This window comes from Neoarius graeffei, chromosome 2 (assembly GCF_027579695.1).
Source record: "Neoarius graeffei isolate fNeoGra1 chromosome 2, fNeoGra1.pri, whole genome shotgun sequence".
NCBI lineage: Eukaryota > Metazoa > Chordata > Actinopteri > Siluriformes > Ariidae > Neoarius > Neoarius graeffei.
Window position 1 is genome coordinate 89320623 of NC_083570.1, and position 144179 is coordinate 89464801.

The following is a 144179-nucleotide window of genomic DNA, read 5'->3' on the forward strand; positions in this document are numbered from 1 at the left end:
GTGTATCTTGCGGGATGTCCCAAGGGGGTTGCAGATCTCAAAGTCATCAATATACAGGATAAGACTTAATCTATCCTCATCTGCAGAGAAAAACTCACTTTTCTGAAAATGAGACCCATCTTGAAAGGACTGATATTTTGCTGCACAGTCTGAGTTCCTTGAAGCAACTAGGCACTTTTCTTGACAATTTTTAAGTACCTGTGTCAAGGACTGCAGTATAGGAACATACTGGAACGTCTTATTTTCCTTCTTGTTCAGAATGTACTCTTTTGGTTCCACAACTGAAAAGTGTGACTTCATATATTCCCTCCTCCTATATGATGTAGTAAATGGACCATCTTTCCCTAAAGCTGAGCTAATAGGGTGTAACTCACATAGGTTGCTCACCAAATCGCTTAACAGAACTGAATCCAAGTCACATTTGTGTTTCTGGAAGGTGGACTCGACAACATGTCTCAAAACTGGTCCAGATGAGGAGCAGGAAATAAACTGCAACTCATCGACAATTTCATCAATGCACTTGTTTGGCACATTGTAACAACTCTCCATCTTAAGAAAGAGTAGTCCAAGTCTATCCTTGATAATTTCAGACAGATCCTCACATGGCTCTACAAAAACCTCAGTATTCTCTTCAGAAGAAATCACTAGATCATGCTGGACAATAGGACTATCTGAATGAGTCTTCAAGACCTCAGGCTTAAAATCTTCATGCGAGTGCTGACCATGTTTCCTGTGCTTATGAGTACAAAAGGTTGAATAAATGTTTGTACTGAAGCTACAATTTTTAAATACACATTGAACAACTTCAAACCTCTTCAAATGACTGTGTAAATGTTCAAAATACTGTTTCTCTGAAGAGAAGGACGCTAAACTGCAGCGCTGACAACTGAATGAAACGACCACCTTTGGTGCAACTGATTCCACATGATGACGGGAAAGATGGATCTTGAGAGCATTAAAGGTCTTAAATGAGCAAGGGCAATTTGTATATAGGCATGGTATGGATTGAGTATGGCCACTGTGTCCATGTTTGAGTCTGCAGTGCTTGAAAAGATCAACCCTTTTATTTGAGGTAAAGCTACAACTTTTGCACAGCCACCTCATGGTGGGACACCTAGGGCAAAAAACAAAACAAAAGCAATTTATAAAATTATATTTCCGATGCACACGCACACACACACACAATATGCAGTTGTGATTGTGAGCTGAACTTACCTTTAATTGGGTGCCTCATGAAGGTAAAAATGTCAAAATGAAAATGTGTCTTAGATGACAAATACAAAATTAGGCAATATGTAAAGTGTTTCATTTCATGATCATCAAGTCCACTTCATTACAATTTCTTACACAGTTCATTCAACTGACAATTGATCATAAATCACAATCATAAAGTATTACAGTAAAGTTTGTCATATGAAGTATTAATTTATGGATAATTGTGATATTTATTCAACCTTCATATTGCGTGTTTTTAATTCAGTCATCATGTAAAGCATATTAAATGTAAAACTTGGCATGGACTTACTAAATCACTATCTAGGGTGTTTGCAAAGACACATTTGTACATTGTTGGCCCTTAAGCCACGATGCCAGAGATTCTCATTTACATTTTTACATTTTAATAACCTTAAGTAATTATCCCGAGCCTATGACGTTCACAACCCAACCACGCGAGCCTAGCGCCATCTTATTTTGATCATAATTGTTTAACAATTCAAAAACCGGTTTGTAAAGCACCGTGTTAAGGGCACAAATAATTCTACATCTCCTTCTACCCTTACTACATATCAACTCATCGACCAGCATCTGCCATTGATACAAAACTAATTAATAGGTTTAATCATAGTCATCAAAAACAGATCTGTGCTCTGTCGCTTCAGCGTAGTTGACATGGAGTAGATATTGTAGCTAGACTAGTCCACTTGAACAAGTTGCATCATGCTAACATGATTAAGCTGACTTCTTGGTGCAAGAAATATACTTTCCCGTAAACCTCGGACTTAAATAAATTAACAGTGCATGTTTTGAGTTGATTTACAGTTGAAATGACTTCGACCACCAAATGTAAGCCTTGCGATATGGTTGCCATTTCAGAAAAGGCTATGTTAGTCCTCTAAAGCTAGCACCACGTGGATTGCTAGCAACTCCGCCACTAGCAGTAACAAACTGTGCTTCCGTTAATATTAAAATGACTTCAGTCACAAGCATGTCGTAATTAGTAATACTGCCCTACTTTCAATGCAACACGATAGCACGAAAAAACATACCATCATATCCAACATGCTGCGATATTTCAATAGCCCAAAACGTGTTCAATGACGCTGGTTTAGATAAAGTTGCAAAGATAACTGAATTCGTTTTTACATTCTTACCTTAACCGTGGTGAATGTCCACACTAGGGTTAGCGTCTCAGGAAGGGAAGGGACCGATGACCATCAACGTACGGGATAGTAGGATATGTAGCCTACGAGGAGTTTCGTCTCCGACCACCACCTCATCTCAAGTTCACCTGGCTGCCAGCCAGACATCCTGTTGAGGAATGTCCAAACTCTGACGTCACACCACGACGTTCTACAGGCAACATTTTACTTGAATTTAGTAAGTAGTAGCTGTAGTAGCTTAATTGTCATGATTGTCAAGTATTTTTTACTAGAGTTATTACAGTTACATTTACACATGAATATGAGGACACACAATTACACTGAAACTCCAAGCACTACGCTGAATTATACATGACATGTTTAAGTAACTCTCAGAATTGATATATTTCTGTTAAAATTACTTTAATTGTCCTAATTGTATTTACAAGGTCAAAAAATCATTTTTTTCAGTGTGGGCACACTAGGTCGCCTATAGCAATCGCCGGCGCTGGTAAAGAGAACACATCTGAGTGCTTGTTTCGTTTCCCTGCAGTCTTGACGCACTGAGATTGATTCTTGTTTTCAACGCGTTTATTATATTTTCCTCCAGGAAGCTCTTCGCAACATGGTTGCTTGAATGAGCTGCTAGACTGTCATTTTAATGAGAACACAGATAAACAAAACAACTTTGTTTTATTTAAAAAAAAAACGCGCCAGGCACCATTGGAATATCTCGCTGCGAAACGTGTTCGGTGCATAAAAGACCTTTACTTCAGCCCAGACTGCTCAACGACACCGACAGACTGCTCCAAGTGCAGCCATATTCAAAACAAGCAACAGATCTATGTCAGTTATCTACGTTATGCAAAAACACTCTTTAGCCAACAACACTTAGGCCAAACAACACTTAGGCCAACAACACATGGCCAAAACAGAGAATAGCCGCAGATGCTCACTTGCGCGCCCGAAGACACACTATAGACAGTCACAGGGCGAACCACTGTTGAGCGCTTATTGTTTCATGATTAACAACCACCACCCCACCCAGCTTTTTTTGACAAATCGTACATGCTTTGCTGTACAATTAAATTAGGCTAAGACATAATGCTGACTCGTTTTCAGAATAGTGGAAGTCATAATTCCCCCCCCCGTTTCTGCACCCCTGGATGGACGCAGCGCCCTTAGCATTTGCCTATATTGCCGATGCCACGGGCCGGCTCTGCCTATTACTCTCGTCCACGCGCATTTGTGCGCTGCGCGCCGCAAGGACTAACTACCGACATCTGCGCCTGATCAGAGCGCAGTCACGGCGCGCATACAGGGACTCCGGAAACTCTAAGACTTGGCAAAGTATACACGTTGTTTCCTGTGGTTCACGGTGCGTAGCCCTGGGCGCAGTCTGGTTTTTGACTTTGTTTTGTTTTATTTGGAGTCTGGCTTTCGCCTTGCCCATGGGCGCCGCCATGGGGGTAAAGGTTAGAACAGTTCTAGGGGCCCAGCACTGCCATGGGGCCCTTTAAGGGGCTGATAATATGCTTTTAATGATTTTAATAAGACTTTTGAAATAACAACAATGCAATATTCCATCTGGTAAAATGAGCTAATTGAACAAGGTTGTCTATTTCTTGAGTTCTTCAACATACTGTCATTTAACCCTCCCCCTTTTGCGAAATGGTACGGTCCAGTTCTGGTAGAAGTGCGATGCGTTAAATCTGTGTGCTGATCAGTGCAACGCTACTTGCTGCTGTGTCGCGGTGCAGCAGCCAGCCAGCCAGCAGTGGAGTGCGTACAGTCTATGATCGCTAAATATGAAGAGTGGCTGTCAAAAACGTAAAGAAAGGCAGCTGAAAGCTGAGAGGGACCGGAGAGGCAGGCAACTGGTCACTCAGTTTTTCCCAAAGAAAGGTAGCTATCGCTCACATGTGTTCAAAATATTAGCCAATGGTAAATGAACAGTATGAACATGGTTGGATTAGCCTATCAAGAGAACACTTTTACAGTTTGTACAGTGACATTTTTTCCATTTTAATAACTAAACTGACTTGTGTGATAAACAAGATGAAATATTACGCTATGCTGGTGCTAATAACTAGTGCTAATAACCAGTTACATAACTAATGGGGTGCCCTAAATATGCACAGATTCAGCCTCAGGGGGACCTCCGCCCTACCAAACCACTGAACCCCCCTTTGGAGAAGGAGGTAAGCAGCAATACAACCCATAAATGCTTTAGGATTGAAGTTTTTAATGAGCAAGTGCCATATACAGTTTGGTAAAACCCGATAAGGTCACTGAGCTCAAAAATTTTATTGAAACCGATTACGTAAAAATTTTTGAGGTAAGTAACTTAAATTTTTTAAGGTAAGCTTTCTTAAAAATTACACTATAGTTACACTTAATTGTAATTTTTAAGAAATCTTACCTTAAAAAATTTAAGTTACTTACCTCAAAAATTTTTACGTAATCGGTTTCAGTAAAATTTTTGAGCTCAGTGACCTTATCAGGTTTTACAGTGATGTGGCAAAATCTTGAATTTTCATTTGTGATTGTAAATGCACCAGAATTAGTCACTGACCAGTTTTCATCTAGTCTCTAGGTTAATACATAAAATGTAATAACAAAGTCACAAACTCAAGGTCCATGGGCTATCAAAAGTCAAATAACGACAATAGTGCAATTGTGACGAGGGTGGGCAAAGTTGGGGGGCCCAAAATTCTAATCTTTCATGGGGCCCAAAATTTCTGGCGGCGCCCCTGGCCTTGCCTCTAATGTTCTGTTTGTGCTTTGTATGGCCTGCCTGTTTATGACTCTGCTGTTTGCTTAACATTTGGATTTCTATGCCTACCTGTGCTGTAAATAAACACCTGCTGCACTTATGGTATATCTGTCTGCAGCCACCTTAACTGACAATACTAAATCCGATACAACACATTTCAAAAAAGTTGGGACAGGGTTGCAAAAAACTGAAAAAAGTCATCATGTTAAAAAAAAGGGGTTAATTGGCAACAGGTCAGTAATATTATTGGGTAAAAAAAAGAGCAAGAGATGCGGAGTCTCTCAGAAGTAAAGATGGAGAAGGATGCGGCGCTCTGTGAAAGACTGTGTGGGCAAGCAGTGCAACAATTTAAGAATAACATTCCTCAATATAAAATTGCAGATAATTTGGGGATCATATCATGTGTGGTAACGTCATTGAAGTATTTAGAAAGACCAGGGAAATCTCTGTACACAAGGAACAAAGCCGAAAACCAACACTATGCATGTGATCTTCTGGCTCTCAGCCGACACAGCATTAAAAACAGACACGGTTCTGTAGTGAAAATCATTGTATGAGCTCAGGAACACTTCAGAAAACCATCGTCTGAAAACAGTTAATCACTGCATCTACAAATGCAAGTTAAAACCAGATATAACCAATATCCAGAAACCCTGCTATCTTGGCCCGAATTCTTTTAGTCTCAGTCTTTTTGGACTGAGGTGAAGTAGAAAACTGTCCTGTGGTTTGACAAATTGAAATGTAAAATTCATCTTGGAAATCATGGAGACCATGTCTTCTGGACTAAGGGGGAGAAGGACCATCTGGCTTGTTATCAGTGCACAGTTCAAAAGTCTGTGATGGTATGAGGGTGCATTGGTGCACATGGCATGGGTAGCTTGCACATGTGGGAAGGCATCATTAATGCTGAATGATATACACAGGTTTTGGAGAAACATGCTGCCATCCAGATGACATCTTTTTCAGGGAAGATCTTGCTTTTCTCAGGAATTCAATGCCAAAACAGATTCTGCATGTATTGCAATTGCATGGCTCCATCCAAAAAAAAAAAAAAAAAGGAGTCCGGGTGTGGGGGGGCACGGTGGTGTAGTGGTTAGCACTGTCGCCTCACAGCAAGAAGGTCCGGGTTCGAGCCCCATGGCCGGCGAGGGCCTTTCTGTGTGGAGTTTGCATGTTCTCCCCTTGTCCGTGTGGGTTTCCTCCGGGTGCTCCGGTTTCCCCCACAGTCCAAAGACATGCAGGTTAGGTTAACTGGTGACTCTAAATTGACTGTAGGTGTGAATGTGAGTGTGAATGGTTGTCTGTGTCTATGTGTCAGCCCTGTGATGACCTGGCGACTTGTCCAGGGTGTACCCCGCCTCTCGCCCGTAGTCAGCTGGGATAGGCTCCAGCTTGCCTGCGACCCTGTAGAACAGGATAAAGCGGCTAGAGATAATGAGATGAGATGAGATGAGATGAGTCCGGGTGCTGAACTGGCCTGCCTTGCATTCCATACTTGTCTCCTATTGAAAACATTTGGCTCATTATCCAGTGCAAAATATGATAAAGGAGACCCTGAACTGCTGAACAACAGAAATTGTATATCAGGCAAGAATGGGACAACATTTCTCTTTCAAAATTACAGCAATTTGACTCCTTAGTTCCCAAACGTTTACAGAGTGTTTTTAAAGGTAGAGGTGATGCAACACAAAGATAAACATGGCCCTGTCGCAACTTTTTTTGAAACGTGCTGCTGGCATCAAATTCAAAATTAGCATATATATATATATATATATATATATATATATATATATATATATATATATATATATATATATATATATATATATATATATATAAGGTTTTAATATGTTGTCTTTGTACTATTTTCAATGAAAATTTACCATGATTTGCAAATCATCACATTTTTTTTTTATTTATGCAAGGAAATAAAAACTTACGTATTTAAAAGTACTTGCGTTTTTATTTAAAAGTAAGCAACTAAGCAAAATTATAGAAACCACTCAACCCAGTATATTCTGTACAAGGTAAGTGGGGTAAATCAGTAACCCATCATTGTCACATGTGAAAAGCTCAGGGAGGATAATCGCATTCTTAGAAAAAGCATATAATTTTGCATTTCAGGAACAAAAGTGCTGTTTGTTTCTTGCATACTATACTGTAAAAAATGTAGCAGTTGTCAAAGCGAGTGCTGCTTACCTCACCAGAAGTTCTCCTCCTGCGATCCTGTACCACTAGAGTATTCGCATTACTGCCCGGAACTATAGTAGAACCGATACTCGTTCTGGGTCCAACTAACATGTAGCGTTTATCTCCGGATCTGTACTGGATGCTGTGACACAGTGTTCCATCGTAATTTGTATCTTGTAAATATTTGGAGGAATAGTCTGCAGATTTGGAGCACTGCATTACAATCAGCACGATGATACTGATGATGAAAAGAAATGAAACTGAACCCAATGTAATGATCAAATAAAACGTAACGTTATTTTCTTCCTCTTCCTTTACAGTGTTTTTAACATCAGAAGCTGCAAAAGCCTCTTTGGGCTCCACAAGTTTAATGATCACAGTCGCTGATGCTGAAAGTGAAACGTTCCCATTGTCTTTGACCAGTATGACCAGTTTATGTTCAGCCTCATCTGTTTCTGTGAATGAGCGAAGGGTCCTTATCTGTCCTGTATAGCGGTCCAAACCAAAGAGACTGTGGTCACTCACTTCCTGCAGTGAAAATAATAACCAGCCATTGTATCCTATATCCGCGTCATAGGCTCTCACTTTAGTCACCAAATGTCCTGCGTTGGCATTGCGGGGAATCTCCTCCACACCTTCAGCAGAACCGTTAGCGCTGACTGGATATAAGATCACTGGAACGTTGTCGTTCTGATCCAGAATGAACACGTTCACTGTGACGTTGCTGCTTAGTGACGGAGTTCCAGAATCTGTAGCGAGCACGTGGAACTGGAACGTCTTTTTGGTTTCGAAGTCAAAGCTCTTTAGTGCGTGTATAGCACCTGTCTCTGCATTAATATTAAAAACTGACCACATGCCATTCGACCTCGCTTCACCTTTCATGATCTGATACGTAATTTCCGCATTTTCGTTCAGGTCTTTGTCAGTTGCGCTCACGGAGAATATTGAAGAGCCTAGAACATTGTTTTCTTTTAAATAAAGCTCAAGTGGATTTTGAAGAAATTGTGGGGGGTTATCATTTATATCTGATATCTGCACACTCAGAGATTTAAAAGAAGACAAAGCCGGTTGGCCCATGTCTTTAGCCGTTAATACAATATCATAGTGAGATATGAGCTCTCTGTCTAAGCGTTTATTTGTAATTAATGAATACACGTTTTCTTCAACAGATGACTTTAGCTCAAATGGCAAACCAACTGAGATGCTACAAAGGACTTTGCCATTAATTTCAGAGTCTTTGTCTGTAACACTAATCAGTGAAATAACAGTTCCTGGTTTTGAGTCCTCTGGAACGGTGTTTAGAATTGAGGTTACTTCTATTTCTGGTTTATTGTCGTTCACGTCTATTATTTTAATAATAACCCTGCAGTCGACAGAGAGCGGAGGCTGTCCTTTATCGGAGGCCTGTATGTTTAATCTATAAGTCTGAATGTCCTCAAAATCGATCTCCTTTTTAACTTGAATTTCTCCAGTAATGCGATCAACCTGAAAAATTTCTGGAATTTTACTTTTAGTATTTGTACCCCATGAATACTCTATTTCTCCATTACTGCTTTCATCTGGGTCAGTAGCATTCACTCTCATCACAATCTTTCCAACAGCAACGTCTTCATGTAAAGATAACGAATACAGCTCTTGGCTGCACAAAGGCTGATTGTCATTTATATCAAGGACAGTTATAGTTATATTAAGATTCCCAGATTTTGGTGGATTTCCACCGTCAATAGCCGTTAAAAGTAATTCATGTTTATGGTTACTTTCCCGATCCAAATATTTTTGCAAAACAAGCGCGGGAATTCTATCCTCATCGCCGTCTTTTATTTCCAAAGTAAAATGTTCATTTTGGCTTAATTTGTAAGTGCGAATAGAATTAGCACCAATATCTGGATCACGGGCTGGTTGCAAATCAAGTCGCGCACCTGGAGCTTTATTTTCTGCTACCTTTAAATGTAAGTGCTTATCTGCAAAACTGGGAGCGTGGTCGTTTATGTCAACTATTTCAATTCCAATATAATGAATTTCAAGAGGATTCTCAACAGCAATTTTTAGGTTGACGAAGCAGACCTCATTACCGTCACATATTTTCTCTCTGTCGATTTTCTTTTGAATGTACAAGATTCCATTGTCCTGGTTTACATTAAAAAGCTCGTCCTTAGATCCAGAAACGATACGCAGTCGTCTGTCCACCAAAGTACCAACATCAAGACCCAAATCTTTAGCAATGTTTCCCACAACTGTTTCTTCTTTCACCTCCTCCGGAACAGAGTACCTTATCTGACCGGAAACCTGCTCCACGAAGTACAATAGCAAAGAGAAACACAGAGCAATCCAGCAATACTCCCATTTTCGCCTTTGTCCGCCGTCGTCCATCGCGGACGGAAATATACAAATTAATCAAGAATACACTGTCGATAATTTTCATGAATCGCGGTCGATTAAACGTTATAATAAATAACACGCAGGAATGTAACAAAAAACAGGATCAAACAACAACCCAATAAAGAAATCGCTCTGCTCCATACACCCGACGCACACACTTCCAGGCCAAGCCTGGAAAACAGGGAGGGGGGAAAAAAAAGAAAAAGGACATAGGGCTTCATATTGTGTTGGTGTAATACTGACGCCATGTGGAGCACAGTCACGTCTGTATTTTTTTTAAATTATTTAATTTAATTGCGCATTGTATGTGGCAGAAAGGAAACGGTTTATGAATAGGTTTATGGGTTTAAAATCTATATAACTATTTCCTTCTTGCAAATTTTTCCATGGAAAATTCAATCCCATTCTCCATATTAAGAACCCAGTAGGAGTTTCTTTCGTAAGCAGATGTCTACCATCCGAATAAAAATTGATTATTAGGAAATGTAAGGAACAACACAAAACTACTATTATAGACCACTAAGAACACATTTTTTTACACTGTGGATGCAAATCAACTAAATACTGAAGAAATAAAGCATTATATAATTTAATGAAGTTTAAGACGGCGCTTAAAGGCCAACTCATAAGAGCATTATGTAGAGAAACAACAACAACAACAACAACAACAACAACAACAACAACAACAACAAACAGTAAAATAAATCCCAGTTGAAATTAATTAATGAAGCAACGATGAGTGTATCAAGTGACATGTTTGCCAGGAACATTCCGAAATAAATTCAGCACTATGGACAGCACCACAGTCATCCAAAGCCCGCTTTGTTGAATACGAAAATCTATCTATCTATCTATCTATCTATCTATCTATCTATCTATCTATCTATCTATCTATCTATCTATCTATATTTTAATTAAATTTGTTTTAAAAAGCCAAAATATAATGTCAGAAATTGTAAAACAACAAAAAAAGGAAACCTCCTTAACCTTAGAAGTTTAGAAGAAATAGGCAAAGTGAACAAGTATGAAACAGTTCATGTAATTCCTTCAGCTCTTACCTCGCCGGAAGTTCTGCTCCTCCGATCCTGTACCAGGAGAGTGTTTCCGTTACTGCCTGGAACTATAGTAGAACCGATACTCGTTCTGGGTCCAACTAACATGTAGCGTTTATCTCCGGATCTGTACTGGATGCTGTGACACAGTGTGCCGTCGTAATTTGTATCTTGTAAATATTTGGAGGAATAGTCTGTAGATTTGGAGCACTGCATTACAATCAGCACGATGATACTGACAATAAAAAGAAATGAAACCGAACCCAATATAATAATCAAATAAAATGTAACGTTAGTTTCTTCCTCTTCTTTTACTGCCTTTTTATCGTCAGTCGCAGAAAAAGGTTCTTTGGGCTCCACAAATTTAATGATCACAGTCGCTGATGCTGAAAGTGAAACGTTCCCATTGTCTTTGATCAGTATGACCAGTTTATGTTCAGCCTCATCTGTTTCTGTGAATGAGCGAAGGGTCCTTATCTGTCCTGTATAGCGGTCCAAACCAAAGAGACTGTAGTCACTCACTTCCTGCAGTGAAAATAATAACCAGCCGTTGTATCCTATATCCGCGTCATAGGCTCTCACTTTAGTCACCAAATGTCCTGCGTTGGCATTGCGGGGAATCTCCTCCACACCTTCAGCAGAACCGTTAGCGCTGACTGGATGTAAGATCACTGGAACATTATCGTTCTGATCCAGAATAAACACGTTCACTGTGACGTTGCTGCTTAGAGACGGAGTTCCCGAATCTGTAGCGAGCACGTGGAACTGGAACGTTTTCTGTGCCTCAAAGTCAAAACTTTTGAGCGCAAAAACTGCACCACTCTCCTCATTAATATTCATGAATGATGTCACACTTTGATCTGAGTTCACACGATCTATTGAGTATAAGACTCTTGCGTTTTCACCCTCATCGACATCAGTAGCGCTCACCGAGAATACAGGCATGCCCAGTTTATTGTTTTCAGCTATATAGAAGGCGTACGGGCTTTGGGTGAACGCAGGGCTGTTGTCATTAACATCCATCACTTGCACATGAATTATCTTTGTTGATGATTGAGGAGGAGTTCCCAAATCCTTAGCTGTTATAGCAATATCATAAAACGAATTTGACTCTTTATCTAAGTTCCCTTTAGTAACCAAGGAGTAAAAATTTAAATCTGATGACTGCTTCAGTTCAAATGGTATGTTCGCTGGTAAAGAGCACACGACCTGTCCATTAATACCTGAATCCAAATCTGTCACTCCCATCAAAGCAACTACGGTACCGGGACGCGCATCTTCGGAAATTTGGTCTGATAAGGAGGTTAAGTCTATTTCTGGTTGGTTATCATTCACATCCTCCACTTTCACAAGCACGTTGCATTGCGTAGACAGCGACACCGCGCCTTTATCGGCGGCCAGAATTTTTAGCTCGTAGACTTGTTTGTCTTCAAAATTAAGTCCACCTTTAATCCGTAATTCTCCTGTTTTGCTGTGTACATCAAAGAGGTCAGATGCGCCATTTCTAAACTTACTTCGTAATGAGTATTCAATTTCTCCATTTTGTCCTTCATCCAAATCAGTCGCATTAATCCGTAGCAAAAATGTACCGTCAGGAGCGTCTTCTTTCACTGTTACCGTATATTTTTGTTTACCACAATTAGGTGCGTTATCATTGACGTCTGACACAACAATATTAATAGTCAGAGTGCCTGTTTTGTGTGGCTTTCCCCCATCTACAGCGGTTAATATTAAAGTATGCCTCGCGCGATTTTCCCGGTCCAGGAGTTTTTGTAGAACAAGGACAGGGATTTTTCCTCCATCTCCAAAATCGTCAGTTTCTAAACGGTAAAACTGGTTCTGCGTTAGTTTATAAGATTGTAAGCTATTGGAGCCGATATCTGGGTCGTGCGCACCTTCCAGCTGATACCGTGTTCCAGTGACTGCACTTTCAAGTGTTTCCAAAGTGTAAACAGTATCTGTAAATGTAGGTGCATTATCATTCATATCTAAGATTTCAATTGCTATTTGATGCATTTCGAGAGGATTCTCGATCACCGCTTTAATATTGATGAGACACGGGTTACTCGTAGGGCACAGCTCCTCTCTGTCGATTCTCCGATTAACAAACAATGAGCCTTCTTTTTTGTTTACCTGAAAAAGCTCCTGCTTGGACCCAGTCACAATTCGCAGATTCCTCTCTGTCGGCGCTGACGAGTCCATGCCCAAATCTTTGGCTATGTTTCCTAAAATGGTCCCGATCTTTGATTCCTCTTGGAGAGAATAACGGATGTGGGTTGAGACGACGTTGAAAAGAAACAGCAGAGACACATAATGAAGAACAAAATGTCTGTATATCCAACTTGCCCTTAAATATTCGTTCCCCATATTGTGAAATATGTTGCTGAGCTGCTAAGGAAAAAAATGGCTTCCTAAATTACTACAAGTATTGGTGAAGTGGACGTCCGGCTTGGACGTTTTCCTCGCTTTGTTGTCTCCTCTCATTGTGGTGATATGGTGGCTTGAATGTCCAATATGAATAATGTATCTTTTTACAGCGCCACAATGCGTCTTAGTGTATAACTACAGTCTCGTTGAAGTCAAATTAAAATCGTGTAATTTAGTGTAAAACATTTGTTAGCAATTTGTACAAATTATTATTATTATTATTATTATTATTATTATTATTATTGTTGTTGTTGTTGTTGTTGTTGTTACTCAAACCCAAACAGCAGCAGCAGCAGCAACAACAACAACAACAACAACAACAATAATAATAATAATAATAATAATAATAATAATAATAATAATAAAGTTTTATGTTTTTGATGTTATTTTTATTTGTTCGTTTTTTGTTTGCATTTTAAGTTTGTTATAAGCTTTTCGAGATAAATGCAACCAATTAAAATATTAATAAAATAACTTAAGCTTTAAAATGTTCAGATTACCTATTTAAATATATTTATACAACATAAGCCTGTTTATTTACTTATTTATTGTTCGATGGAGTTTTTTTGCTGCACTTTATCTCACGTCATCCACCACGTGACAGGCAATTCAGTCCCTTAAAGCGTGTTTTTGTCTTGTGCACAGTGACACCTGGCGGTAGATTTTCTCAACCCACGTGACAACACGCATTACGTCATGTTGTTTCTACTTGGCAAAATGGCGGTGCTGTGAAACCATGCAGACAGCAACAGCGTACCAACACAAGGGGGCATCTCGACCAGTTCTCCTTCACGTGACGTACGACGCACCCACAACCGGGGCAACACACACACACACACACACAGTCACAAACCATTTTAATTTCGGAATTCAGTTCTCACTTTTGTCATTTGATATATAGTGCATATTATAATTAATCTCATGTAATGATACCATTTTCATAATTATGCCATTTGGTAAACCGCTAGGCATAAGGGTGTGTAATTTTGACTATGGTATTATTTTAAGTTAAAACTGAAGGATTTACATTTTGAACTGTAAGATTTGTGCATGGAATGTTGAAGAGCAATTTAAGAGGAATTTTTTTCCCGCATCAAATTGCAGACTGTTTCAACACACACACACACACACACACACACACACACACACACACACACACACACACACACACACACACAATCCTCCACCCCTCTCCCAGCCAGCAGCCTGTCCTGCTGTTACCATGGCAACGGCTCTTCTGCAAGCAAGGTCGTTGTCTGTAGTGCTGAACATGAACACGGGGGAGAGAGGAGAGGAAGAAAGGCTACAACCCCCTTTACTTTCTAGCTGCAATAACAAGAAAAATATATCTTAAAATAATCCGAGGAACATGAACATGGATTCAATTAGTTGATTTCATTAACATTTTTTCCTTTCCTTGGCCATATTTTCATTTATCTGATCACTAAGTGGTGATTTTGTTGCCTAGAATTTAGGCTGTCACTGCTGCATGCGAGGAGAATTGGGGGATGGGGTTCTTAATGGCATTAGGAAAACTGAAAACATCATGCCGTGCTTATTTGAGGAGAGAGGGATGGATGTAGAGATGAGAGGGAGAGAATAGAAAGGGTGTTGGCCGTGTGTGTGCTTTCTCCTGCAGCCCATGGCATTACTGCAGTCTCTCTCTCTCTCTCTCTCTCTCTCTCTCTGATAGGAGGATAGAATCAGGCCAAGATAAGAGAAAGCGAGGAAGAGCTGCTGGTATTTCTCCTCCTTATTTCATCCTTACAGACAGACTACAACATCCTTTTAAGAATTTTATTTGCACTTTTGCAATCACGGGTAATACAGTTTGTAGCACAGCTCTAAATGTTCATAAAATATGCCTACAAGTTAAATGTACAATTACGAATGTGCATAATAAAAATACAAATAATCAAAACAAACATTGGTGATTTCACTCACTTCAGTTTTTAGAGATTAGTCATTTTATTCACCCACCCAGCATATACACATACAAACACACAGCATTGTATCATGCAGGAGAAAGATGGTTGTCTTTTTATGTTGCCATATGTACTGATGTATCACTATCATTACTTTCAGTTACTTACTTTATTGAACACAATACTATGGAAATCCAGGCAGTCAAAATTAAATGTACTTGTTCTGATTTAAACTACATATGGGTTATACGGGCTTTTCTTTTATACCTGCACTGCTTGCAGTGTATTAGTGGTAATTATAAAAAAATAAAATAAAATAATAATAATAATAATAATAATAATAATAATAATAATAATAATAATACATCCATAATACAGCGTGTCATCACAGACCAAAGGTGCCTTCTGTGTTTATTATGATGGACATGCAGTCATAAAACTGAAGACAAAGTTTAGAAGGCTAGATAGAATCTGATGAAATTCCTCCAAGGCAGAACATGCTGGGGTTGAAATGAAGCAGTATGAATCTCTCTCTCTCTCTCTCTTTATATTTATATTTATATACACACACACACACACGTGTGTGTGTCTATGAGTGACATCTTATGCAAAGCACTGAAATGAGAGTTGCAAGAAAAGCAGATATTATCTCTCTCTTCCAGCATATATTAACATGCAGTACATAAATTGTTCTTAGATCATACTGAAACCTTCTCATGTCTTTCTGTCTTTAAATACACACATTTGTTAGTGTGTCTTTTAACAAACTGCCTTTATAACCCCTTGGTGCATCTGTCCTGTCTGGGTAACTCGTCAGAACCATGTTTTATATATATATATATATATATATATATATATATATATATATATATATATATATATGATCTCTAGCCACTTTATCCTGTTCTACAGGGCCACAGGCAAGCTGGAGCCTATCCCAGCTGACTACGAGCAAAAGGCGGGGTACACCCTGGACAAGTCGCCAGGTCATCACAGGGAGATATATATATATATATATATATATATATATATATATATATATATATATATATATATATATATATATATATAATTGCTATTCACAAGCAATTAGCCATTTCTGAGCATTTAGAACAACTGCACTGCCTGAAAATGATGCAGTGCATATTACAGGTTAACACACATCCATCTAAATAAAGCACCACGAGTGTAACACTTTACAAAAAAATTGACTTTAACTTCATAAATCTCAAAATAATGCTGAATCAGTTTCCAACAACTAAAACAGTTCAATACCATAAGAGAGCTGTACATTTTGAGTAAAATCATAAAACAAAAACATCAAAACCTTGCTGTAGTTGTTTGCTTTTTTTAGTACTATAATAGTGCAGTAAAGTCTATAGAATAGTATGAAGATATTTTCAACAATCATATTCAAAATGGTTCCAAGATTGAAAGTTGTATGTCTTTCTACTATATTATGTCTAAGATGTGCTTATTTACAGGAAACTTATTCTAAATTTATATGACTGAAATGAATGTAATACAAAATTGATATAATTTTATGTGTATATTGTAAGCCCACTTGAGCTGGGATACTTTATAAGGAAATGGCAAAAAAGCTAATACATGGATTATAATTCAATTGGAAATAAACTCACTAATAACACATTTCTGATGAATAGATTTTTTTTGTGATGCAATACAAATTATATAAATGGAACATTTGCGATAATATGTTCGTCACACTTGTCTCTTTAGCTCTTTTGCATTTTACATTGGTAAAAATCAGCAAAACCAACAATACAATTATTTTATAACACACAGAATAAACAGCACCAAGGGTTAATTTCCCATGTATACTGTGATGGTTTTAATTGACAATTGTGTTGTTGTTGTTTCTCAATTTTTTTTGTTCATATGCCCTTGCTACACTCAAAAAAATAACTTGCAAATAACTTGCTCAGTGAACATAATAAAATTATGGAAAGTATTTCCACCCAAGTAAAATGCGTTAACTTAGCCAGAAACAATTTTGTTGAGTGATCTAAATGTCAATCGTGACATGTTAGACTTAGGTTCATGTAACAAACACCCATGTTGGTTTTTTTGAGTGTAGATATGGAGCCATTGACCACAAAATAGTAAAGATTGGACATCCATTAGAGAAAATGTGAACAAGTCCAGTTAAAGGACATCACCACATGCACCATTTCAGTATGCTATCCCTTTATACACATTTATTTGTGCTTCTTTGTGTTATTCTTAATGTATGTGCATTTTAGGCTTCCCCCAAGCCCACTTGAAAGTTTTGATGTGTCAAACATTGAAAAGTCCAAAAATATTTTATTAAGTGAACAAACATCCATAGATATAGCCATGTCGATCCATGCATGTAGGTCAATGCAATAAACACACTGACTCTTCTGAAAAGGGTGGAAGTGGGAGTAGAAATATTCTCACCTTGGTAAGCACATCCATCAGTCATAACCAAATTTCAAGTCATTCACATTCAGGTGTGTTAGATTTCAAGAATTAATGTGGACAAAAAGCAAAGGGGAGGTACATCTGGTGCAATCATAAAGAATCCAATTAGAAACATGTTCTAAATCAGAAGACAGGTGGGCAGGAATTAGATGCTCCATTTTTGTAGATCAGGTTCTTTTCAGCATCACTTGAGCAACAGGAGGTGGAATGAAGCCTCACGAGGAACTGCTACTGGTGGTGGTGGAGGCCTATCAATGAGAAAATATTAAGACAGTCAGGGGCAGGTTTTATACTAGCAACAAACCTTTAATAGGTCAAAATCTGAACACAGCTCATGCAGCCAAGGCCTGTCAATCAAACAAAAGGCAAAGCAACTTAGTGAGAGCTTTTTTTCTTCAGGGTGATGAGTATCTATCTGAAAATACCATGCTTAGAGACTAAATGTGGTTGTGAAGATGATTACAACATAAGACTAAAAGGTGGGTGATTATTGTAGGTAATTTTCTATCATTCAGAAGTTTTACCACATCTGAAATGATATCACAGTATTTAAAATGAATGTGTGGCACCCATTGAACAGAAAATATAACAAACAAACCCATAAAACAAAAAAGTGTTTTTGTTTTTTAAAACATTAATGGTGTTTAGCATATTATAAATGCATATTGTTCACATCACAATCATATCATGCATAAGACCATGTGAACAGTGTGTCTAGAGAGCTGTCTCTTCTCTTTCATTGGCTCTGTATATAACAGAAGGTGAAGGTTTGCATGAGTAAAAGCAATTATTGGCATCAAGAAGTTAAGTATCTTCTTTCATTTTCAGGTTCTCTGTTGGTTAGTTGAGATGCATGTCAGTCTGGAGGTTCTACAACACGTATGTGTAGGTTGGTAATCAAAAAGAATGGTGAGGAGAAAGGCATACCTTCATCTCCACTTTAATCTGGAATACAATTTGAGTGTGAGTTGCTGCCAAACCACAAATCCAATGATCATTATCATTACTATTACTTTCATGTCAGGTTAGGAATGTCAAAATGGTTAAACTATGAATTCACCATGAGCACATTCTTTCTGTAGCACTGTCAATATCAAACTCTGAAGCAGCAGATGTAACTGGATTTAACCAAAACATGTTTTGTTTGAAAAGTTTGGCTTGGCCAATCTTGCATCCAATGAAGGAAACGTAAATAAAACAAAATTAAATTCTGTTGATTTAATCACTTTCACAACTCTTCCTATAAAAAGACAGTTAAAACATCACAAAAACACAAAAATAAAACAAACAGGTGTACTCATTTCAGAAAAGGTAAAAAGTCAAAGGGCGCATGGTTGAGGCGCTTCAGAAAGAAGATGGCAGGACTGCATACCTCCAGCATGAGAAGGGACATCTCTCATTTTGAGTACTTTAGAATAGAAACAAAAACAAGAGACAATTTTAATCAATGTGTTAAGGTATGACAAAAAGACAAGGCAAAATCTTGCAGAGATTAGAAATGGCCTTTTGATTAAAGGCTGTTATAATAAATAATACACTAATGGGTTCATTAGATTGAAACATTGTAAAATACTGTCAAATTGGCCAAAAGCAGATCCAATTGTTTGGAACAATCTAGAAATATTGAAAGTATTCTAGAAAACATTTCAGTGTTCAGATAATAAAATGTCAACATATGGGTTTAATTAAACACCAACAGGTGTTAGATTAACAATGGCAAGGCAAACATCCAAATCCAAATGAGGGAACATAGTAGCAATACTCCTTTTCTCCACTCTCCCTCTGTGTGTGTGTGTGTGTGTGTGTGTGTGTGTGTGTGTGTGTGTGTGTGTGTGTGTGTGTGTGTGTGAGAGAGAGCGAGAGAGAGAGAGAGAGAGAGAGAGAGAGAGAGATCCCATTCTGTGTACTTACTTTTCTGTCTGTAGAAAATACTTTCAAAGAACTGTTAACCATAACTCATCCAAGCAGAACCCTGTACTAAACATATTTGTATAGTCATAAGAAATAGGCCCAAATACAAAATGTGTAACATGCCCATTAGATTAGACCACAAAGGAAGTTCAAAGACTGACTAAAGAGTAAACTGGACCAGAACCAGACAAAGTGGTTAAGTTTCTGTTTTTTCCATGCTAACATGGTCAGTGTGACAAATGACATTTACAAACCATCACTGCAAATGTTGATATTCATTTCTTAACTTACCTGAAATGCCACAACAGAGGCCTACATATAGTAGTGAGATTATGGGCAAGCTAGATTAAAAGTGTTTTGTGTCTTTGAAAATACAACAGTAGAAGAGACAGGTGGACCACACATCTCAGATAAATGCATTATATTCATATATCTAACATCAGATCAATATAGACACTAGCTCTATGTAAACCAGCAGTCACAGATGTGTGACAATGTGACATACAAAATACTGACCATATGACATATCAGAATAACAGTGCTTCTTAATATCAAATATTTGCATCTTTGTCTCATCTCATCTCATTATCTCTAGCCGCTTTATCCTTCTACAGGGTCGCAGGCAAGCTGGAGCCTATCCCAGCTGACTACGGGCGAAAGGCGGGGTACACCCTGGACAAGTCGCCAGGTCATCACAGGGCTGACACATTAGACACAGACAACCATTCACACTCACACCTACGGTCAATTTAGAGTCACCAGTTAACCTAACCTGCATGTCTTTGGACTGTGGGGGAAACCGGAGCACCCAGAGGAAACCCACGCGGACAACATGCAAACTCCACACAGAAAGGCCCTCGCCGGCCCCGGGGCTCGAACCCAGGACCTTCTTGCTGTGAGGCGACAGCGCTAACCACTACACCACCGTGCCACCCTGCATCTTTGTCACCTTTCATTTTGCATTTTGTCTATACCTGAAATTGGAATTGCTCACCCATGTAATGAATGGGAGCTCTGAGACTCAGAAAACCAAAATATTAACAGGTAAGATTTTTAAAAAAAAATGACCCAGGCACACTTGGCATAACAATATTACATTCAGTCTTTTTTTGGAAAGTGAGCTTTACTCTGGAACACCCCCCCCCAAAAAAAAGTATTTCTTTGTAGATTGCAAAACTCTTGGCAATGACCAGCCATCTCTCTGTTTAGACAAGCGCACAAGTTTTGTAAACACAGGAGGTTTAAAATGTCTGGAAAGTTGACTGAACTGAAATAACCTCTAAGATTCATTTGCACTGATACAGGCTTAAGTCACATAAGGCACAAAATATGCAGTATGTTTATCACATAAATGCACAGTACACATGAAACAGGAACATTTGGAAAATATTCTAAAAATAGATAATATCTCGAAATATCTCATCTCATTATCTCTAGCCGCTTTATCCTTCTACAGGGTTGCAGGCAAGCTGGAGCCTATCCCAGCTGACTACGGGCGAAAGGCGGGGTACACCCTGGACAAGTCACCAGGTCATCACAGGGCTGACACATAGACACAGACAACCATTCACACTCACATTCACACCTACGGTCAATTTAGAGTCACCAGTTAACCTAACCTGCATGTCTTTGGACTGTGGGGGAAACCGGAGCACCCGGAGGAAACCCACGCGGACACGGGGAGAACATGCAAACTCCACACAGAAAGGCCCTCGCCGGCCCCGAACCCAGGACCTTCTTGCTGTGAGGCGACAGCGCTAACCACTACACCACCGTGCCGCCCTGCATCTTTGTCACCTTTCATTTTGCATTTTGTCTATACCTGAAATTGGAATTGCTCACCCATGTAATGAATGGGAGCTCTGAGACTCAGAAAACCAAAATATTAACAGGTAAGATTTTAAAAAAAATGACCCAGGCACACTTGGCATAACAATATTACATTCAGTGTTTTTTTGGAAAGTGAGCTTTACTCTGGAACACCCCCCCCCCCCCCCCCCCAAAAAAAAAAAGTATTTCTTTGTAGATTGCAAAACTCTTGGCAATGACCAGCCATCTCTCTGTTTAGACAAGCGCACAAGTTTTGTAAACACAGGAGGTTTAAAATTTCTGGAAAGTTGACTGAACTGAAATAACCTCTAAGATTCATTTGCACTGATACAGGCTTAAGTCACATAAGGCACAAAATATGCAGTATGTTTATCACATAAATGCACAGTACACATGAAACAGGAACATTTGGAAAATATTCTAAAAATAGATAATATCTCGAAATATATGGTAGAAAACAAGTAATATATTGCAAGTGATTAAATTTGCCACTGTAGGTGGCACAGTGGTGTAGTGGTTAGCACTGTCGCCTCCCAGCAAGAGGGTTCTGGGTTCGAGCCCAGTGGCCGGCGTGGGCCTTTCTGTGTGGAGTTTGCATGTTCTCCCTGTGTCTGCATGGGTTTCCTCCAGGTGTGCCGGTTTCCCCCGAAGACATACAGTCATGTTAATGTGGGGTGGCCTTGAGCTGAAGTGCCCTTGAGCAAGGTACCTAACCCCTGACTGCTCCCTGAGCACTGTAGTGTGGCTGCCCACTGCTCTGGGTGTGCGTGTGTTCACTGCTTCAGATGGGTTAAATGCAGAGGTTGAATTTCACTGTGCTTGAAGTGTGCATGTGACAAATAAAGGTTTCTTCTTCTCTTCTTCTTGAATTTAAAAAGAAACAAGCAATGTATTTTTGAGGTGTGAGACTGAAGAGCTTACAGCTGAAGAGTTCAAAGCAAGAAGATGCCAAAATAAGGCCTTATATTAAGTGTGCTAGCTGTACCACAGAATAAACAAATGAGAACTGAATAGCCAACCTGGTAGATCATTGTTAGTTGTAAGACTTCTGATTAAGAACAGGGAAAATGTTTGAATGTTGAGAAGATTTTGAAACAATATTAAAGAACCTGTGTCTCCTACATCTAAAGTGGATGCAGTTAAATCACTCATCTCAATCAGTCCTGTGCTCCTTGGTATGCTGGACACAATGTATCTCATCCCCTTTGGCACAGGTTGTCTAACCACCAGCTTTCCTTTCTTGGTCTCAGCTAGACATAAACTGTACCAATAGGCATCATTGGAGACCAGAGTGGAATCTGCGATTGTCGAGTTCCTCTCACTGATCACACTGTTCCTACAGGGAGGAGCAGCTTTACTGGGCTTTGGTTTCTGACATTTCAACATGATGGTCACCAATATGGTGATCAGTAACAGGAATGACACTGAGCCCAGTCCGATTACCGGTTTAAATCAGAAAAGATGTCATATCCTAAAGGCACCTCAGTCATGTCAGCATAGCTTTTAGGTGCAGTCTCCATCATGGACAGTTTGATGGAGACTAGAGCAGAGAGAGAGAGAGGGATCTCCATTATCCTTAGCGATCACCACCAGCTGCTGCTCAAATCCCAATCTCTGTAATAACATTCTCTTGGTCCAGATCTCTCCATTGCACTGGTCAGACTGAATAATGTAGCATCAGTGTTTTGGAGAAAATGATACATAATCCTGGAGTTGTGCATAGAGTCTGCCAGTATTTTCTCTTCCACAACTGAGCCATGCATACACCATGGAGGCATTATAACCAGTGTGTTGTCATTCTGATCCGCAATAATAGTGTGAACAGTCACTTTACTGCTGAGTGGAGAACAGCTTAGATATGGAGGTATTTCCTTTTCTATTGTCCTCCTCCTCCTCCTCCTAAACTTCATGCCACCATGGCACTGAGCCCACCAGTGCGACCGAACTCCACCATTTCTCATGGTCTTGGCTGAGTCCTGGGACATACTCCAGTCTCAAATTAATCTGCTGGAGGTCTTGATGAATGACATCATTCCAACAGGTGCATGGTTGGCTGTGAGGGGATCTCCCTCCCACCACTGGCAGATCAAACTCATAAATGACTCTTGTAGGATGGCCATCTGTGCAGCACAGGACGTGTCTGAGCCACTGAACATGATGCTGTGCAATGGTGCAGAGGATATTTGGTTGGCTAGTCCTCTGGGGGAGCTCTTCATTGGTGACACAATTGTACCAATACACCCCCTCAATGGTCCTGAGGGCATGGGTCTCAAAGCCAAGAATATGGGTGGCCAAGGTCTTGCTGAGAGGCCAGTTCTCAGTGGCACAGACAAAACCACAGTGTTATAGGCCCATGGCTTGGTGCATTGGGAGATGTCCGGTCATCTCCAGAGTGGTCTCCAAAGGCTTCTCATGATGCCTGCCACCAGTTCACATTGCTTAATGATCTCAGTAAGGAGGTTGCCACTGTTGGTGACTTTGGATCCCAGGTAAACAAATGACATCATGAACTCTATGTGATTGGTGCCAATGACGATGGGTGGTGGGTCAGGACTATCACCTATATGCATCAGCTTGGTCTTGGACCAGTTGACATGTAGCCTAAGCCTGGATGCCTCCTCATAGAAAGCATGAAGTGCTCCCTTCAATTCTGCCAACGAGCAGCAGAACAACATCGTGTCGTCAGCATAATCTAAGTCCATCAGGTGGTAGTCTCCAAACTGGACACCTGGGAAGCAGTCACAGACTGCAGTCATCAGGTGGTCTGTGATGCAGTTGAACAGGTCAGGGTGGCCACACAGCCCTGGCGAACTCTGGCAGCAGTTGGGAACCAGTCGAAATTCTTACTATTGATCCGAACACAGCTCTCAGCACCGTCATAGATCATCATGAAGAGTGTAATTAGCTTTGGTGGGAGGGCTAAGATGTGGAAGATATTACACATGGTAGGTCAGTTGATGGTGTCAGAGGCGGCCTTGAGCTCAATAAAGGTGATAAAAGGATGGCGATCCTTGCATAGCTCATGTAACTTCTCAATGAGGAGCCATAAAGCAGAGATGTGGTCAGTAGTTGATCAGCTGGGCATGAATCCCACCTGTTGAGGTCAGTGTCTGGATCTGATGGCAGGGAGGGCATGGTCAAGGAGGATTCAGGTGAAGAGTTTGGTCAGTATGGAAAGTAAAGTGATTCCTTGGTGCTCATTGTATACAAGATGATCGCCTTTCCTCTTCCAAAATGGGAGGATAACACCACGCCACCAGTCATCTGGCAGCTCCTCCATCATCCACATATCTTGTCTATTGTGAAATAAACTAAATGCTGATTTTCATGTATATATGCTTCAGTAGCAGTTAAAGAACTCAACAAAGCATGTGGTGGATTATTTTCCATAATATTTATGGTATAAAATCATTGTGATGATCTTGGTAACATCCAACAGCTCTAGAATTACAGTTTCATTATCAGACACTGGAGGCTTTCCTCTGTCAGTAATGGTGAACATGATGTCATATTCTGCAATGTTTTTACAATCCAATAATTACAACAGGAAAAGTTCAAATAGGTTAGCAGATGCCTCTTTATGTAAGAAATGGTAGTTTAACAGAAATATGAATATCTGTCGGTCCATTTTCTCCCAAATCTTTATCATTTAAACTAACCACTGCTACCTCTGCATGCTCTTTTAATAGGACCTGTAGTCAGGTGGTACTCACAATGCTATGAAATGGTTTGTTATTATATCAGTTTTCTTTGTTCATTATTATACTCATTTTCATTTGCACTGCATACATTTTGGCTCTGGCGACTCTTGTTTTAAAGGGGAACTGAAAGCAATTTTTTTTATTATCAAAATTCTATTTATCTCATTTTAATAAATATAGGAATGCATTTTTAATAGCTATTTTGCCACTGCTATAGCAAATTATGAGTGTTTGAAATATGCTATGTAATATATCAGTCCATATGTCAAAGCAATGGCTGTAAACGAGATTCGTTGAGACCTGTGCGAAACATCGTAGGACGGAAGTAAAATGTACAGCAGAAATCAAAGTGACCAACATCTGCCAACGTTCCCTGTGTCCGAAATCTCTCACTCATTCACTACTCCCTACTCCCTATATAAGGAATTACTATATAGAGAACTATATAGTGAACTCATTGGTAAAATGAAAAAAAACTCTTTTGGACACTAGTCCATCGCACTGGTATTTACGTCATTACTGTTGCACAATTAAAACATGCCAGATCAGTCGGCTGGTGGGTTTTCAAAATAATAAATACAGGCATGTGTTTTTGTGATAAATCCATATTATACTGAGCATATTTCCCACATTAATAAATACAAAGTACCTGCATCTTTCAGGTTTTTTTTTAATCAAGGCTGAATACTTTCTTCTTTGCCCTCGCGTCCTCTTTTGAATGCTGATATAATCAAGCCGGAAGCTTTGTTGGTTTTGATAGCAATCAAGAAAGTTTGAAAAAAGTAGGCAGTAATCATCATTTAAACTTGCTTTTGTGTAATATTTCATTTGGAAAACAGTTTTCAAAATGGCGGTACTGACACCTGGCTGACACTTCATGTTTTGAAGTCTCGTACAAGTCTCATGAAGATCGTGCGGATAAGTGACGCCTGCCGTGGACCAAACAAACTACATTCAACATGGCTAAAAACCGAATAGGCTGATAAGTATAATATCCATCCATCCATTATCTGTAGCTGCTTTTCCTGTACAGGATCATGGGAGAGCTGAAGCTTATCCCAGCTGACTATGGGCGAGAGGCGGGGTACACCCTGGACGAGTTGCCAGGTCATCGCAGGGCTAACACATAGAGACAAACAACCATTCACACTCACAGTCAATTTAGAGCCACCAATTTGCCTAACCTGCATGTCTTTAGACTGTAGGGGAAACCGGAGCACCCGGAGGAAACCCACACAGACACAGGGAAAACATGCAAACTCCACACAGAGAGACCCTGGTCGATCGCTGGGCTTGAACCCAGGACCTTCTTGCTGTGAGGCGACAGTGCTAACCACTACACCACCGTGCTACCCAATAAGTATAATGTTTAATTGCAATTCGTTGCCAATATGGAGTCACAATATAAGGTTACTAAAACCAAAAACACAATTGAATAAGACATTACCGTAATTAAGAAATAAAGCAAGTTTAAAAATGACTTCAGTTCCCCTTTAAAAAGAGATATGATGTCACTGAATATCAGGAAGAGGGGTGTGTGAGTGGAAAAAATTTAAGACTGTAGTGAGGCTTATGCACAGTAATCTGCACAAAATGATTGTTATAAGTCCAGAAAAACAATTTGAAGTACTCCTTAATAGTGAAAATGCCTTGCCTATCTCCAAAAGTCTCTGTAGAAATGTCTAAATCATTGAGACTAAACAGTGAAATGGCACCACCTGTGATTTTTTTAGACCATTCCTTGAATAATCTCAATTTATTCCCATAGAGGAATCAAGAAGACATATCCCTAGAATTATGAATGGTAGCTATGATGTTACTGGGGAGTCCAGCAGTGATCAGCCAACTCACAGTCGAAGCTCAGAGTGCCAGACATTACAGATTGGGGTGAGAAATTTCCCAGTGCCCTTGAGACATGAAGCCTCTACATAGTGGGAGGAGCCAAGGCTGCCTGCACAATGGTCAGATTATCTCTGCAAGGCAATGCTTCTCCAGCCAATTTGAGGCTATCAGGATGAGTGATAAGGAGAGATAATGAGTGAGTGAGATTCGGGCCAGAAGTGGGAATGTGTACAGGTGAACCCATGTCCAAAAGTGAACTAGTGCATCCACGCCACTGGTGCCTGACTGAGCTGGGAATATTACAGAGAGCCCTAAGCATTTTTCCTCATGGTTAAAAGGTCTATAGCCACTTTCCCAAAGTGCATCCACATCTAATCCACCACTTGCCTGTACAGTTTCCATACCCCATAATGAGGGCAACCCTTGACAATAGATTTGTGCCTCAATTTAAAATCACAGGCATGTGAATTGCCTTTAGGGACAAAAAGTGCACTCCACACAACACCACACTGTCAGGTTTGTGCCACTATGTGCAAATGATGGAACCGCATTCCTTCTTGGTGGTTGATATGTGGTGTTATTCTTCCAGTCAAGAATCTGATGCCCTCTCAAGAAGGGTAGAAAATGTTTTATGGTTAGGAGAACCATTAGGGGTTCCAAATACTTTATGTGATATTTTTATTCTGGCCTGCAGGTGTGAATCCCACGCCCTGTTCGCTGTCCTGCCTTTGTGATAGGCTTCCCAGCCACAGATAGATGCATCTGATGTGATCACTTTCATGGACAGTACGATGACCATAAGAACTCCTTGTGTAAGGAAGGCTGGTTGTTTCCATGGATACAGAACCCACACACAACTTGCTGTGAACAACATGTAACATTGGCTGTGGCATGTGTGGTCTAATCTGAGGGAGGTCACCTATCACTGGAACACTCATGTACAGGTGGGCAAACTAAGTTGCCACAAGAGCCGATGCCATTAAGCCCAGTAGCCTAAGGCACATTTTAAATGTGACATATTGCCCTATTCAGAAAATGGGATATGAAAATATACTCATAGATCAACAAGGTAAACCAGCTGACTTTTTGTACTAAGTGTAAGAGGTTGCATGCATCAGCATTCTGAACTTGTATTTTCTGCAGTGTTCAGAGCATGCAGGTCTAGAATCAGCCTGTGTCAACGGGAGCATGATCAATCATTAGCTGTGGGTGGCAAGGAGTCAACTAGAACTGACACATTACAAGTGATGAATTTCACCTGTGTTTGATTACTGGCAATTCACGTATGTCTGTCTTTTTTGTTCTCTCAGAGGAAGCCATACCAGAGAGAGATAGAGAGTGAGAACCAAGCAAGCCAGCACCATGTGTATGTCTGTGCATGTGTGCATGTGCCCAGTTTAAGTCACTGAAAAAGGGAAAGTAAGCAGTAAATAAATGCACCTTGTGTTGTGGCATGCCTCTTTCCCAGTCCTTCATTTCCCACAAGTCTCAGATGTGTTACACAGCTATAAACCCCCCTCCCTTTTTTTGGGACTAGAAAATATCTCAAGTACAAACAGGATAGGCTCTCTTCTGGAGGTACTATTCAAGAGCCTTTCCTCTCAAAGGACCTGAGTCATTCACCCTGAGCCTGAATTGGGGTGGAGTGACTTGGAGGCTGTATCCCATGTCTATCATTGTCAATACTTAATTTGATGTTGCACACAGTCTTAGGCTGTGTTGGGATCCCACTTGTGTTGTAGGACATTTCAGGATCCTAAAGACTGAGGGTTGACTGCCACCTGTGCAATGCTGTTGCATGGAGGCTACACCCAACTGTTGGACTTTCTTCTTGTGAAGGGCTAGAGAGGTTTAGCCTCCATGCCAATATGATGCCCAAGGCCCTTTCAGATACCTTGACAGTGGAACAGTGCAGGTGTAGGGACAAGTAATTTATGAAACAGGTCATGTCCTCCTCTAGTTCAGCCTGGTATACCATAAGCATGGAGGAGACATTGAGAGCTTTTGCTGCTATGATGAATGACTGTTAACATTTCTCTTTCATGTAAGACTAAAAGATACATGCTTTGGAGGGAATGGAGGGGCCACCTGCTGTTATCAACTTCAGGCCTGGGTGGAGATGAAATGCCACTACCAGTAAGTTTGGAGGCAGGCAAGAAAGTCTATTTTCCACCATGTCCACACAATCCAGTATAGAACCCCTCTGGATTGAGTTTCTGGGAGAAAAAGATTTGCACCTTTTTGCTCTCTGGGAAGATTGGCAGAAGTGACCTTGCTGCACATTTGGCTTCCCTTCATAGCAAGAACTGGTGGTCTCTGAAAGTGCACTAGGCCAGAGAATGCCCACCTTTGCACGCTGTCTGCAGATCCCTGCTAAGAGGCATGGTGACATTTTTATCACAGGTGATGGTCTCTGAAATACTTGGCAGGTAGCCTGAGTAGATGGGATGAAGGTGGACTCCTCAAGGTCTTCTTCATCTGAAAATAAGCCCTATGATTCACAGAGAGAGTCAGCCATGAGTCAATCATGGAGCATCTACACAAGTAGGTCAGCTTTGTCAATTTGATTTCCCCAGCTTCTGCTAGTTGTAGCTTTACATTCATCTTACACAACTCTGAAAAACCTAGTGTGACTCCCAGAATTTTTTTTTTGGCCAACACGCTAGTTTGGCATGGCAGTCTATGTTGTAGGCTCCTCAAGGAGATGGGTGCACAGTGTTTGCAAAAGTTTTTTGAGGCTAATCCATCCTGGGCATGTTGCAGCCTGAGACATGAAGTACATTTGGTGTGTCTATGCCTGAAATATTGTTGCTACATGGATGCCCTCAAAGGGGAGGCATTTCTGTTTCCCTACTGTGGGATGGATCTGTTGAGAATTTATTTTGAGAAACATATTATTTGTAAGAGTTAATTTAAGTTAATATTCATAAAGCCAGTTAATGTGGGGCGGCACGGTGGCGTAGAGGTTAGTGCTGTTGCCTCACAGCAAGAATGTCCGGGTTCGAGCCCCAGGGCTGGCGAGGGCCTTTCTGTGGGGAGTTTGCATGTTCTCCCTGTGTCTGCATGGGTTTCCTCCGGGTGCTCCGGTTTCCCCCACAGTCCAAAGACATGCAGGTTAGGTTAACTGGTGACTCTAAATTGACCATAGGTGTGAATGGTTGTCTGTGTCTATGTGTCAGCCCTGTGATGACCTGGTGACTTGTCCAGGGTGTACCCCGCCTTTCGCCCGTAGTCAGCTGGGATAGGCTCCAGCTTGTCTTCAACCCTGTAGAACAGGATAAAATGGCTAGAGATGATGAGATGACAGTTAATGTGTTAAATACTTCATTAAAAAGAGGACTGCATTTCATTTGAGTGTTTGATTTGGAATTGTATTTAGATGTCTGATTTTAAGTCCAGAGTCTCGTTTCGTCAATTTTGAAGTTGTAAGAGGAAACTGCAACTTTTTTTTTGGTGCCGAAACACGGGACTGCAGGAGATAATGGCTGACGAAGATAGAGACACGGAAGAGCGACTGGACGGTGGGGAACAACGTACTGAAAATTTGAAAAGAAAGCATCGAACAATACGGAGTTCCACCATGAGACTGCTAAATCAGATTGATGTTGAATTATTGAAGGAAGACCCAGACATTGGCTGTGTGCGAGAGATGCTGGCTGTGTTGTCAGCAAAGGAGGACAGCTTGTACGAGCTTGACCGTGTAGTGGAGGAACACACTTTGCTGGAAGACATAGAGGCGGAGATTAAACTCGCAGAGGAATACAGAGACCGCATCATCAGTATGAAGACGCGAGCTCACCGAGTGCTCAGAGTGCATGAGACTGTGAGTAATGACAATCCCTGGCCTGCTTGGCTAAGTGATGTTAGTGCAAACTCTGCCAGCTCTCAGCACAGTAACCCAACAGTGAGACTGCCAAAGCTGATGATCAAGAAATTCAATGGAGATGTAAGTTTATGGCAGGAATTTTGGAGCCAGTATGAGACTGCTATTCATAGCAATGATGCCCTTTGCAAAAGAGAAAAGTTTACCTACCTGAAAATTTACCTCACAGGAACAACTGCAAAGGCAGTATCAGGACTCACACTGACAGACAGTAACTATGATGCTGCAGTTGATATACTCCAAAACAGATTTGGAAGAAAAGATCTCATTTTAAATGCCCACATGTCAAAGCTGCTGAATCTCACTCCTGTGAAGAAATCATCTGATGTCAGGGCACTGAGGCAGTTATATGATGAATGTGAAGTTCAAATCAGAAGCCTAGAGTCACTGGGAGTGGTATCAGACACCTACAGAGGCATGTTATGCCCAGTACTACTCCAGATGATGCCAGAGGACATAAGTCTTGAGTAGAGCCATCAGAGGGGAGATGAGGATGAGTGGAGGGTGCCTCATGTGCTCAACTTCCTGCAGAAAGAGGTTCAGAGCCAAGAGAGAGCTTTGCAAATGATGAGATCATATAACCAGAGAGAGAGCCAGTCTGCTCACAAAACATGCAGCAAATCATATTCAGCCAGTGACATGAAACTAAAGAAACCAAGCACAACATCAGCAGCTGCACTACACACTGCAAACCAGAAGACACCAAACTGCCTGTTCTGTGATAGTGCTGAACACAAATCTGAAAACTGTCCAGACCACCAGGTGGCAGCAAGTAAATAAAAGCTGAAGAAGCTTGGCAGGTGCTGTGTGTGTTTGGGACCCAAACACATTGCAAGGTTCTGCAGGTCAAAGGGCATGTCATGTCCTACATGTGGAGGCAGGCATCATACAGCCATTTGTGAGAAAAATGAGGCACCCCACCTGCTGTCTCTGCAAACATGGACACTGTCATTTCCTCAGTAATTCCCCATGCAGAAACAAGCAAGCCCGACAATAAGAACACTGTGCTGCTACAAACTGTCAAGGCATGGGTTGTAGGGTCCACAAGCAGGAAGATAGTCCGCTGCTTGTTAAATGGAGGCAGCCAAGGGTGTTTTGTGCATGAGAATGTGGTGAGGGCGCTGCAGCTACCTGTAACTAGACAAGGGACACTTACCCTCCACACATTTGGCTCCTCTGCTCCGACAACAGTGAAGCGCAACATAGTGAAACACAGCTTGGAGAATGTCTGGGATAAACGGCAGAGCACTGAAATAGAGACAGTTGTGACCCCTAAAGTGTGTACAGCAGTGATGAAGGTCCCTGGTGAACATACTGTATACAGAAAGAGATGAAAAAGAGAGGTCTCCAACTCACAGGCTTCCATGGAGCTGATAAACCTGAACTTTCTGTGCTAATTGGCTCAGATTACTACTGGCAGATAGTATCAGGCCGAGTAGAGAGACTGACAGAGAGCTTGGTGGTGCTAGAGAGCATCTTCAGATGGGCAGTGCAGGGCTCAGTAGCAGTGTCTAGAATGACAGAGACAACATGTATGCACATTCAGCTCAGTGAGGATGCACAGATTGACAAACATCTGCATGCATTTTGGGAGCTTGAGTCACTGGGCAACACAAGTGAGAAGCCCGAGAGCCCAGAGGATGTGGAAGCATTGCAGTGGTCCGAGGAAACCACAGTCTTCAAGGATGGGCATTACCAAGTGGAGTTGCCATGGCAGCAAAACTATCCTCCACTCCAGGACAATTACCGCATCACAAAAAAGAGGCTGGAGAGTTTGAAAAGGAAACTAAGAAAGGATGTCACACTCTACAGCAGATACAATGATATAGTGAAGGACTATTTAAAACAAGGAATGGCTGAGGATGTGCCAAGGGAGCATACATCACCACCAAGCAGTGAGACATATTACTTACCTCATCATGCTGTATTGAGGGATGATAAGGTGACAAAAAACTGCGGGTCATGTTTGATGCTTCATCCCATGAAGAAGGAAGTTCCTCACTAAATAACTGTCTTTTAACAGGACCCAGTCTGAACCCAGATATGATGAGTGTTTTGATCAAATTCAGACTGCAAGAAATTGCATACATGGCAGACATCAGGAAAGCGTTTCTGCAGATAATCACTGTCAGAAAGAGATCAGAATGCTGTAAGACTTCTGTGATTCACAGGCCCACCAACAGAGGGGAAGGATGAGAAACTGTGAGTGCTGAGAATGACAAGAGTGGTGTTTGGAGCTGCGTCAAGCCCATTCTTATTCGCAGCCACCATAAGGAAGCATTTGAAACAATGAGTCAGAACACCCAGAAGTGGTAGAAACCATCAGCTCCTTGCTTTATGTGGATTATTTTATTTCAAGTGCAAGTGAGGTGACAGAGGCTCATGCAGTGACAATAAAAGCCAAGAACATTATGTCTGCTGCAGGCATGGAGCTATGTAAATGGATGACAAACTCTCTTGAGCTCAAAGAAAAATGGCAGGAGAGCTTGATGGATGACAGTGTACAGCTAGAAATACACGGGTCAGTGCTAAAGGTTCTGAGCTTTGTGTGGAGACCAGCAACCAATGATTTTGTGTTTGACCTCAGAGGGCTGCTTGATAATCTGAAGGAAAGAGAGAACACAAAATGAAGTGTTCTGCAGTCTTCTGCTTGCATCTTTGGCCCTCTAGGATTCTTGACCCCCTTCACCATCAGGATAGAGTACCTGTTCCAAGAAATGTGGGAGAGAGGGCTGAGATGGGACGAGGAATTGCCATCTGATTTGACAAAAAAATGGTAGCAGTGGTGTTCAGAGCTCCCTCAACTGCACCAGCTGTCAATCCCACGGTGGTACAAAACACACATGCAGCAGCAGAATGATCATGATTTAAAATTACATGTATTCTGTGATTCCAGTGAAAGGGCTTACAGTGCAGTTGCTTATCTGCGGGGAGAAACAGAGGATGAACAAATGACCATAAGCCTGGTTGCATCCAAGTCCAGAGTGGCCCCACTCAAAAGGATGACACTGCCATGCCTGGAGCTGATGGAAGCTGTAATAGCAGCCAGGCTGGGGACTACCCTCGTGAAAGCGCTGCAACTAGACAGGACACAACTCAGACTATGGACAGACTCAATGATAGTGTTACACTGGATCCACAGTTCTGCTCACAGGTGGGATCAGTTTGTATCAAACAGTGACAGAAATCCAATCTTTAACCAACCCACAGTCATGGTCTCACTGCCAAGGGAAGATGAACCCAGCTGACTTTCCCACCAGAGGTCTAAGTGTGCAGGATCTGAAGCAGAGCATATTGTGGTGGAGTGGACCTTGTGTTCTGATATCACCCGATCAGTCAGAGAGCACTCAGGAGGATGTTCCGGAAGATGAGGTGAACTCTGAACTCAGATCCAAATACCAGGTTGCTGTACAGTTTGTGAATCAAGGCACAGAGTTCTTAAAACATGTGTTATGTCTGGAAAGGTACAGTAAACTAAAAACAGTGCTCCGAGTGACAGCCTGGATAAAGAGGTTTATCACCAACACCCACTCAAGCACAAAAATGAGTGATGAACTGACAACAGAAGAGCTGCATGAAGCAGGAAAACATTGGATAAAAGTAACTCAGATCTAGAGTTTCAGCCCAGAAATTGATCTTCTGGAATCAGGGAAATGCCTCAACACTGACTCCAGAATCCAAGAGCTAAAACCATTTCTGGATGAAGATGAGCTGTTTAGTGTGGGAGGAAAGCTCCAACATTCTGACCTTTCTTACAGAGAAAAGCACCCATGGATTTTGCCCAATGACCACAGATACACAGAAATGTTGGTGCAGTATCAACATGAGAAGATAATGCATGCAGGTGTATGAGACACTTTAGTGCAAACCAGACAGAGATATTGGATTTTGAGGGCATGACAGGCAGTCAAGAAAGTTGTGTTACGATTTGTACTTTGCAAGAAATTCAAAGCAAAGGCTGGACACCAGACGACTGTGCCACTGCCAAAGGACAGAATAAGAGTCACCACCATTCGAGGTCACAGGTGTGGACTTCGCAGGGCTGCTCTATGTGAAGGCACAGAGCTCCATGACAAAATCATACATAGCACTGTTCACTTGTGCTGTAACCAGAGCAGTACACTTAGAGCTGGTCTCGGATCTGTCCACTGAGAACTTTCTGCTAGCCCTGAAAAGATTAATCTCAAGAAGAGGGTTATGCAAGGTGATCTTGTCAGATAATGCCAGGACATTTGAGAGAATGGATCAGGATTTGAAGGAGCTCTGGAAAAGCATCAAAGATCCACAGCTACAAGAGTTCTTCTTAGAGAAGGGCATCACCTGGCGGTTCATCGCTGAAAGAGCAGCCTGGTGGGGTGGATTCTGGGAGAGGCTTGTAAGGTCAGTCAAAATCTTTCTCAGGAAAGTGCTTGGCAGAGCTAAACTCAAGTTTGAGGAAATGCGCACCATTCTGACTGAAGCTGAGGCCATAATAAACTTGAGGCTGCTCACCTATGTGCACATTGATGTGGATGAGCCACAGCCACTGACACCTGCTCACTTCTTGACACTAACCATCCAACAGCGAACAAGGAGGAGATGACATGGAGATGGCGATACAGATAAAGACTTATGACCAACTTCTGGAACAGATGGCGGAGAGAATATTTGCTGGGTTCGAAGTCAGCACATCACTGTGACACCCCACAGCCTTCTCTGCTGAAGGTGGGGGATGTTGCACTCATTGGAGAGGATAACACACCAAGGCAGAGCTGGAAGCTGGGGAAAATTGAGGAACTGTTTCCAGGCCGTGATGGCCTTGTGAGGTCATGTGCAGTTCGCACTACTTCAGGGACTGTTCTGCGGAGACCGATCCAGCTGTTGTATCCTTTGGAAATTTAGATAAACTGTAGTTTATCAGGGGGCGAGGTGGCCAAGTGGTTAGAGCGCTTGACTGCCAAGCAAACGGTCCCCGGTTCGAGCCTCGCCTTGGATGGTGATCTGGGGCTTGCCTCCTGTCCACCCAGCAGTGAATGGGGACCTGGTGGAAACACTGGGGAAGTTAAAGGCGACGAGGAAAGGAACTGGCCACCCTACCTCACCATGCTGACGGCCTAGACAGAGTGTGCTCTCTAACAGGCACTCCCCAACGTATGTACGAAAATGTATATGGGACTCTTTGTAGTTTATCGGGGGGGGAGGATGTTGAGAATTGATTCTGAGGAACATATTATTTATAGGAGTTAATTTAAGTTGATATTCATAAAGACAGTAAATGTGTTAAATACTTAGTTAAAAAGAGGACTGCATTTCATTTGAGTGTTTGATTTGGAGTTGTATTAAAAGGGGACTTCAATACCCATGATGCTCTCGGTGCAAAAGGGTGAACCTGATGTGAAGATGTCAGTCAGTTTGCTGTTATTAGCAGTCATGCTGTGTACTCCTCATTTGAACAAGCTACATGTATGCCTTTCCCTTTTATTTACTCACTAAAGACATCTGATTTTAAGTCCAGAGTCTCGTCTCATCAATTTTGAAGTTGTAAGAGAAAACTACAACAGGATCTGTGTTCACCATTAAAAAAAAGAAGTTTATTTTTTGCAAAACTTTCACTCAGTAGGTACTTGGAGGCTAGCAATGGAGGCCAAGGGCTAGCTGCTGCCAGTTTGTTCTCTAACTCACTTCATTGCTCAGTGACTCTACTGTTTGGAGGCAATGATCCATGTTCTTTCAAAAGAGACTTTTCTATGGTCAAGGAAAAGGTTTGGCACAAGAGCTGTTAACTTGAACTGTGGACTGTTGAGCCAAGTCACCCTGGTAGCCTAATCAAGGTAGAGTGTTCTGTGTATAGCAAAAGAGGTATTTGAATGACCAGGTGATGCAATTAAAGACAAGGTATTTGAATGATGTGCCCTTAAAAACAGGAAAGGAGTGTTTCCTCCTTGGTGCATACATTATTGCTGTCAGCTTAAGAGAGATGATATATTGAAATAAGGGCTTCTGAGGATTATACAGAGAGGCATATCCAATAATGAGATACTGAAATGAATGCTTGAAAGACAACTCCAAGTATCTGATGGATAGGCTGCATTCTTTTTTATGGTGAAGTACGTTTTCTTGGTGAACAGCAACTCTGCACATGAGACCAAGGAGTACATTTCTGTGTGTAAATCATTAGGAATGTGAGAGTATGAAACATCATAAAATGGATCAACATGGCTCTGTATAAAAACTATGCAAAGGAATGTAAGTAATATTTAATTGGTGAAGTAACATACATTAATAGAACTAAAGAAACCATTATGAATGAACAGTTCAAACTGAAAATGCACCAGGCACAGAAATTGTTTTTAATCAAATATAAGCCAAGATGTCAGTCAAGACCATGAGAAAAAAATAAATACTGAATTTCATCATATTTATATGAGCTATGAGTGCTCAACAACTTCCTGGGCCCAGTGCAAAGGCAGACTTGACTTCACATCTCCGAAAAACTGGGATGAAGCTGAAATATTAACCAAAAACAAAGAAGAATTAAATGGTAAAAAAGAGCAATTTTTGCATCCTACCTGCAGAGTTGAGGCAGCTGAGTCACTAGTCTCAGTCAGTCCTGTGCTCCTTGGTATACTAGACACAATGTATCTCGTCCCCTTTGGCACAGGTTGTCTAACTACCAGCTTTCCTTTCCTGGTCTCTGCTAGAAATAAACTGTACCAGTAGGCATCATTGGAGACCAGAGTGGAATCTGCGATGGTCGAGTTCCTCTCACTGATCACACTGTTCCTACAGGGAGGAGCAGCTTTACTGGGCTTCGGTTTCTGACACTTCAGCACAATGGTCACCAGTATGGTGATCAGTAACAGGAATGACACTGAGCCCAGTCCGATTACCAGATACAGGTTTAAATCAGAAAAGATGTCATATTCTAAAGGCACCTCAGTCATGTCAGCATAGCTTTTAAGTGCAGTCTCCACCGTGGACAGTTTGATGGTGACTGTAGCAGAGAGAGAGGGATCTCCGTTATCCTTGGCGATCACCACAAGCCGCTGGTGGCGCGAGTCTCTGTAACTGAACATCCTCATGGTCCGGATTTCTCCATTGTACTGGTCCAGGCTGAATAATGTAGCGTCAGTGTTCTGGAGAAACTGGTACGTAATCCGGGAGTTGTGCACAGAGTCTGTGTCTATAGCAATTACTTTGGCTATCAGAGTTCCTTTATCGGTAGATCTCTGTATTTTTTCCTCCACCACGGTGCCGTGTGCGCGCCATGGAGACACTATAACAGGTGTGTTGTCGTTCTGGTCCATGATAATAATGTGAACAGTCGCATTACTGCTAAGTGGAGGAACACCAGAGTCTCTGGCCTCGATGTGGAAAAGAAATTCCTTCTCTATCTCATAATCAAATGTCTTTAGTGCGTAAAGGTTACCGTTCTCTGGATTAATGGAGAACAGCATGGACATAGAAGTATTCACGATTTCCTTTTCTATTATAAAATAAACGAGATATTGATTTTCATGGAGGTCTGGGTCGTGTGCGGTCAGGGAGCTCAGTAAAGCTCCAGGTGGGTTATTTTCCATCACTTGTATAGTTTTAAATGATTGTGGAAATTTTGGGACATTGTCATTAACGTCCAGCAGTTCTAGAGTTACAGTTTCATTATCAGATAATGGAGGGTTTCCTCTGTCAGTGACGGTAAATGTGATGTCATATTCTGCAACTGTTTCACGGTCCAACGGTTCTGAAACTACGAGCTCGTAATAATTGTCGGATGTCTCTCTCAGTTTAAAAGGTAATTTATCCGAAATATTTATATCAATTTCACCATTTTCTCCTGAATCTTTATCACTCACACTGATCACTCCAACAACTGTATCTACAGCTACATCCTCTTTAATAGGACCTGAAAATGATTTAATAGAAATTTCCGGATGATTGTCATTCATATCATTTATTAGTATTGTTACCTTGCATTGTCCAGATAACGAATTGGCACCTTTGTCTTTAGCTATTATTTCCGCATCATAAATTCTGAAATCCTCATAATTGATCATTTCTTTAACTCTTATTTCACCGTTATTTTGGTTTAATCCAAACGTTGTTTGCGTTTTCTCGGAAGTATAGAGACTAAATGAGTACTCTATATCAGAATTTGTGCCCTCATCCTTATCTGTTGCATTTAATTTGATTACAAGGCTGCCAATGGGAGAGTTTTCCATGAGATTTATAGTATAACTGTCTTTATCAAACTGAGGGGCGTTGTCGTTGGTATCTAGCACACGAACAATAATTTTAGCCGTACCAGAGCGCGCAGGGGCTCCGCCATCGACAGCGGTCAGTATGAGATTATGAATAGCCCGTTCCTCACGGTCCAGAGTTCTTTTTAAAATTAAATCTGTAAATTTCGACCCATCACGCCCAGTTTGTATGTCGATATTAAAGTAGTCACTTTCGCTCAGATAATAGGTTTTAATAGAATTTGAGCCGACATCGGGGTCAACAGCATTTGTGAGAGAAAACTTCTCTCCTATTGGCGTTGATTCGGATATATCCAGATGAATGGTATCTCGACGGAAATGTGGTGAATTATCATTTATGTCCATAATCTCAAGTTCAATATTAAACATTCTTATTGGATTTTCAATTATGACATCCAGTTTTAAAAAGCATGTAGCTGTTTTAACGTTGCACAGTTGCTCCCTGTCCATTTTCTCCACAATGTAAAGCTCCCCCGTCTCTTTGTTAACATCCAAGTATTTTTTGTTGGCTACAGCATCTAGTCGCATCTTTCGTGCACGCAAGGTTTTCACATCAAGTCCTAAATCGGCTGCGAGATTTGAAACAATAGATCCCTCTTTCATTTCTTCTGGTATCGAGTAGTGAGTAACAGCAAACGCGGAGTGTATAACCGCAAAAATGAGAAGGGATGTTGCGACGTACCTCCACAACAGCTGTTTCATGATTCGGCTATCCATTGTATGGATCTGAGACATTCGTCGCCGCAAATGCAGTCAAAACAAGCGATTAGTTAGTGCAAATGAGGGAAATGAAACAGAAAGTAAAGGTATTAAGAGTGTAATTTCCATCAGCTGCATGAAGAATCAATTCTCGTGCGCATTCCACGAGAGCTATGCCGAAACAACATAAGCAACTGCAGACAAAATAATGGCCACACCAGACAAACTAACGGTGCGTTTTGCTGGTGGACAGCGACGCTCAGTGCACATACTTTTTCAATACAGAATCCTTCTCACTTTAACACTCTTCAGAGAATTTTAAAAATTACTCGATGCATGTGCGTTTATATTATAAGTTTTTGGAGGCGCCTTTATCCAGTGCGAAAGAAGTCTTTTTTAGGTGCAGGAAGGCGTCACGTTGAAGTCTTCTAAGTGATTAGGACAATTCACAGATTTTCAGTAATTGTGATTCTAGTTAGTATTGATTGATTGATTGATTGATTGATTGATTGATCATACAAACAAAACACAAAAATAAGGATTTTAGTTTTAGGTGGCATCCTAAAGGTTTGCGTAAGTTGCCACATTAAGTACAGATTTCTTTGTTTGTTTGTTTGTTTGTTTGTTTGACACTTGAGCTCGTGTTATAAATGTTGCCGTTTCCCGGGAATATCACTCGCTGGAGCAGGTGAAGTTATGTCTAAAATACCCTTAGTTGCCAGATTATTAGTCATACCTAACTTGTATCTTCATTTACATGCCATTAAATCAGGTAAACCGAGCATATGCTTGGATGCATTTGGTACGTGTTTACAAACTGTAGCTCTGTTTCGTTGTTGTTGTTTTTGTGTATGTCGTGTATAATGCGTTTCCAAAGAAAAGTAAACATAAGAAAAAAATTATGTAAGTCATCCATCCAGCCACTGGGTACTCTTGGTACCGGTCCCAAACCCTGATAAATTGGAGAGGGTTGCATCAGGAAGGGCATCAGGCGTAAAACCGTGCCAAATCTAACATGTGGATTGAAAAGAGAAATACCATACTGGATCGGTCGGGGCCCGGGTTAACAATGGCCGCCTCCGGTACTGTTGGTCAACAGGGTGCCGGTGGAAAGTATGCTACTGTTGCGCCAAAACAGAGAAGGAGAAAGAGAGGGGAGAGGCATGTTAGGAGAGAGCATAAAAGATGGAAGGGAAGACGCTTAGAATTGAGGGTAGGAACACTGAATGTGGGAACATTGACTGGCAGAGCAAGAGAGTTAGCAGCTATGATGGAAAAAAGGAAGTTGGACATTTTGTGTGTGCAGAAGACAAGGTGGAAGGGAAGCAAGGCCAAGAACATTGGAGGTGGATGCAAGTTGTTTTATTATGGAGTTGATGGAAAGAGAAATGGTGTTGGTATTGTTTTGAGGGGAGAGTTGGTCAATAGTGTGATTGATGTGAAGAGGGTGTCAGATAAAGTGATAGGCATGAAGTTGGAGATTCAAGGAGTGGTATCAATGTTGTGTGTGCGTATGCCCCACAGGTTGGATGTGAGAATGAAGAGAAAGAGTTTTTCTGGGAAAAGATGGATGAAGTGGTAGAAAGTATACTGAGGGAGGAGCATGTGCTGATAGGAGCAGATTTCAATGGACATGTTGGCAAGGGAAACAGAGGAGATGAGGATGTGATGGGCAGATATGGTGTAAGAGAGAGAAATGTGGAAGGGCAAATGGTGGTTGAGTTTTCAAAGAGGATGAATTTGGCAATAGTCAATACATACTTCGAGAAGATAGAGCAGCACATGGTGACATTTAAGAGTGGAGGAAGATCTAAACAGGTGGACTACATACTCTACAGAAGGGATAACCTGAAGGAGATTGGAGACTGTAAAGTGATGGCAGGGGAGAGTGTAGCTAGACAACATCGAGTGGTCATGTGCAGGATGAGCTTGAAAGTGAAAAAGAGGAAACATGAAATAGTGGAGCTGAAGATTAAGTGGTGGAAACTAAAAGAGGTTGAACATCAGAAGGAGTTTAGGGAAGAAATGAGATGAGCATTGAGTGGTAATGGAAGCCTGCCAGAAGATTAGGATACTACTGCTATACTAATAAGAGAGACAGCAAGGAAGGTGCTAGGGTGGTCATCGGGAAGGAGGAAGGAAGACAGGGAGACATGGTGGTGGAATAAAGAAGTGCAGGAAATTATAAAAGAGAAGAGGCTAGCAAAGAAGAATTGGGACAATCAGAGAGATGAGGAAAGCAGGTGGTTATACAGAGAGACGAGACAGAAGGCAAAAAGAGCAGTAGCGAAGGCAAAAGCAGATGCATACCAGGAGTTGTACAAAAGACTGGAGACCAAAGAAGGAGAGAAAGACCTTTACAGACTAGCTAGGCAGAGAAACAGGGAAGTGAGGGATGTACAGTAGGTATGAGTGATGAAAGATGTAAACAGAAATGTGCTGACAAACAAAGAGAATGTATTAAGAAGGTGGAAAGAGTACTTTGAGGATTTATTAAATGAGGAGAATCTAAGAGAGAAAAGGTCAGATTCATTGGAGACAGCAAATCAGGAAGCAGAGTTGGTTAGTAAGGATGAGGTGAGGACAGCCATGAAAAGAATGAAGACTGGGAAAGCAGTCAGACCAGATGGTATCCCGATTGAGGCTTGGAGATATTTGGGTGAGACATCTGTGGAGTTCCTAACGAGATTGTTTAATAAGGTCCTAGAGAATAAGAAAATGCCAAATGAATGGAGAAAGAGTGTGCTAGTCCCAATATACAAGAATAAGGGAGATATACAGAGCTGCAGTAATTACAGAGGGATAAAACTGATGAGCCACACCATGAAGTTATGGGAAAGGGTATTGGAGGTGAGATAGAGAAGAGAGGTAGCAATCTGTGAACAGTAGTATGGGTTTATGCCAAGGAAGAGCACGTCGGATGCAATATTTGCTTTAGGAATGTCAAGGGAGAAGTACAGGGAAGGCCAGAGAAAGCTACATTGTGTGTTTGTAGACCTGGAGAAGGCATACAATAGAGTGCCAAGCGATGAGTTATGGTATTGTATGGTATGGTATTGTATGGTACTGTAAGTGTGGAGTGAATGAGAAGTATATTAGAGTGGTGCAAAACATGTATGAGAACAGTGAAACAGCAATGAGGTGTGCAGTTGGAATGACTGAATGGTTGAAGGTGAAGGTGAGACTTCATCAAGGATCTGCTTTGAGTCCTTTCTTGTTTGCCTTAATGATGGACAGCTTGATGGATGAAGTGAGGCAAGAGTCACCATGGAACATGATGTTTGCGGATGATATGTGATATGTGGTGAAAGTAGAAAGGAGGTTGAGCTGGGTTTGGAGAGATGGAAGTATGCATTGGAACGAAGAGGAATGAAGGTGATCAGTAGCAAAACAGAATACATGTACATCAATGAGAATGGGGATGAGAGTGTAGTGAAGATGCAAGGAGTAGACATAAAGAAAGTTGGTGAATTCAAGTACCTGGGGTCAACTGTGCAGGAAAATGGGGGCTGCAATAGTGAGGTGAGAAAGAGAGTGCAGACAGGGTGGAGCAGTTGGAGAAGGATTTCGGGAGTCATTTGTGATAGGAAAGTCCCAGCAAAAGTGAAAGGTAAGCTGTATAAGACAGTAGTGAGACCAGCTATGATGTATGGATTGGAGACAGTACCCTTAACGAAGAGACGGGAGGCAAAGTTGGAGGTGGCGGAGTTGAGGATGCTAAGGTTTGCGATGGGAGTGACAAGGTTGGATAGAATAAGGAACAAGCACATCAGAAGGACAGCACATATGGAGAGCTTGGGAATTAGGCTCAGAGAGATGAGACTGAGAAGGTATGGGCACATCCTGAGAAGAGATGCAGAGCATGTTGGAAGGAGAATGTTGAGAATGGAACTGCCAGGAACATGAAAACGAGGAAGGTCAAAGACGAGACACATGGATGTGGTGAGAGAGGACATGAAAGTGTCAGGTGTGGTAGAGAAGGATGTGGAAAACAAGGAGCAATGGAGACAAAAGATCGGCTGTGGTGACCCCTAATCGGGAGCAGCCAAAAGAAGAAGAAGATTTAAGTCATGATGATGAAAATTAACCATCCGTTTCTTTGATACAGGACAATTATTTGGACTGAACCGTAAGCATGTTGCATGTTGTTTTCAGAGAGAACAATGCACTTTGAGCAAAATATGAATAATATTAATAAAATTCAAATTACCTGTAGAGTAGATGCAGCTGAGTCACTAGTCTCAGTCAGTCCTGTGCTCCTAGGTATACCAGAATCAATGTATTTCATCCCTTTTGGCACAAGCTGTCTAACTACCAGCTTTCCTTTCCTGGTCTTCGGTAAAAACAAATTGGCATCATTGGAAACCAAAGTGGAATCTGTGATGGTTGAGTTCTTCTCACTGATCACACTGTTCCTACAGGGAGGAGCAGCTTTACTATGCTTCAGTTTCTGACACTTTGGCATGATGGTCACCAATATGGTGATCAGTAACGAGAATGACACTGAGCCCAGTCCGATTACCAGATACAGGTTTAAATCAGAAAAGATGTCATATTCTAAAGGCACCTCAGTCATGTCAGCATAGCTTTTAAGCGTGGTCTCCACCGGGGACAGTTTGATGGTGACTGTAGCAGAGAGAGCAGGATCTCCGTTATCCTTGGCGATCACCACCAGCCACTGGTGGCACGAGTCTCTGTAACTGAACATCCTCATGGTCCAGATTTCTCCATTGTACTGGTCCAGGCTGAATAAAGTAGCATCAGTGTTCTGGAGAAACTGGTACGTAATCCGGGAGTTGTGCACAGAGTCTGTGTCTATCGCAATTATTTTGGCTATCAGAGTTCCTTTATCAGTGGATCTCGGTATTTTCTCCTCCACCACTGAGCCGTGCGCATGCCACGGAGACACTACAACCGGTGTGTTGTCGTTCTGGTCCATGATAATAATGTGAACAGTCATGTTACTGCTGAGTGGCGGAACACCAGAGTCTCTGCCCTCGATGTGGAAAAGAAATTCCTTCTCTATCTCATAATCAAATGTCTTTAGTGCGTAAAGGTTACCATTCTCTGGATTAATGGAGAAGAGCATTGACATGGAAGTGTTCACTATTTCATTTTCTATTATAAAATAAATGAGATACTGATTTTCATGGAGATCAGGGTCAATAGCAGTTAAAGAACTCAGCAAAGCCCCAAGTTGATTATTTTCCATAACCTGTATCGTATAAAATGATTGTGGAAAATGTGCCATGATGTCATTAATATTCAGCAGTTCTAAAGATACAGTTTCATTATCAGATAATGGAGGGTTTCCTTTGTCTATTGCAGTAAATGTGATGTCATATTCTGGAATATTTCGGGTAGGTGGAGCTCGTTAACCTTGGTTGGCAGTCCGCCTAGGAGAAGGAAAACCCTGATTCCAAACCTCCGCTGCCTTGCGGCCATACCTGGTTTGGGAAAGGCTTCAGGAGAAAACCTCAAGGAAAATCTACAGGTCAGTCCCAGCTTGGGTCAGCCCACTGACCGGTGTCTTTTTTTTTTTTACCACTCTACTGGCATATGACATGACAGATATGCGTCTCCCAAGAGTCCACTATTATGTCAATGCCATTGGGGGACGTGATTACGGAAGAGGGCAGCCTACTCACCCACAGCCTGGGGTTAGCAGCCCTTGGTCGTGGATTCTTATACCCACTACAGACCATACTCAAGAGACTATTAACTACCTGTGTCACATGGCTGGGCAGCGGCAATGCACTAATGATGAGCCACTGGCAAAGCCGCAAGGACCCTATGGCTCCAACAAGCCCAAACGTGCCTGCAAAAATTTTATGAGGCAGATCAAATTAGCATCTTGGAATCTACGAACTCTCTCAGATCCCACAACATCCAAGCGCCAAGCTCCTGAATGCAGATCTGCCTTAGTATCAGCTGAGCTCGAACGTCTTAACATAGATCTTGCCTGCCTGAGTGAATGCCATATCGCAGAGGAAGGGGAATTCATGGATGGCAGTTACACCATACACTCCGGCAGAAGCTGTGACCAAATAAAGCAAGAAGGTGTTGCAGTAGCATTAAAGAACCACCTGGGTCCGCTAGTTTTCAGCTGGAAGGGGATCAACTCCCATATAATGAAGATGCGCATAAAGCTAGATAACACCTGCTACACCACTGTCATCACTGTTTATGCCCCTAGTTTCAAGAGACCCATTGAGGAAAGGACCCATTTCTATGACCAGCTAACTGAAGTGCTTGCGTCTGTTCCCAGAAATTATCGTCTTTTTCTTCTTGGTGATTTCAACGCTAGAGTTGGGTGTGACCACAAGACCTGGCCAAATGTCACATGGTCATGGTCTTGGTTAGGAAAACAACCAGGGAATCATGTTGCTTGAACTATGTGCTCAGTTTGGACTCACCATCTCAAACACAATGTTCTCCCATCCTGACATTCACAAAGGCACATGGATGCATCCCAGATCAAAACTCTGGCACACGATCGATTATATTATTATTCGCCAACAAGAACTTCCGCTTCACATGTGGCAATTACAGGGGGATTACTCTGCTCTCCATCATAGGAAAACTCTATGCCAAAGTCATTCTCAACCAGATATGGCCATGCGTTGAAAAACACTATCCAGAGGCACAGTGCAGCTTCAGAGCTGGTAGGTCCAACAGTGACATGATGTTCGCCATGAGACAGCTTATTGAGAAGTGCCGCGAGCAACATCAGGAGCTCCACATAATATTCGTAGATCTTGTGAAAGCCTTCAATTCCATCAACAGGCCTCTCATGTGGAACCTTCTGCTCAAGATCGGGATACCCCCAAAGATTGTGAACATCATCAAGAGCTTCCACGAAGGTATGCAAGCCAAAATATCTGTTGCAGGAGAGCTTTCCAAGGAATTTGTAGTTTCATCCGGCCTTCGACAAGGTTGTGTCATGGCACTGGCCCTATTCATTCTCTTTTTTTCTTACATGTTGAGAAAGGCACACCAGTCAATGCCCAACTTTGGCATCAACATCTGCCACAAACAAGACGGCAAGCTATTTAACCTTTGTAGACTAAAGACCAAGTCTGCAAAAGTAACACAGCTGAGCAACTGTCTCTATGCTGATGATGCAGCCCTCGGTACCAACAGCCACAGGTCACTGCAAGATGGTATTAATGTGCTCAATAAGACTTGCAAAGACTTTGGGCTGACAATCAGCAAGCCAAAAACCAAAGTCATGCATGTTAACTGTCTAGATCCACCTGCTATCACCATTGATGACTTTACACTAAAGAAAGCACACAAATTCACCTACCTTGGTGGCGATCTGACCGATGACGGAAATCTCGAGCCTGAGATAAAAAAGAGGATCAGCAGAGCAGATGGCTCCTTCTGCTCATTGGCAGCTAGTTGCTTTGATAGGAAAGGGATATCAATAAGCACCAAACTTGCAGTCTACAAGGCTATTATCCTACCATTGCTACTCTATGGAAGTGAGACATGGCCCACTTGCTAGAATGTTTTCGTCAATGTTAACTGCACCACATCCTCAAGATCAGATGGTGGCAGCACATCACAAATGCAGAAGGGCTAAGGAGGGCCAATTGTAACACCATTGAGGCAATCATCAGGTCAAACCAACTATGTTGGCTTGGTCATGTCTGCCGGATGGACAGTAACAGGATCCCTAAACAGCTTTTGTTTGGAGAACTAGCCAAAGGTAAAAGATCTAGAGGAAGACCGAAGAAGTGATGGAAAGATTGCGCAAAGGACGATCTGAGACTTTGCGGCTTCCCGGACAATTGGTACGATCTGACAGCTGATCGTGACACATGGCGGTGCAAAATAAGATGTGGAAGGGCTTTGGTTGATGGCAGTCTTCTGGAAAGAGCAGCGGCTAGACGCGCTCATCGAAAGAAATAGTCTGATGAATCTGGGGTCCTCAATTGTCGCGTACAACATGGATCGCAATGGAATGGAATGGATTCTGGGACATTTTCACAATCTAACGGTTCTGAAACTACAAGCTCGTAATAATTGTTAGCTGACTGTTTAAGCCCAAATGGTAGGTTATCATTAATATGAATGTCTATTTGTCCATTTTCTTCTGAATCTTTGTCATTCACACTAATTATTGTGATAACCATACCCAGAGCAATATCCTCTTTAATGGGACTTTGAAATGATTTGATGGAAATTTGTGGATGATTATCATTCATGTCGGCGATGAGAATTGTTAATTTGCATTTCCCTAACAAAGGATTTACTCCTTTATCTTTTGCTATTATCTCCAAGGTATAAATGTTGAAATCTTCATAGTTGACTGTTTCCTTTACTCTGATTTCACCGTTATATTCATTTAAGCTGAAGGTCTGTTGGGTTTTTTCAGACGTGTAGAGACTGAATGAATAACTAATATCTGAGTTAGAGCCTTCGTCCAAATCTGGCGCTTTTAACTGTACAACTAGAGGGGCGTTCTCGAATTATTTCAAAACTTTCTTTTTCAAATTTTGGGGCGTTGTCATTTGTATCCAGCACGCGAATGATGAACGCGCAGGCACTCCGCCGTCTACAGCTATTAGTATCAAATTATGAATAGCCGTCTCCTCTCTGTCTAGGCCTTTGTTCAAATTTAAATCAACAAACTTTGACGCATCTCTTCCGGTTTGTATTTCTATAGAGAAGTGCTAACTTTCACTCAGGAGATATGTTTTGATCGAATTTGTTCCGATATCTGGATCTACAGCATTGTTAAGAGAAAACCTTTCCCCGGGCATTGTTGACTCGGAAATATCCAAGTGCATCGTATCCCGTCGGAAACTAGGAGCATTATCGTTGATATCCATTATCAGTAATTTGATATTAAACTTTCGCACTGGATTTTCAATCGAAGCCTCTAATTTAAGAAAACATGAGTTTGTTGTTTTTGAGGGACATAGGGACTCTCTGTCAATTTTTTCCAGGATAAACAGCTCCCCAGTTTCTTTGTTTATCTCTAAATATTTCTTGTTGGCTATCACATCTAATCGTATCTTACGCTTCACTAAACTTTTGATATCCAGTCCAGGGGCGTCACTAGACCCAAGACCATACTGGGGCACAAAAGGGGCACAGGAAATGTATGCGAGCGCGCGAGCTAAAAATTTTGCACTATATTTATATTTATATTTATATTTTTTATATAATATATATTACATTTTATGTAATATATATTATATTTTATGTAATATATATTTATATATTGATATTTATATTTAGAAACGGCCTGCTTAAAACTAGTCACTAGAGCTGTAAAACTCAAAATGATTACGAGGACACTGAATCCAGGTCAATCATTTAATAATAACAGTATGAATATTTGCAACATTTGTGATAATAGCAATGTAATACTTATACTGTTGGTAATATTGTAAAAGAACATATTAACATACAATACAACACCGCCGAGTTTTTAAACTCAACCAAGAGTACTTAATGGCCAACAGTATTCACACTTGATACCTTTTAAATCACCAAACATATCTTTGTAAGCACACGCATTTTCAGCATTGAACATCTCTAAACACAATCCAAAAGCCTCTAAAAGCACCACTGTGTGTGTGTGTGTGTGTGTGTGTGTGTGTGTGTGTGTGTGTGTGTGTGTGTGTGTGTGTGTGTTTGTGTGTAGTTGTAGTACAAAAACACAGATAAAGTTGGGCCTCAGTTGGCAAGCAAAACAATCATTTTTTAAGAAGTAATCGGTAACGGCTTAACAGTAATCGGCTATCTTCACACAGTCCATCACAAAACTATCAACGCGATCTGGCAACACGCAAACTGAGGGCTCGCGGCTTGCCACGTTGCAGACGACGGAATGAATGCAAACTTTTCAATATCCCTTTGTTTCAAACAAAAAATCAAGACAACACGAAAACAATGTCCCAACACATATTAATTCTACAGCGTTACAAAAATGACAGTGGAATTACTGTCTACTAACCTGTAAACAGTTGAAAAACACGGAGAGATGGTTTCCCCTGCTCTGAATTTCATTGCATCTGAGGGCTGCTGGAGTCTGCGGTCCCCATAGCAACCAAGATGTTACTCATGTCACGCGCACACTTTTTTCACATTGCTTAGTGTGCGCGAGGCCAGCCAAAACTACCAATGTAAAAGCATTGTAGATGGTCTTCTTCGCGCATCGGTTAGCCTACCCCACGTTATGAATTAATTAAATTGCAGCTATTCCCAAGTTTAAAATTCAGAGCGTTTCGTCACTGGATTTTTTTTACTGGGGCACTACAGATCTATACTGGGGCACGTGCCCCAGTAAAATACCCCTGGCGACGCCGATGATCCAGTCCAAGATCAGCTGCTATATTCGAAACAAATGATCCCTCCTCCATTTCTTTGGGAATACTATAATGAGTAACATACTTGCCAACTTTTCAACATTCTCATGGGGGAGAAACGTGCGTGAACGACATTTTCAGTTTGACGAGGGTATGATGCGCGGTTGAAATGATAAAAACAGTGGATCCCAATTAATTGCAAACCATTTGAAATTTATACAATTAAAGAGTTTTTGAATTGGTGATATTGTTCTATCAGTTACTATAGGTTATGGGATTCGTGTATCAGGCATGAGAGAGCTCAGAGTGAAAAATCTGAAATAATACTCGTCTTGAATTTTAATATAATAACAATGAAAGGGAAGACTTAAATCAGACTTTTAGCTGAAAAATCTCATGCCTGAATATTGTATACATACAGAGACCAACAGAAAATAACACAAGTGATGCTTTAGAAGAATGTTTATAATTTCTTAAAATAGTCACAGTGAATGAAAATATTATTTGATTGCATCAAATGTGTTTTCCTTCTGTAAGCTCATGTAAAAATACAGAGAACTATAATATCATATATAAATTAAATTAAATTTTAATAACATTTAACCAAAATAGTAATAACCCAATTAAATAAATAGGTACTGCACTGTCTTAGTACTACTAAAATGCATCACTCTCACTAAACACTTTCCAATAGAATTTTTAAAAAGCACTAGAAATACTATCAAAATCCTATCGGAATGCATCAAAGGAATTTGCTCATTTGCAAACTTTGACTGAAAGTTTTCAAACAAAATTTAAAAAATGGCACTATAAATACTACCATACTATCAAAATATACTCCGCAAAGAAATTCACTCGAATGCAAAATTTTAGTACTACCAAAATACACTCACTAGTAATCTTTCACTTACAGTAAAACCTCAAAACTCTATCAAAATCATTCACTTTCCAGATAATTCACTTGTAAACTTTCTCTTAAAACTTTCAAACATAAATTCAAAATAGCACGAAGACACTACCACACTATTCAAATGCACTCATCAAACAAATTCTCTGTCATGCAAAATTTCACTAAACACTTTAGAAGTTGTACAGTTTGTTTCGGAAATGGTGTGGAAGACTAGTTTAATTTTACACTCCATTATATTCTGATTTCATGTATCTTTACCTTACGTAAAATGTGTAACTGGCTGGTCGAACATTTGCTTATCCATGGAAATTCATTCTCCCATTCAACCTGGTATTTGCCTTCATATTTTTGCCGTTTGGTATTGGGTTCAGTGGCCATGATGAATGCTTGTAAAAAATGTCGGACAGCCTGGGTGAATCCTACATTACGGAAGTGACTGTCGTTCTGCTCGTTGATTGGTTAAAAATCAGTTGACGTCAGCAGTGTTTCTTATACGATTCTGATTGGACATAATCGGGAGTATTTTTAACTTGACGCTAGGGATTTCCCCAAACCGGAAGATTATCCAGTTTTTAACAAATACGATCGGGAGGCGGGGAAGGCTAAAATCGGGAGCCTCCCGCCGAAATCGGGAGGGTTGGCAAGTATGGAGTAACTGCAATGGCTATATTAATCACGGCGGAAATAAATAAATAAATAAATAAATAAATAAATACAAAGACCGAGCCATATCCACGACTGCTGTGCCATCCATTGTTTCAGCTCATTGAGCAACGTGACCACGGTATATCAGACAGATTTAAAGACAAAAGTACTGGTTTAGTGTGAAAGTAAAGAGAAGCAAGGCCCATGCGTAGCTACGTCGCTGTTATTTAAATCCACCTTCCATTGTTTCACATCAAGATCTCGGTATTTATTCAAAGAACAGAGGCAGTGAGAAAAAGGTGCTAATTATTTAAATATTTCAATAGGGGTTTCTCTCTCTCTCTCTCTCTCTCTCTCTCTCTCTCTCACGGGAGGAAAAAAAACAGTAAAGATCAAGAAGACGATGACGTTATCACGACATCGAATGGATGTCAACGTGTCCGAAAAGACGAAACTCTGGAATGACGACTGTATACACGTGTGTTTTAGAGAACAGCGACGCTCTGTGTAGCGAAGTTCGAAGTCATGGTTACAAAACTAAAATATTTGGCAGTAAACGATTTTTAACAACTAGAAATTGTGACACAGCGCGTAAAACCCTAAGATAGTGATCAGATGACAGTGAGTCATTGAGAGCAACTAGACAGTCCTTGTCTCCCTTTAGGTATGGTTGAAATCAATTGGCAAGTAAATAAATATAACTGTACGCGACCATGTCTGTGAGCCTCTTATTAGTGAAATAAAAGAAAAATTATCTTGGTTTAACTGAACACAGTTTTTTTTTAAATAATAGATCTATAATTCATCGTAATAGCAATATTTTAAAGCCGCATCCATCATGATCCGGTGACCGAAATGGCAGTTAAAGCACACGCGATTGTTGTTGTTGTTGTTGTTGTTTTTTTTTCTTGAAACAGTTTAAGATTACACTTACCTGCAAAGTGGAGGCAGCTGAGTCACTAGTCTCAGTCAGTCCTGTGCTCCTTGGTATACTGGACACAATGTACCTTGTCCCCTTTGGCACAGGTTGTCTAACTACCAACTTTCCTTTCCTGGTCTCAGCAAGAAATAAACTGTACCAGTAGGCATCGTTGGAGACCAGAGTAGAATCTGCGATGGTCGAGTTCCTCTCACTGATCACACTGTTCCTACAGGAAGGAGCAGCTTTACTGGGCTTCGGTTTCTGACATTTCAACACGATGGTCACCAATATGGTGATCAGTAACAGGAATGACACTGAGCCCAGTCCGATTACCAGATACAGATTTAAATCTGAAAAGATGTCATACTCTAAAGGCACCTCAGTCATGTCAGCATAGCTTTTAAGCGCGGTCTCCACCGTGGACAGTTTGATGGTGACTGTAGCAGAGAGAGCGGGATCTCCGTTATCCTTGGCGATCACCACCAGCCGCTGATGGCGCGAGTCTCTGTAACTGAACATCCTCATGGTCCGGATTTCTCCATTGTACTGGTCCAGGCTGAATAATGTAGCGTCAGTGTTCTGGAGAAACTGGTACGTAATCCGGGAGTTGTGCACAGAGTCTGTGTCTATAGCAATGACTTTGGCTATCAGAGTTCCTTTATCGGTAGATCTCGGTATTTTCTCCTCCACCACTGAGCCGTGCGCGCGCCACGGAGACACTATAACCGGTGTGTTGTCGTTCTGGTCCATGATAATAATGTGAACAGTCACGTTACTGCTGAGTGGAGGAACACCAGAGTCTCTGGCCTCGATGTGGAAAAGAAATTCCTTCTCTATCTCATAATCAAATGTCTTTAGTGCGTAAAGGTTACCGTTCTCTGGATTAATGGAGAACAGCATGGACATAGAAGTATTCACGATTTCTTTTTCTATTATAAAATAAACGAGATATTGATTTTCATGGAGGTCTGGGTCGTGTGCGGTCAGGGAGCTCAGTAAAGCTCCAGGTGGGTTATTTTCCTTCACCTGCAAGGTATAAAATGATCGAGGAAACTGTGGGGCGTTGTCATTAACGTCCAGCAGTTCGAGAGTTACAGTTTCATTATCAGATAATGGAGGGTTTCCTCTGTCAGTGACGGTGAATGTAATCTCATATTCTGCTACTTTTTCACGGTCAAGTGGTTCGGATACCACGAGCTCGTAATAATTATCAGATGATTCTTTCAGACGAAAGGGCAGCTTGTCAGAAATATCAACGTCAATTTGACCATTTTCTCCCGAATCTTTATCACTAACACTAATCACTGCAATAACTGTACCTACAACTACATCCTCTTTGATTGGGCTAGTGAATGATCTGATGGATATTTCTGGATGGTTATCATTCATATCCGCGATTAAAATTCTTACTTTACAATTCCCTGATAAGGAATTCGTTCCTTTGTCTGTTGCCACAATTTCCATGTCATAAATCCTGAAATCCTCGTAATTAATCATTGCTTTAACTCTAATTTCCCCAGTATCTGGGTTTAAACTGAAAGTTTGCTGCGTTTTCTCTGTCGTATATAAACTGTATGCGTAGGTCAGGTCGGAATTCGATCCGTCATCGGCGTCGGTTGCATTTAATTTCACTACAAGGCTTCCAATCGGAGAGTTTTCCGTTATGTTTATGGTGTAACTGTCTTTATCAAACTGAGGGGCGTTGTCGTTAGTGTCAAGAACGCGCACAATGATGCTGGCTGTGCCAGAGCGCGCAGGAACTCCGCCATCTACAGCAGTGAGTATAAGATTATGAACTGCCACTTCCTCTCTGTCTAAAGCTTTTTTCAAAATTAAATCTGTAAATTTCGATCCATCACGACCAGTTTGGATTTCCAGGGAAAAGTAATCATTGTCGCTAAGATAATACGTTTTAATTGAGTTTAATCCAATGTCAGGATCGACTGCATTATTTAATGAAAATCGCTCTCCAACAGGCGTTGATTCAGAAATGTCTAAATGCATTGTGTCTCTGCGGAAATGAGGAACATTGTCGTTGATATCAACAATTTCCAGTTCAATGTTAAACATCCTTACTGGATCTTCAGTGGTTGCATGAAGCTTCAAAATACAAGTCGGTTTAGACAGACAAATATATTCTCGATCAATCCTCTCCATGATTAATAGCTCGCCTGTTTCTTTGTTAAGATCCAAATATTTTTTATTAGACAAAGTATCCAGGCGTATCTTGCGTTTGCTCAATGTCCGAACATCCAGTCCAAGATCCGTTGCTAAATTAGCCACCACGGAACCCGCCTCCATTTCTTCAGGAATAGAATAATGGGTAACAGCCGATGCTGTATTTAAGAACACGGAGAAAAGGATAGAGACAACGTACCTTTTCATTAGCGGACTTAGTGGAAAACCCATGTCTTATGAATGGTATAACCGCAGAAAATAGAAACCAAGTGCTGTAGACAGTCTCCAAAGAAAAATCTGAATTGTTGGAAAGGTCTTAACGCTGCGTAAAACGTTCAAAATAGGGAACAGAAAAACTACTATGCTGCGACACAAAGAGCTGATCCACCATCTACCCAATGAGTGCAATGAAGACATGAGAAATAAAAGCGTTTCATGGAGAACAGCGACACTTTGTGCACCACATTAAAAAATGCACTAAAGTGAGCTATGCATCAGTATCTCACCCACTGCTGTGCGATACTTACCCAGATGCTGAATTAAATATTTAACCTCTACTTCAATACTTTTAGTTTGCTTTGAAAAAGAAATAGAGAAATATTAATCGCAGTATATGATTTGATTGAATAGGAATATCTAAAGATGAACATCTAAACAAAATGATAGTGTGCCGATTCATTAAAAGTGAGGACATTTGGCATACAAAGCTCAGTTCTGAATAATCATTGCTTTTCGGTAACGTTCGTTTCCCCTACATTTAATCGATCATATATTTCTTTGGGAAGGAAATTCTTTCCTACCTGTAGAGTCGAGGCAGCTGAGTCACTAGTCTCAGTCAGTCCTGTGCTCCTCGGTATACTGGAAACAATGTATCTCGTCCCCTTTGGCACAGGTTGTCTAACCACCAACTTTCCTTTCCTGGTCTCAGCTAGAAATAAACTGTACCAGTAGGCATCGTTGGAAACCAGAGTGGAATCTGCGATGGTCGAGTTCCTCTCACTGATCACACTGTTCCTACAGGGAGGAGCAGCTTTACTGGGCTTCGGTTTCTGACACTTCAGCACGATGGTCACCAATATGGTGATCAGTAACAGGAATGACACTGAGCCCAGTCCGATTACCAGATACAGGTTTAAATCAGAAAAGATGTCATATTCTAAAGGCACCTCAGTCATGTCAGCATAGCTTTTAAGCGCGGTCTCCACAGTGGACAGTTTGATGGTGACTGTAGCAGAGAGAGCGGGATCTCCGTTATCCTTGGCGATCACCACCAGCCGCTGATGGCGCGAGTCTCTGTAACTGAACATTCTCATGGTCCGGATTTCTCCATTGTACTGATCCAGGCTGAATAATGTAGCGTCAGTGTTCTGGAGAAACTGGTACGTAATCCGGGAATTGTGCACAGAGTCTGTGTCTATAGCAATTACTTTGGCTATCAGAGTTCCTTTATCGGTAGATCTCGGTATTTTCTCCTCCACAACTGAGCCGTGCGCGCGCCACGGAGACACTATAACCGGTGTGTTGTCGTTCTGGTCCATGATAATAATGTGAACAGTCATGTTACTGCTGAGTGGAGGAACACCAGAGTCTCTGGCCTCGATGTGGAAAAGAAATTCCTTCTCTATCTCATAATCAAATGTCTTTAGTGCGTAAAGGTTACCGTTCTCTGGATTAATGGAGAACAGCATGGACATAGAAGTATTCACGATTTCTTTTTCTATTATAAAATAAACGAGATATTGATTTTCATGGAGGTCTGGGTCGTGTGCGGTCAGGGAGCTCAGTAAAGCTCCAGGTGGGTTATTTTCCTTCACCTGCAAGGTATAAAATGATCGAGGAAACTGTGGGGCGTTGTCATTAACGTCCAGCAGTTCGAGAGTTACAGTTTCATTATCAGATAATGGAGGGTTTCCTCTGTCAGTGACGGTGAATGTAATCTCATATTCTGCTACTTTTTCACGGTCAAGTGGTTCGGATACCACGAGCTCGTAATACTTATCAGATGATTCTTTCAGACGAAAGGGAAGTTTGTCCGAAATATCAACGTCAATTTGGCCATTTTCTCCCGAATCTTTATCACTAACACTAATCACTGCAATAACTGTACCTACAACTACGTCCTCTTTGATTGGGCTTGTGAATGATCTGATGGACATTTCTGGATGGTTATCATTCATATCCGCGATTAAAATTCTTACTTTACAATTCCCTGATAAGGAATTCGTTCCTTTGTCTGTTGCCACAATTTCCATGTCATAAATCCTGAAATCCTCGTAATTAATCATTGCTTTAACTCTAATTTCCCCGGTATCTGGGTTTAAACTGAAAGTTTGCTGCGTTTTCTCTGTCGTATATAAACTGTATGCGTAGGTCAGGTCGGAATTCGATCCGTCATCGGCGTCGGTTGCATTTAATTTCACTACAAGGCTTCCAATCGGAGAGTTTTCCGTTATGTTTATGGTGTAACTGTCTTTATCAAACTGAGGGGCGTTGTCGTTAGTGTCAAGAACGCGCACAATAATGCTGGCTGTGCCAGAGCGCGCAGGAACTCCGCCATCTACAGCAGTGAGTATCAGATTATGAAGTGCCACTTCCTCTCTGTCTAAAGCATTTTTCAAAATTAAACCTGTAAATTTCGATCCATCACGACCAGTTTGGATTTCCAGGGAAAAGTAATCACTGTCGCTAAGATAATACGTTTTAATTGAGTTTAATCCAATGTCAGGATCGACTGCATTATTTAATGAAAATCGCTCTCCAACAGGCGTTGATTCAGAAATGTCTAAATGCATTGTGTCTCTTCGGAAATGAGGAGCATTATCGTTTATATCAATAATTTCCAGTTCAATGTTAAACATCCTTACTGGATCTTCTATGTTTGCATCAAGCTTCAAAATGCACGTTGCTGCTGATTTAGTGGTGCAAATATATTCTCGATCAATCCTCTCCAAGATTAACAGCTCGCCTGTTTCTTTGTTAATATCCAAATATTTTTTATTAGATAAAGTATCCAGTCGTATCTTGCGTTTGCTCAAAGTCCTAACATCCAGTCCAAGATCTGTTGCTAAATTAGCCACCACGGAACCTGCGTCCATTTCTTCAGGAATAGAATAATGCGTAACAGTCGATGCTGTGTTTACGAACACAGACAAAAGGATAGAGGCAACGTACCTTTTCATTAGCGGACTTCTCATAGGGAAATCCATGTCTTGTGAATGGTATAACCAGAAAAAAGAGTAGCCAAGTGTTCTAGACAAAGTCCGAAGAAAACTCTGAATCGTCGAAAAGGTCCTAAGGCTGCGAAAAACGTTGGAAATACTTAACTGGAAGACTACGAGGCGGACACACAAAGACCTGATCCACCATCTCCGGAATGAGTGGAATAGAGACATGAGAAATAAAAGCGTTTCATGGAGAACAGCGACACTTTGCGCACCACGTCACAAAATGCAGCAGGTTGAACAATGCATAAGTTTCTCAGCCACCGAGGAGCGAAACTTACCGAAATGTTGAGTTAAATATTGAACATCTACTTCAGTACTTTAGTTTGCTTTGAAAAGAAGAGAAATATTAATTGGAGGATATAATTTGAATGAATGGGCAATAAAGACTGATACAGGGCCTAAAAATTTTCACATAACCACAATGATAAAGTGTAGGTTGATAGCAGGAGAATACGTTCTACATATAAAGGTCAGTTCTGAATAATCATTGCTTTTCGTTTAGATTTGCTTTCCCTACATTTAATCTATCGTATGTTTCTTTGGGAAGGAAAAATTTCCTACCTGCAAAGTGGAGGCAGCCGAGTCACTAGTCTCAGTCAGTCCTGTGCTCCTCGGTATGCTGGACACAATGTACCTCGTCCCCTTTGGCACAGGTTGTCTAACTACCAGCTTTCCTTTTCTGGTCTCCGCTAGAAATAAACTGTACCAGTAGGCATCATTGGAGACAAGAGTGGAATCTGCGATGGTCGAGTTCCTCTCACTGATCACACTGTTCCGACAGGGAGGAGCAGCTTTACTGGGCTTCGGTTTCTGACACTTCAGAACGATGGTCACCAATATGGTGATCAGTAACAGGAATGACACCGAGCCCAGTCCGATTACCAGATATAGGTTTAAATCAGAAAAGATGTCATATTCTAAAGGCACCTCAGTCATGTCAGCATAGCTTTTAAGTGCGGTCTCCACCGTGGACAGTTTAATGGTGACTGTAGCAGAGAGAGCAGGATCTCCGTTATCCTTGGCGATCACCACCAGCCGCTGGTGGCGCGAGTCTCTGTAACTGAACATCCTCATGGTCCGGATTTCTCCATTGTACTGGTCCAGGCTGAATAATGTAGCGTCAGTGTTCTGGAGAAACTGGTACGTAATCCGGGAGTTGTGCACAGAGTCTGTGTCTATAGCAATGACTTTGGCTATCAGAGTTCCTTTATCGGTAGATCTCGGTATTTTCTCCTCCACCACTGAGCCGTGCGCGCGCCACGGAGACACTATAACCGGTGTGTTGTCGTTCTGGTCCATGATAATAATGTGAACAGTCACGTTACTGCTGAGTGGAGGAACACCAGAGTCTCTGGCCTCGATGTGGAAAAGAAATTCCTTCTCTATCTCATAATCAAATGTCTTTAGTGCGTAAAGGTTACCGTTCTCTGGATTAATGGAGAACAGCATGGACATAGAAGTATTCACGATTTCTTTTTCTATTATAAAATAAACGAGATATTGATTTTCATGGAGGTCTGGGTCGTGTGCGGTCAGGGAGCTCAGTAAAGCTCCAGGTGGATTATTTTCCTTCACCTGCAAGGTATAAAATGATCGAGGAAACTGTGGGGCGTTGTCATTAACGTCCAGCAGTTCGAGAGTTACAGTTTCATTATCAGATAATGGAGGGTTTCCTCTGTCAGTGACGGTGAATGTAATCTCATATTCTGTAACTTTTTCACGGTCAAGTGGTTCGGATACCACGAGCTCGTAATACTTATCAGATGATTCTTTCAGACGAAAGGGCAGCTTGTCAGAAATATCAACGTCAATTTGACCATTTTCTCCCGAATCTTTATCACTAACACTAATCACTGCAATAACTGTACCTACAACTACATCCTCTTTGACTGGGCTAGTGAATGATCTGATGGATATTTCTGGATGGTTATCATTCATATCCGCGATTAAAATTCTAAGTTTACAATTCCCTGATAAGGAATTCGTTCCTTTGTCTGTTGCCACAATTTCCATGTCATAAATCCTGAAATCCTCGTAATTAATCATTGCTTTAACTCTAATTTCCCCAGTATCTGGGTTTAAACTGAAAGTTTGCTGCGTTTTCTCTGTCGTATATAAACTGTATGCGTAGGTCAGGTCGGAATTCGATCCGTCATCGGCGTCGGTTGCATTTAATTTCACTACAAGGCTTCCAATCGGAGAGTTTTCCGTTATGTTTATGGTGTAACTGTCTTTATCAAACTGAGGGGCGTTGTCGTTAGTGTCAAGAACGCGCACAACAATGCTGGCTGTGCCAGAGCGCGCAGGAACTCCGCCATCTACAGCAGTGAGTATCAGATTATGAACTGCCACTTCCTCTCTGTCTAAAGCTTTTTTCAAAATTAAACCTGTAAATTTCGATCCATCACGACCAGTTTGGATTTCCAGGGAAAAGTAATCACTGTCGCTAAGATAATACGTTTTAATTGAGTTTAATCCAATGTCAGGATCGACTGCATTATTTAATGAAAATCGCTCTCCAACAGGCGTTGATTCAGAAATGTCTAAATGCATTGTGTCTCTTCGGAAATGAGGAGCATTGTCGTTGATATCGATAATTTCAAGTTCAATGTTGAACATCCTTACTGGATCTTCTATGTTTGCATCAAGCTTCAAAATGCACGTTGCTGCTGATTTAGTGTTGCAAATATATTCTCGATCAATCCTCTCCATGATTAAGAGCTCGCCTGTTTCTTTGTTAATATCCAAATATTTTTTATTCGACAAAGTATCCAGTCGTATCTTGCGTTTCTTCAAAGTACTAACATCCAGTCCAAGATCCGTTGCTAAATTAGCCACCACAGTACCTGCCTCCATTTCTTCAGGAATAGAATAATGCGTAACAGCGGATGTTGTATTTAAGAACACAGACAAAAGGATGGAGACAACGTACCTTTTCATTAGCGGACTTCTCAATGGAAAATCCATGTCTTTTGAGTGGTGTAACCAAAGAAAAGAGTAAACAAGTCAATCTTTGGACAATCTCCAAAGAAAAAATCTGAATCCTCGAAAAGATCTTTACGCTGCGTAAAACGTTCAAAATATTGAATTGAAAGACTACGAGGCGGTCACACAAAGAGCTGATCCACCATCTCCGGAATGAGTGGAATGGAGATATCAGAAGTAAAAGCGTTTCATGGAGAACAGCGACACTTTGTGCACCACATCACAAAATGCACTAAATTGAACTATGCATAAGTTTCTCAGCCACTGTTGTGCGTAGCTTACCCAAAAGCTGAGTTAAATATTTAACCTCTACTTCAGTACTTTTAGTTTGCTTTGAAAAAGAAATAGAGAAATATTAATTGCAGGATATAATTTGAATGAATGGGGTATAAACACTATTACGGGGCTAAACATGTTTCCATAACCACAATGATAAAATGTAGGTTGATAACAGGAGAATACGTTCTACATATAAAGGTCAGGTCTGAATAATCATTGCTTTTCGTTTAGATTTGTTTTCCCTACATTTAATCTATCGTATGTTTCTTTGAGAAGGAAATTCTTTCCTACCTGCAAAGTGGAAGCAGCCGAGTCACTAGTCTCAGTCAGTCCTGTGCTCCTCGGTATGCTGGACACAATGTACCTCGTCCCCTTTGGCACAGGTTGTCTAACCACCAGCTTTCCTTTCCTGGTCTCAGCTAGAAATAAACTGTACCAGTAGGCATCATTGGAGACCAGAGTGGAATCTGCGATGGTCGAGTTCCTCTCACTGATCACACTGTTCCTACAGGGAGGAGCAGCTTTACTGGGCTTCGGTTTCTGACACTTCAGCACGATGGTTACCAATATGGTGATCAGTAACAGGAACGACACCGAGCCCAGTCCGATTACCAGATACAGGTTTAAATCAGAAAAGATGTCATATTCTAAAGGCACCTCAGTCATGTCAGCATAGCTTTTAAGTGCGGTCTCCACCGTGGACAGTTTGATGGTGACTGTAGCAGAGAGAGCGGGATCTCCGTTATCCTTGGCGATCACCACCAGCCGCTGATGGCGCGAGTCTCTGTAACTGAACATCCTCATGGTCCGGATTTCTCCATTGTACTGATCCAGGCTGAATAATGTAGCGTCAGTGTTCTGGAGAAACTGGTACGTAATCCGGGAGTTGTGCACAGAGTCTGTGTCTATAGCAATTACTTTGGCTATCAGAGTTCCTTTATCGGTAGATCTCGGTATTTTCTCCTCCACAACTGAGCCGTGCGCGCGCCACGGAGACACTATAACCGGTGTGTTGTCGTTCTGGTCCATGATAATAATGTGAACAGTCACGTTACTGCTGAGTGGAGGAACACCAGAGTCTCTGGCCTCGATGTGGAAAAGAAATTCCTTCTCTATCTCATAATCAAATGTCTTTAGTGCGTAAAGGTTACCGTTCTCTGGATTAATGGAGAACAGCATGGACATAGAAGTATTCACGATTTCTTTTTCTATTATAAAATAAACGAGATATTGATTTTCATGGAGGTCTGGGTCGTGTGCGGTCAGGGAGCTCAGTAAAGCTCCAGGTGGGTTATTTTCCTTCACCTGCAAGGTATAAAATGATCGAGGAAACTGTGGGGCGTTGTCATTAACGTCCAGCAGTTCGAGAGTTACAGTTTCATTATCAGATAATGGAGGGTTTCCTCTGTCAGTGACGGTGAATGTAATCTCATATTCTGCTACTTTTTCACGGTCAAGTGGTTCGGATACCACGAGCTCGTAATACTTATCAGATGATTCTTTCAGACGAAAGGGCAGCTTGTCAGAAATATCAACGTCAATTTGTCCATTTTCTCCCGAATCTTTATCACTAACACTAATCACTGCAATAACTGTACCTACAACTACGTCCTCTTTGATTGGGCTAGTGAATGATCTGATGGATATTTCTGGATGGTTATCATTCATATCCGCGATTAAAATTCTAAGTTTACAATTCCCTGATAAGGAATTCGTTCCTTTGTCTGTTGCCACAATTTCCATGTCATAAATCCTGAAATCCTCGTAATTAATCATTGCTTTAACTCTAATTTCCCCGGTATCTGGGTTTAAACTGAAAGTTTGCTGCGTTTTCTCTGTCGTATATAAACTGTATGCGTAGGTCAGGTCGGAATTCGATCCGTCATCGGCGTCGGTTGCATTTAATTTCACTACAAGGCTTCCAATCGGAGAGTTTTCCGTTATGTTTATGGTGTAACTGTCTTTATCAAACTGAGGGGCGTTGTCGTTAGTGTCAAGAACGCGCACAATAATGCTGGCTGTGCCAGAGCGCGCAGGAACTCCGCCGTCTACAGCAGTGAGTATCAGATTATGAACTGCCACTTCCTCTCTGTCTAAAGCTTTTTTCAAAATTAAATCTGTAAATTTCGATCCATCACGACCAGTTTGAATTTCGATGGAAAAGTAATCACTGTCGCTAAGATAATATGATTTAACTGAATTTAATCCAATGTCAGGATCGACTGCATTATTTAATGAAAATCGCTCTCCAACAGGCGTTGATTCAGAAATGTCTAAATGCATTGTAGCTCTTCGGAAATGAGGAGCATTGTCGTTGATATCAATAATTTCCAGTTCAATGTTAAACATCCTTACTGGATCTTCTATATTTGCATGAAGCTTCAAAATGCACGTTGCTGCTGATTTACTTGGGCAAATATATTCTCGATCAATCTTCTCCATGATTAATAGCTCGCCTGTTTCTTTGTTAATATCCAGATATTTTTTATTAGACAAAGTGTCCAGGCGTATCTTACGTTTACTCAATGTCCGAACATCCAGTCCAAGATCCGTTGCTAAATTAGCCACCACGGAACCTGCATCCATTTCTTCAGGAATAGAATAATGGGTAACAGCCGATGCTGTATTTAAGAACACAGACAAAAGGATGGAGACAACGTACCTTTTCATTAACGGACTTCTCAGTGGAAAACCCATGTCTTAGGAGTGGTATAACCAGAGAAAAGGTTAACCAAGTGCTATAGACAATGTTCTAATAAAAATGTGAATCGTCGAAAAGGTCTTAACGCTGCGTAAACCGTTCAAAATATTGACCTGAAAGACTACGAGGCGGACACACAAAGAGCTGATCCACCATGTCCGGAATGAGTGCAATGGAGACATGAGGAATAAAAACACTGCATGGAGAACAGCGACACTTTGCGCACCACATCTCAAAATGCATTAAGTTGAGCTATGCATCAGTTTCTCCGCTACTATGGTGTGAAATTTACACAACTGCTCAATTCACAATTTAGCCTTTAGTTCAGATCATTTAATTTTCTTTTAAAATAGGAAATACATAAATATGCATTTCAGTATATGAAATGATTGAATAGGGAATAAGGAATATTACAGGGTCCAAACATTTTCACATAACCACAATTATAAAGTGTAGGTTGATTACAGGAGAATAGGTTTTACATATAAAGCTCATTTTGAATAATCATTGCAGTTAGGACGTGTTTTCCCTACTTTTAATCTATCGTATGTTTCTCTGGGAAGGAAATTCTTTCCTACCTGCAAAGTGGAGGCAGCCGAGTCACTAGTCTCAGTCAGTCCTGTGCTCCTCGGTATGCTGGACACAATGTACCTCGTCCCCTTTGGCACAGGTTGTCTAACTACCAGCTTTCCTTTCCTGGTCTCAGCAAGAAATAAACTGTACCAGTAGGCATCGTTAGAGACCAGAGTGGAATCTGCGATGGTCGAGTTCCTCTCACTGATCACACTGTTCCTACAGGGAGGAGCAGCTTTACTGGGCTTCGGTTTCTGACATTTCAGCACGATGGTCACCAATATGGTGATCAGTAACAGGAATGACACTGAGCCCAGTCCGATTACCAGATACAGGTTTAAATCAGAAAAGATGTCATACTCTAAAGGCACCTCAGTCATGTCAGCATAGCTTTTAAGCGCGGTTTCCACAGTGGACAGTTTGATGGTGACTGTAGCAGAGAGAGAGGGATCTCCGTTATCCTTGGCGATCACCACCAGCCGCTGATGGCGCGAGTCTCTGTAACTGAACATCCTCATGGTCCGGATTTCTCCATTGTACTGATCCAGGCTGAATAATGTAGCGTCAGTGTTCTGGAGAAACTGGTACGTAATCCGGGAATTGTGCACAGAGTCTGTGTCTATAGCAATGACTTTGGCTATCAGAGTTCCTTTATCGGTAGATCTCGGTATTTTCTCCTCCACCACTGAGCCGTGCGCGCGCCACGGAGACACTATAACCGGTGTGTTGTCGTTCTGGTCCATGATAATAATGTGAACAGTCACGTTACTGCTGAGTGGAGGAACACCAGAGTCTCTGGCCTCGATGTGGAAAAGAAATTCCTTCTCTATCTCATAATCAAATGTCTTTAGTGCATAAAGGTTACCGTTCTCTGGATTAATGGAGAACAGCATGGACATAGAAGTATTCACGATTTCCTTTTCTATTATAAAATAAACGAGATATTGATTTTCATGGAGGTCTGGGTCGTGTGCGGTCAGGGAGCTCAGTAAAGCTCCAGGTGGATTATTTTCTTTCACCTGCAAGGTATAAAATGATCGAGGAAACTGTGGGGCGTTGTCATTAACGTCCAGCAGTTCGAGAGTTACAGTTTCATTATCAGATAATGGAGGGTTTCCTCTGTCAGTGACGGTGAATGTAATCTCATATTCTGCTACTTTTTCACGGTCAAGTGGTTCGGATACCACGAGCTCGTAATACTTATCAGATGATTCTTTCAGACGAAAGGGCAGCTTGTCCGAAATATCAACGTCAATTTGACCATTTTCTCCCGAATCTTTATCACTAACACTAATCACTGCAATAACTGTACCTACAACTACATCCTCTTTGATTGGGCTTGTGAATGACCTGATGGATATTTCTGGATGGTTATCATTCATATCCGCGATTAAAATTCTTACTTTACAATTCCCTGATAAGGAATTCGTTCCTTTGTCTGTTGCCACAATTTCCATGTCATAAATCCTGAAATCCTCGTAATTAATCATTGCTTTAACTCTAATTTCCCCAGTATCTGGGTTTAAACTGAAAGTTTGCTGCGTTTTCTCTGTCGTATATAAACTGTATGCGTAGGTCAGGTCGGAATTCGATCCGTCATCGGCGTCGGTTGCATTTAATTTCACTACAAGGCTTCCAATCGGAGAGTTTTCCGTTATGTTTATGGTGTAACTGTCTTTATCAAACTGAGGGGCGTTGTCGTTAGTGTCAAGAACGCGCACAATAATGCTGGCTGTGCCAGAGCGCGCAGGAACTCCGCCATCTACAGCAGTGAGTATCAGATTATGAACTGCCACTTCCTCTCTGTCTAAAGCTTTTTTCAAAATTAAATCTGTAAATTTCGATCCATCACGACCAGTTTGAATTTCGATGGAAAAGTAATCACTGTCGCTAAGATAATATGATTTAACTGAATTTATTCCCATGTCAGGATCGACTGCATTATTTAATGAAAATCGCTCTCCAACAGGCGTTGATTCAGAAATGTCTAAATGCATTGTGTCTCTTCGGAAATGAGGAGCATTGTCGTTGATATCAATAATTTCCAATTCAATGTTAAACATCCTTACTGGATCTTCTATGTTTGCATCAAGCTTCATAATGCAAGTTGCTGCTGATTTCGTTGGGCAAATATATTCTCGATCAATCCTCTCCATGATTAATAGCTCGCCTGTTTCTTTGTTAAGATCCAAATATTTTTTATTAGACAAAGTATCCAGTCGTATCTTGCGTTTGCTCAAAGTCCTAACATCCAGTCCAAGATCCGTTGCTAAATTAGCCACCACGGAACCTGCGTCCATTTCTTCAGGAATAGAATAATGCGTAACAGCCGATGCTGTATTTAAGAACACAGACAAAAGGATGGAAACAATGTACCTTTTCATTTGCGGACTTCTCAGTGGAAAATCCATGCCTTATGAATGGTATAAGCAGAGAAAATAGTAACCAAGTGCTGTAGACAATTTCCAAAAAAAAAAAAAAAACTCTGAATCGTCGTAAAGGTCTTAACACTGCGTAAACCGTTCAAAATATTGAACTGAAAGACTACGAGGCGGCTACACAAAGAGCTGATCCACCATCTCCGGAATGAGTGGAATGGAGACGAGAAATAAAAACATTGCATGGAGAACAGCGACACTTTGCGCACTACATCAGAAAATGCATTAAGCTGAGCTATGCATCAGTTTCTCCGCCACTGTTGTGCGAAGCTTACCCAAATGTTGACTTAAATATTTAACCTCGACTTCAGTACTTTTAGTTTGCTTTGAAAAAGAAATAGAGAACTATTAATTGCAGCATATAATTTTATTAAATGGGGGCAAAGGACTATTACAGGGTCTAAACATATTCACATAACCACAATGATAAAGTGTAGGTTGATAACAGGAGAATGCGTTCTACATAAAAAGCTCATTTCTGAATAGTCATTGCTTTTCTTTAAGGTTTGTTTTCCCTACCTTTAGTCTACTGCATATTTGTTTGGGAAGGAAATTCTTTCCTACCTGCAAAGTGGAGGCAGCCGAGTCACTAGTCTCAGTCAGTCCTGTGCTCCTCGGAATGCTGGACACAATGTATCTCGTTCCCTTTGGCACAGGTTGTCTAACCACCAGCTTTCCTTTCCTGGTCTCTGCTAGAAATAAACTGTACCAGTAGGCATCGTTGGAGACCAGAGTTGAATCTGCAATGGTTGAGTTCCTCTCACTGATCACACTGTTCCTACAAGGTGGAGCAGCTTTACTGTGCTTTGGTTTCTGAAATTTCAGCACGATGGTCACCAATATGGTGATCAATAACAGGAATGACACCGAGCCCAGTCCGATTACCAGATACAGGTTTAAATCAGAAAAGATGTCATATTCTAAAGGCACCTCAGTCATGTCAGCATAGCTTTTTAGTGCGGTCTCCACCGTGGACAGTTTGATGGTGACTGTAGCAGAGAGAGAGGGATCTCCGTTATCCTTGGCGATCACCACCAGCCTCTGATGGCGCGAGTCTCTGTAACTGAACATTCTCATGGTCCGGATTTCTCCATTGTACTGATCCAGGCTCAATAAAGTAGCGTCAGTGTTCTGGAGAAACTGGTACGTAATCCGGGAGTTGTGCACAGAGTCTGTATCTATCGCAATTACTTTGGCTATCAGAGTTCCTTTATCGGTAGATCTCGGTATTTTCTCCTCCACCACTGAGCCGTGCGCGCGCCACGGAGACACTATAACCGGTGTGTTGTCGTTCTGGTCCATGATAATAATGTGAACAGTCACGTTACTGCTGAGTGGAGGAACACCAGAGTCTCTGGCCTCGATGTGGAAAAGAAATTCCTTCTCTATCTCATAATCAAATGTCTTTAGTGCGTAAAGGTTACCGTTCTCTGGATTAATGGAAAAGAGCATTGACATAGAAGTGTTCACTATTTCATTTTCTATTATAAAATAAACGAGATACTGATTTTCATGGAGATCAGGGTCAATAGCAGTTAAAGAACTCAGCAAAGCCCCAGGTTGATTATTTTCCATAACCTGTATCGTGTAAAATGATTGCGGAAAATGTGGCACGTTGTCATTAATATCCAGCAGTTCTAAAGTTACAGTTTCATTATCAGATAATGGAGGGTTTCCTCTGTCTGTTGCAGTAAATGTGATGTCATATTCTGGGACATTTTCACGATCTAACGGTTCTGAAACTACAAGCTCGTAATAATTGTTAGCTGACTGTTTAAGCCCAAATGGTAGGTTATCATTAATATGAACGTCTATTTGTCCATTTTCTTCTGAATCTTTGTCATTCACACTAATTATTGCAATAACCGTACCCAGAGCAATATCCTCTTTAATGGGACTTTGAAATGATTTGATGGAAATTTGTGGATGATTATCATTCATGTCAGCGATGAGAATTGTTAATTTGCATTTCCCTAACAAAGGATTCACTCCTTTATCTTTTGCTATTATCTCCAAGGTATAAATGTTGAAATCTTCATAATTGATTGTCTCCTTTACTCTGATTTCACCGTTGTATTCATTTAAGCTGAAGGTCTCTTGGGTTTTTTCAGACGTGTAGAGACTGAATGAATAACTAATATCTGAGTTAGAGCCTTCGTCCAAATCTGTCGCTCTTAATTGTACAACTAGGCTACCAAGAGGGGCGTTCTCTGTAAGAATTATTTCAAAACTTTCTTTTTCAAATTTCGGGGCGTTGTCATTCGTATCCAGCACGCGAACGATGACACTGGCTGTACCTGAACGCGCAGGCACTCCGCCGTCTACAGCTGTTAGTATCAAATTATGAATAGCCGTCTCCTCTCTGTCTAAGGCTTTGTTCAAAATTAAATCAACAAACTTTGACCCGTCTCTTCCGGTTTGTATTTCGATAGAGAAGTGCTCACTTTCACTCAGGAGATATGTTTTGATCGAATTTGTCCCGATATCTGGATCTACAGCATTGTTAAGAGAAAACCTTTCCCCGGGCATTGTTGACTCGGAAATATCCAAGTGCATCGTATCCCGTCGGAAACTAGGAGCATTATCGTTGATATCCATTATCAGTAATTCGATATTAAACATTCGCACTGGATTTTCAATCGAAGCCTCTAATTTAAGAAAACATGAGTTTGTTGTTTTTGAGGGACATAGGGACTCTCTGTCAATTTTTTCCAGGATAAACAGCTCCCCGGTTTCTTTGTTTATTTCTAAATATTTCTTGTTGGCTATCACATCTAATCGTATCTTACGCTTCACTAAACTTTTGATATCCAGTCCAAGATCAGCTGCTATATTCGAAACAAATGATCCCTTCTCCATTTCCTCGGGAATACTATAATGAGTAACTGCAACGGCTATATTAATCACGGCGGAAATAAATACAAAGACCGAGCCATACCTCATCCACGATTGCTGTTTCACAGTGCCATCCATTGTTTCAGCTCAATGCGCAACGTGACCACGGAATATCAGACAGATTTAAAGACAAAAGTATTGGTTTAGTGTGAAAGTATTTAAAAGGAAATCATGATTTTCCTCATACGGAGTGACGAGGAGATCAGCTTAGACCTCTTCATATAACAAAAGAAATCCTGCCTTGAAATGACGCACGCATGGCGATAAAGGAATACCTCGGCTTGCGCAGTTTTGATGGTGAGCAGCGACGCTTTGTGCATGTACTGAAACGGTACAACTTTGTATAAAACCTGGTTGCAACAACATACACATTTCAAGACAAGCACTCCTAACTCTAACATATTTAATAGATTGCAAGGATGACCCCAGATACGGAAGTGACGTCAAAAACTTATAAGACTTAAATGTCTCAAATGGTAAAATTACCACTTGAATGATAAAGTTACCAGTAACATTGATGATCAAAATGTAAATTACCTGTAAAGTAGATGCAGCTGAGTCACTAGTCTCAGTCAGTCCTGTGCTCCTCGGTATGCTGGACACAATGTACCTTGTCCCCTTTGGCACAGGTTGTCTAACCACCAGCTTTCCTTTCCTGGTCTCTGCTAGAAATAAACTGTACCAGTAGGCATCATTCGAGACCAGAGTGGAATCTGCAATGGTTGAGTTCCTCTCACTGATCACACTGTTCCTACAGGGAGGAGCAGCTTTACTGGGCTTCGGTTTCTGACATTTCAGCACGATGGTCACCAATATGGTGATCAGTAACAGGAATGACACTGAGCCCAGTCCGATTACCAGATACAGATTTAAATCAGAAAAGATGTCATATTCTAAAGGCACCTCAGTCATGTCAGCATAGCTTTTAAGCGCGGTCTCCACAGTGGACAGTTTGATGGTGACTGTAGCAGAGAGAGCGGGATCTCCGTTATCCTTGGCGATCACCACCAGCCGCTGATGGCGCGAGTCTCTGTAACTGAACATCCTCATGGTCCGGATTTCTCCATTGTACTGATCCAGGCTGAATAATGTAGCGTCAGTGTTCTGGAGAAACTGGTATGTAATCCTGGAGTTGTGCACAGAGTCTGTGTCTATAGCAATTACTTTGGCTATCAGAGTTCCTTTATCGGTAGATCTCGGTATTTTCTCCTCCACAACTGAGCCGTGCGCGCGCCACGGAGACACTATAACAGGTGTGTTGTCGTTCTGGTCCATGATAATAATGTGAACAGTCACGTTACTGCTGAGTGGAGGAACACCAGAGTCTCTGGCCTCGATGTGGAAAAGAAATTCCTTCTCTATCTCATAATCAAATGTCTTTAGTGCATAAAGATTACCGTTCTCTGGATTAATGGAGAACAGCATTGACATAGAAGTGTTCACTATTTCATTTTCTATTATGAAATAAACGAGATATTGATTTTCATGGATATCTGGGTCATGTGCAGTTAGGGAACTCAGTAAGGCTCCAGGCGGATTATTTTCCATAACCCGTATCGTATAAAATGATTGTGGAAACTGTGGCACATTGTCATTAACGTCCAGCAGTTCGAGAGTTACAGTTTCATTATCAGATAATGGAGGGTTTCCTCTGTCAGTGACGGTGAATGTGATGTCATATTCTGCAACTTTTTCACGGTCAAGTGGTTCGGATACCACGACCTCGTAATAATTCTCAGATGATTCTTTTAGTGCAAATGGTAAATTATCAGGAATATGAAGATCAATTTCGCCATTTACACCCGAATCTTTATCACTAACACTAATCACTGCAATAACTGTACCTACGGAGATGTCCTCCTTAACCGGATTCGAAAAAGATCGCAGTGAAATTTCTGGATGATTGTCATTCATGTCTGTAATCATAATCGTTATTTTACACTGTCCCGATAACGAATTAGTGCCTTTATCCTTTGCTATAATCTCCATGTTATAAATTCGGAAATCCTCATAATTAATCATTTCTTTAACTCTTATTTCGCCAGTGTCTGGGATTAAACTAAAAGCCTCTTGTGCCTTTTCCGAGGTATATAGACCGAAAGAATATGTAATCTCTGAGTTAGCGCCTTCATCCAAGTCAGATGCGTTTAGTTTAACGACGAGGCTTCCGATTGGGGAATTCTCTGTGACATTAATTGTATAGCTTTCCCGATCAAACTTGGGTGCGTTGTCATTTACATCCTGCACTCGAACAACGATGCTGGCTGTGCCAGAGCGCGCAGGAACTCCGCCATCTACAGCAGTAAGTATCAGATTATGGATAGCTTGAACTTCACGATCTAACGTCTTTTTCAAAATTAAATCAGCAAACTTAGAGCCGTCTCTGCCAGACTGTATTTCTATGCCAAAGTGGTCGCTTTCACTGAGGTAATAAGTTTTAACCGAATTGGATCCAACATCAGAATCCACCGCATTGCTGACAGAAAATCTTTCACCTGCTGGAGTCGATTCCAAAATGTCCAAGTGAATAGTGTCGCGTCGGAAATGAGGATTATTGTCATTAATATCAGTTATTTCTAATTCTATGTAAAATATGCGCACAGGATTCTCCACAATCACTTCCATTTTCAAGAAACAAGTCGTTTTAGCAGGACAAAGAAGCTCACGATCAATCTTTTCTAATATGTAGAGCTCTCCTTTTTCTTTGTTTATGTCGAGATATTTCTTATTAGCAATAACATCAAGTCGTACCTTCCGTTTAATCAAAGTATCTAAATCCAATCCTAAATCGGTGGCTAGATTTGCAACCACGGATCCCTCTTCCATCTCTTCAGGGATCGAATAGTGAGTTACAGTGAATGATGTGTGAATCATGGCAGAGAACAGGACAACACCCGAGACGTACCTTCTCCAGCTCCGCGCGTTCATATGAACCCCCATTGTCTCCTTCTGTCGTTTGTCCTGCAGAAATCAGAGACCTCCCCACAGGACCTCAAAGTCCCATAAGAGAAAGAAATAGCTGCTGCTAAATAACGTCGCGTACTGAGAAAATAAAAGACTCCTTCACGCAGGGTTTCAGTGATTACTGTAAATCCTTTTAAGCGCACGATGCTCTTTCTGATCGCTCATGGCGACTGGCACATATACGCCCAGTGGGCAGACTATTTGCTTTTCTGGAATACAGCGCCACTTTGTGCACACGCCGAAATATATATGTCAGATCGGGATAGTTACATACAAATAGGTTTAAATTCGTACAAAAATAATCATTGTCTTTAACAATGCATGTCCGGGAGTTTTGGTATATAAAGTAATAACAATAACAAAAGAATCAGTCAGCCCTCTCAATAATCGCCTACCTTTTTAATAGCCATAAAAAATAACGTTTTCAACAATGTTAGCTACAGATATACCTTCGTTGACAAATAGATGAATATTAGGGACCCACGTGCCTCTGAGATGTTTGGCATCTCTTAGCTATACATTTAAATTTTATGTTCAAGCCTGGCCGTCAGTTTGCCATCTCTAGAAATGGCCATTTGTTTTGGCTTGGCTTGTTTGTTTGCTTGCTTGCTTGTTTTTGACTCATGTGGAAAACAGAATGACCTTGGCTTGCCTAATATAATAGTCCTTTATATCATAAAGTGAACATTAACATCAAGACCTCCCCAAATGTGGGTGTATGCCAAAATTTGCTCCCTTACCTGTAAAGTAGATGCAGCTGAGTCACTAGTCTCAGTCAGTCCTGTGCTCCTCGGTATGCTGGACACAATGTACCTTGTCCCCTTTGGCACAGGTTGTCTAACCACCAGCTTTCCTTTCCTGGTCTCTGCTAGAAATAAACTGTACCAGTAGGCATCGTTCGAGACCAGAGTGGAATCTGCAATGGTTGAGTTCCTCTCACTGATCACACTGTTCCTACAGGGAGGAGCAGCTTTACTGGGCTTCGGTTTCTGACACTTCAGCACGATGGTCACCAATATGGTGATCAGTAACAGGAATGACACCGAGCCCAGTCCGATTACCAGATACAGATTTAAATCAGAAAAGATGTCATATTCTAAAGGCACCTCAGTCATGTCAGCATAGCTTTTAAGCGCGGTCTCCACAGTGGACAGTTTGATGGTGACTGTAGCAGAGAGAGCGGGATCTCCGTTATCCTTGGCGATCACCACAAGCCGCTGGTGGCGCGAGTCTCTGTAACTGAACATCCTCATGGTCCGAATTTCTCCATTGTACTGGTCCAGGCTGAATAATGTAGCGTCAGTGTTCTGGAGAAACTGGTACGTAATTCGGGAGTTGGTCACAGAGTCTGTGTCTATAGCAATGACTTTGGCTATCAGAGTTCCTTTATCTGTAGATCTCGGTATTTTCTCCTCCACCACTGAGCCGTGCGCGCGCCACGGAGACACTATAACCGGTGTGTTGTCGTTCTGGTCCATGATAATAATATGAACAGTCACATTACTGCTGAGTGGAGGAACACCAGAGTCTCTGGCCTCGATGTGGAAAAGAAATTCCTTCTCTATCTCATAATCAAATGTCTTTAGTGCATAAAGATTACCGTTCTCTGGATTAATGGAGAACAGCATGGACATAGAAGTGTTCACTATTTCATTTTCTATTATGAAATAAACGAGATATTGATTTTCATGGATATCTGGGTCATGTGCAGTTAGGGAACTCAGTAAGGCTCCAGGCGGATTATTTTCCATAACCCGTATCGTATAAAATGATTGTGGAAACTGTGGCACATTGTCATTAACGTCCAGCAGTTCGAGAGTTACAGTTTCATTATCAGATAATGGAGGGTTTCCTCTGTCAGTGACGGTGAATGTGATGTCATATTCTGCAACTTTTTCACGGTCAAGTGGTTCGGATACCACGACCTCGTAATAATTCTCAGATGATTCTTTTAGTGCAAATGGTAAATTATCAGGAATATGAAGATCAATTTCGCCATTTACACCCGAATCTTTATCACTAACACTAATCACTGCAATAACTGTACCTACGGAGATGTCCTCCTTAACCGGATTCGAAAAAGATCGCAGTGAAATTTCTGGATGATTGTCATTCATGTCTGTAATCATAATTGTTATTTTACACTGTCCCGATAACGAATTAGTGCCTTTATCCTTTGCTATAATCTCCATGTTATAAATTCGGAAATCCTCATAATTAATCATTTCTTTAACTCTTATTTCGCCAGTGTCTGGGATTAAACTAAAAGCCTCTTGTGCCTTTTCCGAGGTATATAGACCGAAAGAATATGTAATCTCTGAGTTAGCGCCTTCATCTAAGTCAGATGCGTTTAGTTTAACGACGAGGCTTCCGATTGGGGAATTCTCTGTCACATTAATTGTATAGCTTTCCTGATCAAACTTGGGTGCGTTGTCATTTACATCCTGCACTCGAACAACGATGCTGGCTGTGCCAGAGCGCGCAGGAACTCCGCCATCTACAGCAGTAAGTATCAGATTATGGATAGCTTGAACTTCACGATCTAACGTCTTTTTCAAAATTAAATCAGCAAACTTAGAGCCGTCTCTGCCAGACTGTATTTCTATGCCAAAGTGGTCGCTTTCACTGAGATAATAAGTTTTAACCGAATTGGATCCAACATCAGAATCCACCGCATTGCTGACAGAAAATCTTTCACCTGCTGGAGTCGATTCCAAAATGTCCAAGTGAATAGTGTCGCGTCGGAAATGAGGATTATTGTCATTAATATCAGTTATTTCTAATTCTATGTAAAATATGCGCACAGGATTCTCCACAATCACTTCCATTTTCAAGAAACAAGTTGTTGTTGTTTTAGCAGGACAAAGAAGCTCACGATCAATCTTTTCTAATATGTAGAGCTCTCCTTTTTCTTTGTTTATGTCGAGATATTTTTTATTAGCAATAACATCAAGTCGTACCTTCCGTTTAATCAAAGTATCTAAATCCAATCCTAAATCGGTGGCTAGATTTGCAACCACGGATCCCTCTTCCATCTCTTCAGGGATCGAATAGTGAGTTACAGTGAATGATGTGTGAATCATGGCAGAGAACAGGACAACACCCGAGACGTACCTTCTCCAGCTCCGCGCGTTCATATGAACCCCCATTGTCTCCTTCTGTCGTTTGTCCTGCAGAAATCAGAGACCTCCCCACAGGACCTCAAAGTCCCATAAGAGAAAGAAATAGCTGCTGCTAAATAACGTCGCGTACTGAGAAAATAAAAGACTCCTTCACGCAGGGTTTCAGTGATTACTGTAAATCCTTTTAAGCGCACGATGCTCTTTCTGATCGCTCATGGCGACTGGCACATATACGCCCAGTGGGCAGACTATTTGCTTTTCTGGAATACAGCGCCACTTTGTGCACACGCCGAAATACACATTTCAGATCGGGATAGTTACATACAAATAGGCTTGAATTCGTACAAAAATAATCATTGTCTTTAACAATGCATGTCCGGGAGTTTTGGTATATAAAGTAATAACTATAACAAAAGAATCAGTCAGCCCTCTCAATAATCGCCTAGCTTTTTAATAGCCATAAAAAATAACGTTTTCAACAATGTTAGCTACAGAGATACCTTCTTTGACAAATAGATGAATATTAGGGACCCACGTGCCTCTGAGATGTTTGGCGTCTCTTGGCTATACATTTAAATTTTGTGTTCAAGCCTGGCCGTCAGTTTGCCATCTCTAGAAATGGCCATTTGTTTTGGCTTGGCTTGTTTGTTTGTTTGCTTGCTTGCTTGTTTTTGATTCATGTGGAAAACAGCATGACCTTGGCTTGCCTAATATAAAAGTCCTTTATTTCATAAGGTGAACATTAACATCAAGACCTCCCCAAATGCATGTGGGTGTATGCCAAAATTTGCTCCCTTACCTGTAAAGTAGATGCAGCTGAGTCACTAGTCTCAGTCAGTCCTGTGCTCCTCGGTATGCTGGACACAATGTACCTTGTCCCCTTTGGCACAGGTTGTCTAACCACCAGCTTTCCTTTCCTGGTCTCTGCTAGAAATAAACTGTACCAGTAGGCATCGTTCGAGACCAGAGTGGAATCTGCAATGGTCGAGTTCCTCTCACTGATCACACTGTTCCTACAGGGAGGAGCAGCTTTACTGGGCTTCGGTTTCTGACACTTCAGCACGATGGTCACCAATATGGTGATCAGTAACAGGAATGACACCGAGCCCAGTCCGATTACCAAATACAGATTTAAATCAGAAAAGATGTCATATTCTAAAGGCACCTCAGTCATGTCAGCATAGCTTTTAAGCGCGGTCTCCACAGTGGACAGTTTGATGGTGACTGTAGCAGAGAGAGCGGGATCTCCGTTATCCTTGGCGATCACCACCAGCCGATGGTAGCGCGAGTCTTTGTAGCTGAACATTCTCATGGTCCGGATTTCTCCATTGTATTGGTCCAGACTAAATAATGTAGCATCAGTGTTCTGGAGAAACTGGTATGTCACGCGGGAGTTGTGCACAGAGTCTGTGTCTATAGCAATTACTTTGGCTATCAGAGTTCCTTTATCGGTGGATCTCGGTATTTTCTCCTCCACCACTGAACCATGTGCGCGCCATGGAGACACTATAACGGGCGTGTTGTCATTCTGGTCCATGATAATAATGTGAACAGTCATGTTACTGCTGAGTGGAGGAACACCAGAGTCTCTGGCCTCGATATGAAAAAGAAATTCCTTCTCTATCTCATAATCAAATGTCTTTAGTGCGTAAAGGTTACCGTTCTCTGGATTAATGGAGAAGAGCATGGATATGGAGGTGTTTGCTATTTCCCTTTCTATTATAAAATACACTAGATACTGATTTTCATTTGAATCTGGGTCATGGGCAGTTAAAGAGCTCAACAAAGCCCCGGGAGGATTATTTTCCAAAACAGATATCGTATAGAAACTCTGTGGGAACTGCGGTGCGTTATCATTCACGTCTAGTAAGTGCACTGTTATAGTTTCATTGTCAGAGAGTGGAGGATTTCCTCTGTCTGTCACTAATAATGTAATGTCATATTCTGGAGTTATTTCTCGATCTAATGGTTCCGAGACTAGTAGTTCGTAGTGATAATCAGATGATTTATTTAGAGTAAATGGTATGTTTTTGTTTATTGTGAGATTAACCTTGCCATTATCCCCGGTGTCTCTGTCGCTTACACCTACAAGGGCTATGACTGTGCCGACAGGAGTGTCCTCTTTCACAGTGTTCTTCAGTGATTTAATGGTTATCTCCGGATAATTATCGTTCATATCCATAATGTCCACTGTTATTCTACACTGACTGGAGAGAGGAACAGGGCCGTTATCTTTGGCTTCTATATGCATCTCAAATATTTTCATGTCTTCGAAATCTATAGTGCCTTTAACTGTTATTTCGCCAGTTTTTGAATTCAAATTGAACACGTCTTGCGTTTTTTCTGAAGTGTAAAGCGTAAATGAATACGTTATTTCTGCGTTTGAGCCTTCATCAGTATCAGTTGCGTTTAATTTAGTAACAACAGTACCAATTGGTGAATTCTCATTCATTTTTAAAGTGTACACTGAGCGGTCAAACTGAGGGGCGTTGTCATTTGTATCTAGTACCCGAACAATAATTTTGGCAGTTCCGGTGCGCGCAGGGACACCGCCATCTACAGCAGTGAGAATGAGATTATGAATAGGCTGTGCTTCCCGGTCTAATGCTTTCATAAGAACCAAGTCGACATATTTTGTACCATCACTACCAGAATGAATATCTATTGTAAAATGATCACTTTCGCTAATTCTGTAAGCATTCACATTGTTAGCCCCTACATCTGGGTCTTGTGCATTGGGTAAAGAAAATCTTTCACCTGGTGATGCAGACTCGGAGACATCCAGTTCTACCCTGTCCATTCTAAAATGTGGAGCATTATCATTGATATCTGTGATTTCTATTTCAATGTTAAAAATGCGTAAAGGGTTTTTGATGATCACATCCAATTTGATAAAACATGATGCTTTAGCTTGGCACAGGGACTCTCTATCCATTTTTTCAACAATATAAAGTTCACCTGTCTTTTTATTTACTTCTAAATATTTCTTATGAACACTGTCGAGCTTTACCTCTCTTTGTGCTAATCCATTAACATCTAGTCCTAGATCTGAGGCTAGTTGTGCAACAACAGATCCGCGATCCATCTCCTCCGGTATAGAATAACGTGTGACAGACAAAGACGCCCTCCATGTCGCCGACAATACGAAGAAAATAATTACCCAGCTGATATTTCCTGTCGTTTTCATCATTCAGTGCGGTGTAAAAAAAAATATTTAAAAATTAATCTGTCTTCTCTAGAAAAGTCAAGCTTATTATTTTTTTTTCTTTTAAAACAACTCCAGGATGCTCACACGGACAGTGCTGTGGTCTTCTCAGATATTATATACCCGTGAGCATTACGTTATGTCCGCTTTAAGAGCATGCGCATTTTGGTGCCATTTACTGTCAAACAGTGACACCCGGAGTCCAACCCAGCACGTTCCGCTAAACGGAACTACCGTTGATTAACTATACTGCAATTACTCATTTTAGTTGCAGTTATGTTGAAGATATATATTAATAACATCCCACAAACATGTTAGGTTTGTAGTTTTTAACATAGGCGATGCTATTATGTTAAGATATACAAGCAGCAGTCGAGTACAGATTGTAGCGACACTGCAGCCAGAGAGACGCTTTTTCACTCCCGCTGAACTACGGCTAATAATTAAATTATACGAACAGTATGAAATCATTATTGCAAATAAAAGCAACATCTCGTCAATTAAGAAAGTTCGAGAAGGAGCATGGCAAAAATATAGCCTATATAACAGAATAAATGCGTAAGAAATAAACCATCCAAATAATATAAAAGACGGTTTAAATTGGTCCAATAGTCAAAAGTAGTATTTTTAATCCATTATTCTCAAGTTTAAAAAAATGTAAATAGTAGACCATGACAAAATCACATAACTGAGGAATGTTTTTGTAATTGGACTAATGTAAGGCGATTTTCAGTTAGTCTATAATTGTGGAATGTAATTCGTTAGGTTGTTATGTTGATAGCGTCAGTATGAGTTCAGGACCACAACAGTGGACAGCGACATACTAAATACTTCAAATCAGTCCAGACAGGCTCCTTTAACTCTGTCTCCGAGCCGAGAAGCTGCAGTTGTCTCACATTAACATTACATATAACTTACAAAGGTGACTTATACAAACTTATTAGACAGGTGGGACACAAGCTCAGACATGGAGTCCAGTATAGACCTCCATTTTTCCCCCATATGGATTTCTCAGACATTAAACTTTCTTTAATCACGTTTCTTCAGCAACTGTGTTGCAGTGCTTTCAGTATTTTCATGATTGACTGTGGCATGAGTGTTTTTTAAGCCTGAACAATTTTTTTTGTAACATTTGGTTAATTTCTCACATTCCAGCAGCCCCAATAAAATATCTGCTCCAAGGGGAACTCCCTGGTCTCTGTAACACCCTATACTGTAAAACCCGATAAGGTCACTGAGCTCAAAAATTTTATTGAAACCGATTACATAAAAATTTTTGAGGTAAGTAACTTAAATTTTTAAGGTAAGATTTCTTAAAAATTACACTATAGTTACACTTAATTGTAATTTTTAAGAAATCTTACCTTAAAAAATTTAAGTTACACTGTAAAAAGTGTCCGTAGAATTAACAGTGAATTTATGTAAAATCATGACATAAAAAAACTGTAAATACAAAAACAATGAAGCAGTGTGTAATTTACATCAATATACTGTAAAACTCCTAACCAAATGCCACTGTTAATTTAACAGTAAGAATATGTTGAATTGATCATATTTTTTTGTATAATTTACAAATTGTTGTAGTTTAAACACAGACAAACTGTAAGACTAAAACAGAATGTGATGGTTAAAATTACATCATTACCCTGTTAAAAAAACAAAAACATGCCCACCATTGTGGCTCAGTCAACTAAGGCGTCATACAATGAATCTGGGGACCTGGGTTCAATTCCGACCTGAGGTCATTTCCCGATCCCTCTCTGTCTCTCTTTCCAGCTCATTTCCTGTCTCTGCACTGTCCTATCCAATAAAGGTGAAAAAAGCCCAAAAAAATTCTAAAAATATATATCTGTCTAGTAGATCATTGCTTGTAACCATCATTTTGAATCATTGTTTATTGTACAATGAATATCCGTAAAATTAAGAGTTATGTACTGATTATTGTACATTGAATACCTGTAAAATTGAACATTTTCAAACTGTTGTTTTTACAAGTGTTGATATACCTTACCGTAAAGCCATATACACTGTCACTGTATTTTTTACGGTGAAAAAATGGCAACCACAGCTGCCAATTTTTCACTGTAAATTTGACAAGATTTTTTTTTACAGTGTACCTCAAAAATTTTTACGTAATCGGTTTCAATAAAATTTTTGAGCTCAGTGATCTTATCGGGTTTTACAGTGATAGGCTCTATAAACATAAGAGAAAAAAAAATCAATGATGTGGGACAAGAACATCCAGCCTCGTCTCGTCTTGTCTTCTTCTGCTTATCCGGGGCCGGGTCGCGGAGGCAGCAGTCTGAGCATGGAAGCCCAAACTTCCCTTTCCCCAGACACTTCGGCCAGCTCCTCGGGAAGAACACCAAGGTGTTCCCAGGCCAGCCAAGAGACATAGTCCCTCCAGCGTGTCCTGGGTCTTCCCCAGGGCCTCCTCCCAGGGGGACATGCCTGGAACACCTCCCCAGGGAGGCATCCAGGAGGCATCCAAAAGAGATGCCCGAGCCACCTCAGCTGATTCCTCTTGATGTGGAGGAGCAGCGGCTCTACTCTGAGCTCCTCCCGAGTGACTGTGCTTCTTACCCTATCTTTAAGGGAGCTCCCAGCCACCCTGTGAAGGAAACTCATTTTGGCCGCTTGTATCCGTGATCTTTTTCTTTCGGTCATTACCCAAAGCTCATGACCATAGGTGAGAGTCGGAACGTAGATCGACCAGTAAATCGAGAGCTTCGCCTTTTGGCTCAGCTCATTCTTCACCACGACGGAACGGTAAAGCTACCGCATCACTGTGGAGGCCGCACTGATCCGCCTGTCGATCTCACGCTCTATCCTTCCCTCACTCGTGAACAAGTTCCCTAGGTACTTAAACTCCTCCACTTGAGGCAGGACTTCTCCACCAATCTGGAGAGGGCAAGCCACCCTTTTCCAGTCGAGAACCATGGCCTCTGACTTGGAGGTGCTGATTCTCATCCCAGCCGCTTCACACTTGACTGCAAACCACCCCAGTGCATGCTGAAGGTCCTGGTTTGAAGAAGCCAACAGGACAACATCATCCGCAAAAAGCAGAGATGAAATCCTGTGGTTGCCAAACAGGATTCCTTCCGGCCCCTGGCTGCGCCTAGAAATTCTGTCCATAAAGATTATGAACAGAACTCGTGAAAAAGGGCAGCCCTGCTGGAGTCCAACATGCACTGGGAACAGGTCTGACTTAATGCTGGCAATGCAAACCAGACTCCTGCTCCGTTCCTACAGGGACCGGACAGCCCTTAGCAAAAAGCCCCGAACCCCATACTCCCGAAGCACCCCCCACAGAATACCATGAGGGACACGATCGAATGCCTTCTCCAAATCCACAAAGCACGTGTGGACTGGTTGGGCAAACTCCCATGAACCCTCGAGCACCCTATGAAGGGTATAGAACTGGTCCAGTGTTCCATGACCAGGATGAAAACAGCATTGTTCCTCCTGGATCTGAGGTTCGACTATTGGCCGAATTCTCCTCTCCAGTACCCTGGAGTAAACCTTCCCTGGGAGGCTGAGAAGTGTGATTCCCCTATAATTGGAGCACACTCTCCGGTTCCCTTTCTTAAAAAGAGGGACCACCACCCCAGTCTGCCACTCCAGAGGCACTGTCCCCGACCGCCACGTGATGTTGCAGAGGCGTGTCAGCCAAGACAGCCCCACAACATCCAGAGACTTGAAATACTCAGGGTGGCTCTCATCCACCCCCAGTGCCTTGCCACCGAGGAGCTTGCTAACCACCTCAGTGACTTCGGCTTGGGTAATGGATGAGTCCACCTCTGAGTCATCAGCCTCCGCTTCCTCAATGGAAGACATGACAGTGGGAAGAACACTGAATATCCAGCCAACCAGGACAAATGGGGAATAATTTTGCCTGTTAATCCTGGAAGCTCTTCCTGTAGCCTTTCTTGTCTGTACATGTATTAGGATTATGGCTATGGGGAAACCCTGAAGTGGTGACTGTATTTCTTAAAGGGAAACTATTCTAAATATTGATGAAAAACCCACCCATCCATCCATCCATCCATCCATCCATTATCCATAACCGCTTATCCTGTGCAGGGTTGCAGCCTATCCCAGCTGACTATGGGCGAGAGGTGGGGTACACCCTGGACAAGTCGCGAGATCATCGCAGGGCTGACACATAGAGACAAACAACCATTCACACTCACATTCACACCTATGGTCAATTTAGAGCCACCAATTAACCTAACCTGTGTGTCTTTGGACTGTGGGGGAAACCGGAGTACCCGGAGGAAACCCACACAGACACGGGGAGAACATGCAAACTCCACACAGAAAGGACCCCTTCGGCTGCTGGGATTGAACCCAGAACCTTCTTGCTGCGAGGTGACAGTGCTAACTACAACACCACCATGCTGCCCTTGATGAAAGATAATTTTCTCTTAAATTTTAATCCAAAATCTAAATCAAACTTGCAGGAATTCTGTCATTTTAGGTATTGCTGAAGGACCTACAAATGACCAGGTAGTTAACTGCAATCTATAGTGAATATTGGACAAATATCATGCTGCCAAATTGGACTCTTCTCTCTGTTGAACTCATCATCTGCAGTTATGTTTGTGTGACCAATAAAATTTGAATTTGATTATATTTTGTTCATCTCTAATTATCAGTAGCCTAATAAAAGATTGTGTGATTAGATTTATAAACTTACATGGACCTAATTACAGTATTTTAATGTATTAACACTGTAAAGACAGTCTATAGGTGATGTAGCATATGCACTTTTACTGTAAAGTTACAGTATGTTTGTTGAATAAGCAAAGATAAATGCAGCTAATTCATTTAGCTAGCTTTATTTTCTGGTGCTACTTATTATTACTGATACTAATTTACTTATTACATATACTAATTGTTATTGGGACTCTTCTCTGTTGGACTCGTTGTTCTGTTTGGTCAGAGAAGCAGAGAAGTGATTCTGCTCCCTGAAGGCCAAAACAGAGACAATGAGAAGCTTCTTCCTACAGGCCAATCAGGTCCTCAACCAGGACAGTGTGTTGGACTACACTTAAAAAAATTAAAATTAAAAAAGGTCAGTAGCTGCCAAACAAATACCATAAAAGTAAAACATCCAAATTCAAAGTGTGTAAAAATAATATATTTACAGTACTTTTCACCAAAGCTTTTGCAGTGAAAAAAAAAACTTATTTTAAAGATTTTTTCCTTAATTATATTCAAACACCTTCAATGAAGCGACACCATGAAAAGTTAAGCAGGAAAAAGTAGGTATTTTATTGATTTTTTTTCACATTACAATCAACCAGCATCAATAAAGTGATGACACTAATTTCATCAGAGAAGCACATACTTTACAGATTTTTCTGACATTATTATGACCCAGCACCTTCTCACTCACTCACTGTCAGTCAGTCTAGTACAGACTAGGACATAGTACTGTGCACAAAAAAATACAGTTTCAAGTTAAAAAAACAGAAAATATTCAGAAACAGAAAGTTCAAAGAGCAGTTCAATGTTCAAGAACAGTTCAATATTCATTTTTGGGGGTCTGTGTTGGCTGCATGTCGTCGGCGTCTTCGTTCATTTTCCTGGTTTTCCCAGTCTCTGTGTACTGCTTTGGCGCCCTCCCTCACTACTGTACGCCATCCGGCCTGGTCATTCGCCAGCTTCTCCAGCTGCTGATAGCTGATACCCGCCAGGCCCAGACGACGTTTTACAGTGTGCTTGAAACACAGTCGCGGTCGACCATGGGGCCTTGTCCCCTCCTTCAGTTCAGAAAACAGCAGGTTCCACAGCAGTCATTCTTCAGACATCCTGATGACATGTCCGGTCCATCTGAGTTGCAAGCGAGTAATCATGGCTTCCATAGCTGGCATATTCACCTGCCTCAGGACTTCAGTGTTGGTAGTACAGTCTTTCCAGGTGATACCCATCAGCCCGCGGAGATGACGTTGAACCAGGACAGACAGTCATTGGACATGTCGGGCATACAGGGTTCTCACCTCTAGTCCATATAGAAGTGTGCTCAGCACTACAGCCCTGTAGATGTTTAGCTTCGTGTTCAGTTGTATCAATTTTGCATTCCACAGCCGGTCCTTTAGGCGTCCGAATGCAGCTGAGGCGGCCTGCACCCATGTGTCGATCTCACTATCCATGGAATTATCATTTGCCACTGTGGATCCCAGGTAGGTGAAAATTTCAGCTTCGACAAGTGGCATTCTGCCCAGCAGGACCCGTGGTGGGGCACCTGGCTGCCCAGGCACTGGCTGGTAGAGTAACTCGGTTTTCTTGATGTTTATGGTCATACCATAAGTACTGGCCGCTTCGGCAAACTTCTCTAACAGCCGCTGGATACTGTCCAGTGTGTGTGTCACCAGAGCAGAGTCGTCGGCGTAGAGGAGCTCGCGGATACACTTCACCAGTACATGACATTGGGATTTTAGTCGTGCAAGGTTGAAGAGTCCACCATCTGATCGAGTTCGGATGTATATTCCGTCCAGCATGTTGTCCGACATTTCTTCAATGACAGCAGCTAGAAACAGTGCAAACAGTGTGGGAGTCAATATGCATCCCTGTTTGACACCATGAAGGACTTGGAAGAAGTCGGAGGCCTTGCCATCGATGGTTACTGTGGCTCACATGTCCATGTGGAAGGCCTTGATAACAGCCAGCAACCTTGATGGACATCCAAACTTCTCCAGGATGCACCATAGGGCGTCCCTTCCCACCGAATCAAAGGCCTTCATGAAGTCTATGAAGATGATGTACAGAGCCATCCTTTGTTCAACAGCCTTTTCTTGATGTTTTCTCAAAGCAAAATTCATGTCTGTAGTGCTGCGGCCAGGTCGGAAACCGCACTGACTCTCTGGTAGTATTCTCTCCGAGATTGCTTGCAGTCTTGATAAAGCGACCTTGGCCAGCACTTTGCCAGCAATACTGAGAAGCGCGATACCCCGGGAGTTGCCACAGTCACGCCGGTCACCCTTGCGTTTGTAGATGGTCACTATCATGGCATCCTTGAAGTCCTGGGGCATGGCACCATCCTCCCAGCATCTTCGGTACAGCCACAACAGCTCATTGTGCAGCACAGTGCCACTGTGTTTTAACACCTCAGCCAGTATCCCATCAACGCCTGGTGCCTTTCCAGCCTTGAGGGCCTTCAGCGCTCGCTGCATCGAATGTGGGTGGTCCGTGCAGATCTTGCTGCATGGGGCGCTGCTCCAGTCTCTCAATGGCTGTGCTGTCAATGGTCGATGGTGTGTTCAGGAGCTGCTAGAAGTGCTCCTTCCATCTCCTCAGGATTTTGTCTGGCGTTGTGTGGAGAGTCGCACCATCTGTGCTGAGTACTGGGTTTGAGCCTGAACAACGAGGCCCGTAGACTGCCTTCAGCCCGTCGTAAAAAGCTCAGGTCATGTGGGCTTCCACATACCCTTGCAATTCCTCCGCCTTGCAGTCCCGCCACTCATTCTTCATTCGGCGGGTAGCACATTGGAGCTTCAAATGAGCATCTTGCAGTCACTCTGTTGTCCACCTTGTGTGCACTCCAGACAGAAACTGCTGGTGGCAAGTCCTCACTTCAGCTATCAGTTTCTCTATACCCACTTCATTTCATTCTGATCGAACCAGTCAGCGTGCCACCGTTTTGGGTGCCCAATGGCCTCTTTTGCAGTGGCGTACACCACACTGCTGATTTGACCCCATTGCTCATTCACACTCATGTCCTCCGTGTTGTGATCCTGTAGCTGGTTGATACAGTCAGACACCTTGTTTTCTAGTTCAGCTGCCTTTTGTGGTAGTAGGCTCACATCAAGTTTGCGCAATGGTTGTTTTGCACATTTTCGGTGAACCAGGGCTATACACAGGTTACATACTGCCCTCACCATAAGGTGGTCCATCTCACAAAATACACCTCACATCACCCTTGTGGTTTTCACGTCCCTAAGGTCAACTCTCCGCACAAGGATGTAGTCCAGCAGGTGCCAGGTGCATGAGCACGGGTGCATCCAGGAATAGCACCACTTGTCAGGCATAGTGAAGAAAGTGTTAGTGATTGCCAGATCCATTTCTGTGCAAAGTTCCAGCAACAGGCTGCTGTTTGAGTTAGTCAGGCCTCTTGCTTGCGTCCCCAGCAAACGACTCCAGCCGGGACGATCACTCCCCATGCGCACATTAAAGTCGCCGAGGACAATAAGCTTGTCTGCTTTCAGCACGTCACTGAGTACACGCCCAAGGTCAGCGTAGAAGTTTGCCCTCGTGGTATCATCGTAAGTCATACTTGGGGCATATACAGCCACCAAAGTCAGGAATCGTTTTTCAGCCAGTCTGATGCAAATGCTGGAGAGACGGTTGGATAGCATGGATGGAACTGCCGCTAGTCTCATTAACACATCCTTGTGTATACCAGCTGCAACTCTGGCTTGATGCAGGTCTCTGCCCGACCAGAAAAACATGTAGTGCTGCTCTGTAAGCTGTCTGTGAACTTTCAGTCATGTTTCAGACAGTGCAGCCATGTCAACATGGTATCAGTACAGTTCTCTGTCAATGATCACTGACTGTCATTTGGGCCTGCCCAAGTCGTCATGATCCAGCATCGTCCGTACGTTCCAGCAGCTCAGGGTCAGTGCCGCAGATGCGACACATTGACGGTTTTGTTTTATCGAGGCAGTTGCTGTGTGTCAACCACTGGATTGGAGATCCCATCAGCCATGGCTTGCTGACCAGGACAGTGCCAAGTGGGCTTTGCTTACCCCACCCTTTTATCGGGGGCATCCTCCATAGAGGCAGGCAGTGCTATCCCTAAAAAAGGCTGCCTGGTCACTAGTGCAGGACCTCACAGGGCTTCCGCTTGGCCAGTTCAGCCTCAGAACGGCCATCACATCGCAAGCTGCCAAAGTGCAGGAGTCTAGCTGGTAGCTTCCAGCTTCTCAGGCTTGCTATTGTCATCGAAACGCCCATCACTGTTGGGCTTTGCACAGTAGGACTTGCACAAAGTGTTTAAAGACCAGCAGGCCTTGTGCAAAAGAATGAGCCAGTCTCTCTGGGCTGAGAAGAGCCTGGGTCCAGTGGATGGCATGGGGTCATACGGCCGGAGGCTTCCTCAGCTGCCCCGCGGTACCCAACTCACTTGGGTTTGTGGTCCCTGCCGTTGCCTCAGAAAACCGAGGTCATCTGCTAGGCACCCCTGTTTGCTGGTCGGTATCTTCATAACCTGGAGATCACCCAGACAAACACATCTCTCCCCACTGCCGGAGAGGAGACCCAGCCGGGTTTTTTTGGTGCCGGCAACCCACCAGTCGTGGTGAGGGGTTCAGTGGTCTTCTGTGGGCATTTCATGGAGGCCAGTTGGGACTTACTGGCCCCATCCACGACCTTGCCCCCACTACCTGGATGCAATTTAACCTTGTACCCAGGACCCAAATTACAGCACCTTCAATAAAGCTATAACACCAGAAGTTCAGCAGAGAAACACCTTTATATTACATATTTTCATAAATTATTACAAATACCTTCAATAAAGTGATGAAGTTCAGGAGAGAAATACTTATTTTACAGATTTTTAAAAATAAATTATTATAAATCAAATACTTTCAATAAAGTGTTAACACAAGCTTATGTTTGTAAAATGACATTTTGAAGACAAAATAATGTTTAAAAAAACCTGTAGAAATACAATCTCCAAACATTTAATGATTCAGTTTTCTTAGAATTACAGTACAAATCTTAAATAAAATACACTGCCTGGCTAAAAAAAAGAAAAAAGAAAAAAGTCACCATTTGGATTTTAATCAGTAAATACATAAGAGCCTTTGATTAGATAATATCTGCAGTGATTAATGTGTTTCAGCTGGCAACTATTCTTTTAACTCTAACTGATGCAGTGAGTAGTTTCTTATTTCCTAAACTACCATGTCAGAAGACATATCCTGTGCTCGTGTAAAAGATGTTACTGCATTTCAGGAAGGGTCAAATTATTGGCCTGCATCAGGCAAAGAAAACTTAGGAGATTACTGAAATGATTGGAATTGGGTTAAGAACTGGCCAATGCATTATTAAAACCTGGAAGGCTAGTGGGGAACCATCAACTTCGTGGTAGAAACATGGTCAGGAAAAAAAAATCTTGACTGACCATGAGCAGAAATCACTTAGATACTTGGTGAAGTCAAATCATAAAGTCAACAGTAGAACTTGTGCCTATGTTTAATAGTGAAAATAAGAGCATTTCCACACTCAGAATGTGATGGGAACTCATAGGATTGGGATTAAACAGCTGTGTGGTCATTAGAAAACCACTTGTTAGAAAAGGCTTCAATTTACTAAGGAGCATAAAGATTGGACTCTGCAGCAATGGAAAAAGATCATGTGGTCTGAGGAGTCCAGATTTACCCTAATCCTGAGTGATGGGTGTGTCAGGGTAAGAAGGGAAACTCATGAAGCGTTGCATCCATCATGCATAGTGGCCACTGTACAAGCCTCTGGAGGCAGTGTTATGATCTGGGGTTGCTTCAGTTGGTCAGATCGAGGTTCAGCAACATTATGGGGCAATAAAATGAAGTCAGCCGATGACCTGAATGGACTGAATGACCAGGTTATCACATCATTGTCTTTTTTTTCTTCCCTGATGGCACAGGCATAAAATTAGGGCTCAGAATTGTGAAAGAGTGGTTCAGGAAGCATGAGGAGTCATTTTCACACATGAATTGGCCACCACAGAGTCCTGAACTTAACTCCATTGAGAATCTTTGGGATGTGCTGGAGAAGAGTTTACACAGTGGTTCGACTCTCCCATCCTCAATACAATATATGGGTGAAAAATTAATACAACTATGGACTGAAATAAATGTTGTGATATTGCATAAGTTTATCTAAACAATGCAATGGTGAATGCATGCTGTAATCAAAGCTAAAGGCGTCCAACCAAATATTGGAGTGTGTGACTTTTTTTTTTTTGGTAGGGCAGTGTACAACATTTAATATTTACACTATGTATTGATTAACAGTAGAAAAATTTCTTGAAATTGTGAGCCTCTCTGTAGGTTCATCTAATTCACATCTTAAGATTGAAATGTATTTGGTAAATGGAAGATGCCAGCACATTGGTGTTTGGTATCATTTTTATGGTTTCAGTGCGAGAAGTACAAGGGTCTCAGTTGTAGAATGAGAGATTTTTATAAGGTTTCCAGCACTATGGAAAAATGTTGGTCTCCACTCCAGTGGCACACCTACTTGGGATCATACTCCAGGATCCCACCTCCTGCCAATGTGACCTGGAAATGTCCCTACAACTCAAAAGGTCCTCAGATGTATAAACAGTTTCTCCATGTAAATTCTATTTGCCATTTAATTGAAGAATCTCTTTGTTCTGGCTGGGTATTTAAGGGATGTGACAAAGTATACTTTGAGTGTTTCTGTATACAGAACTCCCATATGATTTCTCTGTGTGTAGTCATATCTTTTAACAGGTATGCCATATTAGAACTTGGACTTACTTTCTGTTTTTTATTGTTGTTAACAGTATCTTAGTTTGATTTGATCTGTTTATTGTATTTCTCTGATTTGCATTGCATTTGCTTATTCTTGGCATTATAATAAACTGTAAAGTTAATTGTTAATCTGTTGTATTGCTTCTTCTGAAATTGTTAGCTTCAAGGAATCTGATATACATTCACTGGCCATAGTATTTTTTGTATTGCACCAGAATTGGGTGTTGGTAAACACACTTAAATTATTGTTTGCATCATGCTACTCCCTGTAGACAGTGATGCTGCGTGGACAGTCCTTGAACTAAGAATTAGTTTATAATGTGAAGGTGGCCTCTGAAGTGTCTATAGACAGCTGGCAGAGTAGCATGGATAACCATAGGCCAGGGTTCTTTGTGATTTCAGATAAATCCTTGATGGAATGAGCAGTAAACCTCCAGAGGGACATATTACTGATTATCATTTGGTAACTACAAGCCACAAGCGTATCCATGGTGGTTTAAGAATAAAATAAATTGGAATCAGATTTTTCAAGAGATAGCTTAGGTTATCTACATTAGTTCATGAAGATGCCAATAAAGGCAGGTAAAGACCAACATGCATTGGCCATGGGCTACTAGAGTGGAACCATTTCCAGGCCATCAGTGGTCCCTATAGACCCCAGGAGGCTCCATATAATTCTAAACAGATATGTGGATAAATATTACATTCTCTTTTAATTCAGAATCCTACCTATACAGTGTATTAATAAGCAAAATCAAAACATACCACAAACATCCAAGGAATCTGTACCATAAGTGACAGTATAACATAGCAGATAAGAACAATCCACCTCCAAATTGCCAGCAATTAGCTGGATCCTTGGTGCATCTAGTGGGTTAGGAGAGGAAAAAAAACAACATACTAAGATTAAAAAGTAAAAGCTACTCAGTTTTTTTTTTTATCACTGGTGGGGGCAATATCTTACAAATGCACTTTGAGAACATTGAAGTACTTTAGAAATCATACTTCAAGGACGACCTTGGCCCTATGTTTAGATTTTTTTTTTTTTTTTGGGGGGGGGGGGGGGGGTGGAGGGGGAAATATCCCAAATTTTTACTTGGGACATAATTGAATGAAATTGGTCCACTATTGAGTTAGAACACTCAAACCTGCAGATGCAAAACAGCTCTAAAATGGAAGGGTATGGGGCATAGAGCAATATTTTTTGTTTTGTCACTGACTTGAGTTATTAAAAGTTATTAAAATGTTATTAAAAAGTTATTAAATTTTATTAAAAGTGTCTGGCAATGTGGAGAAGATAGCTACAGAAATACACCTGTGTCTGTTTACCTCTAAGTGTAAAGAAATTTTTTTAAAAATGTTTTTGTATGGTGAGTGTCTTATCTTCCTTGTCTTCTGGTTTCTGACATAGCACTCCATTCAATGCCTACTAGTAGATCATTGCATGGAGGCTGTATTCTGATCACTTCACAAGGTGCTGAATCAACTAGTAGGCACTGTCAGAAACTGGAAGAAGAGGAAGGTAAGACACTGACAGTACAATCAATTTATACAGGTTCTTTACACTTAGAGGTAAACAAAGATGTATCTCAATAGGGTTCTTCTCCATGTTCCCAGACTATTTAAATAACCTTTTGACTCTAATCAGTGGTGAAAACAGTGATTTACTTTGACACATTACTCTATGCCCCATATGTTTCCATTGTAAAGTCTTTTCAGGGTCTCTGGTTTTAGCGTTCTAACTCAATACTGGACCACTTTTGTTTGTTTATATCCCAAGTGAAAATTTGGATCCAAAAAGATCTAAAAATAGTGCCCAGGTTGAAAATACCAGAGTCCCCTTTAACCCATCGGGTAAGAACGTGAATGAACAATCAACATCGTTTACCATTATTTTTCTCACTTGATGTTTCAGGATCAGCAGTCTTCTCTGTCTGTTCATCAAAGTCTTGACAGTATCTTTCTAAACTGTGTTGATTAATCCTCTGAATTTTCAAATGCAGCCACAGAAAACTTCAGAGCACACAAAACTGTATGTGGGGGTGGGAGGGGGTTCCCAAGATGACTGTGGCAGTGAGGGTGTGGTTGAGTGTTGGCTGTGAATGGCGAGGAGTCAGGGTGAACCAGCAGGTAACATGTGATGAGGTACACCTGTGTCTAATTTCTGGCTGTCTAATAACATGTGTCTCTGTGTGGCTTTCAGATAGCCGGGAATGAGAGAGAGAGCTGTTCCCCAATGCGTGTGATGGCTGTGTGTGTAGTACAGCTGTAAACCCCCTCTATCTCTCCACAGGTGGACTCATTCATGCCCACCAGAACCAGGAGTGAGCCTAGGCAGGTCTGTTGGTGCAGAGGAAAATCTGGGATTTCCCAGAATCAGCACTTCCACAAGAAAGCGGGGCTACCAATTTGCATTTCTGATGCACCACGGGCTTCCCTTGATTGAGTGGGAACATGCAGAGTCTCTGAGTATTCAAGGGGGTACGCATCAGGCTTTGGTGGATTCTGGTTGTCATCACCCCTCCATGCATCAAAGCCTGATTCAGTACGGGACACTGGGAAATGCACAATTGGTGAAGGTCAGATATGTGCACAGCGACACCCACAAATATCCGCTAATACCTGTCACTATTCAATTCCAGGGACAAAAGCATAGTGTAGAGGTGGCAGTTAGTCCAAACCTCACCCATTCACTTATCCTGGGAACAGATTGGCTGGGGTTTAAAACATTAATAAAACAGTTAGTAGTAGGTGGGTCCTGCAGTAGTACATCATGGGGGAATCCTGCCATAACATTAGCTAGGGAAGCGGTCCCAGGGCCATCCATGTGAGCTCCATGTCATGATGACACAGAGTGGGGAGGGCCCTCCTCTCTCTCCAGGGATTCGCTTAGGGGATTTCCCATTGGAACAGATGCACGATGAGTCTCTGAGACACGCATTTAACCAAGTGAAAGTAATTGATGGCCGACCCCTCCAACCTAATGTTGGGCTTTCCTTTCCATATTTTTGTACTATTAAGGATGGGCTATATCAACTGATGCAGGTTGGGAAAAGGAAACAGTCGTTGGTCCCAAAGAGCAATACAGAACTTTTATTCCATGTGGCTCATCATAATCCTATGGCTGAGTACTTGGGTCAGGGTAAAACACTAAATTGTCTCATGGCCTGTTTCTATTGGCCAGGAATTCACACCAATGTCCGCAGGTGGTGTGCGGCTTGTGGCAAATGCCAGCTGGTAAATCCAGCAGCCACACCAAAAGTGCCATTACACCCATTACCATTAATTGAGATCCCCTTTGAAAGAATTGGCATGGATCTCTTCAGGCCATTAGATTGATCTGCATGCAGGTATCACTTTGTGTTAGTCATAGCGGATTATGCAATGCAATACCCAGAAGCCTTGGCTCTTCACAATATCTCAGCACACTGTGTTGTGGAGGCAGTCTTCTGCATTGTCTCCCAAGTCAGGATTCCAAAAGAAATCCTGACTGATCAAGGCACTATGTTTGTCATGCACACTACGTGAGTTGTATGAATTACTGGGGATTAAATCGATTAGTACTAGTGTTTATCATCTGCAAGCAGATGGGCTAGTCAATCAATTTAACCAAATACTTAAGAACATGATTCATAAGTTCATCCATGGGAATGCTAAAAACTGGGATAGGTGGTTAGACCCTCTGTTGTTTGCAGTGGGTGAGGTCCCGCAAGCCTCCACTGGGTTTTCCCCATTTGAACTGCTTTATGGGTGCGAGCCCTGTGGTGCCTTAGACATCAATAGAGAAAATTGGGGAGAGAGGCCTTCTCAAAGCAAAAATGAAAAAGCAAAAATGAAATTCAATACGTTCTTGACCTGAGAGCAAAACTCCATGCACTGAGTCACATAACCCAGGAGAATTTGCTACAGGCCCAAGAAGTCAATATTGCCTGTACAACAGAGGGACACGGCTAAGGGAATTTGCACTATGTAGGTACATCCACTGTCTCTTTAAGAAACTACATTTCCCATCAGCCCACTTCCGCGTTGACCTACGTCATGCCGGGGGCGGGATCACCAATGTCACATCCTACATGAAGGCATAAGAAACCCCGGAACTCCTAGCTCCGCCTCTTTTGGCGCCATGATCTACACGGACACAGAGGGAATCGCCCGCTCCGCCGGGCAAATAAAAAAAAGACATCTTTTTCTTTCTTTCTTGCAAGATCCACGAGTTAGCGTGATTTCTTGTTTACCACTGGCCATGGTAAAAATCCAGAATATCGCGATTTTTAAACTCAGTGAGTTACAACTGGTTTTTCATTCATTCCTTACGTACGTACTACCGCAGCTCAAGGCATTTAATTTATAATTGGGAGCGACCAGAATTCCTCCTGATTGAAGCGCTGTGCACATTATTTTGATCAGAGACTTTCTTTTCATCACGAGCTGGACCAGGAAGTTCTCTAAGCTTTCTACACGAGCGACTCACGTGCTCCAATGGCGAACATCTCTTCATATCTTGCTGAAGGCAGGATATTAAGTAAGACTTTGGCATTTGGGCATAATTAAGCTAGTCTTAGGAATTTGCTTTTATTGAAACAGTGTGAATTTAAACTCAGGAAGGTTTTGTTTACACTATTAGACATGCAGCGTGTCGAATTGAATTGTTCTGTTTGTTTAATCTCTCAATTGTGTTATTATATAGGCTGTGCATGCTTCTTTATTCCTTACTAATATCCTCAATTTCATTATCACACATCTTGATCTCATCAAGATTTCAGCGGATTCAGTATTGTTATGAGCTAGTGGGTTAGCTACCGGCTAGCCCTTTGTTACTTAGAAACACGTGTTCACCAGGCCTGGCCACACACAAATACACATTAGCAACACAAAGCTAATCTAGGCCTACCACGTGCTCAAACACACCTTTCTTTTGTTTAACTCCACGAGGTAGGGTCCTTGGGCTTTAGCTAGCCACATGGCTAATTCCTTTGTCTCGTTAGCAAGCTAGGCTAACCTTTGCTCAAGCCACAAGGCCTACACCACGTGGGGACACACACACAAACACACGTGGAGTTAGCTACACAAAGCAGCTAATTCTCTTGTGTGGGCCACACCCACACAAGGCCTCTCATACCCACACACACACAGACACACATACACACACATACACACACCTCACTGTTTGTATATATTTCAGTCTGCTATTATCCATTTTTTATCTTTGTTATAATAAATTCATTTATTATTGAAAACTGTCTTTATTTGTTGTCTAACAAAATCTTTGAAGTCCCCAATCTCCCAAAGAATTCAGAAAGGTGCATATAAGTTATGTAATACGGTAAGTGATCATAATAATGTAAGTGATTCACTTGAATGATTCACTTGAATGATTCACTTGAATGATTCACTTTAAGTGATTCACTTTAAGTGATTCAATTTAGACGATTCAAATGAGACTGATTCAATTTAATTATTAACCTTCAAATTTAATATGAGACTGAGTCAATGAGCTTGATCACTTAATAATAATAATTAGTAAATGCACCCACAACTAGGAGATAAAGTCCTCATTTTACTGCTCACCTCAAGCTCAAAATTATGTGGTAAGTGGCAAGGGTCTTTGAGGTCATACGCCAAATTGGCGAGGTTGACTGACGTCAAACCTCCAGATAGAGGCAATATGTCAAATTTATCACTTCAATGTCCTGAAACCATGGAGAGAGGAGTTTCCTGTGGCTCTGGCAACCATAGTTCTGGAGAGGGTGGAGCTGGGACTGGAGATAAGTCCAAAATGTGTGGCTGAATTCACCTTGGTCCCCTGTGGAGACCACCTCTTGCTGTCCCAGACAGCACAGGTTATCAGGTTGCAGGAGGAGTTCTGCAATGTGTTCTCGCCCCTCCCTGGTTGCACTGACCTCAGAGAACACCACATTGAGACTCCCCTAGAGGTGGTGGTGCACAGCTGCCCATATCAGCTTCCTGAGCACAAGAAAAATGTCATTTAGGATGAACTACAAGCTATGCTTAAGATGGGGGTAATTGAGGAGTCACACAGCGACTGGAGCAGCTCACTGGTCTTGGTTCCCAAGACTGATGGGTTGGTCTAGTTCTGTGTGGACTATAAAAAAGTCAACATGGTGTCGAAATTTAACACATATCTGATGCTTCACATCATGCCTTAATGAACTGCTTGATCGGTTAGGGGCGGCTCGCTTTTACTCGACACTGGATTTAACAAACGGATATTGGCAGATCCCCTTGACTCCATTACCCCATAAGAAAATGGCCTTTTCCACTCCTTTTGTTTTACACCAGTTTATCACCCTTTCAGGTTGTTTGGGACCCCAGCAATATTTCAGCATCTCATGGATTGAATTCTCTGTCCCCACAATGCGTATGAAGTGGCCTATCTAGATAACATAATCATTTATAGTAATGATTGGGAGCAGCATTTACAGCATCTCAGGGCAGTTCTGAGGTCGCTGAGGCACACTGGGCTCACAGCAAACCCAAAAATGTGTGCAATTGGACTGGTGGAAGTACAATATCTAGGCTTCCATTTGGGTTGTGGGCAGGTGCATCCCAAAATTGATAAGACTGCAGCAATTGCGGCCTGCCAAAGACCTAAGACCAAAAAGGGGGTGAGGCAGTTCCTGGGGCGGGCTGGCTACTATAGGTAGTGCACGCCTAACTTTTCAGATGTCACCAGTCCGCTGATTAACCTCACTTAAAAGGGCACCAGATCTGGTCCAGTGGATGGAGCAGTGCGAACAGGCTTTTGCTCAGGTAAAAGTGATTTTCTGTGGAGGCCCACTATTGCACTCTCCTGACTTTTCTCTCCCATTTGTTTTACAAACTGACATGTTGGACAGAGGGCTGGGGGCTGTTTTGTCCCAGGTGGTGGAGGAGGGGGAGAGCCCAGTGCTATACATTAGCAACAAACTCTCCATGTGAAAATCAAAGTACAACACCATAGAAAGGTGTCTGGAATCAAGTGGGTAGTTCTCACTCTCCAGTATTACCTGCTAGGATGCCCATTCACCCTCTGCTTGGATCATGCCTCGCTCCAGTGGCTCCACTGCATGACGGATGCCAATGTGTGGCTCCCTATTTGTATCTGGCCCTTCAGTCCTTTAAATTTGAAGTGGTCCACAGGCCAGGGGCACAGATGGTAGTGGCAGATTACCTCTCCTGCCGGGGGGGGGGGTCAGCTGTAGGCCGGACAGCTCACCAGTCTGAATCAGACGGTGGGGGTATGTGACAGAGAGGGTGTGGTCAAGCATTGGTTATGAACAGTGAGGAGTCAGGGTGACCCAGTAGGTAACATGTGACAAGGTGCACCTGTGTCTAATTTCTGGCTGTCTATTAACATGCGTTTGTGTGTGTCTTTCAGGTAGCCAGGAACAAGAGACAGAGCTGTGTTCCCCAATGTGTGTGGTGTCTGTGTGTGGTTTAAAAATTGCACTGAAAAGTGAGAAAAAATAAACAGACCTGTTCTGAAGCCTGCTCCCAGTTCCTTTGTATCCCAAACCTCAGAGAGTTGTCACAATGACACACATACAATGTATCAAAATCCAACAGCTACCCAACTTCCCACCTCCCATTGTAGCATTTTCCCTCCAAAATGTTCCCTCTATCTGGAGGGGGACCCAGCACCAGCTGTCCATTGGTAAAATTACACAGTACCTGCATAACGGCAAGTCTATGAAGGTATAGGCTACAACCCATCTGTCCTTTTGTCTGTTGTCCCATCAGAACTCCAACACAATATGCAGGATTTCCTCCTTTACATTTTGCACTTTACACTCAGCATTAGTAGAGCATTATTATTATTATTATTATTATTATTATTATTATTATTATTATTATGACTACCACAGACAGTATAGGCCCAGTGTTTAGAACTGGTTCTTTAAATAAAATCAATGGCCTAAATGTAAAAAAAAAGGGACCATTACATGCATAAGAACCAAAATGAGGACAGACAATCAAAAAAATCTCAGCCTCCACTGAGACTGTACAGCCACCACTGACCACTCTTACAGTCGCATGTTCAAGTTAATTTTTAAATGAATTGCACAAGGACTGTATAACACTATTTATCTAAAGTTGCGCATATTGCACAATGATCTATCATGGGTTAAGTGGACAGTTGGGGCTAGACATTCATTCTCCAAGCTTTTATTTATTTCATTAAAGTGCTGATGACACGTTTTTGACATCTTTGGCGATGTTTTATAACATAAAAAGTAATTCCCGATGATCCATATATTAATTCACGAAGGCGCCTATTTTACAAGTTATGATAAAAAATGCAGCTATTTGGGCAAATTTGACAGGGCTGCAGCACCCAGGAGACGAAAGAGGAGGAGGAGCTATATAACATCAGCGAAAGAACCTTCCTCCTAACTTACCAGTTTGTTGTTGATGCGACAGGTGTTCAGTTTGTCATTATTAGTATTATATATATATATGCGCGGCATGGTGGTGTAGTGGTTAGCGCTGTCGCCTCACAGCAAGAAGGTCCTGGGTTCAAGCCCCGTGACTGGCGAGGGCCTTTCTGTGTGGAGTTTGCATGTTCTCCCCGTGTCCGCGTGGGTTTGCTCTGGTTTCCCCCACAGTCCAAAGACATGCAGGTTAGGTTAACTGGTGACTCTAAATTGACCGTGAGTGTGAATGGTTGTCTGTGTCTATGTGTCAGCCCTGTGATGACCTGGCGACTTGTCCAGGGTGTACCCCGCCTTTCACCCGTAGTCAGCTGGGATGGGCTCCAGCTTGCCTGCGACCCTGTAGAAGGATAAAGCGGCTAGAGATAATGAGATGAGATATTAGTTATTATGCCTTCACGTTGTGTTGCCGGCTTATACTCCAAAACCCACAATGATGGGGTAAGTTTATTCAAGTTTCCCAGAGATCCTGAGCTGCATGCGAAGTGGGTGAAGCAAGTCAGGCGCACTCATGACAAGTGGGAGCCCTCACCAACATCCATCCTGTGCTCTGAACACTTCGATTTGGATTGTTTTGACACCCTTCCCAGCTTAAAAGAATCTCTTGGGTGTGCAGTTCAGCACAAACGTGTGTTACTACCATCAGCAGTGCCTACACAGTGTTGCCAGATTGGGAGGTTTCCCGCCCAGTTGAGCGGTTTCAAGTGCATTTTGGTGGGTTTTGAACATATTTTGGGCTGGAAAACTTCAGCAGTATCTGGCAACAGATACTGCTGAAGTTTTCCAGCCCAAAATATGTTCAAAACCCACCAAAATGCACTTAAAACCGCCCAACTGGGCAGGATTCCTCCCAATCTGGCAACACTGCCAGTAATTCCGGAGGGGGTCTACTAGTAGCTATGCCGGATCCAAAGACAGTCCTCCTGTCAGAACATGTGTTGTGAAACGACATAAGATAAAGGTACGTAGAGCTATAGATTCTACATGATAATCATAAATATAATCATAAAGTCGGCGTGATATCAGTCATGTATTTGCTTGTGAAAGCTTGCGGCTTTCATGTAACTGCCGCCTAGCAATGAGAGGCAAAGGGTAAAGAGGGTAGGCTATCATAGATTCTATTCGGAAGAGATCAACACAATTCTAGACTCCCAGAAGAGGAAGAGCTAGCACTAGAGAGTTCACCGGCGTTTTCATGCGCCATTTCCATTGAGTAGAACCAGAGTAGAACAGCCAGTGAACCGCAGCGTGTTCTTCCGCTGACGTCACAACATGGCCGCGAGCCATGGACCCAGTTTTCTTGCGCTGTGCAATAGAGTGCTTAGAGATCAGTGCGAACCCAGTGGCGGCCATATTGGAAGTCAAACGTCGCTGTGTCAGTGCATTGTTGTTGCTCAGCGAAGCAAAATGCCGAATACGTGTGTCATTGTTGGCTGTAGTAGCCGGGGGGAAAAGGGTGGCAAAAGCTTCCACAGACTCCCTAAAGTCGTGACTAACCAGGGAATTGAATTGCAGCACAGGAGAAAAGCGAGCGGAGGAGACGACAGTGGCTGGCTGCCATTAACCGATCAAATTTAGGGCAACTAGACTGTATCCGGATTTGTTCTGATCACTTTGTGACAGGTAGGTTAAATTGTCTTGAATTTCATAGTTACTAAAATAAATGTGATACAAACTATTATCTTTTCTATGTACTTTCAGCAATGATTAATGGATATATTTGTCACATTAGGTAGCTTATGTCTACTGCAGTGCATTGTTGCATCAAATGGCATTTAAGATCTAGGCCTAGTAATGTTTATGTACACATGCTGTTAGTACAAGTTACATACTAGGCCTACATTTTATTCACTGACTAAAATAATTGATAATTATGCGGCAACAAGCTGGGGTCAGCTTTCCATTCCTTCTCACTAACAGTGTATGGATCTACATTCCCAATGAAACGTACCTTCTCAGCATAACGCTCCCGTGCCTGCTTATCCAAACTTTCACAGTAGTGCTCCATCACTTCAGATGTCTAAATTATTAAAAAATCCAAGCTTCTAAGCCCTCTAACGCGGAAACGAATCGGTAAATGTGTACTCTATGATGTGTACTCTATGCGCGCTCTGGAGCGAGTGACTTCCAAGATGGCCGCGCCGACTGCATGGTTACTATTTTTAGCATCATCTCGGAGCACTCTATTAAAAGTTGGATATTTGCGTAACAACAGCTTCTTTTCACGTAATTATAACAGAAATCTAACATGTTTGCCATGTTGTATAGTTTATTTAAGAAACTGCATAGAGTCATGTTCGTGTCATCAGCCCTTTAAGGCTCCATTTGAAAACATACAGAAAAAGAAAGGTATTTTAAAATATCTTTATTTTTTGGAGTTTACAGTGTGCCTGGATTCTGGGGGAAAATATCAGTCATGCACTGATTCACTAAGTTCTTGGAAGACTTGGAGCAGATAAAAAATGAAATTGTAAAAGTGCATCTGGTTGAGGGGATGTGCTGCCTTGTCAATGCCATCTCCTTGTGGATAGTCTTAATGAAAAGGTTTGCTAAATTTGCATCCAGACTTACAAAGTTTGAATGTAAAAATACACATAAATCTAAAACTAATAATATTTAACTTAAAATTATGAAGAAAAGTTTTGAACTGTTAGTATGGACATAAATCTTAATATAATGAGTTATATATTTCATTACAGTTAATTATTGCCATTTTACATACATTTGCAATTTAAAAATGCAGAGACAATACTGTATAAATATTATAGTAATTTTCTTGTAAAAAATGAGAAAAAACTGTCATTTGTTATTATTGGCACAGCACTTTAAAAACAGTTGACTCATTAACAGATAATGTCTGTAATTTTACAGAGTTTTCCATACAATTTTAAAAGATTAGGAAGCTACTGTAAATATTTAGTCCTTTTCTGTAAAATTTGGATCTTTTTTACAGTGTTATACATAGGCACACAAAATAAAGACATTGGATTTGTTTGCACAATACCCACACCCCCTGTATTCTTGTTAACATGCACACATCTTCTACCATATTTATGAATATTTATTAGCATTAGCTTTTTCATTGCAACTACCTCAGCTTGATGTTGCACAGCATCATATTGCTCATATAACTGCACATATCTGCACTTTATTCTCCATAAAGTTCATAATTTTCTGCCATCTTTTATATTTTCATAGTGTTTTTATATTTTTTTCTTTTTCTACTTTGATGTAAATAAAGTCTCATCTCATCTCATTATCTCTAGCCGCTTTATCCTGTTCTACAGGGTCGCAGGCAAGCTGGAGCCTATCCCAGCTGACTACAGGCAAAAGGCGGGGTACACCCTGGACAAGTCACCAGGTCATCACAGGGCTGACACATAGACACAGACAACCATTCACACTCACATTCACACCTACAGTCAATTTAGAGTCACCAGTTAACCTAACCTGCATGTCTTTGGACTGTGGGGGAAACCGGAGCACCCGGAGGAAACCCACGTGGACAACATGCAAACTCCACACAGAAAGGCCCTGTGTCATTTTCATTTTCTTATTTCTCACCTTTTATTGTTGTATTTTCTTATGTGGCAGCATGGTGGTGTAGTGGTTAGTGCTGTCGTCTCACAGCAAGAAGGTCCGGGTTCGAGCCCCTCGGCCGGCGAGGGCCTTTCTGTGCGGAGTTTGCATGTTCTCCCTGTGTCCACGTGGGTTTCCTCCGGGTGCTCCGGTTTCCTCCACAGTCCAAAGACATGCAGGTTAGGTTAACTGGTGACTCTAAATTGATCGTAGGTGTGAATGGTTGTCTGTGTCTATGTGTCAGCCCTGTGATGACCTGGTGACTTGTCCAGGGTGTACCCCGCCTTTCACCCATAGTCAGCTGGAATGGGCTCCAGCTTGCCTGCAACCCTGTAAAACAGGATAAAGCAGCTAGAGATAATGAGATGAGAAACATAGCTAATTAGGTTAGCTAGCATATGCTAACATGACTCTGTTTTGGTGTTGATTTCACCATCAACTTTAAGCCTTAGAATTAGGTAAATAGATAAACAATATTTCATCCTGATATATTCTTTCTGACATAGTGTTAATTAAAATGGTCAACGATATAAAATGATTTCATTACGCTGAACATGAGCTGACATCATGGCGAGTATTCTATAGTTAGTGTGTTAAAGAGATGGATTGTAAATGAGTATGCTAAAGACAATACTCTTTTACTGCTAGTATCAGTTACGTAGCTACTGTGACTTTGACTATGGTTTTATGAACTGAACATCATAAATTATTTTTAAATGAATGGGTAAGAATTCACACCACTGTTCCATAGTTGCTGAAGGAATGCATATAATAGCAAGTTTAGGACACACAGTTTGTATTTATATATTTAATAGTTAAAAAAAAGTATATAGTTACAAATCTTGTTTTAAAGCAAAGAGTCAAAAATGTGAGATGCAGCATTCCAGAAGTGATTCAGTAAAAGAGTTTTTGATGCTTTGAGGAAAATAAATATGAAAACAAAGTACAATTATAAAAATGCACTAACCTTTTTCCTCCATAAATTATAGTGATCGTTATGGCCAAACACCATTTCATCGGACCAGAGAACAATCCTCGAAAGGTCTAGTTATCACCTGCAAACTTCAGTCTGTCTTTAGCTTCTTCCTTGAGCTACAGCATTTCATGTCATGGTGATTTAGGACTCATAATGGTGGATGTACATATGGTACATTATGCTTCAGTTGAACCAAATTTATTAATTCCTTGGAGTTCATTTGTTCTTCCTTCCTGAAGGATGCAGTGTCCATGTAGTCCCAAGATTTTTATATTTGGAGACAATTCTTTGTGTTCATGGTACCTTAAGTTGTTTGAAAACTGTTGCTAAAGAGGAATTAATGGAGGTACACAATTTTTTTTCTCATGTCAGCATTGGCTCTAAAAGCAGGTGCTTTTCAAGCCACCGGTGCACTCCTAATGAACTCCTAATTATGACAAATGGCCAATACAAAACTTCAAAAAGTCATTACATCAATTTCTGGAATCTTCCAGGCTGTTTAAAAAGTCCATCAACATACTGTATGCAAACTTTTGATGCATTGGAATTCTGATATAGTGAATTAATACTGAAAAAATCTATCTGTAATCAATTGTTTAAAAAAATGTTTTCTGTCCATATACTTAAGCTGTGCATACAAAACAGTGCCATCTGTTGGTACATCCACTGACCCATGCCCACACAGTAAATCAAATTATGGTTGTTCATATTTCCAAAAGTCATAACCAACATCCTATGAATTTTTAACTCATTTCATATTTGCATTCGCACTGTACAATCCAATTAGCAAAATCTCACTATCTGATGAGAGTGAGCATGGGTTTCCTGTTGAGCCTGGTTCCTCTCAATGTTTCTTCATTATACCATCTTAGGGAGCTTTTTCTTAACACTCCCTACCCTGGCTTGGTCATTAGGGATCTTGACATTTTCTATCTCGAGAAAGACTTCAGTCTCATATAAAATATCTAGCAGGCTTTAAATAAAGCAATGCACAGCTAATAAGACAAGAATACATAAGGATGTCTTATACAGTATATACAATGCCCTCCAGAATTATTGGCACCCCTTGAAAAGATTCATAAAAAGGGTTAGAAAAAAATAACCTTTTGGTGAAATAGCTTCATCACACACGGGGCTGGGGGGCGGGGGGGGGGGAGAGATCCAATCTTTAACTGAAATAAATTTATTCAGAGAAAAACAAATCCCTCAGCAAGAAATAATTATTTTCAACAAAAACACATGTGCCACTATTATTGGCACCCCTAGAAATGATAGTGAACACAATGTAACTGAAGCATGCTTTCCATTTAAATTGTACATTTCTGAGTTGATTAGAGTGTGTAGGAATTTTCAGGCTGTAAAGCATGATTTCGGGTGGCACAGTGGTGTAGTGGTTAGCGCTGTCGCCTCACAGCAAGAAGGTCCGGGTTCGAGCCCTGTGGCCAGCGAGGGCCTTTCTGTGCGGATGTTCTCCCCGTGTCTGCGTGGGTTTCCTCCTGGTGCTCCGGTTTCCCCCACAGTCCAAAGACATGCAGGTTAGGTTAACTGGTGACTCTAAATTGACCGTAGGTGTGAATGTGAGTGTGAATGGTTGTCTGTGTCTATGTGTCAGCCCTGTGATGACCTGGCAACTTGTCCAGGGTGTACCCCGCTTTTCGCCCGTAATCAGCTGGGATGGGCTCCAGCTTGCCTGCGACCCTGTAGAACGGGATAAAGCAGCTAGAGATAATGAGATGAGATGAGATAAAGCATGATTTCCTGATTGTACAAATATGAGGTGACACAGAGGCCAAATTGTCTTAGTCAGAAAGATAAGAGAAAACATAAACCAAATGAGGGATAAGTGTGTTGACCTTCATAAGTCAGATAATGTCAGATAATGGTTTTATATATATATATATATATATATATATATATATATATATATATATATATATATATATATATATATATATATAAAGCTACTCACCTGAAAATGCCCATTTCTACTGTACTGTTAGGGGAAGAAGAAGAACGTGGACAACAAATAGAACTATTACAAACTTGCCTAGAAGAAAATCCAAGTATATTTTGCCCCCATGTACCATGAGGAGGATGGTAAGAGAGGCAATAAATAAATAAATAAATAAATAAATCCCCAAAGGGTGATTTACAAGTAAAAGTAAAATCTTATGGTGTCCAAGTCTCCAAAACCACCATCAGATGTCACCGCCATGCCAACAGATTACTTGAAAGCTGTACCCAGGAAGGGGGAAAAAAAGTCTTTTCTGTCAGTTAACCACAAATGTAAGTACCTGACATTTGTGAAATGCTATGACAGCTTTGACTGGAACTGTGTTCTATGGTCTGATGAAAGAAAATTGAGCTTTTTGGCAATAAACACGCCAGGTGGGTTTACTAAGAAGGATGGCCTGGAGAGATTGTGTAAAGAGGAATGGTCTCAGAAGCTCTGTTGTGTATCTCCAAACTTATAAAATGTTATAGAAGAAGACTCAGTGCTGTTTTACTAGCAAAGGGAGATTGCACAAAGTAGTCATGCAGGGGTGCCAATCATAGTGGCACCTGTGTTTTTGTTGAAAATAAGTATTTCTTGAAGAAGGATTTGTTTTTCTCTGAATAAATTAATTTCAATTAAAGGATGTATTTTCTCTTTTTTTCAGTTTGAAATGTTATATATTCCCTAAATGGTATGCCAGATTACTTTATTTTGAATTACTTGCATGTGTAACATAAGCGACCTCTAGCGGCTGAACTCCAGAACTGTTAGACTCTTTTTGGACTGACAGAAGCTGTAATTTATACCTTTTAAAAAGATCAAAATCAAGGCATATAAATGTCATTATTGACGATGTCAATATTTCATTTAAACACAACTGTGCAATGTTAAATGCTGGTGTGTGTGTGTGTGTGTGAGAGAGAGAGAGAGAGAGAGAGAGATGTTATTTAAGTTCACTTCCGCCTGCAGGCTGCCAGTGTTATGGACGAGTTCATTGAAGTCCAACAGGAAACAGGCCTATTAAACGGCTGGTTCGAAGAGCCTGACACAAACTTTAACATTCTGGCACCATAGAGATTGTAGTGATACTGTGTGATATGCAGTTGTTGTCTGTCGCTGTCATAGCTCATAGGCCACACTGCTTTTCCTTCTTGCAGGCCAGTGAAGATGCAGATTACAAACTTTTCAATGTGACCTTAATACAGGTAAAGTTAATTACCTTCAGAATAAATACATATACTATAGTTGTCTTTACTGGGTAGGGTTTATAGATTTTATCTTTTTTTTTTCATTGTAGAGCAGAGTAAACATGAAAGAAGCCTACTGTGTGGTGTCGTGACTGCTACTAAGCTCATCCATAATGATTGACAGGCTGTGAAAAAGAGACACACAGATAAAATAAGCAGTGGTCAGACAGACTGGTGCTGCCATAGTAACTGAAGAACTCAGACGACTAAATTAATCTGCCTGCTTGACCTTCACAAGTTCAAAGGTCAGCAAACGTTTTGCTGCATGAAATGTGTCTCTTTAGCAAATTAGACAATAGTGTCATTTTGATCCACGAATGTAAATGGTGATTTCTTTTCGTGCACTTTTACATTTAATCACTGAATGCATTATTCGTCTAAAATATTACAGTTTTTTCTCACATGCATTGGCATATTTCCCAAAGCACTCTTAAAGTTCTCAAAACATTAAATGCAATTAGCACAATGATTTAGAATGTAAGTAAAACTCTACCTTGCAAGCAAAAGGCAGTAACTATGGCAGTAAATATGTACCAAAAGCATAAAGAATTTTGGCTGAGAGAGAGAGAGAGAGAGAGAGAGCACTGAATTTGTGTACCTTAGTTTTATTTCTCCTCTCAAAACTTCATGGGATCTAATGTCCTCTGTAGACAACTGAATTTTATTAGTCAAAAATACTTCAATCTTACAGTAATATAAAGTATTTATCCACTATTCTTCAACACATTCCAGTGAATGTATTAATGCATGTAAGATACAGCAGCTATAATGAAAAAAAAACAAAAAATAAGTTAATCTCATTATCTGTAGCCGCTTTATCCTGTTCTACAGGGTTGCAGGCAAGCTGGAGCCTATCCCAGCTGACTATGGGCAAAAGGCAGGGTACACCCTGGACAAGTCGCCAGGTCATCACAGGGCTGACACATAGGTGGTGTTTACATTAGACCGTATCAGCGGATCATCAGATTAATGTTTTTAAAACGATTCGCGTGCACACAGCAACGCCAATACACGATTCGCGTGCACACAGCAACGCCAATACACGGATACGCTAATCACATGACTAATTAGACGGCACATCACATGATCCCAGTGCATATCGGGCATGCGCAAGTCACTCACCACTTGCAAGTGGAAGGATGGCAAGCGAACACCTTCTCCAGCAGATAAACACACCTGGCTGTGATGTTCATGTTCTCACTGAGTTTAAGCGCCTGAAGGAGGTAAATAAGTTAAAATGTGTAAATAAACCTCAGTGCGGCTCAGCGCTTCCTCCTGCGCTCCAAATCACTCCGCCCTGAACAGCGAGTGCCCTCTGGAGGGTGCGCACTCCAGCCCTGCGCAGCTCACAGAGCATGCGAGTGAAGCGCACGAGCAGTGATTCGGGACTGAGCCGCTGTGTGTGTGATCCCAACGCCAGCGAATCAGGAAGGTGGATGTCACAGTGACATTGTCCAATGACGACGTCAGCTAGAGCTCAGCACTGCGTTTCCTCGTTCCTCAATGTTTACACAGCACCGGATCAGATACGAACTGGGTTGAATACGTGGGCCCCGGCGGATTCAAGTTGTTCCACCTGTGGAGTTGTTTCCTGGCGTTTTAATGTGCACGGACAGTGCATCCGCGATGAAAACGAGACGGATGTAAACACCACCATAGACACAGACAGCCATTCACATCTACGGTCAATTTAGAGTCATCAGTTAACCTAACCTGCATGCCTTTGGACTGTGGGGGAAACCAGAGCACACCCATGCAGAGAACATGCAAACTCCACACAGAAAGGTCCTCGCCGGCCACGGGGCTCGAACCCGGACCTTCTTGCTGTGAGGTAACAGCACTAACCACTACACCGCCCAAAATAAGTTCATAATATACAAAATTACTGTATTATAAATTAGGAACTTTTCTGAAGAAAGAAGGTGAAAAAGGAATACTAGAAATACTAGAAAACTGAGGTAATCAATTCTGATCAGCAAGACCTATTCAATGCATCACATAGTGAAAAGTAGCTGTATGCATACTTTTGAATTCTGCATGAAAGCAAAAAATTGTGTTTGTAATGTTCTGACCAAATGACCAACTGGTTTGCAGTATTTCACATAGTGTTTTGAGAATAAAGCTTGTGCCAAAGCAACTGAGAAAAGGCATATTACATGTATTAGTTTAATTTTATGCAAAGCATCATGGTGTACTAATGTGTCAATTCATATGCAGTATTTTTTTTTTATTTTATTTTTTTTAAACACAAAACTTATTTGAAGAACCAAAACCAGACAACCGAGAGCTCATGAGTGCTATGGTGATCTAAAATAACCATAGTATTGTTACATTAAAGTACCACATTAGTGTCCTCATTAAAAAAAGAGTCCGTGTAGTCTATAGGGACAAAGATTCACCAAATCCGCATTTGTCGCCATTGTTTGTCAGTCTCCTTAGTATACACAGTGCACATAGTATACATTAGTCTTAGTACTGATGAGTACATACATACTATAGATTAATCCAGACTAACCCTCCAAATGAAGCTGTTTAACTGAAAGTATTTACGATACTTTAGGATAATACACCTGAAGTTGGGCGGCACGGTGGTGTAGTGGTTAGCGCTGTCGCCTCACAGCAAGAAGGTCCGGGTTTGAGCCCCGTGGCCGGCGAGGGCCTTTCTGTGCGGGGTTTGCATCTTGTCCGCGTGGGTTTCCTCCGGGTGCTCTGGTTTCCCCCAAAGACATGCAGGTTAGGTTAACTGGTGACTCTAAATTGACCGTGAGTGTGAATGGTTGTCTGTGTCTATGTGTCAGCCCTGTGATGACCTGGCGACTTGTCCAGGGTGTACCCCGCCTTTCGCCCGTAGTCAGCTGGGATAGGCTCCAGCTTGCCTGCGACCCTGTAGAACAGGATAAAGTGGCTAGAGATAACGAGATGAGATGACACCTGAAGTTCTGAATAAAGTCAAGAGAATCTCACTTAATGATAAAATTATAATTGAGTTATCCCACTATATCTATTATTATCATCACTACCTTCTCTGTGAAAAGACTCTAAATTGCTCATCTCTTGAGCTTGAGTCCATCAGCCTGCAGAGACAGAAACTTCAGTTTGAAGAAGTGGGTGAGTGCCATGGAGACCATTTCCACCACTTGCTTGTAGTGTGAAAGGACACATGGCAAACATAATTAGCCTTGCTCAGTGGTCTGATACACATCTACTGACATTCTAGACTCATTTCCAGGGCAAATTAAAAACCAAAAGGGCACCAGGGAGAGTGCAGCATTTTCAAAAGTATATCCAAGGTGGCATTTTAAGGTTGTGTTAAATTCCCTTGCAATTCCCCTCCTTTTCACTTTGAGTAATTAAAATGATATTTTGGAAATGGAGCTGCTTATTTGTTTAGTAAATTAATTCAGGCTGTTCTCTGTAGCCAAGAAAAGGAGTGTGCACTAAAATTCAGGCCATGTGGACATCTGTGAGCACCTTTTCCTCATATTAAGGATGGAGATATAATGCTGATATAATGTTGCAGAAGATAAGTTTCCATAATTTAGCTCATTTCTCATTCTGTGTCTCTCTTTTTGTTTGTTTTCTTATGAAACAGCATGGTGGCATTCCTCCATAAATCATCTACATTGGCATTCAATCTTACACATCATGTGACTGAAACAAAAATGCATCTTTTAAAGTAACGATTAGTACCATACAGAGCTTCCAATATTATACACCATCATTATTATTTGAATCTACTATTATATGAAATGTCATAATTATTTAAACTTGTTTTTCTGCTGGTGTTACTCCATTTGCCTAGAAACATAAAATTAATTCCCAAAACAGACATCTCATCCCAGGGGTTTTGACAGCCCTTCTCATGTTAAGAGCTCTACATTGTGAATTCTGCTGTCGTTTCTCATTTCTTTTGCACTGTTAAAAATGAGTTGATATAATTAAAACATCATTAAATTGAAATAAATTAGGATCATTGTTAGGAAATAAATTGCAAGAAAACATCTGCAACATTAAAACTGTTCAAAATGTCTTTGTTATAGAACTTCTTATCATTAAATAAAAAAAAAGACTAAAATTGGAAAATTATTCTGAAGGGCTTTTTTTTTTATGGTACCCATATCAGATGTAATAAAGTAGAACCCTGTCACAGTAACCCAGCTTATTTCTTAGAAAACTGCATAAAACAAATGGTAAAGTGTAGAATGTATAATAGCCATTGCCTATTATTCTCAGAAAAAATACTTTATTATCAGAATTTGTACAGTGATATACTGCGCTAGACATGGTGAGTCAGTTACACAGTTTGCATACATATTAGTATTGTACATGTTGTTCACTGAACAATAACCATGTTAGACTGATTCATCTCTTTAACTGAGCAACCAATCAATGCAAGGCTATGGCCTGATGTTTCTGCTAAGACAGACCAAAGGGTATGTAATGCTCACAGTTTACCTAATATGATTGTCAAGAATTGTACAATAATAATAATAATAATAATAATGGCATGGAAAATATGTTGCTGTTTGTTACCTTTGACCTTCATAACTTTGAACTGTGCACCAAGTTTTCCTAACAAAGCAGTAGTGATTACTCAGCCCATGATTCACATAGAAGAATAAACTACACTCTGAAAAAAAAAAGACCCTCCCTCACGAGTTCATCAAGGATACTTTGTTGGATGGCTCTTCAAAGGTTCTTTGTTTCTTTTGGTTCTGCTTGGAGCCCTTTTGGATTGGAAACACTTAGCTGTAAGGGTCTGCATAGAACTGTTCAATAACCAAAGAATCCTTAAGGGTTTTTTGTTTGTTTGTTTAAGAGTGTAATCACTGTAAGCCAAACCATTAGTCTGTTCACTATCATCATAGTCCATCCATCCATTATCTGTAACCACTTATCCTGTGCAGGGTTGCAGACAAGCTGGAGCCTATCCCAGCTGACTATGGGCGAGAGGCAGGGTACACCCTGGACAAGTCGCCAGGTCATCACAGGGCTGACACACAGAGACAAACAACCATTCACACTCACACCTACGGTCAATTTGGAGTCACCAATTAGCCTAACCTGCATGTCTTTGGACTGTGGGGGAAACTGGAGCACCCAGAAGAAACCCATGCAGACACGGGGAGAACATGGAAACTCCACACAGAAAGGCCCCCATTGGCCATTGGGCTCGAACCCAGAACCTTCTTGCTGTGAGGCGACAGTGCTAACCACTACACCACCGTGCCACCCTACTATCATCATAGTGTATAATTTTAAAAATTGTAACTTCAATTTGCCTTCTGTAATTTCATTCATTCATTCATTCATTCATTCTTCCTTAGCCAGGGTAACCATTTCACTCTGGTCAAGGTCACAGTAGATCTGGAGCTTTGACAATGGAGCACTCATTTATACCTATGAGTGTTTCTGGAGACATTTTTAAATCTTAGAGTAGGCAATTCAACTACTGTCAAGTTTTTGCTAAAAAATAAAAAATACTGGAGAACCCAAAGAAAACTGACAGACATACTGTATGTGAAACATTGCACAAATGGTAACCAGACCTACCACCTTCCTTAAATTTATCACACTATATTAATTTTCATGTAGACAGCCGTAACTGGAGGTTAATCTGACACTAAGCCAGTTCTTCCAACCCCTGCTGGAGTTCAAAGCCTTCTTATTCTGGCTCATGCTTTATATGCCACAAACATACAAACATGACAGACATAAACCAATTGGTGTCTCTAAGAGCAATCCGGGTCTTGGGAAGCATAAGACCCTGATCAGAAGCATATATAGCTGTAAAATTAGAGCAATATGGTTTGGATAAATAGGCTCTGCTTTGGTTGTGATTAATATTTCTGATCTTCTAGTTTCTTCTCTGTTTCACTGCTTTTCCCATCACCATATTTGCTCCCTCTCTACATGTTCTGTCCACCATCTCACACGCTGTTGCAGACTCTCTCAACTCTTTTCTATTCTATTCATTATACAGGTCATTATTGATGACTTCAGTCCCTGTTTCATCCCTCGACTCATAACTGCTGGGGGTGATGAACTTGCGCTTCTTGCCAAAGGTGGAGAAGGTGTTATGGACATCAAGCTCACTGCGACTGCTGGGTCTCAGGGTACAGAGGGCAGATGGAGTCCCAGGGATGTAGACATTGTGTTGGTAGTCAGGTGGAGGATGACCATGTGATTGACCTGAAGGCTGCTGCTGTTGGGGTATTTTTGTGGGGGTGTAGCGGGGTGTCCATGCCCGCTCAGGGAGGCCTGCCGCAGGGGAAGACATCTTGCACTCTGGGTCAGTTAGAAGGGGAGAAAAATGAGATAGGTATTAATCAATTCTCTTGATGTAGGTGTATCCCCATGTAGCATAATATGACAATTTTATATACATTTTGCTAAGCTATGGCATATTAGTATTTATTCTATCCACATTCTCTGGATATGAGTAATCAAGCAATCTGATTGGCTACTCTACTACTAGACTATCAGCTCATATACCATGAGTAGAGAAAAATGGCAGAGCATGTTGCTGAACCAAGTGAGGATGAAATAAAAACTCTGAAAACAAAACCCCCAAAATACAAAAAAGCAACAAAATATGGAACAAAAGTATTTGATGGTAAGAATGTATCTTTTTTTTATTTTTCAAGAATTATTATTATTACAGCATTTTTCACAAATTGCTACTGTCATTTCGCTGGTTTGCTTACATTCTTCATCTTGAAGCATCAAAATGTATTGTTTTTTTAGACTCATTCAAAAGCTCAAAGAAGTTTGAAAATTACATAATTAAAATGTCCAAGGAAGATTTAAATAAATGTCTAGATTTTAATACCTAGGCACAACAGCAAGACAGCATTTTCTACAAAAAAGCAACACTAAACTCAGTTTGTGCAGCCATTTAAGAAGTGTGCCTAAATGGAAATGATTTTGTCAGACGTTTTGTATAAAGTTTTTATTTATTGAATTTGCAAAAAAATTAAAATAAAAATGCTCTGTTTCTCAAAATCCAGTGAATGTGGATATAATAAAACAGGCATTCTACTCAAGCTCATTGTAAATGGCTAAAAGCCAACTCAGCACAACATGCCTCATCAGCTAGCAACTCATATATGACTCACTTTCATAGAATAATTGTTAAAAATACACAGGTAATTATCAAAAATCATGCACGCTGATTGAGAAATTCAGACTATTTCTCAATAATCAGTTCAAGTGGCTCAGCAAACTGGCGGCCAATCGCTTTGTCATCATGAGGAAGAATTACAAATTATGAAAAAAAATGCTGTTCCTAAAAGCACAAAAGATGCTACAAAGTTTGGTCTAAAAGTATCCAAAGGTAAGGTGGAATTGTGATTTATTTTATCTATTTAAAAACAAAGTATTTTTATGTGAGTTGGCAAAGATAAGTGACACAATTCTGCACACGTATTCATTACATTTGCATGCCACTTTTAAAATTTTGAAATAAGTTATTTTTAATACAATTATTTAAATTGCCACCTATGTATTTATACTAAAACATTTATCCACTCAGTGAATATCGTTGAATAATACCTTTGACTTCATCTCAGTTATTATTCACCAATATTCACTTTGCCTTTGGCAAATAATTGTTAATTATTCACAAGTCAAGAGAAGTCATTTGGATTGTTGTATGATAGGTAACAGTTAAATGTTCACATTTAAGAAGATAATTACAACTACGACTACTACTACTAATAATAATAATAATAAGTACAAAATAGCTACATTCTTTCAAGTATTACGCAATTTCAAGACACATGCATACAAAATGGCACTACATTACATTTTTGTGTCAAATAATATTCATGGTGTACCAGTTATAACTGAATTGTATGTCCTCACTAAATAGGCCAGTAAGTGTTTCACTTACCTCTCATTCGTGTTCCCCAGGTCCAGTACTGTCCTGCAGCCACTGGACTTACATAATTCTCAGAATCAGTCTGCATCACCTTCCTCACAAGGGTGCCATCCATATTGACTGAGTTATAACTGAAAAGCCACAGAGATCATCCTGATTATTATACTGTATGGGATATATTTGATAGTTGTTACATAACAGGCCAAAACATTGTGCTTCCTCAGTGGTTCTTTAAAAATAGGATTTCCTGCAGTGTCCATGACAAGTTTAAGGTCAAGAGATTCATGAATTACATATAACACCATCAAGACATGAAGAACAAGTAAAATATAATCTTAAAAACTGGAAATGTCAGGTGCTTTTTACTCCTGGAACACAGATATATATATATATATATATATATATATATATATATATATATATATATATATATATATATATATATATATATATACACACACTCACACAAACAGTGGTGCTTGAAAGTTTGTGAACCCTTTAGAATTTTCTATATTTCTGCACAAACATGACCTAAAACATCATCAGATTTTCACAAAAGTCCTAAAAGTAGATAAAGAGAACCCAATTAAACAAATGAGACAGAAATATTGTACTTTGTCATTTATTTGTTGAGGAAAATGATCCAATATTACATATCTGTGAGTGGCAAAAGTATGTGAACCTCTAGGATTAGCAGTTAATTTGAAGGTGAAATTAGAGTCAGGTGTTTTCAATCATTGGGATAACAATCAGGTGTGAGTGGGCACCCTGTTTTATTTAAAGAACAGGGATCTATCAAAGTCTGATCTTCACAACACATGTTTGTGGAAGTGTATCATGGCACAAAAGGAGATTTCTGAGGACCTCAGAAAAAGCGTTGTTGATGCTCATCAGGCTGGAAAAGGTTACAAAACCATCTCTACCAATCCACAGTCAGACAGATTGTGTACAAATGGAGGAAATTCAAGATCATTGTTACCCTCCCCAGGAGTGGTCAACCAACAAAGATCACTCCAAGAGCAAGGTGTGTAATAGTCGGCGAGGTCAAAAAGGACCCCAGGGTAACTTCTAAGCAACTGAAGGTTTCTCTCACATTAGCTAATGTTAATGTTCATGAGTCCACCATCAGGAGAACACTGAACAACAATGGTGTGCATGGCAGGGTTGCAAGGAGAAAGCCACTGCTCTCCAAAAAGAACACTGCTGCTTGTCTGCAGTTTGTTAAAGATCATGTGGACAAGCCAGAAGGCTATTGGAAAAATGTTTTGTGGACTGATGAGACCAAAATAGAACTTTTGGTTTCAATGAGAAGTGTTATGTTTTGAGAAGGGAAAACACTGCATTCCAGCATAAGAACCTTATCCCATCTGTGAAACATGGTGGTGGTAGTATCATGGTTTGGGCCTGTTTTGCTGCATCTGGGCCAGGATGGCTTGCCATCATTGATGGAAGAAGAAATTCTGAATTATACCAGGGAATTCAAAAGGAAAATGTCAGGACATCTGTCCATGAACTGAATCTCAAGAGAAGGTGGGTCATGCAGCAAGACAACGACCTTAAGCACACAATTCATTCTACCAAGGAATGGTTAAAGAAGAATAAAGTTATTGTTTTGAAATGGCCAAGTCAAAGTCCTGACCTTAATCCAATCGAAATGTTGTGGAAGCACCTGAAGCAAGCAGTTAATGTGAGGAAACCTACCAACATCCCAGAGTTGAAGCTGTTCTGTATGGAGGAATGAGCTAAAATTCCTCCAAGCTGGTGTGCAGGACTGATCAACAGTTACCGGAAATGTTTAGTTGCAGTTATTGCTGCAGAAGGGGGTCACACCAGATACTGAAAGCAAAGGTTCACATACTTTTGCCATTCACAGATATGTAATATTGGATCATTTTCCTCAATAAATAAATGACCAAGTATAATTTTTTGTCTCATTTGTTTAATTGGGTTCTCTTTATCTACTTTTAGGACTTGTGTGAAAATCTGATGATGTTTTAGGTCATATTTATGCAGAAATATAGAAAATTCTAAAGGGGCCACAAAATTTCAAGCACCACTGTGTGTGTATATATATATTTTTTGTTTGTTTGTTTGTTTGTTTGTTTGTTTTGTTTAATGAAATTTCATTTGGGATAAAGATGTGACTGTATCTTATAAGCTATATAAGCTTATAGCATGTATCATTTACTTCTGCAAAATAACAGACATAGTCCTGCAAAGGGGGTCAGTGCTTTATATATCAAACATTGATATCACATCACCATAACATCATAGATAGATAGATAGATAGATAGATAGATAGATAGATAGATAGATAGATAGATAGATAGATAGATAGATAGATAGAGTCATGCTTGAAAGTTTGTTAACCCTTTAACATTTTCTATATTTCTGCATAAATATGATCTAAAACATCATCAGATGTTTTAGACAAGTCCATAGCAGCAATCTTCTTTTTGGAGAGCAGTGGCTTTCTCCTTGCAACCCTGCCATGCACACCATTGTTGTTCAATGTTCTCCTGATGGTGGACTCATGAACACTAACATTAGCCAATGTGAGAGAGGCCTTCAGCTGCTTAGAAGTTAGCTTGGGGTCCTTTGTGACCTTGCCAACTGTTACTGTACACCCTTGCTCTTGGAGTGATCTTTGTTGGTCGACCACTCCTGGGGAGGGTAACAATGGTCTTGAATTTCCTCCATTTGTACACAATCTGTCTGACTGTGGATTGGTGGAGTCCAAACTCTTTACAGATGGTTTTGTCAACTTTTCCAGCCTGATGAGTATCAACAACGCTTTTTCTGAGGTCCTCAGAAATCTCCTTTGTTCGTGCCATGATGTACTTCCACAAATGTGTTGTGAAGATCAGACTTTGATAGGTCACTGTTCTTGAAATAAAACAGGGTGCCCACTCACACCTGATTGTCATCCCATTGATTGAAAACACCTGACTCTAATTTCATCTTCAAATTAACTGCTAATCCTAGAGGTTCACATACTTTTGCCACTCACAGATATGTAATATTGGATCATTTTCCTCAACAAATAAATGACCAAGTACAATATTTCTGTCTCATTTGTTAAACTGGGTTCTTTTTATCTACTTTTAGGACTTTTGTGAAAACCTGATGATGTTTTAGGTCATATTTATGCAGAAATATAAAAATTCTAAAGGGTTCACAAACTTTCAAGCATCACTGTAGATAGATAGATAGATAGATAGATAGATAGATAGATAGATAGATAGATAGATAGATAGATAGATAGATAGATCCCTGAGGGGAAATTGTAAAAGAATAAGTAAAGTGAATGCAGTACAAGTGACAAGTGATCTTAAAGTGATGGTCAGTGGAATGTGTGATGTTTCACTTGAAATATAAAATTTAATGATTTTTAACAAAATGGTTTTAACAGTTTTTATGATCTCAAAAGCTCCTCTGCAGAAAGAACCCTCTGTGTGTGTGTGTGTGTGTGTGTGTGTGTGGTAGTTACCTTTTCAAAGTTGAAGTTTGGTTCTTGTTAAAAGCCCAGTTAGTATTGTCTTGTTTTAACTGCAACACAATATACAGTTTTAAACTCTCAAGAATACTAGCATGAAGGGTTTGTTCATTCACAACATTAGAATATATATATATATATATATATATATATATATATATATATATATATATATATATATATATATATATATATATATATACCTTAAAAATCATAAAAATTATTAAATGAAATGTTTCAACATTAAAAAAAATACTATAATGGGAATCTCACATACAATTATTGCAGTTTTATAAGAAAATGAGCTGTAGATTTTACTGAGCATCTTGCAGAACCAGCCACAGTTCTGCTGGACACTTTGTCACACTTGCCTCTTAATTTTGCAGCAAAACCCAGGAGCCTTCATTATGTTTTCTTTTTTTAATCTGAAACGTAGTCTCTGAGGTAGTATCCTACTTAGATACAAACTTTTTTTTTCCTGTAAAATTTAATTTTGTGCTGGAAAACGAATGTTGGGAACTCTAAAATGCTTTCATAATGACTCAATGACTCAATATAGAAGTCATAAAAAAGAAATCTATAATAAAGTTCGTATGAAAAAAATAGCATGGCTAAGACTTTTGCACAGTTTATATATATATATATATATATATATATATATATATATATATATATATATATATATATATATATATATATATATATATATATATATAACCCTAATACCAAAAAAGTTGGGATGCTGTGTAAACTGTAAATAAAAACAGATTGTGATCATCTGCAAATCTCAGAAACCCTATATTTCATTGACAATAGTACAAAGACAACATATCAAATGTGGAAATTGAGATACTTTATTGTTCTTTGAAAATATATGCTTATTTTGAATTTGATGTCAGTAACACATTTCAAAAAGTTGGGACAGGGACATGTTTACCACTGTGTTGCATCACCTCTACTATTAACAACACTCTGTAAACATCTGTGAACTGAGGAGACCAATTGCTATAGTTTGGAAAGAGAAATGTCCCATTTTTGCCTGATATGCAATTTCAGTTGCTCAACAGTTCGGGGTCTCCTTTGCTGTATTTTGTGCTTCATAATGCACCAAATGTTTTAAATGGGAGACAGGTCTGGACTGCAAGCAGGCCAGTTTAGCACCTGGACTCTTTTATTACAGCGCCATGCAGTTTTAATATGTGCAGAAAGCGGTTTGGCATTGTTTTGTTGAAAGAAGGAAGGCCTTCCCTGAAAAATATTTTGTCTGGATGGCAGCATATTGCTCTGAAACGTGTATACATCATTCAGCATTAATGATGCCTTCCCAGATGTACAAGCTACCCATGTCATGTGCACTAATGCACTCTCATACCATCACAGATGCTGACTCTTGAACTGTGCACTGATAACAAGTCGGATGGTCCCTCTCCTCTTTAGCCTGGAGGATGTCCATGATTTCTAAAAAGAATTTCTACCTTTGATTCGTCAGACCTTGGGGACAATTTTTCACTTTGCCTCAGTCCATCATAAAAGAGCTCCAGCCCAGAGAAGGTGGTGGTGTTTCTGGATGTTGTTTATATCTGGTTTTAACTTGCATTTGTGGATGCAGTAATTAACTGTTTTCACAGACGATGTTTTTCTGAAGTGTTCCTGAGCCATACAGTGATTTCCACTACAGACATGTGTCTGCTTTTAATGCAGTGTCGCCTGAGGGCCTGAAGATCGTAGGCATCCAATGTCAGTTTTCAGCCTTGTCTCTTGCATACAGAGATTTCTCCAGATTCTCTGAATCTTTTAATGATATTATGTGCCATAGATGATGTGATCCCCAAATTCTTTGCAATTTAATATTGAGTAACGTTATTCTTAAATTGTTGCACTGTTTGCCCACGCAGTCTTTCACAGAGCAGTGAACCCCTCCTCATCTTTACTTCTGCGAGATTCCGCCTCTCTGGGATGCTCTCTTTATACCCAATCTTGTTACTGACCTGTTGCCAATTAACCAAATTAGTTTTTTTTTTGTTTGTTTAGCATGACACTTTCCAGTCTTTTGTTACCCCTGTCCCAACTTATCTTAAACGTGTTGCTGACATCAAATTCAAAATGAGCATGCATTTTTTTTTTTTAAATTAAATTTCTCAGTTTTAACATTTGATGTGTTGTCTTTATACTATTTTCAATTAAATATAGGGTTTCCATGATTTGCAAATTATCGCATTCTGTTTCTATTTACAGTTTACACAGCATCCCAATTTTTTTGGAATTGGGGTTTTATATATATATATATATATATATATATATATATATATATATATATATATGTGTGTGTGTGTGTGTTTATGTTTATGATTGTAGAAATGCAGAAATTCAGATTTTGGCTATTGTTTGGAAGGTTGTGCTTTCAAATCCCAGCACCAAGTTGCCGCGTTTGGTCGTTCAAGGTCTTTAACCTTTAAACTTCAGTTTTATCCTGTCTGATAGTTCTAAGTCGTTTAAAAGCGTCAGACAACTGAGCAAATTGAACTAATTTGAACCCAAGCAACATTTCCTTGTTTTACTATCAGGTGTGTGACTTATGACTGCCATCTCGTGGCCAAAAGTTAGAATGATTTGATTTCTTTGAGAGTGAACTAAATTCTAGTCCATATGCTCCTGTCTTGTTCCATTTTCCTGGAACGAGGTGCAGCGGGGGGGAGAGAGAGAGAGAAAAGCCGCTCGGATTTGTTACGAGTTTACGAATACGAGTACAGACGGATTCCGTGCTCCATTAATTCCCTTAGACTCTGTGATACGGAGAATGCGGATGTAAGGAAGTTATCTCATGATTAGTTATTCATAATGCTTTCCCGAAACCAATTAAACCACTGATGGGATGAAACGAGACACGACATTAATCTGCAGAGAAATCCACACCAGACAGAGCACTAATTAGAAAACAAAAATACGTTTAATCCTTCAGTGGATTAGACGTACGTGCTAAAAAAATTATTTCTTCATATATTTATTTAATTTTTAAACTCCACCACTCGTGTGCCTTTTAATAAAAGATCTGGGATTGATGTTTCCTAACTTCAGAAGAGCTGTAATTTCTCTAATCGGAAGCTGGGGTGTCCTTCAAAGCTGTTTTCTCATACTCACATTTCACTTGGACTTCATCATCTTCAAAGTGTAAAAGTTTAATAATCTTAAGTTGAAACCTATTAACATTTCCGCTACCCTTCTGTCTGTCAGGATGAGAATATCCAGTTTTAAATAAAACCTCATGTGGCCTTGTCATTAATAATAAATGAGACCTATATTAAGTACCTTTATAGTCTGATAGTTCCATCTAGCGGATTTAAAATATAGCTCAGTGTCTTAACCTCTCTCTCTCTCTCTCTCTCTCTCTCTCTCTCTCTCACACACACACACACACACACGCACTAGCTAGTTTAGGTTGTACCAGGATAAATCAGGGGAATCGATCAAACAACATGGCTTTCCCTCTAATGGCCCCAGTATTACCACATATAGTACAACAAGTAATAATCACGTCTTGTACGCCTGCCCTTGAGACAGTTGAGTGCCCTTGGATGTTTTGTCAAAAAATAAATAAAAAACTTCTCATATAATACATAGCGTTGACCTTGTTTTCAGATGTCTTTCACTCACATATTGCTTTTCTTTTTTTGTTAGAACGTCCGTCAATTATATTGAACACGTCCTTAGTGATAAACAAATGCTTTTAACTGAGAATATTTTTTCACCAACAAAATATCAGATACAATGTGAGTTCGAAGGAAACTAGTCTATGTAGGCCTCTGTCTCTGAACATGAAAGTTGTCTGAGGAAAACAGCATGTCTGTGGAAACCAGAATGTCTGCGGACGCTGAGGAGAGTCTGATGAAACCAGTCGGTGTGAAGAAAGCATTTTGTCTGATTAGGGTAGCAGTGCGCAAGGAAAGGAAGCTAGAACCAGTGCTATCTCAGTATAAGAGCGACTCAGACGCCTGTGCGTCGTTTTTACGCCCGCTGTACTTCTTTACATTCATTACTGTAGTCGTGAATGAAGGTCAACAGGGCATATAGCACAGGTGAACAAAAATAAACACCCCTGAGCTCATTTAACACTGGTGATTTCCCTGCGTAATCAAGAAAGTGGTGTTTAACAGAATGTAATTTCTCCGTTGCAGAAAGAAGGTTGCATTACTGACAGTCTGTCACGATAGTGTTTCTTTGTCAGATGGATGAGGCTGTTTTTTTTTTTACCTCGTTAGGAGTTGTCGCTCCGTTATTCGCCGAAGAGCTACGGCTCTGTGAGCTCCATGCCAGATTTTCAGCCTCTTTAGCGGCGTTATTTCTCGGCGTGCTCGGACTGTAAGACTTCATGAACATAAAGTCAGTCTTGGCTGATTCGGGTGTCAAGCACACCTTGTAGCAGTAGTTCTGAGCCGTGGTTCCGGTACTGCTCTCTACACAGTTCGTCGGCACCTTCGTTCCGCTGGAAATCTGCAGATTCAGGTTCGACTTTTTGCATGCTTCCGTGGGCGGCTCGGATTCGAGAGTGCAGCACGCAGCACCGATAGAGGACAAACCGAACCCTCCAGGACAGTCCCGGTCTTTGTAGCACTTCAGCGCTGCCAGTACGATGATGGCTACTAGGAAGATGAGCGATACCACGCTCAACGAGATGATCAGATAGAGCGCGAGGTTAGAAGGCGCTCGGTGGCTGAAGGCATGGTCATCCAGGTCGGACAGCGACTCCGGCACGCCGTCCACTAGCGTCAGTATGAGGGATACGGTGGCTGAAAGAGAGGGCTGCCCATTGTCCTTGACCAATATAACGAGTCTGTGTCTCGTGGCGTCTTTGTCTACGAAGCGGCGGATGGTTCGAATTTCACCCGTGTAGAGCGCGATGCTGAATAGACCCGGGTCAGTGGCGTGTAGCACCTGGTACGAGAGGCGAGAGTTTTGCCCGGCGTCCGCGTCCAGCGCTGTAATTTTTGCTACGAGGTAGCCTGCGTCCGCCGACCTCGGCACCGTCTCAGTAGCCGCTGTGCCGTTCCTCGGCAGCGGGGAAACGACTAGTGGTGCGTTATCGTTCTGGTCCAACACAAACACATTGACAGTCACGTTTCCAATCAACGGCGGGAAACCGGCGTCCCGCGCCTGGACTCGGATCTGAAAGTTGCGGAGCTGCTCGTAGTCGAAGGAGCGAAGAGCGTAAATGTTGCCATTGTCTGAGTTAATAGAAACATACGTGGACACAGGCATGCCCCTTATTTGACTCTCCAGAATAGAGTAGGACAGATAGGCATTCTGGTTCGAGTCCGGATCCACTGCGCTCACAGAGCAAATGGAAGCGCCTGGTGCGTTATTTTCGGTCACATAGACGGTGTAGGACGGCTGAAGGAAGCGTGGAGGATTGTCATTCACGTCCGACACAAGAACATTAATAGTTTTCCCGGTGGAGAGCGGTGGAGAGCCTAAATCTCGCGCCGTGAGAGTGATGTTGTATTCGGCTACCGACTCTCTATCCAGAAATTCGCTCGTCGCCAGAGTGTAATAGTTTTTAAAGGACGAGTGAAGCCTAAAGGGCACATGGCTGGGAATCTTACAGTCCACTGCTCCGTTTTCCCCGGAGTCACGATCCATAACACTGATCACGGCTATCACGGTCCCCGGAGGCGCATCTTCCTGCACAGGTGTGGAGACAGAGGTCAAGATGACCTCTGGCGCGTTGTCGTTCACGTCCAATATATCGACAAGTACTTTACAGTGCACGGCAACAGCAGAGGGACCCTTGTCTTTAGCCTGCACATAAAGCTCGTAGACGCTGGCTTTTTCGTAGTCTACAATCCCCTTGACCCGAATTTCACCCGAAAAAGAATCGACACTGAACAGCTCGCGCACTTTCAAGGGCGCATGGCCGCTGAACGAATAGACGATCTCGCCGTTCGAGCCTTCGTCCAGATCCGTGGCGTTAAGCTTGAGCACCAGCGTTCCTCTCGGTGCGTTCTCCACCAGGCTCACCCGGTAAACGGATCTGTCAAATACAGGCACATTATCGTTCGCATCCAGCACTGTAACCATGATCTGAGCAGTGCCCGAGCGCAGCGGAGAGCCGCCGTCCACAGCGGTTAGGACCATTTCGTGCATTTTTTGCTTCTCCCGGTCTAAGGGAGACTCTAGCACGAGTTCTGCGAACTTGCTCCCGTCGTTGCGCGTCTGCACGTCCAGCACGAAGTGTTGGTTAGCACTCAGCAGGTACGAGCGGAGCGAGTTGGATCCTGCGTCTTGGTCTTGCGCGCTCTCGAGCGGGAACCGTGAGCCCTGCGCGGCGGACTCGGTTATCTCTAGATTGAATTCGCTCCACGGAAAACTCGGAGCGTTGTCGTTAACGTCTAAGATTTCAACTTCCACTCGGTACAGTTCCAGTGGGTTTTCAATGACCACCTGCAAATGCAAGAAACAAATCGGACTCTGTTCGCATAACTCCTCTCGATCAATCTTCTCGTTCACAAACAAAATCCCGTTTTCCAAATTGACCTCTAAGTACTGTTTCCTCGCCCCCGACACGATGCGGAATCGCCTGGCAGACAACCTGGAGACATCCAAGCCCAAGTCCTCGGCAATGTTACCGACAAATGCGCCGTGCTCGCGCTCCTCGAGAACCGAGTACCGAATCTGGGCGAGCACCCGGTCCAGCGCGCACACACACATAAGTAGGCAAAAAACTGACACCGCTGATGTCCGTTGCCTCCTCTCGTGCCCTTGATCCATCTCGGTTATGCCCAAAATCCTAGGCGACCAGACGTATAAGTTGTAAAAAGTGAAAAATAGTTTAAAAATAAACAAAATGGTTAATATTTGACATTATGACATTTTGTCGGCGTGGAATCTCTAAATAAATAATTTTAGGAAAAAGTGGTAAGATCCTTCGGAGAGGCGCGAGGTGTCTGTCAGTGCTGTGCTCCCCTAGTGCGCGAGTGCGTGTGTGTGTGCGTGTGTGGGTGCGTTGTGTATGAGCAGGGGAGGCTCGCACTTTGATTTTTTTTACAGCGTATTGGAGGTTTTTGAGGACTGGGTGAGAAGAAAGTCGGGGAGAATGGGGAGGGGGAGAGGGGCGTCGTAAGGCATCTTTATTGGAGGACGGAGAACTTAGAGTACTGTGCATAATTACTGTATATACACGATTAACCCGCTCACCGCCGCGCTGAAAAACGCACTTTTAATCACCATGATGAACTGGAAATAATGGGGTGTTCTCTAACTGTTTGTCTCCCCTTTGACTTTATAATAAGAAACAGGCTTTTGATCAGCCTATGAAAATGCATAAATGCATAAACATAGCTGTTTTTAGCAGTATTTTGCCAATAATCCTTCCCAAAAGATAGTGAACGGTGATTTATGAGATTATGAATCAAGACGGTTATATGATTATTGTTTTGATGAGACAAAATTAAGTCACGCATCCCGAAATATCTGACATCTTTGATAGAGTGAAATCCTAAATTTGAGTGATAATCTTCGTAAATCAGCCATAAAAAAATCATTTGAGTTCTCTCTCTCTCTCGCACGCACACACGCACACTCCGGCACGCAGGCACGCACGCGAGTGCGCACACTTTGGTGCATATTTCTTCAAATTTAGTTAATTATAAAAGCACGGGAGGCGGTAGATGATGATAAATGAACTTAATGAACCCTTTCATCGCACCTGCAGAACAGCTATAAAAAAAATGTGGAGATTTAAACATACCCTGAACAGTCTGTTGCCAGACTTAACCTTAAGCAGATGGTTAAGCTCCAACCGAAATGATTACATTCCTTTGAAAAAAAAAAATAGGCTACAATGAGTTCCACTCTCGACTTCTTCGTTTTTAATTAACGAACTGGAGGATTAGCGCGAAGCTATCCGGGATCAGCCGCGTTACTCCAACCCAAGAATATAAATGTTTAGTGTTTAGTGGGGGGAAATAATCCTAGGCGCTCTTGAGCTGCACCAGCCTGGTTACGGCACATATTAACATGCATTACACGAGCCTTTAAACCCGGCTCATCTGCAGAGTATAAAGGCCATTACTGTCACCAAACCACTCCACTGTAACACACAAACAATGATATGGCAAAAACACTACAGAGCACTAGACATATACAGGTAAATTAATACCAAACAAGTACAGTATCTATAGTTCTGGGAGTGCTAATAACGAGTGGACTATAGAAGTATTTTTTTTTCCTTAGTACTTCCTTAGTCGCCACATTTATTGTTTCAGATTAATTTAAAATTAGCATGACATGTGACTTGAGTTTGAGTATTTGTATACAACTACTACACCAGGCATAAATCTATAGACTATTTTGTGCTGCCAAACCTCTGCACAACCTTGCGAATATGTTTTCAAATATTATCCTTGCGCGCCATCTACTGGATTTCGCTAACAGTTACAGTATTACGTTTAATTGATAGAGGCTGAAACGGTTATTGATTACATTTAAATTAATCTAAACATGTTCTAGAAAAGATGGAATGTAAATATAATGTATAAATGAATATAATCAATAGGCATAGACTACATTTTCTACACACAGATGGTCACAGATCAGTACATGTTTGCCCGTTCTAAAAATGATCTGACAGAATAATTCACAGTTCTGAGTCTGGAAAACATACATGAGCTATGTAACAAACACCAACTGCACTGGCAGTGAAGAACACCATAGCCTGGTCTCCCAATCAGCAAAACGATGTTTAACCATAATAGTTAGAAAACTCCAAATGTCCATAAAAGTACCAGAGAAATGACAGCGGTAATCAAAATGTAGACTGTCAAAAGAAACCGTGACAAGACTACTAGATAACCCTTGTGATATCCAAGGCCAAAACATGAATATACTAGCTTCAGAAGTATCCTTGAGCCAGAGAAAGAAGTTAAAAAAGAGAAACGTTGGTCAGCTTAATTGCTCAGTGTTTTCATTACTTTGTGGAGTCAAATTGATTTTTCAAAATAATATTTTGTACAATATAACACCTTAAAATGTAATAGAACTTTTATAATAATTTTGGAATCAGATAAAAGTCGTTTTGGCTAAACTTACTTTAGATGGAGTGAATGGTTGCAAGAAAGTTTGAAGGATATATGTTAGTGGGCTATTATACAGTAGATTGCACAAGTTGTATAGCATGTATCCAGACCTGGCTCCATTTGGGAGGGGCAGGATGGGCCTGGCCCACCTAATCACAAAGCTATCCCGCCCATCCCAGAAGTAGAAAGAATATTTTTTAGATATATTATGGCTGGAGGGCGGCACGGTGGTGTAGTGGTTAGCGCTGTTGCCTCACAGCAAGAAGGTCCTGGGTTCGAGCCCCGGGGCCGGCGAGGGCCTTTCCGTGTGGAGTTTGCATGTTCTCCCCGTGTCCGCGTGGGTTTCCTCCGGGTGCTCCGGTTTCCCCCACAGTCCAAAGACATGCAGGTTAGGTTAACTGGTGACTCTAAATTGACCGTAGGTGTGAATGTGAGTGTGAATGGTTGTCTGTGTCTATGTGTCAGCCCTGTGATGACCTGGCGACTTGTCCAGGGTGTACCCCGCCTTTCGCCCATAGTCAGCTGGGATAGGCTCCAGCTTGCCTGCGACCCTGTAGAAGGATAAAGCGGCTAGAGATAATGAGATGAGATGAGATTATGGATGGATGGATGGATGGATAAACAGCAAAAAATGTATAGAGCACAGCTGATGAAGGACTTCTGTCTGAAATATACTGTGTCTTCTGAATATACATGTAGATTTATATTGTACATAATTTGCCCACCACAAAATCTCTCAGGCCCACCCTGTTACCAAGAGCTGGAACCAGGCCTGTATGTATCCAGTCAATATATCCCACATCAGAGCTCATAAAAGCATCATTTAAACTACAATTTATCTGAAAAAAAAATCTCATTTCTTTTGACCTCAGTATAATGGACTTGGAAAAGAAAAGAGGACAAAAAAATTTAAAACATTATCAAGATAACTGCAGTCTTATATTTTTTCAGTGACACTTTCCACACAATGTAGGGTCTGCAAGTTATCTTTCGAACAGAAAGGCTGGTACTCCTGCTTACTTTACCCTGAGATAATGATTAAATTAGACCCACTGGATGGGTTTCTGTTCGTTTTTTGTTGCCTCCTCGTGTACATGTATATGATATGTATAGTATATAAAGAAGCTCCCAGGATCTTTTTTTTTTCATGATCGCACTCACTAACTATTTTCCCATAAGAAAGCCTAAACAGGGTATAATAATTTTATGTAATGCATAGAACCTAATGGGGGGGGGGGGGGGGGGGGGGGATGAAAATATATTTAACAAAAATAGCTTTTTAAATATTCATTGTGCATATTCATTAGAAAAGCTTTTGAAATCACACACTGAAATATTTACACAAATCGTTTTAAAAATAGACAGAGAGATAGGCAACAGAATATCTCTTAATGGGAACAAATGGTCACAAAAAGCACCCAGCAAGTTACTACGTCATGAATCAATACCACAAGCTGAGAGTCCGAAGAGTATTACCCCTAATAATTTCACCCAAAAGATGTTCAGAACGTATTTCTCGAGAAATGATGAAAACGTCAGACAGCACCTGCGGTTCAAACTCGGGTCATCCCGGGATGCAATTGAAACAATATTCAATGGAAGTAACCGCTTGGCTATGCTAACGCGATGGTGAGTAAGCTCTACGTCGTATTTACCAAGTACTCTAAGCGTGGGTTTTCAATTTTTAATAATAATAATAAGAAGAAGAAGAAGAAGAAGAAGAATGACAGAAACCTGATTCAGAAATTGAAAGATATTGAATAAAAATGCTGACTCGAGCTGTGTCAGACTGTATTACATGTCAGAGTGTATTATATTTTTATTTAACACATAGAAACTACTGATTGAAAAGTCAAGAAATTGTATTTATATTATAGTCTAGACTCTCAGAAATAAAGGTACCTTGGTGCAGGGTGGTACAGTCAAGGTAAATTTTAGGTACCTTTTTTTAACATAATAATAATAATAATAATAATAATAATAATAATAATAATTCCGCAGTCTTAGAGCGCCATCTTCTGGTAAGAAGAGAATAAAGGTCAGTGTAAGACACGTGTCAGAATCTTGTACCATTGGACCAAGATACATTCAGAATCATCTCATCTCATCTCATCTCATCTCATCTCATTATCTCTAGCCGCTTTATCCTGTTCTACAGGGTCGCAGGCAAGCTGGAGCCTATCCCAGCTGACAACGGGCGAAAAGCGGGGTACACCCTGGACTAGTTGCCAGGTCATCACAGGGCTGACACATAGACACAGACAACCATTCACACTCACATTCAGAATCAGGGGACCATAAATAAATAAATAGACACAAAATCTGTGTGTCAAAATAACAGAAAAAAAGTGCAAGATAAACACCAATGGGTAACCATATAGCTAAACTCACACTGAGATGGTTATTCAGTTTAGTATTCACAGACATGTCCATGTTCAGATTAAGTATTCTGAGCACCGATTCTTTAATGATGGTCTCATATAGGTTATCCACCTTTTCCTGAGGAAAGGTGAGATTCATTTACCTTAGTGCCTGAAGCTGCAGATTACGATCACCTATGCCTACTTGAAATTAATTAATGAATCATTATTGTTCTCTGTTCTCAAATTAATTGTGTAGACATTTGTTTTAAACATAATCTCAAGTCAATTAGCAAGCCAATTTGCGAGCTGTCTAAAACAGTTAAAACAGTTATGTCTTCCAGCAGAAAGTAAAGTCATGCAAGTGGACACAAAACATCACTTCACTCTGCTAATCAATCCATCCATCCATCTGTTATCTCTACCACTTATTCATTTTAGATCATGGGGGATGCTGGAGACAATCCTAGCAGACTTCAGGCAAGAAACAAGGTACACCATTCGGCAGATCACCACTCTATTGCAGAGGTAACACAGAGATGAATGGCCATTCACACTCAGATCCACACCTATGGGCAAATTAGAATAGCCTAATCCACATGTCTTTGGACTGTGGGAAGAAACTGGAGTGCTCGGAGGAAACACACAGAGACACAAGGAGGTCCTGGTTGGCTGCATGGTTCAAACCTGGAACCTTCTTGCTGTGAGCTAACAGTGCTAATCACAACACCACCATGCCTAAGATTGTATAGGTCCACCTTGTGCCCCAAAACAGCTCTGACCCATTGACGTATGGACCCCATAAGATTGCTGAACGTGTGCTGTGTTATATGGCACCAAGGCTAGCAGCAGATCCCTTAAGTCCTCTAAGTTGCAAGGTGAGGCCTCCATGGAAATGTTTTTCCAGCACATCCCACAGATGTTAGATCAGAATGAGATCTGGGGAATTTGGTGTCCAGTCAAAACTTTGAAATCTTGGTCATATTCCTCAAACCATTCATGAACAATGTTTGCAGTGTGGCACATTATCCTGCTGAAAAAGACCACTGGTATGAGGAAATAAAGTTGCCATGAAGGATTGTACTTTATCTGTAATGATGTTTAGGTAGGTAGTACATGTAATTGTAATATTTACATGAAGCCAGGGCCCAAGGCTTCCAAGCAGACCATTGCTGAGAGCATCACACTGCCTCTGCTTGAAGACCTTCGTCCTATAGTGTATCCTGGTGCAATCTCTTCCTGAGGTTAGCAACACGCCTACACCTGGCCAGATACATGATATAAAAGAAAAAATATTCATCAGACCAGGCCATTTCTTGCATTACTCCATGGTCCAGTTCTGATGCTCATGTACCCATTGTAGATGCTTTCAGTGGTAGACAGGGGTCAGCATGAGCACTCTGACCAGTCTGTACTAATGCAGCCTCCTAGTCATAAAGCAATGATGCATTGTGAGTTTTGACAACTTTCTAGCATAGAAAGCATTACCTTGTTCAGCAGTTTGTGCTACAATAGTTCTGTGGGATCAGACCAGACAGGATAACATTTGGTCCCCAAATGAATCAATAAGCCTTGGGTGCCCATGATCCTGACACCAGTTCACCAGCTCATTGGATCACTTTTGTTAGGTCCTAACCACTGAAGATCCCACAAGACCTGCCTTTTTGGAGATGTTCTGAAACAGCCCTCTAGCCATCCAAACTTGGCCCTTGGCAAAGTCACTCAGATTCTTACACATGCCCATTTTTTCCTGCTTTCAACACATCTTTGTGGATGCTATGGGGGGGAAGCCTTTTTAAATCGACATTGAGATATTTAACAAAATAAACTTTTGAAAATAAATTGTGCATATTTATCAGAAAAAGTTTTAAAAGACAAATGGAGATATTTATGCAACTACCAGAAAAATAGACAGAGAGATAGGCAACAGAATATCTCTTAATGGATACAAATGGTCACAAAAAGCACCCAGCACATTACTTCATCATGAATCAATACCACGAGCTGAAAGTCCAAAGAGTATTACCCTGAATAGAATAGAATAGAATAGAATAGAATAGAATAGAATAGAATATCTTTATTGTCATTGTAAATAAATACAACAAAATTAAATGCAATTCTTGGTAAGCATCTTTTGAGTAATAATTTCACCAAAAAGATGTTCAGAAATTATTTATCTAAAAACAATTAAAACGTCAGACAGCACTAGCAGTTCAAACTCAGGTCACACCGAGGTGCAATTGAAAGAGTATGCAATGGAAGTAAATGCTTGAGTATGCTGATGCAGGGGCAAAGAAGCTCTACGTCATATTTACCTAGTACTCTAAGTGTGGGGTTTCAATTATGAACAATAAACAATAAGGATAAAAACCTGATTCAGAAATTGAAAGATATTGTATAAATATGCTGACTCGAGCTTTGTCAGACTGCATTACATGTCAGAGTGTATTATATTTTTAATTAATACATAGAAACTAATAATGGGCGGCATGGTGGTGTAGTGGTTAGCGCTGTCGCCTCATAGCAAGAAGGTCTGGGTTCCAGCCCCGTGGCCGGCGAGGGCCTTTCTGTGCAGAGTTTGATAATTGTCCATGTGGGTTTCCTCATGCAGGTTAGGTTAACTGGTGACTCTAAATTGACCATAGGTGTGAATGGTTGTCTATGTATCAGCCCTGTGATGACCTGGCGACTTGTCCAGGGTGCACCCCGCCTCTCGCCCGTAGTTAGCTGGGATAGGCTCCCCTGTAGAACAGGATAAAGTGGCTAGAGATAATGAGATGAGAAACTAATACCTAGAATAAAGTTGAGAAATTGTATTTATATTATAGTATGCACTCTCAGAAATAAAGGCACCTTGTTGCAGGGTGGTACAGTCAAGGTAAATTTTATGTACCTTTTGTTTGTATCTTTGACATACAAAAAAAATCATTCCGCAGTCTTAGAGCGCCATCTCTTGCTAAGAAGAGAATAATGGTCAGTGTAAAACACATCAAAATCTTGTACCATTGGACCAAGATGTATTCGGAATCAGGGGAACAATCAAACAAGTGAAAGAACAAATAAATGAATAAATAAATGAATAAATGAATAAGTAAATACAAGATCTATGAGTCAAAATAACAATAAAAAGTGCAAAATAAGACACCAATGGAAACCACATTACATTGCATGACATGACATTATATTACATTACATTATATGCCATTTAGCAGACACTTTTATCCAGAATGACGTAGAACAAGTGCAAAAGTCAGGTACACGAAGTGCTGAATTTCCAGACAAGAAAGTTCTAGTGCCCAATGAACAAGTGACAGAATAATACTTGGTGTCATATTCTGTTGAAATACCAATACTCAGCAAACAGCCAAGGAAGAAGAAACCCTTATTCATCACATGCACACTTCAAGCACAGTGAAATTCATCCTCTGCATTTAACCCATCTGAAGCAGTGAACACACACACACAGAGCAGTGGGCAGCCACACCAGAGTGCCCAGGGAGCAGTCAGGTACCTTGCTCAAGGGCACCTCAGCCCAAGGCCACCCCACATCAACCTAACTGCATGTCTTTGAATTGTGAGGGAAACCAGAGCACCCAGAGGAAACCCACACAGACAACATGCAAACTCCACACAGAAAGGCCCTCACCAGCCGCTGGGTTCAAACCCAGAACCTTCTTGCTGTGAGGCAACTGTGCTAACCACTACACCACTGTGCCACCCACAACAAGCCAACCATACAAATGAACTGACAAAGTACAACTAAATAGAGAAAAATAAAACTCCAACAGCTAAGCCCATGTTAGACAGTACATAGCCTTGGTTGATTGAGACTGTTACGCAGTTACACAGTGGGCAAGGAAACAGGGGAGAGGTGCAGCCTGAAGAGGCGAGTCTTAACTCTGCGCTTGAAGGTGGTTAGGGAGTCAGCAGTTCTGACATCAGTGGGAAGGTCATTCCACCAATGGGAATCCAGAACAGAGAGCAGTCTTGAGCAGGCTGGGCAGGAGTGGAGAGGACTGGGGGCCAGACAACTAGTAGTAGCAAAGCATATAGGATCTGGCTGGCATGTAGGGTCAAATCAGACTCTGGAGATATGCTGGCCTTAACCCCTTGACAACCAGGTTAACTAGCACCAATGTCTTAAATTTGATTCAAGCTGTTATAGGCAGGTCAGCATGTAGAAGGGTGATATGGGAAGAATGAGGGAGGTTCTAGACCAGGCGAGCTGCAGGGGTCTGATGGCAGATGAAGGCATATAGCTGAACTCACACACTAAGGTGGTTATCAACTTCAGTATTCACAAATATGTCCATGTTTACATTAAGCATTCAGTGCACTGACTCTTTGATGAACTTTCTACCAAAGCAAGCATTACCTTTCTCAGCAGTTTGTGCTACAATAGCTCCTCTGTGGGATCAGACCAGTCGAAATAGCCTTTGCTCCCCAAATGCATCACTGAGTCTTGGGCACCCATTATCCTGTCTCAAGTTCACCAGCTGTCCTTCATTGGAGCATGTTTGTTAGGTCCTAACAACTGCAACCACGGAAGACCCCACAAGACCTGCCTTTTTGGAGATGCTCTGACCCAGCCCTCTCGCCATCCCAATTTGGCCCTTGTCAAAGTCACTCAGGTGCTTACACAAGCCCATTTTTCCTGGTTTCAACACATCTTTGTGGACATTCTGGGGAGAGGGGTGAGCCTTTTTAAATCGGCATAGAGGGCTACAGTATATATAATTAAAAAAAAAAGATTTCAATATAAATCGTGCATATTTATCAGAAAAGATTTTAAAATAGACATTGAGATAATTATACAACTATCTTAAAAAAATAGGCAATGAGATAGGCAATGAGATAGGCAACGGGCGGCACGGTGGTGTAGTGGTTAGCACTGTCGCCTCACAGCAAGAAGGTCCGGGTTCGAGCCCCGTGGCCGGCGAGGGCCTTTCTGTGTGGAGTTTGCATGTTCTCCTCGTGTCCGCGTGGGTTTCCTCCGGGTGCTCCGGTTTCCCCCACAGTCCAAAGACATGCAGGTTAGGTTAACTGGTGACTCTAAATTGACCGTAGGTGTGAATGTGAGTGTGAATGGTTGTCTGTGTCTATGTGTCAGCCCTGTGATGACCTGGCGACTTGTCCAGGGTGTACCCCGCCTTTCGCCCGTAGTCAGCTGGGATAGGCTCCAGCTTGCCTGCGACCCTGTAGAACAGGATAAAGTGGCTAGAGATAATGAGATGAGAATGAGATGAGAGATAGGCAACAGAATATCTCTTAATGGGTACAAATGGTCACAAAAAGCACCCAGTACATTACTTTGTCACAAATCAATACCACAAGCTGAAAGTCTGAAGATTATTACCCCTAATAATTTTGACCAAAAGATGTTCAGAAGTTATTTATCTAGAAACAATTAAAACATCAGACAGCACCAGCGGTTCAAACTCAGATTGCCCTATAAGAGTATTCAATGGAAGTAACCACTTGGCTATGCTGACACAAGGGCAAAGAAGCTCTACATCATATTTACCAAGTACTCTCAGAATGGGTTTTCAATTATGAACAATAGACAGTAATAATAAGGATAAAAACCTGATTCAGAAATTTAAAGATATTGGATAAATATGCTGACTCAAGCTGTGTCAGACTGCATTACATGTCAGAGTGTATTACATTTTTAATTCATACATAGAAAGTAACATCTATTATAAAATCAAGAAAATGTATTTATATTATAGTATGCACTCTCAGAAATAAAGGTACCTTGTTGCAGGGTGGTTCAGTCAAGGTAAATTTTAGGTACCTTTCGTTCATGTCTCCAATTCCCCACCCTCCATGCACTTTCTCCATCACTCCTCTTCCTCTACCCACATGTCCATTCAAATCAGCCCCTGGGATCAACCTCCCCCTCTGGCATCATACTAGTCTCCAGATCTATCTGGTGATATGCTCTTTTCACAGTGGTTACCATCTCTGAAGTTAAACTCAAGGGCTCTGATTATGGTAACTGGTGTCAGCGGTGGAAGTTCTTTGACTGCTGTGTGGCCTGTTACCTCTGTTGACTTTGCACCTTGGGATGAATTTCCGACAATACTCCAGTCCAGGTCAGTTTTGATGGCATATGGTTCATTGTCTCTTCCTGTAATGACTAGCCGCAGTGCTAATGCTCTGGAACAATCATAGCCTATGAGAAGTCCCACCTTGCAGTCCATTAATTCTGGTATTTCCTGAGCTATTCTCTTCAGGTGATTCCATCTCTCAGCAGTTTTTGGTGTGTGAATGTGGGAGCGCTCAAGGGGGATGAAATCTCTGGTATAGGTTGGTGGCAAGTTGACCCAACTTTTGGATGAGAGCCCTCTAACTCTAAGACCACTAACTCTTGCACTCTGAACAATGGAGTCTTTTCCCATCATAGTGGTCAGCTTTAACTTGACTGGCTCTGAACTTGCTCCTATCGTTCGACACACCTCTTGATCTACAAAGGTATTGCTACTCTGAGTATCAAGTAAGGCATATGCAAGTGTCTCTGTTTCAGGAGTCTTTGTTGAAGAAATCCAGATGGGCACTATCATAGATGTGCTCCCACCATCACTTCTATCTACACAGTAAGAAAGGGAAGATGTGTTCTTCTTGACCTGCATAACCTTTGGAGCTCTATCTGCCACTGGACGGTCTTCATGTAGTGCTGTTGGATGATGTTTCTTACATATTTTACAGGTAGCCTTTTGCTTGCAGTCTTTTGAGTTATGCCCCCTTCTGAGGCAACCAAAACAGAGGCTGTTGTCAAATATGAACTGTCTCTTATCCTCAGCAGGCTTACTGGCAAACATCTGGCATTTGTGGATGGAATGACCTTCTTCACAACATGTGCATTTGATTGGGTTTAAGGATGTATTTGATGCATTTTTTCCATTAGAGCTGTTCTCTATGACCCTATTTGTTGTTGGCCTATTGGAATTATCTGTTGCTTTTATGTCTGTGATAAATGTATTAGCCTGTGGATGCTTAACAACTCTAGATGACTTTTCTTCCACAGGTTTTAGAGCATTAAGTGGCGTCATGGGGTTACCGGCAATTTCTGCTTCCTGTGTTATGAACTCAGCAAACTCTTTAAAGGTAGGATATTCTTCTGCTTGGCATAGTTGCTTTGTAATGTGACGATTCCAATGAGATGTAATCCAATCTGGAAGCTTTTGAAGCATTTTCTGATTTGCCTCGCAATCATTCAGCACCTGCAATCCCTTCACATGTGGCATGGCATTGCTGCATGCTGACAAGAACTGTCTTAGCTTAACTGAATCTCTGGAGCCTATTTTGGCCAGTTATTTAGTTTTTCTCTGAATGTACGCTGGATTACAAAGGGATGACCATAGCGAGTTTGCAGTGTCTCCCAGGCTTGGTCATAAGCTTCATCCTTTCTAAAGAAGGTTCCTTCTAATACAGAGCGTGCCTCACCACCAATGTACCTTTGCAGATAAAATAATTTGTCTGCTGAGTTAGTGCATTGTCGCTCTATCAATGTTTTAAAGCTTGTGCTCCACTCTAAGAAATGAAGTGGATCCCCTGAGAAAATGGAGGGCTTGGGAGCAGGAAGTCTAGTGAGAACCATTGAATCATGTAGGGCTTGTACTAACAGTGCTTCATTTTTGACAGTGTTCGTTTGTTCGTCATTATTGTTGTATGCTTGCTCCCTCTTTATGTTCTTAGGTGGTACTAAGGTGCTCTACGTGCGCCACTCTACTGATGTCATGAGTTTCATTACCTTCAGCTTCAGAGTACACTTTAAGTTTAGCAGCCATTACTTGCAGATATCTCTGATTTTCTAGTCTTTTAAGTTCTTGTCGTTGAGCAGCAATTGCATCCTCCATTTGTACTTCTGCTTCTTTTGCAGCTAACTGAGCAGCATACTCTGCTCTTTTGGTGGTGATGCTCTGCCGCTCTGATGAACAGCTTGACTTATGGCTAGGGGCTGTATGGTCGATCACTGATGCCTCAAATATAGACTGTGCATACTCTCTGTCAAGCACCATATGAAGTCTAGCATTTTCTGCCTTATTATCAAACTCCTCTTGACCCACTTCAATCATATGTACTTTCAATAGACCCATCAAATCTACCGCTACCGCTGTACAAGAATCAATCTTTCTTCTAATCTGAGGGGGAGATGCTGATTGCAATCATACATCTTCATATGCATCTTTAACTTGAGTCTCAAGTTCCTCTACAGCATCCATCATGTCGGCTAACTCGTTTTCGGTGCACTCGTTTTTAAGTTTATCATGTATAGTTTTAACTTCTTTTTTCCAGCATTCATATAGCTTGATGAATTTGCTCTCCCTTTGACAGGTTTCTTGCTGCTTTAGTTCTAGCATTTTGGGGGTTAATTTTCTTTCTCTATCAGATTTTCTTTGCTCTACTGCTATTGAAGTGGCAGAGACAGGCTCCTGTCTTGCTACTTGAACTGTAGCTATTTTAGCATGAACTTCTATGCCAGATTCTAAATTTTCTGTGTCATCAGGTTGTGAAGACTCTGTATGTTCTTTGAATTTATCACCTTGTGACTTTTCCCCATGAACTGACATCTCAGAAATGTAATATATCTAGCACTATTGATAATGTGTAAATTTTGTCAAACTCAATATATCTCTAATAATCTTGTAACCATATACACTCAAAAATCCCTTAATGTAGGTAGTTTGCAAGCACTAGATAAATGTTAATTAAATCAAAATGCAACAATCATGCAGAAACAACCATTAACCTATCAATGTCTCTGGTTTTATCAACTGATATATTTAGCCACTCGAATTTACAAATGTCCATACGTTTCAAATGATCTCAAACTTCAGTGCAGCATGGTCAAACATGATGCCAATGTCCACTGTAGGCTACGCCGAAGAGCAGTCAGAGGGCCCTGGAGACAAGCCACGCACTGCTTAGCTTACTGTAGTGTAGAGGTGGGATGAAGACATTCGTGCTGCTTGCGAACATCGTTCTCTTTTGGCCGAATCGTGAAACTTCAAGGACTTGCCGAGATACGGTGGCGTGCGCTGGTCTTCTTCTGCGAACGTGGAAGGCAGCTGCCGTTTGTTTGCTGAAGCCTCTGGCTGTTTAGAAAGCGTACGATGAAAGTCGCTGTAGACCAACTCTGAAGCCGCAGTGTGGATGTAAGCCGGTTGTTTAGCTACATTGAAGCCCACATCATTCTCTGATAGTAGACCAGTCTCTGAAAACATCTCTTACACATCATTATTCTGGTCCACTTGTTAGCTTCAAACCGCAAGCTAGCTTTTTCTACTTACTAATCCACATTGGCGGTGCGTTGTCACTATAGCTGCATTGGTTTAATAAACAGCCACGCTTCATACTGATGCCTTTTTTGAAGATTTATTTTCCCTTTCACTGTCTCTGATAAACTGTAAACGTGAATAGTCAAAAACACCGCGACAACGTTAGCGCCATAAACTGAATGATTATACTGTCGCTTTCCTTTTTCCGGTTTTTTTCCCGGTTTTTTCTCTTTCTTTTTTCAGAAGAACGCCGAGACCGGAAGCTTTCTTTTTCTCTCCTCCTGTGTAAAGTCCACAAGCGGAGGCCATCTGATCTGCTTTAATATCAACAGATCTTCATTTAAGGTACGTGAATCTTTTCATCATGGCACACCTTCAGCCTGTTCAGTGTGCTGAGTGCAGGATGTTTAGTCATTCTTCCTCCGTCACTAGCGATAGCTCTATTAGCTTTACTTGTGATACGTGCAGATTAGTTAGCTCTCTGACGGAGAAGATTTCAGTGCTAGAAGCGCGTGTCCAGGCTTTAGAGCAGGTTAGTGAGTGTGAGAACAGTGTAGTTTCTGTTAGGGAAAGTCTGGACGCCCTAGGTGGAGTTAGCAATCCCCCAACTCCGGCATTAGAGCCCTTACAGCGGGGCGAATGGGTGACGGCTCGGCGGCATAAGCGTAGAGCCAAAGCTACCGCTGAGGCTCGCCCACGGGAGCACCACTCCTCTCCGCGTCACGTGTCGAACAGGTTTGCTCTCCTTAGTGATGCACCCACTGAGAAACCTGAAAGAGCTCTGGTTATAGGGGACTCTATCATACGGCACGTGAAATTAGCTCAGCCTTTAGGGGCACCAGCAGCTTTAGTCAGGTGTATACCGGGAGCCAGGGCGCCGGACATAGCAGGTAATCTTAGGGTCCTAGGCAAGCACAGGTTCTCAAAGATAGTTATCCATGCAGGAGCTAATGATATACGCCTTTGTCAGTCTGAGGTTACTAAGAGTAACTTTGTAGAGGTGTTTAAATTAGCGAAGGCGATGTCCGATGCTGTAGTATGCTCTGGCCCCATCCCAATGCGGCGTGGCGATGTAGCTTACAGCAGGTTATGGTCGCTGAACTGCTGGCTGTCCAGGTGGTGCTCTGAAAACAGTGTGGGCTTTATAGATAATTGGGCTAATTTTGAGGGCACTGCTGGCCTGTTAGGGCGGGACGGTATCCATCCCACTCGGGAAGGTGCTGCTCTCATTTCCTGCAGCATAGGTCATAGTCTCAGAACAGGCCTAGTTAATTTCTGACAATCCAGAGCCAAGGCCAGGGAGCAGACGAACAGGCTAAACCGACTGTCTGCTAGCTGCATAGAGTCGTCACTCAGGGCCCACTACATCGAGACTGTGTCTGTTCCCCGAGCTCAACAAAAAGGTAGAAATTTTCAGAGTTTGTTCCAGTAACCTAATCAATATAAAATTAGATCAGACTGACTGTACAGCTGCTGCCAGCACCTTTGATCTAAAGGTGGGGCTATTAAATATTAGATCTCTTACATCTAAAGCGCTAATGGTTAATGAACTCATTACTGATCAGGAGTTTAATGTACTGTGTTTAACAGAAACATGGATTAAGCCAAATGAATATATAGCATTAAATGAAGTGAGTCCTCCTGGATACAGTTATATACACCAGCCTCATCTAACTGGCAGAGGAGGAGGCGTCGCGGTTATTTATAACGATTATCTAGGTGTAACACACAAACCTGGTTATAAATTTAATACATTTGAAGTTCTTCATACTCATATAATGTATGTAGCCTCGAAAAATAAGTCTACCCAGTTAATTCCATTGCTTATTATTTACAGGCCCCCGGGGCCATATTCTGAGTTTCTTTCTGAATTTGCAGATTTTATCTCAGATTTGGTTATTTCCTTAGACAAAGCTTTAGTTGTCGGAGATTTTAATATTCACTTCGATAACCCAGAAGACCCTTTAAAAACAGCGTTTGTGTCCATCTTAGATTCAGTCGGGATTAAGCAGAATGTCATAGGACCGACCCATAATGGTGGTCACACCCTTGATCTAATACTAACATTCAGATTAAACGTAGACAATATAGTCATACTTCCACAGTCTGAAGTTATCTCAGATCATTGTCTCGTCTCATTCAAAATATGTCTGAGTAATAATATATGCACCTCACCACGCTACTGTATTAAACGTACTTTCACGTCAACTACTGCACAGAGCTTTATAAATGATCTCCCAGAGCTGTCAACTTTGATTGGGTCACTGTCAGCCCCTGCAGAACTTGATCAGGCAACTGAATGCTTAGAGTCAACATTCCGCCATACTTCAGATAATGTAGCTCCTCTAAAAAGGAAAATGGTCAGAGACAAAAAATTAGCACCCTGGTATAATGATGACACTCGCACATTAAAACAGACCACTCGAAAATTGGAACGTAAATGGTGTCAAACAAAATTGGTAGTGTTCAAATTAGCTTGGAAGGAGAGCTTCCTGAAGTATAGAAAAGCTCTTAGTGCTGCGAGATCAACATATTTCTCCTCCCTAATAGAAGATAACAAAAAGAATCCTAGATTCCTATTTAATACTGTAGCAAAATTAACCAGGAATAAGTCCACTATCAACACATGCACACCTGCAGTATGTAGTAGCAACGACTTCATGAATTTTTTTAATGACAAAATTGAGAATATCGGACAAAAAATTCAAACTACTAATTTAAGGTTAGACAATGAAAGTGACCTTGTAGTTAACAATATAACTGTATCAGATCATCAGTTAGAATGTTTTACTCCCCTAAAAGAAACTGAATTACTTTCATTAATCTCTACATCAAAAGCCTCAACTTGCGTACTAGATCCCTTACCGACACATCTATTCAAACAGATAATGCCTGGAGTAATTGAACCGCTTCTAAAAATAATAAATTCTTCTCTTATGATTGGCTATGTACCCAAATCCTTTAAACTAGCAGTTATCAAACCCCTGATTAAAAAACCTGACCTTGATCCCTGTCAGCTGTCCAATTATCGGCCAATATCAAACCTCCCCTTTATCTCCAGGATCCTTGAAAAAGCTGTGGCACAGCAGTTATGCTCATATTTACATAGGAATAACATCCATGAAATGTATCAGTCAGGATTTAGACCTCATCATAGCACAGAGACAGCACTGGTTAAAGTAGTAAACGACCTACTGTTGGCGTCTGATCAGGGCTGTGTCTCGCTACTTGTGTTGCTTGACCTTAATGCAGCATTTGATACCATTGATCATTCCATTCTTCTGGATAGACTAGAAAATGTTGTGGGAGTTAAGGGAATGGCCCTCTCCTGGCTCAGGTCTTATCTAACTGATCGTTATCAGTATGTTGATATAAATGGTGATATTTCTAGACGTACCGAGGTAAAGTTTGGTGTTCCACAAGGTTCTGTCTTGGGTCCACTGCTTTTTTCTCTATATATGTTACCTCTGGGCGATATTATTCGTAAACATTGTATTAGTTTCCACTGTTATGCTGATGACACACAGTTGTATGTCTCTGCAAAACCTGATGAGAGACACCAGCTTAATAAAATTGAGGAATGTGTTAAGGACATTAGACACTGGATGCTTATAAATTTCCTTCTGCTTAACTCTGACAAGACTGAAGTACTTGTGCTAGGACCACATACAGCTAGAAGTAAGTTTTCTGATTACACAGTAACTCTGGATGGCCTTTCTGTTTCTTCACGTGCAGCAGTAAAAGACCTCGGAGTGATTATTGACCCCAGTATTTCATTCGAAACTCACATTGATAACATCACCCGGATAGCTTTCTTTCATCTCAGAAATATTGCAAAGATAAGAAATTTAATGTCATTGCATGATGCAGAAAAACTAGTCCATGCTTTCGTTACCTCCAGGTTGGATTATTGTAATGCCTTACTGTCTGGATGTTCCAATAAGTGCATAAACAAGCTCCAGTTAGTTCAAAATGCCGCAGCAAGAGTCCTTACTAGAACTAGAAAATATGACCACATCACGCCTGTCTTATCCACACTGCATTGGCTCCCAATCAAATTTCGTATTGATTATAAAATACTACTATTGACCTTTAAAGCACTAAATGGTCTCGCACCACAGTACCTGAGTGAACTTCTGCTCCTCTATGACCCGCCACGCCTACTTAGATCAAAAGGTGCAGGCTATCTGCTGGTACCTCGTATAGTGAAGGCTACATCAGGGGGCAGAGTCTTTTCTTACAAAGCCCCACTGTTATGGAACAGCCTTCCAAGTAATGTTCGGGAATCAGACACAGTCTCAGCATTTAAGTCTAGGCTGAAAACATATCTGTTTAGTCAAGCCTTTTGTTAATGGTGTTTATGAGGTAAAGGAGTAGATCTGGAGGGTCCTCAGACATAGAGTGTTTTGGTAAACTGGGATGTATGGATGCTGTCAGTCCCCACTCGCTTGCTCACTCAAGTTTGTTGACGGTGTAGTGGCTGGCTGCTTTATGTCCCGGGGCTCCCTCATGCCTGTGTTACCTTCTGGCTCTCTCCTTTTAGTTATGCTATCATAGTTAGTTGCCGGAGTCCCTGCTTGTACTCGGTGCAATATGTATACTGTTCCTACTTATTCAGGTGACATTGGGCATACCTAACCACCTGTGTTTTCTTTCTCTCCCCCCCACCCCAAATCTGTCCCTCTGAGTTACATGGAGTCAACAGGAAATCTTTTGGTGGAGACGGTGGGGACCTCGACTGGCTATCGTAGCCTGCAGGGAATCGGCCGTCAGACATTCTGTTGCATGTCCCAGACCCGGTGAAATGTAACTGAATTGTCTTGGCCAGGCCTAAGGGTCCCATCTGCATCTCATCATTGCTGAGGAGTGTGCTCCCATCACCCAATCAAGCATCCAGCCAGAGCAGGTCATGATATATTTTTTACCATATTAACATGCCATTGTGTGTTATGCCTGATGTAAAGACTCTCGTCTCTGCGAGCCTACCACACAGATTTAATACTTGTCATTTTTAGGGCATACCTAACAACGTGTTTTCTTTCTCTCTCTCTTCCCCCCCCCCCATCTGTCCCTCTGAGTTACATGTTGATCCTGGGATTGAGATGCTGGCCTCTTCTGCCCCTCGGACCTGCTTGATCCATCCTGGTGCCCTGTGTCTGGTCGGAGTTTTATCGCCCCACTCCTGTGAAGGACAGCCCCATGAGGACAGTTGAGGGTTATACCTGTTAAAACTGTTAATATTATAGTCAGGCTGTTTGTTGTTGCCCAAATGAGGATGGGTTCCCTTTTGAGTCTGGTTCCTCTCGAGGTTTCTTCCTCATGTCGTCTGAGG

The 144179-nt window shown here is 41.3% G+C and overlaps 9 protein-coding genes and 2 pseudogenes across 12 annotated transcripts; all 11 read right to left on the reverse strand.

The window, feature by feature from the left end:
* Window positions 1-7230: 7230 nt before the first annotated feature.
* Window positions 7231-9696, reverse strand: LOC132870174 (protocadherin alpha-3-like). The gene has a single exon (XM_060903757.1). It carries the CDS (start codon window positions 9694-9696, stop codon window positions 7231-7233), a length of 2466 nt encoding a protein of 821 aa, XP_060759740.1.
* A 1043-nt stretch (window positions 9697-10739) lies between these two features.
* LOC132870180 (protocadherin alpha-8-like) lies at window positions 10740-13124 on the reverse strand. Its single transcript, XM_060903766.1, has one exon. It carries the CDS (start codon window positions 13122-13124, stop codon window positions 10740-10742), a length of 2385 nt encoding a protein of 794 aa, XP_060759749.1.
* A 1843-nt stretch (window positions 13125-14967) lies between these two features.
* LOC132882008 (protocadherin alpha-C2-like) lies at window positions 14968-55035 on the reverse strand. Of its 3 annotated transcripts, XM_060915176.1 has the most exons (3): window positions 37291-39864; window positions 18948-18983; window positions 14968-17823 (listed from the first exon to the last, which is right to left on the reverse strand). In XM_060915176.1, exons 1-2 carry the CDS (start codon window positions 39712-39714, stop codon window positions 18972-18974), a joined length of 2436 nt encoding a protein of 811 aa, XP_060771159.1. In that variant the 5' UTR covers window positions 39715-39864; the 3' UTR covers window positions 14968-17823; window positions 18948-18971. The 3 variants fall into 3 exon arrangements, with proteins under 3 accessions (XP_060771159.1, XP_060771160.1, XP_060771158.1); XM_060915177.1 differs by lacking the exons at window positions 18948-18983; window positions 37291-39864 and adding an exon at window positions 52493-55035; XM_060915175.1 differs by lacking the exon at window positions 18948-18983.
* Window positions 43880-51145, reverse strand: LOC132875686 (protocadherin alpha-C2-like; annotated as a pseudogene).
* Window positions 55036-58401: 3366 nt separating the features above from the next.
* On the reverse strand, window positions 58402-60738 carry LOC132870184 (protocadherin alpha-C2-like). Its single transcript, XM_060903773.1, has one exon. It carries the CDS (start codon window positions 60736-60738, stop codon window positions 58402-58404), a length of 2337 nt encoding a protein of 778 aa, XP_060759756.1.
* A 621-nt stretch (window positions 60739-61359) lies between these two features.
* LOC132870193 (protocadherin beta-16-like) lies at window positions 61360-64049 on the reverse strand (annotated as a pseudogene).
* A 289-nt stretch (window positions 64050-64338) lies between these two features.
* On the reverse strand, window positions 64339-69456 carry LOC132870197 (protocadherin gamma-A4). Its single transcript, XM_060903795.1, is given in 5 exon segments — window positions 64339-66833; window positions 66836-66892; window positions 66895-66930; window positions 67173-67182; window positions 67423-69456. Coding segments are annotated over 5 exon segments (4632 nt in total).
* Window positions 69457-69911: 455 nt separating this feature from the next.
* Window positions 69912-72693, reverse strand: LOC132870203 (protocadherin beta-16-like). The gene is made up of 2 exons (XM_060903808.1): window positions 70240-72693; window positions 69912-70103 (listed from the first exon to the last, which is right to left on the reverse strand). Exons 1-2 carry the CDS (start codon window positions 72691-72693, stop codon window positions 69912-69914), a joined length of 2646 nt encoding a protein of 881 aa, XP_060759791.1.
* Window positions 72694-73385: 692 nt separating this feature from the next.
* On the reverse strand, window positions 73386-75866 carry LOC132870212 (protocadherin alpha-C2-like). The gene has a single exon (XM_060903820.1). It carries the CDS (start codon window positions 75864-75866, stop codon window positions 73386-73388), a length of 2481 nt encoding a protein of 826 aa, XP_060759803.1.
* Window positions 75867-76587: 721 nt separating this feature from the next.
* Window positions 76588-79029, reverse strand: pcdhb (protocadherin b). The gene has a single exon (XM_060903834.1). It carries the CDS (start codon window positions 79027-79029, stop codon window positions 76588-76590), a length of 2442 nt encoding a protein of 813 aa, XP_060759817.1.
* Window positions 79030-112441: 33412 nt separating this feature from the next.
* si:ch73-233f7.1 (uncharacterized protein LOC100537710 homolog) lies at window positions 112442-124897 on the reverse strand. Of its 2 annotated transcripts, XM_060915179.1 has the most exons (5): window positions 122591-124897; window positions 122384-122518; window positions 118130-118188; window positions 114652-114770; window positions 112442-113045 (listed from the first exon to the last, which is right to left on the reverse strand). In XM_060915179.1, exons 1-5 carry the CDS (start codon window positions 124895-124897, stop codon window positions 112726-112728), a joined length of 2940 nt encoding a protein of 979 aa, XP_060771162.1. In that variant the 3' UTR covers window positions 112442-112725. The 2 variants fall into 2 exon arrangements, with proteins under 2 accessions (XP_060771162.1, XP_060771161.1); XM_060915178.1 differs by having other exon boundaries at window positions 122384-124897.
* Window positions 124898-144179: the final 19282 nt, after the last annotated feature.

Bases quoted from the DNA above. Each gene is read 5' to 3' on its own strand.
- LOC132870174 (XM_060903757.1), bottom strand. From the start codon at position 9,696: ATGGACGACGGCGGACAAAGGCGAAAATGGGAGTATTGCTGGATTGCT.
- LOC132870180 (XM_060903766.1), bottom strand. From the start codon at position 13,124: ATGGGGAACGAATATTTAAGGGCAAGTTGGATATACAGACATTTTGTT.
- LOC132882008 (XM_060915175.1), bottom strand. From the start codon at position 39,714: ATGTCTCAGATCCATACAATGGATAGCCGAATCATGAAACAGCTGTTG. The intron at 17,824-37,290 runs GTAGGATGCAAA...TCTCATTGATAG, and splicing joins CAGCTGCCTCAACTCTGCAG to GCCTCCACCACCACCAGTAG.
- LOC132870184 (XM_060903773.1), bottom strand. From the start codon at position 60,738: ATGGAGGCAGGTACTGTGGTGGCTAATTTAGCAACGGATCTTGGACTG.
- LOC132870203 (XM_060903808.1), bottom strand. From the start codon at position 72,693: ATGGGGGTTCATATGAACGCGCGGAGCTGGAGAAGGTACGTCTCGGGT. The intron at 70,104-70,239 runs GTAATTTTACCA...TGTTGCAACCAG, and splicing joins GTAACTTTATCATTCAAGTG to GTTTTATACAAAGTTGTACC.
- LOC132870212 (XM_060903820.1), bottom strand. From the start codon at position 75,866: ATGGGGGTTCATATGAACGCGCGGAGCTGGAGAAGGTACGTCTCGGGT.
- pcdhb (XM_060903834.1), bottom strand. From the start codon at position 79,029: ATGATGAAAACGACAGGAAATATCAGCTGGGTAATTATTTTCTTCGTA.
- si:ch73-233f7.1 (XM_060915178.1), bottom strand. From the start codon at position 124,897: ATGGATCAAGGGCACGAGAGGAGGCAACGGACATCAGCGGTGTCAGTT. The intron at 114,771-118,129 runs GTAACTACCACA...GTGGCTTTTCAG, and splicing joins CAAACTTCAACTTTGAAAAG to TTATAACTCAGTCAATATGG. The intron at 113,046-114,651 runs GTAAGTGAAACA...TAACTGACCCAG, and splicing joins CTGGGGAACACGAATGAGAG to AGTGCAAGATGTCTTCCCCT.